General features: G+C 43.8%; 2 protein-coding genes across 2 annotated transcripts; both read left to right on the top strand.

Annotated features, from left to right (window-relative positions):
* The first annotated feature begins 33,686 nt into the window (after positions 1-33,686).
* LOC135546577 (serine/threonine-protein kinase NLK) lies at positions 33,687-121,823 on the top strand. Its single transcript, XM_064975128.1, has 11 exons — positions 33,687-35,490; positions 72,219-72,348; positions 72,536-72,591; positions 90,198-90,304; positions 90,463-90,548; positions 91,830-92,039; positions 92,906-93,007; positions 108,687-108,773; positions 116,775-116,973; positions 118,225-118,318; positions 118,911-121,823. Exons 1-11 carry the CDS (start codon positions 35,045-35,047, stop codon positions 118,963-118,965), a joined length of 1,572 nt encoding a protein of 523 aa, XP_064831200.1. The 5' UTR covers positions 33,687-35,044; the 3' UTR covers positions 118,966-121,823.
* A 9,381-nt stretch (positions 121,824-131,204) lies between these two features.
* lyrm9 (LYR motif containing 9) lies at positions 131,205-132,798 on the top strand. Its single transcript, XM_064972924.1, has 4 exons — positions 131,205-131,460; positions 131,799-131,961; positions 132,111-132,203; positions 132,310-132,798. Exons 2-4 carry the CDS (start codon positions 131,836-131,838, stop codon positions 132,322-132,324), a joined length of 234 nt encoding a protein of 77 aa, XP_064828996.1. The 5' UTR covers positions 131,205-131,460; positions 131,799-131,835; the 3' UTR covers positions 132,325-132,798.
* Positions 132,799-144,179: the final 11,381 nt, after the last annotated feature.

The raw sequence follows: 144,179 nt of genomic DNA, 5'->3' as shown, positions 1-144,179 counted from the left end.
TATAGTAAACCTACTCCCCAGACACAGAGACAGAGAGAGACTATAGTAAACCTACTCCCCAGGCACAGAGAGAGAGAGACTATAGTAAACCTACTCCCCAGGCACAGAGAGAGAGAGACTATAGTAAACCTACTCCCCAGACACAGAGACAGAGAGAGACTATAGTAAACCTACTCCCCAGACACAGAGAGAGAGACTATAGTAAACCTACTCCCCAGGCACAGAGAGAGAGAGAGACTATAGTAAACCTACTCCCCAGACACAGAGACAGAGAGAGACTATAGTAAACCTACTCCCCAGGCACAGAGAGAGAGAGACTATAGTAAACCTACTCCCCAGACACAGAGAGAGAGAGACTATAGTAAACCTACTCCCCAGACACAGAGAGAGAGAGACTATAGTAAACCTACTCCCCAGACACGGAGAGAGAGAGAGACTATAGTAAACCTACTCCCCAGACACGGAGAGAGAGAGAGACTATAGTAAACCTACTCCCCAGACACAGAGAAAGAGAGAGAGAGAAAGAGAGAGAGACTATAGTAAACCTACTCCCCAGACACAGAGAGAGAGAGACTATAGTAAACCTACTACCCAGACACAGAGAGAGACTATAGTAAACCTACTCCCCAGACACAGAGAGAGAGAGAGACTATAGTAAACCTACTACCCAGACACAGAGAGAGATACTATAGTAAACCTACTCCCCAGACACAGAGAGAGAGAGATACTATAGTAAACCTACTCCCCAGACACAGAGAGAGATACTATAGTAAACCTACTCCCCAGACACAGAGAGAGACTATAGTAAACCTACTCCCCAGACACAGAGAGAGACTATAGTAAACCTACTCCCCAGACACACAGAGAGAGAGAGACTATAGTAAACCTACTCCCCAGACACAGAGAGAGACTATAGTAAACCTACTCCCCAGACACAGAGAGAGAGAGAGACTATAGTAAACCTACTCCCCAGACACAGAGAGAGACTATAGTAAACCTACTCCCCAGACACAGAGAGAGAGAGAGACTATAGTAAACCTACTCCCCAGACACAGAGAGAGAGAGAGACTATAGTAAACCTACTCCCCAGACACACAGAAAGAGAGACTATAGTAAACCTACTCCCCAGACACGGAGAGAGAGAGAGACTATAGTAAACCTACTCCCCAGACACACAGAAAGAGAGAGAGAGAAAGAGAGAGAGACTATAGTCTATAGTAAACCTACTCCCCAGACACACAGAGAGAGAGAGACTATAGTAAACCTACTCCCCAGACACACAGAGAGAGAGAGACTATAGTAAACCTACTAACCAGACACAGAGAGAGATACTATAGTAAACCTACTCCCCAGACACACAGAGAGATACTATAATAAACCTACTCCCCAGACACAGAGAGAGAGAGAGACTATAGTAAACCTACTCCCCAGACACAGAGAGAGAGAGACTATAGTAAACCTACTCCCCAGACACACAGAGAGAGATACTATAGTAAACCTACTACCCAGACACACAGAAAGAGAGACATTTTACATTTACATTTAAGTCATTTAGCAGACGCTCTTATCCAGAGCGACTTACAAATTGGTGAATTCACCTTCTGACATCCAGTGGAACAGTCACTTTACAATAGTGCATCTAAATCATTTAAGGGGGGGGGTGAGAAGGATTACTTATCCTATCCTAGGTATTCCTTGAAGAGGTGGGGTTTCAGGTGTCTCCGGAAGGTGGTGATTGACTCCGCTGTCCTGGCGTCGTGAGGGAGTTTGTTCCACCATTGGGGGCCAGAGCAGCGAACAGTTTTGACTGGGCTGAGCGGGAACTGTACTTCCTCAGTGGTAGGGAGGCGAGCAGGCCAGAGGTGGATGAACGCAGTGCCCTTGTTTGGGTGTAGGGCCTGATCAGAGCCTGGAGGTACTGCGGTGCCGTTCCCCTCACAGCTCCGTAGGCAAGCACCATGGTCTTGTAGCGGACTATAGTAAACCTACTCCCCAGACACACAGAAAGAGAGACTATAGTAAACCTACTCCCCAGACACACAGAAAGAGAGACTATAATAAACCTACTACCCAGACACACAGAAAGAGAGACTATAGTAAACCTACTCCCCAGACACACAGAAAGAGAGACTATAGTAAACCTACTACCCAGACACACAGAAAGAGAGACTATAGTAAACCTACTCCCCAGACACACAGAAAGAGAGACTATAGTAAACCTACTCCCCAGACACACAGAAAGAGAGACTATAATAAACCTACTACACAGACACACAGAAAGAGAGACTATAGTAAACCTACTCCCCAGACACACAGAAAGAGAGACTATAGTAAACCTACTCCCCAGACACGGAGAGAGAGAGAGACTATAGTAAACCTACTCCCCAGACACACAGAAAGAGAGAGAGAGAAAGAGAGAGAGACTATAGTAAACCTACTCCCCAGACACACAGAGAGAGAGAGACTATAGTAAACCTACTACCCAGACACAGAGAGAGATACTATAGTAAACCTACTCCCCACACAGAGAGAGAGAGAGAGACTATAGTAAACCTACTCCCCAGACACACAGAAAGAGAGACTATAGTAAACCTACTCCCCAGCCACGGAGAGAGAGAGAGACTATAGTAAACCTACTCCCCAGACACACAGAAAGAGAGAGAGAGAAAGAGAGAGAGACTATAGTAAACCTACTCCCCAGACACACAGAGAGAGAGAGACTATAGTAAACCTACTACCCAGACACAGAGAGAGATACTATAGTAAACCTACTCCCCACACAGAGAGAGAGAGAGACTATAGTAAACCTACTACCCAGACACAGAGAGAGATACTATAATAAACCTACTCCCCAGACACAGAGAGAGAGAGAGACTATAGTAAACCTACTCCCCAGACACAGAGAGAGAGAGAGACTATAGTAAACCTACTGTCAGGATTTGGCCAGGGTTGTTCCGGGTTTTGGTCACTAGATGCCCCCATTGTGCTTTTTGACCTTATGTTTTTTCCCTTGTTCCCCATTATTATTTGCACCTGTACCTCGTTTCCCCTGATTGTATTTAAACCCTTAGTTTCCCTCAGTTCTGTCCTCTGTGTTTGTATGTTAGCACCCAGCCCTAGTGTTCTGTGTTTTCCTGTCGATTCCGGTGGATGCTCTTGTGGAATTCTGTTTTTGTTTTTGAGTGTCTCTTGAGGCTTTTTTGTGCTATTCCTACCACCTTTTGGATTTGCCATTTTTGTATTTAAGGACTTCTCCTTTTTACTTTATTAAATACACCGTCTTAAGTACTGCTGTGTCTGCCTCATCTTCTGGGTTTTGCTGACTATTCGTGGCTCAGTTGGTTAAGTGACTGTTTCTCACTCCGGAGACCCAGGTTCGTAACCGGGTCCTGACAGAAACACAGAGCCAAAAATGAACCCAGAGGCAGCCAGTTCCCAGGACCTTTTTGCCATGCTGTCCCACCACCAGGAGACTGTCCAACGCCACGAAGCCGCCCTGGTTCAGCAAGAGGCCTTAATGGCGAGACATTGTCATCTTCTGTCGGAGATGCTGATTCCATTAAGCAAATATCTGATCGTCTTACCCCGGCAACAGTTCCCGTCCCAGTACCTCAGATTCACGTACCCATGGCAGTTAACCCCCTGGCTGAACCTCGTCTTCCACCTCCCCAACGGTTCTCAGGTGATCCAAGTGCTTGTAAAGGGTTTCTCACCCAATGTTCTCTCTCCTTTGAGCTATAACCCTCGTCGTTTCCCAACGACCAGTCTAAGATCGCTTATATCATCACCCTGCTGTCGGAAAAAGCCCTGGCCTGGGCTACTGCTGTGTGGGATGCCCATAGTTCCTGCTGTGCCAGCTACTCTGCCTTTGCTGAGGAATTCAAACGAGTGTTTCAAGGCCCAAGCAGTGGTTCTGACTCAGCCAAACAGCTCCTGACTCTCCACCAAGGTTGGCGCAGCGTGACGGACTATGCCATCCAGTTCCGCACAGTGGCAGCAGCAAGTGGCTGGAACAACGAGGCGCTCACGGTGTGCTTTCTGAAAGGCCTTTCCGACACTATCCAAGATGAACTGGCCACTCGGGAACCACCGGACAATCTCGAGTCCCTGATCAAGTTGGCCTCACGCATTGACCAGCGTCTGAGAGAGAGAGAACTCAACCGTAGACCTCTAGCCCCTATCAGTCCCAGCTCCGAGTCCCCACCTTTATCCTCACTGGCTCCATCGGAACCCATGCAGATTGGACGCATCTCCCAGGCTGAGAGAGACCGCCGGATGAGGGAGCGACGCTGTCTATATTGCGGCAAACCGGGCCATTTCCGTTCCACGTGTCCCGGGCTCCAGGGAAACGCTCTGTCCCGTACAGACCGGAGGGAACTGTAACGGGAAACATAACCTCCTCCCATCCGTCCAACTCCCGTCTGCTCATTCCAGTCACCCTCTCCTGGGACAACCACAAGCTTCACCTTCAAGCCTTGGTAGACTCTGGAGCCGCAGGTAACTTCATGGATGGTGTCTGGGCGAAGGAGAATGGCATTCCCTCTGAACCTCTAAGTGAACCCATGAGGGTCACTACATTGGATGGAAGCCCTTTGGGATCTGGACTTGTCACTCATGTCACTACCTCCTTGCGACTTTCAGTTTCACAACACCAGGAATTGATGAACTTTCATTTGATCTCCTGTTCCGAGTTCCCTCTTGTCCTTGGATACCCCTGGCTTCACAGCCATAACCCTCACATCGACTGGTCTGTGGGCACTATCAAGCAGTGGGGTCCTACGTGCCAAGCTACTTGTATTTTCCAGAATTCCCGAGTTCTACTCCCGAGTCTTTAGAATCCATCGACCTGACCCGAGTTCCCGAGTGTTACCATGACCTCAAACTGGTGTTTAGCAAACAGAGGGCCACCATGCTACCACCCCATAGACCTTACGATTGCCCCATCGACCTGTTTCCGGGCACTTGCCCCCCCAGGGGTCGGATCTTTTCCTTATCTCCACCCGAACGAGCTGCTATGGATACCTACATCAAGGACGCTCTGGAAGCAGGCCTCATGCGTCCATCCACCTCCCCGGCGGGAGCAGGGTTTTTCTTTGTGGCCAAGAAAGACGGTGGATTACGTCCTTGCATCGACTACCGGGGACTCAATGCCATAACCGTCCGTAACCGTTACCCGCTACCCCTTATGGCCACAGCCTTCGAGCTGCTCCAGGAAGCAGTTGTTTTCACTAAGCTTGACCTGCGGAACACATACCATCTTGTGCGGATCAGACCTGGTGACGAGTGGAAGACCGCTTTCAACACGCCTACTGGTCACTATGAATACTTGGTGATGCCCTTCGGCCTGACCAACGCCCCAGCGGTGTTCCAAGCGCTCATAAACGATGTGCTTAGGGATATGCTTAACATATTTGTGTTCGTTTACTTGGATGACATCCTCATCTTTTCGAGCTCCCTTCAAGAACACACTAAGCATGTCAGACAAGTACTCAAACGCCTCCTGGACAGCCATCTGTACGTTAAGCCGGAAAAATGTGAATTCCATTCATCCCGAGTACAATTCCTGGGATTTGTAGTGGAACCCGGTCGAGTCCAAATGGACTCCAGGAAGGTAGGGGCGGTAGCGGATTGGCCCACCCCCAAATCCGTTAAGGAAGTTCAGCGTTTCCTGGGCTTCACAAACTTTTACCGCAAGTTCATCAAGAACTTGGTGGCAGCCCCTCTCTCAGCTTTAACCAAGGGTGGCAATGCAAGGTTTTTGTGGGGAAGAGAAGCTGAGACGGCCTTCCAAGGACTCAAGCAGCGCGTTCTCTCTGCTCCCATCCTGATACTACCGACTACGGATGAACCATTTGTGGTGGAGGTAGACGCATCAGAGGTTGGTGTTGGAGCTGTCCTGTCTCAGAGGGGTGAAGACAAGAAGCTTCATCCGTGCGCTTTCTTCTCACACCGGCTTACCCCGACTGAGAGGAACTACGATGTGGGGGATCGTGAACTCCTAGCGGTTAAGATGGCATTGAAGGAATGGAGACACTGGCTCGAGGGGGCTTCTCACCCGTTTCAAGTGCTTACGGACCACAAAAATCTGGAGTATATCCAGCAGGCGAAGCGGTTGAACTCTAGACAAGCTAGATGGTCTCTTTTCTTCAATCGATTCCAGTTTATCCTCACCTATCGGCCCGGGTCGAAGAATCTCAAACCGGATGCCCTGTCCCGAGTCTACGCTCCTGCCATTCGAGATGACACGGACATGCCTGTCCTTCCTGCTGCTAAGATTGTGGCTCCGATCTCGTGGCAAGTTGAGGATACCGTGAGACGTGCTCAAGCTAGCGAACCGGACCCGAAAGGAGGTCCTGCCAATCGGTTGTTTGTCCCCAAGGCAGTGAGGACTCAGGTCCTTCTGTGGGGGCACTCCTCTCGCCTCACCTGTCATCCGGGCGTAGGTCGCACCTTGGAGTTCATCCAGCGTAAGTTCTGGTGGCCTACCATAAGAGAAGACGTTGCCACTTTCGTCAATGCCTGTCCCGTGTGCTGCCAGGGCAAATCTTCTCACCTCCGCCCTCAAGGACTCCTTCACCCTTTACCTGTTCCCCACAGACCCTGGTCCCATATCTCATTGGACTTTATTACTGGACTTCCTCCATCCCATGGCAATACTACTATCCTAGTCATAATCGACAGGTTTTCAAAGGCGGCCAGGTTCGTCCCTCTGACTAAGTTACCTTCTGCCAAGGAAACGGCTGAGTTGGTAATTAATCATATGTTCCGAGTCTTCGGCATTCCTCAAGATATGGTTTCTGACAGAGGTCCCCAGTTCGCCTCAAGGTTTTGGAAGGCCTTCTGCCAACTCATGGGGGCTTCTGCCAGTCTATCTTCAGGGTACCATCCGGAGTCCAACGGCCAAACAGAGAGGATGAATCAAGAGCTGGAAACCACCCTCCGATGTATGACTCGTGACAACCCGTCCACATGGTCATCCTTTATTGTTTGGGCCGAATACGCGCACAACACCTTGCGCTCCTCCTCCACTGGTATGTCCCCGCACGAGTGTCAGTTTGGCTATGCTCCTCCATTGTTCCCGGACCAGGAGGCAGAAGTCAGAGTGCCTTCAGCCTTGAAGTTCGTCAGACGCTGTCGGCTTATGTGGAGGAAGACCCGTCTTAATCTTATGCGTTCCTCACAGAGGTACCAACAACAAGCCAACAGACGTCGCCGTCCCGGGCCTACCCTGCGCCCCGGCCAGAGAGTCTGGCTCTCCACAAGAAACTTACCTCTACGGGTGGAGTCTCGCAAGCTGTCCCAAAAATACATCGGTCCCTTCAAGGTTGCCAGGAGAGTTAACCCAGTTTCTTATCGCCTACACTTACCCAGATCCCTTAAGATTAATCCCACATTTCACATTTCATTGTTAAAACCTGTTGTTTTTTCTCCCCTTGTCCCGGCAGACAGACCTCCCCTCCGCCTCGTGTCATTGGAGGCCAGCCGGCTTATACCGTCCATCGGATACTGGATTCCCGCCGGGTGCAGCGGTCCTGGCAGTATCTGGTGGACTGGGAAGGCTACGGTCCCGAGGAGCGCTCCTGGGTTCCTGCCAAAGACATCCTGGATCCTGACCTCATTCGTAGGTTCAGGGCCCTCCACCCTGAGAGAGCTGGTAGGAACGTCAGGAGCCGTTCCTAGGGGGGGGATTCTGTCAGGATTTGGCCAGGGTTGTTCTGGGTTTTGGTCACTAGATGCCCCCATTGTGCTTTTTGACCTTGTGTTTTTTCCATTGTTCCCCATTTTTATTTGCACCTGTACCTAGTTTCCCCTGATTGTATTTAAACCCTTAGTTTCCCTCAGTTCTGTCCTCTGTGTTTGTATGTTAGCACCCAGCCCTAGTGTTCTGTGTTTTCCTGTCGATTCCGGTGGATGCTCTTGTGGAATTCTGTTTTTGTTTTTGAGTGTCTCTTGAGGCTTTTTTGTGCTATTCCTACCACCTTTTGGATTTGCCATTTTTGTATTTAAGGACATCTCATTTTTACTTTATTAAATACACCGTCTTAAGTACTGCTGTGTCTGCCTCATCTTCTGGGTTCTGCTGACTATTCGTGGCTCAGTTGGTTAAGTGACTGTTTCTCACTCCGGCGACCCAGGTTCGTAACCGGGTCCTGACACCTACTACCCAGACACAGAGAGAGATAATATAGTAAACCTACTCCCCAGACACAGAGAGAGATACTATAGTAAACCTACTCCCCAGACACAGAGAGAGATACTATAGTAAACCTACTCCCCAGACACAGAGAGAGATACTATAATAAACCTACTCCCCAGACACAGAGAGAGATACTATAGTAAACCTACTCCCCAGACACAGAGAGAGATACTATAGTAAACCTACTCCCCAGACACAGAGAGAGACTATAGTAAACCTACTCCCAAGACACAGAGAGAGATACTATAGTAAACCTACTCCCAAGACACAGAGAGAGACTATAGTAAACCTACTCCCCAGACAGAGAGAGATACTATAGTAAACCTACTCCCCAGACACAGAGACAGAGAGAGACTATAGTAAACCTACTCCCCAGGCACAGAGAGAGAGAGAGACTATAGTAAACCTACTCCCCAGGCACAGAGAGAGAGAGAGACTATAGTAAACCTACTCCCCAGACACAGAGACAGAGAGAGACTATAGTAAACCTACTCCCCAGACACAGAGAGAGAGAGACTATAGTAAACCTACTCCCCAGGCACAGAGAGAGAGAGAGACTATAGTAAACCTACTCCCCAGACACAGAGACAGAGAGAGACTATAGTAAACCTACTCCCCAGGCACAGAGAGAGAGAGAGACTATAGTAAACCTACTCCCCAGACACAGAGAGAGAGAGACTATAGTAAACCTACTCCCCAGACACAGAGAGAGAGAGACTATAGTAAACCTACTCCCCAGACACGGAGAGAGAGAGAGACTATAGTAAACCTACTCCCCAGACACGGAGAGAGAGAGACTATAGTAAACCTACTCCCCAGACACAGAGAAAGAGAGAGAGAGAAAGAGAGAGAGACTATAGTAAACCTACTCCCCAGACACAGAGAGAGAGAGAGACTATAGTAAACCTACTACCCAGACACAGAGAGAGACTATAGTAAACCTACTCCCCAGACACAGAGAGAGAGAGAGACTATAGTAAACCTACTACCCAGACACAGAGAGAGATACTATAGTAAACCTACTCCCCAGACACAGAGAGAGAGAGATACTATAGTAAACCTACTCCCCAGACACAGAGAGAGATACTATAGTAAACCTACTCCCCAGACACAGAGAGAGACTATAGTAAACCTACTCCCCAGACACAGAGAGAGACTATAGTAAACCTACTCCCCAGACACACAGAGAGAGAGACTATAGTAAACCTACTCCCCAGACACAGAGAGAGACTATAGTAAACCTACTCCCCAGACACAGAGAGAGAGAGACTATAGTAAACCTACTCCCCAGACACAGAGAGAGACTATAGTAAACCTACTCCCCAGACACAGAGAGAGAGAGACTATAGTAAACCTACTCCCCAGACACAGAGAGAGAGAGACTATAGTAAACCTACTCCCCAGACACACAGAAAGAGAGACTATAGTAAACCTACTCCCCAGACACGGAGAGAGAGAGAGACTATAGTAAACCTACTCCCCAGACACACAGAAAGAGAGAGAGAGAAAGAGAGAGAGACTATAGTCTATAGTAAACCTACTCCCCAGACACACAGAGAGAGAGAGACTATAGTAAACCTACTCCCCAGACACACAGAGAGAGAGAGACTATAGTAAACCTACTAACCAGACACAGAGAGAGATACTATAGTAAACCTACTCCCCAGACACACAGAGAGATACTATAATAAACCTACTCCCCAGACACAGAGAGAGAGAGAGACTATAGTAAACCTACTCCCCAGACACAGAGAGAGAGAGACTATAGTAAACCTACTCCCCAGACACACAGAGAGAGATACTATAGTAAACCTACTACCCAGACACACAGAAAGAGAGACATTTTACATTTACATTTAAGTCATTTAGCAGACGCTCTTATCCAGAGCGACTTACAAATTGGTGAATTCACCTTCTGACATCCAGTGGAACAGTCACTTTACAATAGTGCATCTAAATCATTTAAGGGGGGGTGAGAAGGATTACTTATCCTATCCTAGGTATTCCTTGAAGAGGTGGGGTTTCAGGTGTCTCCGGAAGGTGGTGATTGACTCCGCTGTCCTGGCGTCGTGAGGGAGTTTGTTCCACCATTGGGGGGCCAGAGCAGCGAACAGTTTTGACTGGGCTGAGCGGGAACTGTACTTCCTCAGTGGTAGGGAGGCGAGCAGGCCAGAGGTGGATGAACGCAGTGCCCTTGTTTGGGTGTAGGGCCTGATCAGAGCCTGGAGGTACTGCGGTGCCGTTCCCCTCACAGCTCCGTAGGCAAGCACCATGGTCTTGTAGCGGACTATAGTAAACCTACTCCCCAGACACACAGAAAGAGAGACTATAGTAAACCTACTCCCCAGACACACAGAAAGAGAGACTATAATAAACCTACTACCCAGACACACAGAAAGAGAGACTATAGTAAACCTACTCCCCAGACACACAGAAAGAGAGACTATAGTAAACCTACTACCCAGACACACAGAAAGAGAGACTATAGTAAACCTACTCCCCAGACACACAGAAAGAGAGACTATAGTAAACCTACTCCCCAGACACACAGAAAGAGAGACTATAATAAACCTACTACACAGACACACAGAAAGAGAGACTATAGTAAACCTACTCCCCAGACACACAGAAAGAGAGACTATAGTAAACCTACTCCCCAGACACGGAGAGAGAGAGAGACTATAGTAAACCTACTCCCCAGACACACAGAAAGAGAGAGAGAAAAAGAGAGAGAGACTATAGTAAACCTACTCCCCAGACACACAGAGAGAGAGACTATAGTAAACCTACTACCCAGACACAGAGAGAGATACTATAGTAAACCTACTCCCCACACAGAGAGAGAGAGAGAGACTATAGTAAACCTACTCCCCAGACACACAGAAAGAGAGACTATAGTAAACCTACTCCCCAGCCACGGAGAGAGAGAGAGAGACTATAGTAAACCTACTCCCCAGACACACAGAAAGAGAGAGAGAGAAAGAGAGAGAGACTATAGTAAACCTACTCCCCAGACACACAGAGAGAGAGAGACTATAGTAAACCTACTACCCAGACACAGAGAGAGATACTATAGTAAACCTACTCCCCACACAGAGAGAGAGAGAGACTATAGTAAACCTACTACCCAGACACAGAGAGAGATACTATAATAAACCTACTCCCCAGACACAGAGAGAGAGAGAGACTATAGTAAACCTACTCCCCAGACACAGAGAGAGAGAGAGACTATAGTAAACCTACTGTCAGGATTTGGCCAGGGTTGTTCCGGGTTTTGGTCACTAGATGCCCCCATTGTGCTTTTTGACCTTATGTTTTTTCCCTTGTTCCCCATTATTATTTGCACCTGTACCTCGTTTCCCCTGATTGTATTTAAACCCTTAGTTTCCCTCAGTTCTGTCCTCTGTGTTTGTATGTTAGCACCCAGCCCTAGTGTTCTGTGTTTTCCTGTCGATTCCGGTGGATGCTCTTGTGGAATTCTGTTTTTGTTTTTGAGTGTCTCTTGAGGCTTTTTTGTGCTATTCCTACCACCTTTTGGATTTGCCATTTTTGTATTTAAGGACTTCTCCTTTTTACTTTATTAAATACACCGTCTTAAGTACTGCTGTGTCTGCCTCATCTTCTGGGTTTTGCTGACTATTCGTGGCTCAGTTGGTTAAGTGACTGTTTCTCACTCCGGAGACCCAGGTTCGTAACCGGGTCCTGACAGAAACACAGAGCCAAAAATGAACCCAGAGGCAGCCAGTTCCCAGGACCTTTTTGCCATGCTGTCCCACCACCAGGAGACTGTCCAACGCCACGAAGCCGCCCTGGTTCAGCAAGAGGCCTTAATGGCGAGACATTGTCATCTTCTGTCGGAGATGCTGATTCCATTAAGCAAATATCTGATCGTCTTACCCCGGCAACAGTTCCCGTCCCAGTACCTCAGATTCACGTACCCATGGCAGTTAACCCCCTGGCTGAACCTCGTCTTCCACCTCCCCAACGGTTCTCAGGTGATCCAAGTGCTTGTAAAGGGTTTCTCACCCAATGTTCTCTCTCCTTTGAGCTATAACCCTCGTCGTTTCCCAACGACCAGTCTAAGATCGCTTATATCATCACCCTGCTGTCGGAAAAAGCCCTGGCCTGGGCTACTGCTGTGTGGGATGCCCATAGTTCCTGCTGTGCCAGCTACTCTGCCTTTGCTGAGGAATTCAAACGAGTGTTTCAAGGCCCAAGCAGTGGTTCTGACTCAGCCAAACAGCTCCTGACTCTCCACCAAGGTTGGCGCAGCGTGACGGACTATGCCATCCAGTTCCGCACAGTGGCAGCAGCAAGTGGCTGGAACAACGAGGCGCTCACGGTGTGCTTTCTGAAAGGCCTTTCCGACACTATCCAAGATGAACTGGCCACTCGGGAACCACCGGACAATCTCGAGTCCCTGATCAAGTTGGCCTCACGCATTGACCAGCGTCTGAGAGAGAGAGAACTCAACCGTAGACCTCTAGCCCCTATCAGTCCCAGCTCCGAGTCCCCACCTTTATCCTCACTGGCTCCATCGGAACCCATGCAGATTGGACGCATCTCCCAGGCTGAGAGAGACCGCCGGATGAGGGAGCGACGCTGTCTATATTGCGGCAAACCGGGCCATTTCCGTTCCACGTGTCCCGGGCTCCAGGGAAACGCTCTGTCCCGTACAGACCGGAGGGAACTGTAACGGGAAACATAACCTCCTCCCATCCGTCCAACTCCCGTCTGCTCATTCCAGTCACCCTCTCCTGGGACAACCACAAGCTTCACCTTCAAGCCTTGGTAGACTCTGGAGCCGCAGGTAACTTCATGGATGGTGTCTGGGCGAAGGAGAATGGCATTCCCTCTGAACCTCTAAGTGAACCCATGAGGGTCACTACATTGGATGGAAGCCCTTTGGGATCTGGACTTGTCACTCATGTCACTACCTCCTTGCGACTTTCAGTTTCACAACACCAGGAATTGATGAACTTTCATTTGATCTCCTGTTCCGAGTTCCCTCTTGTCCTTGGATACCCCTGGCTTCACAGCCATAACCCTCACATCGACTGGTCTGTGGGCACTATCAAGCAGTGGGGTCCTACGTGCCAAGCTACTTGTATTTTCCAGAATTCCCCGAGTTCTACTCCCGAGTCTTTAGAATCCATCGACCTGACCCGAGTTCCCGAGTGTTACCATGACCTCAAACTGGTGTTTAGCAAACAGAGGGCCACCATGCTACCACCCCATAGACCTTACGATTGCCCCATCAACCTGTTTCCGGGCACTTGCCCCCCCAGGGGTCGGATCTTTTCCTTATCTCCACCCGAACGAGCTGCTATGGATACCTACATCAAGGACGCTCTGGAAGCAGGCCTCATGCGTCCATCCACCTCCCCGGCGGGAGCAGGGTTTTTCTTTGTGGCCAAGAAAGACGGTGGATTACGTCCTTGCATCGACTACCGGGGACTCAATGCCATAACCGTCCGTAACCGTTACCCGCTACCCCTTATGGCCACAGCCTTCGAGCTGCTCCAGGAAGCAGTTGTTTTCACTAAGCTTGACCTGCGGAACACATACCATCTTGTGCGGATCAGACCTGGTGACGAGTGGAAGACCGCTTTCAACACGCCTACTGGTCACTATGAATACTTGGTGATGCCCTTCGGCCTGACCAACGCCCCAGCGGTGTTCCAAGCGCTCATAAACGATGTGCTTAGGGATATGCTTAACATATTTGTGTTCGTTTACTTGGATGACATCCTCATCTTTTCGAGCTCCCTTCAAGAACACACTAAGCATGTCAGACAAGTACTCAAACGCCTCCTGGACAGCCATCTGTACGTTAAGCCGGAAAAATGTGAATTCCATTCATCCCGAGTACAATTCCTGGGATTTGTAGTGGAACCCGGTCGAGTCCAAATGGACTCCAGGAAGGTAGGGGCGGTAGCGGATTGGCCCACCCCAAATCCGTTAAGGAAGTTCAGCGTTTCCTGGGCTTCACAAACTTTTACCGCAAGTTCATCAAGAACTTGGTGGCAGCCCTCTCTCAGCTTTAACCAAGGGTGGCAATGCAAGGTTTTTGTGGGGAAGAGAAGCTGAGACGGCCTTCCAAGGACTCAAGCAGCGCGTTCTCTCTGCTCCCATCCTGATACTACCGACTACGGATGAACCATTTGTGGTGGAGGTAGACGCATCAGAGGTTGGTGTTGGAGCTGTCCTGTCTCAGAGGGGTGAAGACAAGAAGCTTCATCCGTGCGCTTTCTTCTCACACCGGCTTACCCCGACTGAGAGGAACTACGATGTGGGGGATCGTGAACTCCTAGCGGTTAAGATGGCATTGAAGGAATGGAGACACTGGCTCGAGGGGGCTTCTCACCCGTTTCAAGTGCTTACGGACCACAAAAATCTGGAGTATATCCAGCAGGCGAAGCGGTTGAACTCTAGACAAGCTAGATGGTCTCTTTTCTTCAATCGATTCCAGTTTATCCTCACCTATCGGCCCGGGTCGAAGAATCTCAAACCGGATGCCCTGTCCCGAGTCTACGCTCCTGCCATTCGAGATGACACGGACATGCCTGTCCTTCCTGCTGCTAAGATTGTGGCTCCGATCTCGTGGCAAGTTGAGGATACCGTGAGACGTGCTCAAGCTAGCGAACCGGACCCGAAAGGAGGTCCTGCCAATCGGTTGTTTGTCCCCAAGGCAGTGAGGACTCAGGTCCTTCTGTGGGGGCACTCCTCTCGCCTCACCTGTCATCCGGGCGTAGGTCGCACCTTGGAGTTCATCCAGCGTAAGTTCTGGTGGCCTACCATAAGAGAAGACGTTGCCACTTTCGTCAATGCCTGTCCCGTGTGCTGCCAGGGCAAATCTTCTCACCTCCGCCCTCAAGGACTCCTTCACCCTTTACCTGTTCCCCACAGACCCTGGTCCCATATCTCATTGGACTTTATTACTGGACTTCCTCCATCCCATGGCAATACTACTATCCTAGTCATAATCGACAGGTTTTCAAAGGCGGCCAGGTTCGTCCCTCTGACTAAGTTACCTTCTGCCAAGGAAACGGCTGAGTTGGTAATTAATCATATGTTCCGAGTCTTCGGCATTCCTCAAGATATGGTTTCTGACAGAGGTCCCCAGTTCGCCTCAAGGTTTTGGAAGGCCTTCTGCCAACTCATGGGGGCTTCTGCCAGTCTATCTTCAGGGTACCATCCGGAGTCCAACGGCCAAACAGAGAGGATGAATCAAGAGCTGGAAACCACCCTCCGATGTATGACTCGTGACAACCCGTCCACATGGTCATCCTTTATTGTTTGGGCCGAATACGCGCACAACACCTTGCGCTCCTCCTCCACTGGTATGTCCCCGCACGAGTGTCAGTTTGGCTATGCTCCTCCATTGTTCCCGGACCAGGAGGCAGAAGTCAGAGTGCCTTCAGCCTTGAAGTTCGTCAGACGCTGTCGGCTTATGTGGAGGAAGACCCGTCTTAATCTTATGCGTTCCTCACAGAGGTACCAACAACAAGCCAACAGACGTCGCCGTCCCGGGCCTACCCTGCGCCCCGGCCAGAGAGTCTGGCTCTCCACAAGAAACTTACCTCTACGGGTGGAGTCTCGCAAGCTGTCCCAAAAATACATCGGTCCCTTCAAGGTTGCCAGGAGAGTTAACCCAGTTTCTTATCGCCTACACTTACCCAGATCCCTTAAGATTAATCCCACATTTCACATTTCATTGTTAAAACCTGTTGTTTTTCTCCCCTTGTCCCGGCAGACAGACCTCCCCTCCGCCTCGTGTCATTGGAGGCCAGCCGGCTTATACCGTCCATCGGATACTGGATTCCCGCCGGGTGCAGCGGTCCTGGCAGTATCTGGTGGACTGGGAAGGCTACGGTCCCGAGGAGCGCTCCTGGGTTCCTGCCAAAGACATCCTGGATCCTGACCTCATTCGTAGGTTCAGGGCCCTCCACCCTGAGAGAGCTGGTAGGAACGTCAGGAGCCGTTCCTAGGGGGATTCTGTCAGGATTTGGCCAGGGTTGTTCTGGGTTTTGGTCACTAGATGCCCCCATTGTGCTTTTTGACCTTGTGTTTTTTCCATTGTTCCCCATTTTTATTTGCACCTGTACCTAGTTTCCCCTGATTGTATTTAAACCCTTAGTTTCCCTCAGTTCTGTCCTCTGTGTTTGTATGTTAGCACCCAGCCCTAGTGTTCTGTGTTTTCCTGTCGATTCCGGTGGATGCTCTTGTGGAATTCTGTTTTTGTTTTTGAGTGTCTCTTGAGGCTTTTTTGTGCTATTCCTACCACCTTTTGGATTTGCCATTTTTGTATTTAAGGACATCTCATTTTTACTTTATTAAATACACCGTCTTAAGTACTGCTGTGTCTGCCTCATCTTCTGGGTTCTGCTGACTATTCGTGGCTCAGTTGGTTAAGTGACTGTTTCTCACTCCGGCGACCCAGGTTCGTAACCGGGTCCTGACACCTACTACCCAGACACAGAGAGAGATAATATAGTAAACCTACTCCCCAGACACAGAGAGAGATACTATAGTAAACCTACTCCCCAGACACAGAGAGAGATACTATAGTAAACCTACTCCCCAGACACAGAGAGAGATACTATAATAAACCTACTCCCCAGACACAGAGAGAGATACTATAGTAAACCTACTCCCCAGACACAGAGAGAGATACTATAGTAAACCTACTCCCCAGACACAGAGAGAGACTATAGTAAACCTACTCCCAAGACACAGAGAGAGATACTATAGTAAACCTACTCCCAAGACACAGAGAGAGACTATAGTAAACCTACTCCCCAGACACAGAGAGATACTATAGTAAACCTACTCCCCAGACACAGAGAGAGACTATATTTAACCTACTCCCCAGACACATAGAGAGACTATAGTAAACCTACTCCCAAGACACAGAGAGAGATACTATAGTAAACCTACTCCCAAGACACAGAGAGAGACTATAGTAAACCTACTCCCCAGACACAGAGAGATACTATAGTAAACCTACTCCCCAGGCACAGAGAGACTATAGTAAACCTACTCCCAAGACACAGAGAGAGAGACTATAGTTAACCTTCTCCCAAGACACAGAGAGAGATACTATAGTAAACCTACTCCCCAGACAGAGAGAGATACTATAGTAAACGTACTCCCCAGGCACAGAGAGAGAGATACTATAGTAAACCTACTCCCCAGGCACAGAGAGAGAGATATTATAGTAAACCTACTCCCCAGACACAGAGAGAGATATTATAGTAAACCTACTCCCCAGACACAGAGAGAGAGATACTATAGTTAACCTACTCCCCAGACACAGAGAGAGATACTATAATAAACCTACTCCCAAGACACAGAGAGAGACTATAGTAAACCTACTCCCAAGACACAGAGAGAGACTATAGTAAACCTACTAACCAGACACAGAGAGAGATACTGTAGTAAACCTACTCCCCAGGCACAGAGAGAGACTATAGTAAACCTACTCCCCAGACACAGAGAGAGACTATAGTAAACCTACTCCCCAGACACAGAGAGATACTATAGTAAACCTACTCCCCAGACACAGAGAGAGACTATAGTAAACCTATTCCCCAGACACAGAGAGAGATACCATAGTAAACCTAATCCCCAGACACAGAGAGATACTATAGTAAACCTACTCTCCAGACACAGAGAGAGAGAGAGACTATAGTAAACCTACTCCCCAGACACAGAGAGATACTATAGTAAACCTACTCCCCAGACACATAGAGAGACTATAGTAAACCTACTCCCCAGACACAGAGAGAGACTATAGTAAACCTACTCCCCAGACACAGAGAGAGATACTATAGTAAACCTACTCCCCAGACACAGAGAGAGACTATAGTAAACCTACTCCCCAGACACACACACAGAGAGAGAGAGACTATAGTAAACCTACTCCCCAGACACAGAGAGAGAGAGACTATAGTAAACCTACTCCCCAGACACACAGGGAGAGAGACACTATAGTAAACCTACTCCCCAGACACAGAGAGAGATACTATAGTAAACCTACTCCCCAGGCACAGAGAGAGACTATAGTAAACCTACTCCTCAGACACAGAGAGAGATACTATAGTAAACCTAATCCCCAGACACAGAGAGATACTATAGTAAACCTACTCTCCAGACACAGAGAGAGAGAGATACTATAGTAAACCTACTCCCCAGACACAGAGAGAGAGAGAGACTATAGTAAACCTACTCCCCAGACACAGAGAGAGAGAGATACTATAGTAAACCTACTCCCCAGACACAGAGAGAGATACTATAGTAAACCTACTCCCCAGGCACAGAGAGAGACTATAGTAAACCTACTCCTCAGACACAGAGAGAGATACTATAGTAAACCTAATCCCCAGACACAGAGAGAGATACTATAGTAAACCTACTCCCCAGACACAGAGAGAGACTATAGTAAACCTACTCCCAAGACACAGAGAGAGATACTATAGTAAACCTACTCCCAAGACACAGAGAGAGACTATAGTAAACCTACTCCCCAGACACAGAGAGATACTATAGTAAACCTACTCCCCAGACACAGAGAGAGACTATATTTAACCTACTCCCCAGACACATAGAGAGACTATAGTAAACCTACTCCCAAGACACAGAGAGAGATACTATAGTAAACCTACTCCCAAGACACAGAGAGAGACTATAGTAAACCTACTCCCCAGACACAGAGAGATACTATAGTAAACCTACTCCCCAGGCACAGAGAGACTATAGTAAACCTACTCCCAAGACACAGAGAGAGAGACTATAGTTAACCTTCTCCCAAGACACAGAGAGAGATACTATAGTAAACCTACTCCCCAGACAGAGAGAGATACTATAGTAAACGTACTCCCCAGGCACAGAGAGAGAGATACTATAGTAAACCTACTCCCCAGACACAGAGAGAGATATTATAGTAAACCTACTCCCCAGACACAGAGAGAGAGATATTATAGTAAACCTACTCCCCAGACACAGAGAGAGATATTATAGTAAACCTACTCCCTAGACACAGAGAGAGAGATACTATAGTTAACCTACTCCCCAGACACAGAGAGAGATACTATAATAAACCTACTCCCAAGACACAGAGAGAGACTATAGTAAACCTACTCCCAAGACACAGAGAGAGACTATAGTAAACCTACTAACCAGACACAGAGAGAGATACTGTAGTAAACCTACTCCCCAGGCACAGAGAGAGACTATAGTAAACCTACTCCCCAGACACAGAGAGAGACTATAGTAAACCTACTCCCCAGACACAGAGAGATACTATAGTAAACCTACTCCCCAGACACAGAGAGAGACTATAGTAAACCTATTCCCCAGACACAGAGAGAGATACCATAGTAAACCTAATCCCCAGACACAGAGAGATACTATAGTAAACCTACTCTCCAGACACAGAGAGAGAGAGAGACTATAGTAAACCTACTCCCCAGACACAGAGAGATACTATAGTAAACCTACTCCCCAGACACATAGAGAGACTATAGTAAACCTACTCCCCAGACACAGAGAGAGACTATAGTAAACCTACTCCCCAGACACAGAGAGAGATACTATAGTAAACCTACTCCCCAGACACAGAGAGAGACTATAGTAAACCTACTCCCCAGACACACACACAGAGAGAGAGACTATAGTAAACCTACTCCCCAGACACAGAGAGAGAGACTATAGTAAACCTACTCCCCAGACACACAGGGAGAGAGACACTATAGTAAACCTACTCCCCAGACACAGAGAGAGATACTATAGTAAACCTACTCCCCAGGCACAGAGAGAGACTATAGTAAACCTACTCCTCAGACACAGAGAGAGATACTATAGTAAACCTAATCCCCAGACACAGAGAGATACTATAGTAAACCTACTCTCCAGACACAGAGAGAGAGAGATACTATAGTAAACCTACTCCCCAGACACAGAGAGAGAGAGAGACTATAGTAAACCTACTCCCCAGACACAGAGAGAGATACTATAGTAAACCTACTCCCCAGGCACAGAGAGAGACTATAGTAAACCTACTCCTCAGACACAGAGAGAGATACTATAGTAAACCTACTCCCCAGACACAGAGAGAGACTATAGTAAACCTACTCCTCAGACACAGAGAGAGATACTATAGTAAACCTAATCCCCAGACACAGAGAGATACTATAGTAAACCTACTCTCCAGACACAGAGAGAGAGAGATACTATAGTAAACCTACTCCCCAGACACAGAGAGAGAGAGAGACTATAGTAAACCTACTCCCCAGACACAGAGAGAGAGAGAGACTATAGTAAACCTACTCCCCAGACACAGAGAGAGATACTATAGTAAACCTACTCCCCAGACACACAGAAAGAGAGACTATAGTAAACCTACTCCCCAGACACAGAGAGAGATACTATAGTAAACCTACTCCCCAGACACACAAAGAGAGAGTGACTATAGTAAACCTACTCCCCAGACACAGAGAGAGATACTATAGTAAACCTACTCCCCAGACACAGAGAGAGAGACTATAGTAAACCTACTCCCCAGACACAGAGAGATACTATAGTAAACCTACTCCCAAGACACAGAGAGAGACTATAGTAAACCTACTCCCCAGACACAGAGAGATACTATAGTAAACCTATTCCCCAGACACAGAGAGAGACTATAGTAAACCTACTCCCCGGACACAGAGAGAGACTATAGTAAACCTACTCCCCAGACACAGAGAGAGAGAGACTATAGTAAACCTACTCTCCAGACACAGAGAGAGAAATACTATAGTAAACCTACTCCCCAGACACAGAGAGAGAGAGACTATAGTAAACCTACTCTCCAGACACAGAGAGAGAAATACTATAGTAAACCTACTCTCCAGACACAGAGAGAGAAATACTATAGTAAACCTACTCCCCAGACACAGAGAGAGAGAGACTATAGTAAACCTACTCTCCAGACACAGAGAGAGAAATACTATAGTAAACCTACTCTCCAGACACAGAGAGAGATACTATAGTAAACCTACTCCCCAGACACAGAGAGAGAAATACTATAGTAAACCTACTCCCCAGACACAGAGAGAGAGAGACTATAGTAAACCTACTCCCCAGACACAGAGAGAGAGAGACTATAGTAAACCTACTCCCCAGACAGAGAGAAATACTATAGTAAACCTACTCCCCAGACACAGAGAGAGAGAGACTATAGTAAACCTACTCTCCAGACACAGAGAGAGAGAGATGCTATGATAAACCTACTCCCCAGACACAGAGAGATACTATAGTAAACCTACTCCCCAGACACAGAGAGAGATACCATAGTAAACCTACTCCCCAGACACAGAGAGAGACTATAGTAAACCTACTCCCCAGACACAGAGAGAGAGAGAGACTATAGTAAACCTACTCCCCAGACACAGAGAGATACTATAGTAAACCTACTCCCCAGACACAGAGAGAGACTATAGTAAACCTACTCCCCAGACACAGAGAGAGACTATAGTAAACCTACTCCCCAGACACAGAGAGAGACTATAGTAAACCTACTCCGCAGACACAGAGAGATACTATAGTAAACCTACTCCCCAGACACAGAGAGAGACTATAGTAAACCTACTCCCCAGACACAGAGAGAGACTATAGTAAACCTACTCCCCAGACACATAGAGAGACTATAGTAAACCTACTCCCCAGACACAGAGAGATACTATAGTAAACCTACTCCCCAGACACAGAGAGAGACTATAGTAAACCTACTCCCCAGACACAGAGAGAGACTATAGTAAACCTACTCCCCAGACACAGAGAGAGACTATAGTAAACCTACTCCCCAGACACAGAGAGAGACTATAGTAAACCTACTCCCCAGACATAGAGAGATACTATAGTAAACCTACTCCCCAGACACATAGAGATACTATAGTAAACCTACTCCCCAGACACAGAGAGAGACTATAGTAAACCTACTCCCCAGACACAGAGAGAGACTATAGTAAACCTACTCCCCAGACACAGAGAGAGACTATAGTAAACCTACTCCCCAGACATAGAGAGATACTATAGTAAACCTACTCCCCAGACACAGAGAGAGACTATAGTAAACCTACTCCCCAGACACATAGAGAGACTATAGTAAACCTACTCCCCAGACACAGAGAGAGACTATAGTAAACCTACTCCCCAGACACAGAGAGATACTATAGTAAACCTACTCCCCAGACACATAGAGAGACTATAGTAAACCTACTCCCCAGACACAGAGAGAGATACTATAGTAAACCTACTCCCCAGACACAGAGAGAGACTATAGTAAACCTACTCCCCAGACACAGAGAGAGACTATAGTAAACCTACTCCCCAGACACAGAGAGAGAGAGAGACTATAGTAAACCTACTCCCCAGACACACAGAGAGAGATACTATAGTAAACCTACTCCCCAGACACAGAGAGAGAGATACTATAGTAAACCTACTCCCCAGACACAGAGAGAGAGATACTATAGTAAACCTACTCCCCAGACACAGAGAGAGAGAGATACTATAATAAACCTACTCCCCAGACAGAGAGAAATACTAAAGTAAACCTACTCCCCAGACACAGAGAGAGATACTATAGTAAACCTACTCCCCAGACACAGAGAGAGACTATAGTAAACCTACTCCCCAGACACAGAGAGAGACTATAGTAAACCTACTCCCCAGACACAGAGAGATACTATAGTAAACCTACTCCCCAGACACATAGAGAGACTATAGTAAACCTACTCCCCAGACACAGAGAGAGATACTATAGTAAACCTACTCCCCAGACACAGAGAGAGACTATAGTAAACCTACTCCCCAGACACAGAGAGAGACTATAGTAAACCTACTCCCCAGACACAGAGAGAGAGAGAGACTATAGTAAACCTACTCCCCAGACACACAGAGAGAGATACTATAGTAAACCTACTCCCCAGACACAGAGAGAGAGATACTATAGTAAACCTACTCCCCAGACACAGAGAGAGAGATACTATAGTAAACCTACTCCCCAGACACAGAGAGAGAGAGATACTATAATAAACCTACTCCCCAGACAGAGAGAAATACTAAAGTAAACCTACTCCCCAGACACATAGAGAGACTATAGTAAACCTACTCCCCAGACACAGAGAGATACTATAGTAAACCTACTCCCCAGACACAGAGAGATACTATAGTAAACCTACTCCCCAGACACATAGAGAGACTATAGTAAACCTACTCCCCAGACACAGAGAGATACTATAGTAAACCTACTCCCAAGACACAGAGAGAGATACTATAGTAAACCTACTCTCCAGACACAGAGAGAGAGAGATACTATAGTAAACCTACTCCCCAGACACAGAGAGAGAGAGAGACTATAGTAAACCTACTCCCCAGACACAGAGAGAGAGAGAGACTATAGTAAACCTACTCCCCAGACACAGAGAGAGATACTATAGTAAACCTACTCCCCAGACACAGAGAGAGACTATAGTAAACCTACTCCCCAGACACATAGAGAGACCATAGTAAACCTACTCCCCAGACACAGAGAGAGATACTATAGTAAACCTACTCCCCAGACACAGAGAGAGACTATAGTAAACCTACTCCCCAGACACAGAGAGAGACTATAGTAAACCTACTCCCCAGACACAGAGAGAGATACTATAGTAAACCTACTCCCCAGACACAGAGAGATACTATAGTAAACCTACTCCCCAGACACATAGAGAGACTATAGTAAACCTACTCCCCAGACACAGAGAGATACTGTAGTAAACCTACTCCCCAGACACATAGAGAGACTATAGTAAACCTACTCCCCAGACACAGAGAGATACTATAGTAAACCTACTCCCCAGACACAGAGAGAGACTATAGTAAACCTACTCCCCAGACACAGAGAGATACTATAGTAAACCTACTCCCCAGACACAGAGAGAGACTATAGTAAACCTACTCCCCAGACACAGAGAGAGACTATAGTAAACCTACTCCCCAGACACATAGAGAGACTATAGTAAACCTACTCCCCAGACACAGAGAGATACTATAGTAAACCTACTCCCCAGACACAGAGAGATACTATAGTAAACCTACTCCCCAGACACAGAGAGATACTATAGTAAACCTACTCCCCAGACACATAGAGAGACTATAGTAAACCTACTCCCCAGACACAGAGAGATACTATAGTAAACCTACTCCCCAGACACAGAGAGAGACTATAGTAAACCTACTCCCCAGACACATAGAGAGACTATAGTAAACCTACTCCCCAGACACAGAGAGATACTATAGTAAACCTACTCCCCAGACACAGAGAGAGACTATAGTAAACCTACTCCCCAGACACATAGAGAGACTATAGTAAACCTACTCCCCAGACACAGAGAGATACTATAGTAAACCTACTCCCCAGACACAGAGAGAGACTATAGTAAACCTACTCCCCAGACACAGAGAGAGACTATAGTAAACCTACTCCCCAGACACAGAGAGATACTATAGTAAACCTACTCCCCAGACACATAGAGAGACTATAGTAAACCTACTCCCCAGACACAGAGAGAGATACTATAGTAAACCTACTCCCCAGACACAGAGAGAGACTATAGTAAACCTACTCCCCAGACACAGAGAGAGACTATAGTAAACCTACTCCCCAGACACAGAGAGAGAGAGAGACTATAGTAAACCTACTCCTCAGACACAGAGAGAGATACTATAGTAAACCTAATCCCCAGACACAGAGAGAGATACTATAGTAAACCTACTCCCCAGGCACAGAGAGAGACTATAGTAAACCTACTCCTCAGACACAGAGAGAGATACTATAGTAAACCTAATCCCCAGACACAGAGAGATACTATAGTAAACCTACTCTCCAGACACAGAGAGAGAGAGATACTATAGTAAACCTACTCCCCAGACACAGAGAGAGAGAGAGACTATAGTAAACCTACTCCCCAGACACAGAGAGAGAGAGAGACTATAGTAAACCTACTCCCCAGACACAGAGAGAGATACTATAGTAAACCTACTCCCCAGACACACAGAAAGAGAGACTATAGTAAACCTACTCCCCAGACACAGAGAGAGATACTATAGTAAACCTACTCCCCAGACACATAGAGAGACTATAGTAAACCTACTCCCCAGACACAGAGAGAGACTATAGTAAACCTACTCCCCGGACACAGAGAGAGACTATAGTAAACCTACTCCCCAGACACAGAGAGAGAGAGACTATAGTAAACCTACTCCCCAGACACAGTGAGAGATACTATAATAAACCTACTCCCCAGACACACAAAGAGAGAGTGACTATAGTAAACCTACTCCCCAGACACAGAGAGAGATACTATAGTAAACCTACTCCCCAGACACACAAAGAGAGAGTGACTATAGTAAACCTACTCCCCAGACACAGTGAGAGATACTATAATAAACCTACTCCCCAGACACACAAAGAGAGAGTGACTATAGTAAACCTACTCCCCAGACACAGTGAGAGATACTATAATAAACCTACTCCCCAGACACACAAAGAGAGAGTGACTATAGTAAACCTACTCCCCAGACACAGAGAGATACTATAGTAAACCTACTCCCAAGACACAGAGAGAGACTATAGTAAACCTACTCCCCAGACACAGAGAGATACTATAGTAAACCTATTCCCCAGACACAGAGAGAGACTATAGTAAACCTACTCCCCGGACACAGAGAGAGACTATAGTAAACCTACTCCCCAGACACAGAGAGAGAGAGACTATAGTAAACCTACTCTCCAGACACAGAGAGAGAAATACTATAGTAAACCTACTCCCCAGACACAGAGAGAGAGAGACTATAGTAAACCTACTCTCCAGACACAGAGAGAGAAATACTATAGTAAACCTACTCTCCAGACACAGAGAGAGAAATACTATAGTAAACCTACTCCCCAGACACAGAGAGAGAGAGACACTATAGTAAACCTACTCCCCAGACACAGAGAGAGAAATACTATAGTAAACCTACTCCCCAGACACAGAGAGAGAGAGACTATAGTAAACCTACTCCCCAGACACAGAGAGAGAGAGACTATAGTAAACCTACTCCCCAGACAGAGAGAAATACTATAGTAAACCTACTCCCCAGACACAGAGAGAGAGAGACTATAGTAAACCTACTCTCCAGACACAGAGAGAGAGAGATGCTATGATAAACCTACTCCCCAGACACAGAGAGATACTATAGTAAACCTACTCCCCAGACACAGAGAGAGATACTATAGTAAACCTACTCCCCAGACACAGAGAGAGACTATAGTAAACCTACTCCCCAGACACATAGAGGGACTATAGTAAACCTACTCCCCAGACACAGAGAGAGACTATAGTAAACCTACTCCCCAGACACAGAGAGATACTATAGTAAACCTACTCCCCAGACACATAGAGAGACTATAGTAAACCTACTCCCCAGACACAGAGAGAGATACTATAGTAAACCTACTCCCCAGACACAGAGAGAGACTATAGTAAACCTACTCCCCAGACACAGAGAGATACTATAGTAAACCTACTCCCCAGACACATAGAGAGACTATAGTAAACCTACTCCCCAGACACAGAGAGAGATACCATAGTAAACCTACTCCCCAGACACAGAGAGAGACTATAGTAAACCTACTCCCCAGACACAGAGAGAGAGAGAGACTATAGTAAACCTACTCCCCAGACACAGAGAGATACTATAGTAAACCTACTCCCCAGACACAGAGAGAGACTATAGTAAACCTACTCCCCAGACACAGAGAGAGACTATAGTAAACCTACTCCCCAGACACAGAGAGAGACTATAGTAAACCTACTCCGCAGACACAGAGAGATACTATAGTAAACCTACTCCCCAGACACAGAGAGAGACTATAGTAAACCTACTCCCCAGACACAGAGAGAGACTATAGTAAACCTACTCCCCAGACACATAGAGAGACTATAGTAAACCTACTCCCCAGACACAGAGAGATACTATAGTAAACCTACTCCCCAGACACAGAGAGAGACTATAGTAAACCTACTCCCCAGACACAGAGAGAGACTATAGTAAACCTACTCCCCAGACACAGAGAGAGAGAGACTATAGTAAACCTACTCCCCAGACACAGAGAGAGACTATAGTAAACCTACTCCCCAGACATAGAGAGATACTATAGTAAACCTACTCCCCAGACACATAGAGATACTATAGTAAACCTACTCCCCAGACACAGAGAGAGACTATAGTAAACCTACTCCCCAGACACAGAGAGAGACTATAGTAAACCTACTCCCCAGACACAGAGAGAGACTATAGTAAACCTACTCCCCAGACATAGAGAGATACTATAGTAAACCTACTCCCCAGACACAGAGAGAGACTATAGTAAACCTACTCCCCAGACACATAGAGAGACTATAGTAAACCTACTCCCCAGACACAGAGAGAGACTATAGTAAACCTACTCCCCAGACACAGAGAGATACTATAGTAAACCTACTCCCCAGACACATAGAGAGACTATAGTAAACCTACTCCCCAGACACAGAGAGAGATACTATAGTAAACCTACTCCCCAGACACAGAGAGAGACTATAGTAAACCTACTCCCCAGACACAGAGAGAGACTATAGTAAACCTACTCCCCAGACACAGAGAGAGAGAGAGACTATAGTAAACCTACTCCCCAGACACACAGAGAGAGATACTATAGTAAACCTACTCCCCAGACACAGAGAGAGAGATACTATAGTAAACCTACTCCCCAGACACAGAGAGAGAGATACTATAGTAAACCTACTCCCCAGACACAGAGAGAGAGAGATACTATAATAAACCTACTCCCCAGACACAGAGAGAGAGAGAGACTATAGTAAACCTACTCCCCAGACACATAGAGAGACTATAGTAAACCTACTCCCCAGACACAGAGAGAGACTATAGTAAACCTACTCCCCAGACACAGAGAGATACTATAGTAAACCTACTCCCCAGACACATAGAGAGACTATAGTAAACCTACTCCCCAGACACAGAGAGAGATACTATAGTAAACCTACTCCCCAGACACAGAGAGAGACTATAGTAAACCTACTCCCCAGACACAGAGAGAGACTATAGTAAACCTACTCCCCAGACACAGAGAGAGAGAGAGACTATAGTAAACCTACTCCCCAGACACACAGAGAGATACTATAGTAAACCTACTCCCCAGACACAGAGAGAGAGATACTATAGTAAACCTACTCCCCAGACACAGAGAGAGAGATACTATAGTAAACCTACTCCCCAGACACAGAGAGAGAGAGATACTATAATAAACCTACTCCCCAGACAGAGAGAAATACTAAAGTAAACCTACTCCCCAGACACAGAGAGAGATACTATAGTAAACCTACTCCCCAGACACAGAGAGAGACTATAGTAAACCTACTCCCCAGACACAGAGAGATACTATAGTAAACCTACTCCCCAGACACAGAGAGATACTATAGTAAACCTACTCCCCAGACACATAGAGAGACTATAGTAAACCTACTCCCCAGACACAGAGAGATACTATAGTAAACCTACTCCCAAGACACAGAGAGAGATACTATAGTAAACCTACTCTCCAGACACAGAGAGAGAGAGATACTATAGTAAACCTACTCCCCAGACACAGAGAGAGAGAGAGACTATAGTAAACCTACTCCCCAGACACAGAGAGAGAGAGAGACTATAGTAAACCTACTCCCCAGACACAGAGAGAGATACTATAGTAAACCTACTCCCCAGACACAGAGAGAGACTATAGTAAACCTACTCCCCAGACACATAGAGATACCATAGTAAACCTACTCCCCAGACACAGAGAGAGATACTATAGTAAACCTACTCCCCAGACACAGAGAGAGACTATAGTAAACCTACTCCCCAGACACAGAGAGAGACTATAGTAAACCTACTCCCCAGACACAGAGAGAGATACTATAGTAAACCTACTCCCCAGACACAGAGAGATACTATAGTAAACCTACTCCCCAGACACATAGAGAGACTATAGTAAACCTACTCCCCAGACACAGAGAGATACTATAGTAAACCTACTCCCCAGACACAGAGAGAGACTATAGTAAACCTACTCCCCAGACACAGAGAGATACTATAGTAAACCTACTCCCCAGACACAGAGAGAGACTATAGTAAACCTACTCCCCAGACACAGAGAGAGACTATAGTAAACCTACTCCCCAGACACATAGAGAGACTATAGTAAACCTACTCCCCAGACACAGAGAGATACTATAGTAAACCTACTCCCCAGACACAGAGAGAGACTATAGTAAACCTACTCCCCAGACACAGAGAGATACTATAGTAAACCTACTCCCCAGACACAGAGAGAGACTATAGTAAACCTACTCCCCAGACACATAGAGAGACCATAGTAAACCTACTCCCCAGACACAGAGAGAGATACTATAGTAAACCTACTCCCCAGACACAGAGAGAGACTATAGTAAACCTACTCCCCAGACACATAGAGAGACTATAGTAAACCTACTCCCCAGACACAGAGAGATACTATAGTAAACCTACTCCCCAGACACAGAGAGAGACTATAGTAAACCTACTCCCCAGACACAGAGAGAGACTATAGTAAACCTACTCCCCAGACACAGAGAGATACTATAGTAAACCTACTCCCCAGACACATAGAGAGACTATAGTAAACCTACTCCCCAGACACAGAGAGATACTATAGTAAACCTACTCCCCAGACACAGAGAGAGACTATAGTAAACCTACTCCCCAGACACAGAGAGAGACTATAGTAAACCTACTCCCCAGACACAGAGAGAGAGAGAGACTATAGTAAACCTACTCCCCAGACACACAGAGAGAGATACTATAGTAAACCTACTCCCCAGACACAGACAGAGAGAGATACTATAGTAAACCTACTCCCCAGACACAGAGAGAGAGATACTATAGTAAACCTACTCCCCAGACACAGAGAGAGAGAGATACTATAATAAACCTACTCCCCAGACAGAGAGAAATACTAAAGTAAACCTACTCCCCAGACACAGAGAGAGATACTATAGTAAACCTACTCCCCAGACACAGAGAGAGAGACACTATAGTAAACCTACTCCTCAGACACAGAGAGAGAGATACTATAGTAAACCTACTCCCCAGACACAGAGAGAGATACTATCGTAAACCTACTCCCCAGGCACAGAGAGAGACTATAGTAAACCTACTACTCAGACACAGAGAGAGATACTATAGTAAACCTACTCCCCAGACACAGAGAGAGAGACTATAGTAAACCTACTCCCCAGACACAGAGAGAGAGACTATAGTAAACCTACTCCCCAGACACAGAGAGAGAGACTATAGTAAACCTACTCCCCAGACATAGAGAGAGACTATAGTAAACCTACTCCCCAGACACAGAGAGAGACTATAGTAAACCTACTCCCCAGACACAGAAAGATACTATAGTAAACCTACTCCCAAGACACATAGAGAGACTATAGTAAACCTACTCCCCAGACACAGAGAGAGACTATAGTAAACCTACTCCCCAGGCACAGAGAGAGAGAGAGACTATAGTAAACCTACTCCCCAGACACAGAGAGAGACTATAGTAAACCTACTCCCCAGACACATAGAGATACCATAGTAAACCTACTCCCCAGACACAGAGAGAGATACTATAGTAAACCTACTCCCCAGACACAGAGAGAGACTATAGTAAACCTACTCCCCAGACACAGAGAGAGACTATAGTAAACCTACTCCCCAGACACAGAGAGAGATACTATAGTAAACCTACTCCCCAGACACAGAGAGATACTATAGTAAACCTACTCCCCAGACACATAGAGAGACTATAGTAAACCTACTCCCCAGACACAGAGAGATACTATAGTAAACCTACTCCCCAGACACAGAGAGAGACTATAGTAAACCTACTCCCCAGACACAGAGAGATACTATAGTAAACCTACTCCCCAGACACAGAGAGAGACTATAGTAAACCTACTCCCCAGACACAGAGAGAGACTATAGTAAACCTACTCCCCAGACACATAGAGAGACTATAGTAAACCTACTCCCCAGACACAGAGAGATACTATAGTAAACCTACTCCCCAGACACAGAGAGAGACTATAGTAAACCTACTCCCCAGACACAGAGAGATACTATAGTAAACCTACTCCCCAGACACAGAGAGAGACTATAGTAAACCTACTCCCCAGACACATAGAGAGACCATAGTAAACCTACTCCCCAGACACAGAGAGAGATACTATAGTAAACCTACTCCCCAGACACAGAGAGAGACTATAGTAAACCTACTCCCCAGACACATAGAGAGACTATAGTAAACCTACTCCCCAGACACAGAGAGATACTATAGTAAACCTACTCCCCAGACACAGAGAGAGACTATAGTAAACCTACTCCCCAGACACAGAGAGAGACTATAGTAAACCTACTCCCCAGACACAGAGAGATACTATAGTAAACCTACTCCCCAGACACATAGAGAGACTATAGTAAACCTACTCCCCAGACACAGAGAGAGATACTATAGTAAACCTACTCCCCAGACACAGAGAGAGACTATAGTAAACCTACTCCCCAGACACAGAGAGAGACTATAGTAAACCTACTCCCCAGACACAGAGAGAGAGAGAGACTATAGTAAACCTACTCCCCAGACACACAGAGAGAGATACTATAGTAAACCTACTCCCCAGACACAGAGAGAGAGATACTATAGTAAACCTACTCCCCAGACACAGAGAGAGATACTATAGTAAACCTACTCCCCAGACACAGAGAGAGAGAGATACTATAATAAACCTACTCCCCAGACAGAGAGAAATACTAAAGTAAACCTACTCCCCAGACACAGAGAGAGATACTATAGTAAACCTACTCCCCAGACACAGAGAGAGAGACACTATAGTAAACCTACTCCTCAGACACAGAGAGAGAGATACTATAGTAAACCTACTCCCCAGACACAGAGAGAGATACTATCGTAAACCTACTCCCCAGGCACAGAGAGAGACTATAGTAAACCTACTACTCAGACACAGAGAGAGATACTATAGTAAACCTACTCCCCAGACACAGAGAGAGAGACTATAGTAAACCTACTCCCCAGACACAGAGAGAGAGACTATAGTAAACCTACTCCCCAGACATAGAGAGAGACTATAGTAAACCTACTCCCCAGACACAGAGAGAGACTATAGTAAACCTACTCCCCAGACACAGAGAGAGACTATAGTAAACCTACTCCCCAGACACAGAGAGAGACTATAGTAAACCTACTCCCCAGACACAGAAAGATACTATAGTAAACCTACTCCCAAGACACATAGAGAGACTATAGTAAACCTACTCCCCAGACACAGAGAGAGACTATAGTAAACCTACTCCCCAGGCACAGAGAGAGAGAGACTATAGTAAACCTACTCCCCAGACACAGAGAGAGACTATAGTAAACCTACTCCCCAGACACACAGAGAGAGAGAGAGACTATAGTAAACCTACTCCCCAGATACACAGAGAGAGATACTATAGTAAACCTACTCCCCAGACACAGAGAGAGAGAGATACTATAGTAAACCTACTCCCCAGACACAGAGAGAGAGATACTATAGTAAACCTACTCCCCAGACACAGAGAGAGAGATACTATAATAAACCTACTCCCCAGACAGAGAGAAATACTATTGTAAACCTACTCCCCAGACACAGAGAGAGAGAGACTATAGTAAACCTACTCTCCAGACACAGAGAGAGAGATACTATGATAAACCTACTCCCCAGACACACAGAGAGATACTATAGTAAACCTACTCCTCAGACACAGAGAGAGAGATACTATAGTAAACCTACTCCCCAGACAAAGAGAGAGATACTATAGTAAATCTACTCCCCAGACACAGAGAGAGAGACTATAGTAAACCTACTCCCCAGACACAGAGAGAGACTATAGTTATAGCCATGGGAAGTAGTTTGGGGGTAGTGGTGCTGTGATTTGTATTCATTTATTATTAATGTTTTGCCAGTGGGAGTCATGGACAAATTTGTTTTGTATGACTGTCATTTTGACGTGTATTACTGTTAGTAAGAGTATATAAATACAACATGTAGGCTATGAAATAATGAAAGATTTTTTGGGGGCATATGCATAGATAGCATATATGCTAGCATACTGAATGTCCTTTTCAAAGCCCTTGCGATATGTGAGAGACATAAAGAGTTATTGGTTACATCCCATGTCTATCACTGTGCGTAAAAGAGGACGTCCTTGTTGAGAGGATAATGATTGGGTCGCGCACCTCACGTAATCTCTATTAGCAACTGGAGCTCCTGTTCTCCATTCGGGTTCAACTATTCCATTCATATTTCACTGCACCTACAAGTCTAGATCTCCACAATGGCGATAGTTTCTAGTGTCACAGGCTTTGACTTTTGTGGTAATTCCTCGGTTGCTCTCTGGATCCAACTGATTGGCTGAACAACATAAAGAACGTCAGACTCTTCTTTTGATTGGACATCCTTCCATCACTGACTGGTCGGGGACTCTGGCTGTGCTTGTTTCTTCTTAGTTCCGGGCAGCACCATCCGGCTTAAGGGAGTCAAAACTGGCAGCTTGTTTTCTAAATACAAGGGACTTTTTGATATTTTTAGTTTTTATTCATATTTTCCTTTAATGGATGTATGTGTGTGCTGCTTAAGGAGATAGTGTGCGGAACATACTGAACACACTGGATCCAATAGGGAAAATAAGTTGACTGTGCTGTCGGAATAATTTGTTTTTCTCGTTCCAGGAAAAAAAGATAGCTAATTTTACCAACGTGATTTAGATTTCTGGAGTCTGGGGTAACGGGAAATGTGACATCTGAGGGAGGACAACGGTCCATATCCCATTTCTACAAGACGGCGTAAAAGGCAACATTGTATAACACCTCTCGTTCGCGTTCTCGCTTTGGTTGGGTATATTTGTTCTCGCAGTCTACTGCTCCATAATATGGGAATTGTTGTTATATGCGGAACGTTTGAAGTATACCATACTGTTCTTGCAACGCCGAATACAAGTGGCTATCAAGCTAGCAACTGTAGCGTGACCTAAAAGCCGAATAACTTCTGCAAATTGCATGCAGCAAAGGCGGTGGAACATCAGCGGTGGTGGACCAGACAATATGGAAAACTTGAGTACATTTGAAAGATGAATGCTGTGCTATTTCCCATGTGATACATATCGGTTTCTCTTTTCATATCAATTAGGGGAAATTGACTTGAGTTTCGTCAGTGGAGAGGGTGCCGCCACTTCCAACATGAGGGAGATCTTGGGCCGCGGATAATTAATATATTGTGGGGGGTGCGGGTTATTTTCTGTCGCATTTTTATTTGACATTTTTGACAAGGTGCACTGCATTTACATATTAATTATTGTTACAGTTTGGTAGCCTATCTGCTGTCAGTGCATGCGGAAATAAATTACATTACAATAAGTAGGTCAGATCCGTGTAATGATGAGGCTGTTAGGTAGAGTGAGGCTGCTCTCAGAATTATAGCTGACATGTTTATTTAATTCAAACCGTTTCAAGAGTTTTTGATTTTATGCATCGGGTCACAACCAAATTCAGTTAAACACCATCTGCCCAATCCCATAGCATATCTTCACCTGTGATATTTTCGCGTAAAATAAACGGCCAATTTTCACCCATATTTCCCTCCTTTTCCTTTCTTTTTGATTGTTATTGAGTGAATGGCTCTGTGCGGAACAACGGCAGCCAATGCCGCAAAAATGATGGCTGCATACAACGGTGGCGCCTCGGCAGTTTCTGCCCATCACCCGCACCATCACCACCAACTACCACATCTCCCACCTCCCCATCTCCACCACCATCACCACCCGGGCCAGCATCACTTGCAACACCCTGGCTCTGCCGCTGCTGTTCACCCTGTACAACAGCACACTTCTACAGCAGCAGCGGCTGCCGCGGTAATGTTGAACCCGAGCCAGCAGCAACCATACTTTCCCTCGCCAGCTCCTGGACAAGCCCCAGGTCCGGCAGCGGCTGCCGCACCTGCCCAAGTTCAAGCTGCGGCTGTCAAAGCTCACCACCACCATCAACACTCACACCACTTACAGCCCCAGCTGGACATAGAGCCCGACAGACCTATCGGCTATGGAGCTTTTGGGGTGGTCTGGTAAGTGTTACAAATATGTTTACCTCCCTGCTGGATTAGTCTAAGAATGTGTGATGCCGTGTGCACGTGTACTGACCTTGTTTAGTAGGCTACAAAGTTAGATATGAATCAATATGTATGCCTATGTTGTGATTATGTCAGTAACAGTTAATTATTCAACATTTTGGTTTCCCATGAGGTGGAAGCACAGGCCAAACATCTTCAGAAGTGAGACCTAACTCACCTCCCCTATCTCTGGCAATCCTCAAAACTGAGTTATCTTTATTTACTGTTTAGGAGTTTATGAAGCCTATTTATTTCTAAGGTTGAGGTGCAACATGTGGGTGGGGGGGGGTAAATGGCCTTAGTTTTGGAAATAGATTAGTTGGCCTATATTACCACATTGCACTCTTCACTTCTTTGAAGTACAGAGCACTTGTGAATTCTGGTGGGCCTTGAAGTTGCTACCTGTGCAAAACACTGTTATTACTACTACAGTATTACAGTAGCACTGTTATCACTCAGCAAATGTCCTGTGTGTCTCTGAACATGTCAGTGGTCAGTCATCTCTCACCTCAGTCAAACTCTACCTGCCTTTTTCTTTTCTCCCCTCTAAAAACAACCCAAACACTTCCTTAAGCTACCCTTTCTGTATTTGCCCATCTCAAGGGGCCATATAGGGTGACTCCATGCCAGTGGGAGTGGAAAATCATTTTGGGATCCCAAATTGTTCTGGCAATTCTCACATAAAAATGTTTGACATGCTTTTAACGTTTGAATAATGATGAAAGTGGCCATTTTAGGCCCTTTTTTAAATGTATACGTGCCTCCTGTAAGACCTTATGACCTGTGAATCATACATGATACAGACAACATCTAGTGTCATTATACTCCTTCTAGTGTGCTTTAACATATGGATCATGTCGAGATTCTGAAATACACATTTTCACAAATGTATTAAACATTACAAATATTAATATCTCAAAACAGCCATTTTTGATTTGGTTCATTTTAAAAGCTATTGTTTGGAACAGTATACTCTACAAGTACATCACATTTCCAGAGTGGGCTCTGCTAATTCTGAAATTCTGATCAATGAGCACCACCAACACAGTGAATGGTAAATGTATTTAAATGGCACTCTCTCTTCTGGTGATTTGCTGAATGTGCAATCCTAAGGGATGGTTGTGATTGGTTAATGATCTATAATATCAATTTCTATCTATAAAATGGGTCATATCATTAAAAGTACCAGAGAACCCACTCTGGAAATTGTATGCGTTTTGAAGAGTATATTGTTCCAAATAATATGTCTAAAAAAATAAGCAAAATCAAAAAGGGGAGTTTTCAGATACTCATATTAGTAGTTTTAATGTTGAATAATTGAATGTAAACGTGTATTTCAGAATCTAGATATAATCCATATGTTAGAGCACACAATAATTATACCAATATGTTGTCTGTATCATGTATGGTTCACGGATCATAAGTTCTTACAGGAGGCACACTGAGTGTACAAAACACCTTCCTAATATTTAGTTGCACCCCGTTATGCCCTCACAACAGCCTCGATTTGTTGGGTCATGGACTCTACAAGGTGTCAAGTGTTCCACAGGGATGCTGGCCCATGCTGACGCCATTGCTTCCCACAGTTGTGTCAAGTTGGCTGGATGTCCTTTGGGTGGTGGACCATTCTTGATACATTCTTGAAACTGTTGAGCTTGAAAAACCCAGAAGCGTGCTTGAGACACTCAAACCAGTGCGCCTGGCTCCTACTACCATACCCTGTTCAAAGGCACTTAAATCTTTTGGCCTTCCCAGTCACCCTCTGAATGGCACACATACACAATCCAAATTGTCTCAAGGCTTTGAAATCCTTCTTAAACTTGTCTCATCCCCATCATCTACACTGATTGAAGTGGATTTAACTGGGGACATCAGTAAGGGATCATAGCTTTTACCTGGTCAGTCTGTCATGGAAAGAATAGGCGTTCCTCATTTTTTTGTACACTCAGTGTATATGTCTAAAAAGGGCCACTTTCATCATGATTTTAAAAATAAAATGTGTTGTACAAATGTAAAAAGCATTTCAAACATCCTTCCTCCCAATTAAGTTTCTATGTGAGAATTGCCTGAATAATCTGAGATTCCGAAAATATTTTCTTCTGGCATGGAATCGTCCTATAGGTTGGCAGGGTGAGGAGGTATGCTTGTTGTATTCTTTTTGCTGCGCACACCAGTGGTCAGGGTCACCATCTTCCTCCTTCTCCTGCTCCTCCTCTTCAGTGCATCCCCAGCAACACCAGACCCACCCCGCTACGACTGCCTCTGTAATCTTAGCCTGAACTTTCCTCAAAATCACTTCCTGTTGCTCGTTGTCTGATTTTTTTATCTGCACCGCTGCTGCCCGCCTGGATATTTCTAGCTCGGCACTCACTGAAGGCACAGAGGTTTTCAGGAGCTCGCCACTCCCTCCCAGAGACCCATCCAGCTGAGCTCTCTAGGCCTCTCATTTGAAAAACAAACTTCCACTCAGACTCAGTCCAATGTGGTTTCAGCACTAGATATGAATCTTGAAAATACAGCTTCAGAATGAGGAGGGTGTTTTCAAAGCTTGGTGTGAGGTTTAGTTTGAACTGGCAAACGTCAGCAATTTAATGGTTTTCTATTGGTTAAATTCCAATTATTAATAAATCATTGCACTGTCAGTTTTCCAGCCAGGTGTTCAAGGAATGGTAGTGTTTATTTAAGTTTTATTTGTCCTAAAAATCTATAGAAACTGACTATATAGGCTGCATGTGAGCAGACCATCACCAGTGCTGGTCTGGCAGTCACATGATCGGGGATATCCCAAAGGAGTGGTGGCTCCCTTCAACACCATGTTAGAAGTCTGGTTAAAGGCATAAGTAACTGCATGGCTATCCATTCCAAACCAGTGCCAAAATACGGGGCAGGAAACCTGCAAAGGGGGGCTATTAGTTATCAGTGGACCATCTCTCTCGGAGTTCCCTCCAATGCAGTAAGTGCTCAGCGATGCGTGCAGCTGTGAAACGTGAAGTAAATTGGCTTTGCCCTGGCATAGAGAGCTTGTGTCATGTGCTCAACTGCATACAGTCCAGATGGAATTTGGCTTCTCAGGTTAAATTTTAATTCCTTTGACTATCTCTCATTCACTGTACGCTTAAGGCAAGGGCTCTAAAACTAACAGCACATGGTGGTGTAGCTAATCCCTTCCTACGAGCAAGGAGAGTATTTTGTCTTGCATGGAGTGTTTATCCTTTAGTTAGGTCATTCATGTCATGACTCATGCATGTTGCAAACTTCATCAAGACTTTTGGCCAAACATGTTCATTACATTCATGAATTCTAAAGTCATGAAAATACTTATAGATGGTTTATAAATGTCATGGAAACATCAGTAATGAAAAACAATGACTCATATGAGCAGATGCAGAAATTAATTTAGAAAAGCAACAAAGGTCATCAGCAACACATGATTGAGAGTCAAATCTCTTTTCCAATAGTTGTGCTATAGATTTGAAAGCAAAGAATATTAGTTACATAATGGTTGCGAATTATTATTTGTGGTGGGAGAGGTTGTTATTGTAAAGTGGGGCCGGGCCGACTTCACGAAGATCATCAGTAAAATCTTTATTTAGAAATTAATTTCAAACTCATTCACTGCCTGTGTTCTTTTAACTCTAGAAAAGGGAAAACATTTTATTTGAAGAAAAAAAACATGTTTTCATCCCTTTGGAAATCAAAATCCCAGTAGTTATCAACCACCTTTCAACCACCTTTGTCACCCATCCTGTGTTTTCAGATCAGTGTACAAAAGGAGATTAGGATAGCAGCCTATAAAACAACACCTGTTGAGAAGCTGGCTCCACTCTGAGTCCGTCTGTTTGTCTGTCCGTCGATCTCTCTCTCTCTCTACACTTCTCAACCAAACTTTCCTCTAAAGTCCTACGGGTATTTGTTGTTACCAAAGCAATTACAAAACCATACAATTTGCTTCTGTGAATAACACAGTTGTAAGTAGCTGCCTCCTCTACACTCTAACCACTAGGCTACCTACCTCCTCTACACTCTAACCACCAGGCTACCTGCCTCCTCTACACTCTAACCACCAGGCTACCTGCCTCCTCTACACTCTAACCACCAGGCTACCTGCCTCCTCTACACTCTAACCACCAGGCTACCTGCCGCCCCATGGGCCTTCCTGTGCTCTTTCAGAAAGTTGCAGGGAAATATCTAACCACTGATGCATTGTGTTCATGTCTTATGATTAACTTGGGCAAATTTTATGAAATTTCGAATAAGTTCAGTACATTTAGTTGATTTCCTACTAAGTTTAATACCTTTTGAATATTGTTGAATTACATTTTAATGTCTGGATTCCGTGAATCAGTCCTTGTTCTCCACAATGCAGATTTCATAGGGCCCAATGTTTCCAAATGCATTTTGTGGCACACAACCTTATTTAGAATTGAGCATTTGTGGCACAAATCCCATTCAGGTTATGGGACCGATATTAGCATTTTTCGTGCATCATGTTCAAATCATGGGAGTTGTGCCTCAAATGCTAAAACTTTAGCATTTGGAACAGTGCCATGGAAATGAAACCAAAGCATGGATTGCTGTCATACCTTATCCATAGACTGCTTACAAGGTAAGGAAACCAACGTGTAATTTGGGTGAACTATCCCTTTAAGTATTTGGTTTCCATGCTGGCAGCTGTGGTTTGATCCTTGTGTGGGATGTGTTTGTGTGGTCACAGAGAGATGAGTGGGGTTTGAGGTGTTAATAGCCCTCTCACACACATATATGCATACCAATAAACCAGAAGGATTATATATATCTATCCTTCTGGTTTATTGGTTGAAAAGAGGCTGGTTGGCACACAACCATACCTGCAGCTCAGTATCAACTTTAAAGTTCACCAACACAGCATCATCATTTCAAAGGTTGTGTGTATCGTGTTGTGTCCTAGTCAAAAACAAAACACCCCTTTCCCCTTACAGATGACCTACGTTAGCCATTGACTTGCCAGCCTCATTCACTGTAATGTCTTTGTTTTTTGGGATAATTATGAAGCCGGTAGACTGGCTGCCTGAGGCTTGTAGTACCTTGAGCATGAAAGGCTCTCAGACAGCCTGTTCTCTCTACAGTAGCAGCAGCCGTGGCAGTCAGAAGCAGCTCTTATGAGGCCTGCGTTTGGCAGATGCACAGACTGAGAACAGCGGCGAGCGCAGGGCTTACCTTTTGAAGTACTGCTGGGGTGGATGGAGCGAAATACTGTTATGGATGTATGCTTGTTTAACCTTACAGTCACCTGCGACTGGCAGCTTATCCCAGGCCTCGTTGACCCTGTCCACAGCTCCACACTTCATAACAGCAATCAACAGCTGTTTCAGAATGTTCCTAGTAGGGCAAGAGGGGGTCCAGATTGTGGTGGTCATGTAACTAGGGGGTTTGGCTTCTATAAACAACATGCTGCTCAAATCAAATTTAAAAACAACTCTCCCTGTTAGTTTGCTTAGTTTAGCCGATCTTGGCTGAGAAACGGACAAAGAGAAAGAAGCCTCACAACCGAGAGAACACACTGTCTGATGTCAGTTGTCGTGTGCAATTGGTCGGCCCTCGATTGTATTTTTTTTTTATGTAATTGTTGAGGATGAAGCAGAACTCGAATGTTAAAATACTAAATCGGAGAGTCTCTAGCTTTGCTAAAGCAGGGATGACAAATACTTGACACAATGTCCCTCTCATCCTGGGAAAATTAACTTGTTAATTAAAAATGCACTGCCAAAGACGACATTTTGATTTAAAGGCCTGGCACTTAACACATTCCTTGTTTATTTTTAGCTTCTCTAGTAGTGCTCACAACCAAATGCAGCGACATTTCCCATCGGCCTCCTCGGGACTCCTATGCTGAGAATAGGGATCTCGGGATTCATATTTACCTGCAAATCAACTGTTCTTACTGGTTTGTTAGACAGACCTCCGTGCCCCATATGTCCCTCTTGTAGTCACTCTAGACTCTTCCACACACAAACCTGTCTTCACATTAGAGGTCGACCGACTATGATTTTTCAACGCCGATACCGATTATTGAAAGTCCAAAAAAGCCGATTTTATTTTAAAATTGTATTTAATTAAAAAAAAAATGTATTTAATTATTTTATTTATTTATTTGTAATAATGACAATTACAACAATACTGAATGAACACCTATTTTAACTTAATATAATGCATCAATCAAATCAATTTAGCATTAAATAAATAATGAAACCTGTTCAATTTGGTTTCATAAATAATGCAAAAACAAAGTGTTGGAGAAGAAAGTAAAAGTGCAATATGTGCCATGTTGTCACACCCTGACCATAGTTTGCTTTGTATGTTTATATGTTTTGGTTGGTCTGAGTGGGCATTCTATGTTGGATGTCTTATTTGTCTATTTCTATGTCTGGCCTGATATGGTTCTCAATCAGAGGCAGGTGTTAGTCATTGTCTCTGATTGGGAACCATATTTAGGTAGCCTGGGTTTCACTGTGTGTTTGTGGGTGATTGTTCCTGTCTCTGTTTGTTGTTGTTTTCACGTTCCGTTTGTTGTTTTTGAATTGTTCGTTTTTCATCGTCATTAAACATGTATCAAAAATACCACGCTGCATTTTGGTCCGACTCTCCTTCGAAGGAAGAAAACCGTAACACATGTAAAAAAAAAAAAGCTAACGTTTAAGTTCCTTGCTCAGAACATGAGAACCTATGAAAGCTGGTGGTTCCTTTTAACATGAGTCTTCAATATTCCCAGGTAAGAAGTTTTAGGTTGTAGTTATTATAGGAATTACAGGACTATTTCTCTCTATACGATTTGTATTTCATATACCTTTGACTATTGGATGTTCTTATAGGCACTTTAGTATTGCCAGTGTAACAGTATAGTTTCCGGCCCTCTCCTCGCCCCTACCTGGACTCGAACCAGGAACACATCGACAACAGCCACCCTCGAAGCATCGTTACCCATCGCTCCACAAAATCCACGTTACCCATCGCTCCTTGCAGAGCAAGGGGAACAGCTACTCCAAGTCTCAGAGCGAGTGACGTTTGAAATGTTATTAGCGTGAACCCCGCTAGCTAGCTAGTCATTTCACATCGGTTACACCAGCCTAATCTCGGGAGTTGATAGGCTTGAAGTCATAAACAGCGCAATGCTTGAAGTATTGCGAAGAGCTGCTGGCAAACGCACGAAAGTGCTGTTTGAATGAATGCTTACGAGCCTGCTGCTGCCTACCACCACTCAGTCAGACTGCTCTATCAAATCATAGACTTAATTATAACATAATAACACACAAAAATATGAGCCTTAGGTCATTAATATGGTAAAATCCGGAAACCATAATTTTGAAAATAAAACGTTTATTCTTTCAGTGCCGTCTCACAGGTGGCATCCATAGGTCTAAATATTAATGTTACATCGCACAACCTTCAATGTTATGTCATAATTCTGTGAAATTCTGGGAAATTAGTTCGCAATGAGCCAGGCGGCCCAAACTGTTGCATATACCCTGATTCTGCGTGTAATGAACGCAAGAGAAGTGACACAATTTCCTTAGTTTAATATTGTCTGCGAACATGAATTTCTTTTAACTAAATATGCAGGTTTAAAAATATATACTTCTGTGTATTGATTTTAAGAAAAGCATTGATGTTTATGGTTAAGTACATTCGTGCAACGATTATACTTTTTTCGCAAATGCGCTTTTTTTAAATCATCTCCCGTTTGGCGAAGTTGGCTGTCTTTGTTAGGAAGAAATAGTCTTCACAGTTCGCAACGAGCCAGGCGGCCCAAACTGCTGCATATACCCTGATTCTGTTGCACAGAACGCAAGAGAAGTGACGCAATTTCTCTAGTTAAAATAAATTCATGTTAGCAGGCAGTATTAACTAAATAAGCAGGTTTAAAGATATATACTTGTGTATTGATTTTAAGAAAGGCGTTGATGTTTATGTTTAGGTACACATTGGTGCAACGACAGTGCTTTTTTCGCGAATGCGCTTGTTAAATCACCTGTTTGGCGAAGTAGGCTATGATTCAATGATAAATTAACAGGCACCGCGTCGATTATATGCAATGCAGGACAAGCTAGATAACTACACATGGTTGTTGATATTACTAGTTTAACTAGTGATTATGTTAAGATTGATTGTTTTTTATAAGTATGTTTAATGCTAGCTACCTTGCACCTTACCTTGCTGCACTCGCATAACAGGTAGTCAGCCTGCCACGCAGTCTCCTAGTGGAGTGCAATGTAATCGGCCATGATCGGTGTCCAAAAATGCAGATTACCAATTGTTATGACAACTTGAAATTGGCCCTAATTAATCGGCCATTCCGATTAATCGGTCTACCTCTACTACACATACAGCAAGACCTCTGGTGACCAGCTGGCGTGACTCAGTGTTTGGTTGTCACTTGTGGAATTTCCATGGAGGAGGGCCGGGAATGCCCATGACTAACATGCCAGCTTAGCCCAGTGTGCTCTGTGATCCATGCATGCTAGAGCTAAAGTAATACTTATATCGCTGGACATTGGCCCACTGGACGGAGGGAGAGAGAGAGGGAGAGGTAGAGACTTTGCTGATTACAGCATCCTGAGGAAATGTGGGAGATGGGCAGATAAAGCCTTCTAAATTGATGGCCATGAGGAACAGGAAGAGAGAAAAGGGGAGGGAGAGGGGAGCCTAGCGTCTAAGGGTGTTTTCACATATAGTCCTCTTTTAAAATAACTAATCTCAGTCCTCTTTAAAGTGAAAGAATTTGCGGTGAAAAAAAGTTAAATAAATCAGTTCTCTTTATTCACACTACCCTTGCCTTTGAATGAGGACTCCTCTCTTTTGCCAGATCACTTTAAGAAAATGTTGCCCTACTCCTTTCTATTCACATTACTATGTTTACATCTTTCAGGACAAGTCATACCATTTAGGAAGCTAGTAGATAACATGATAATACATAATTATAATCCAAATATAATATTTACATGTAAATATTACTTGTAACAGGATAAATTGCAGAAGAAAAACTGCAGATTGAATAATGCTATAATTGAAAAGTACACAATGTAGGCTATTGCAGCTTTAAGAGCTTGCATTGATGTTGTACCCCTATGATGTGGTTCTCACCAAATAGGTTGTCGTTTTCTCACATTATTTAAACCACGCAATCAAATAAATAGCTGATAGCTCCTTCGTAGCTATAGATCACATGTCGCAAACAAATAATCTAAACATTGTGTCAGTACAAACCTTTTTTTGAATATCTGTGCATCCTGACAGTCGCTACTCAATGTCCAAAAACAGCACGTTTTTATGCCAACCTGCCTGCCCATCTTCTCTAGTTTGTGGCACCAATGCTAAGGGTTATGGCAAGGAAACAGTGTTGCAGTAGTCTAGTGTGTGTGGTGCTGGAATAATGGCAAGCAATCCTGGAGAGCTTTGTGTTCATGTAGCACAAAAAAACGTAATTGGACTGCGGACATCAAGCAAACTCAGACCACTTCATAGGGAGGGTTCGGTTCGCTTCAGGGGCTCTTTTGAGGGGTCTGACTGCCTTTTGGAGTGTTCACACTGCACAAACAATTAAGCGAACCTCACAAAGTTTACAGAAATTGTCTGAAAGCACCTTAAATTACCAAAACATTCTAACCTCCTTTTCCACAAACACACACACTGCACATGTTTTTTCCACTGTCCTCTCAGAGCAGAGAGGGGAGGTGTCTATGAAGAAAAAGATGTTTGCAGGCATTCTCAGTAGAACCTCCACCTAGACCCCTGCGTGACAGCGTTTCATTGCCTCTGACAGGGAGCAGGAAAACCATGTGTTGTCGTCCTCCATTACTCTTCCCGCTTCTACCACTACAGTCCCTCCCGGGGCGGCACGGACACATTATCTGGCTCCATAAGTGGCTCAATACAGGAAACGGTGCAAATAGTCATTCATTTAATTTTTTTAAAAGAATAATTATTGAATCTGAATGAAGCTCTAAACAATTATGCTCAATTCTCTACTATAGGCCACATTAGCTAGTGTTTGTCAATTGAGACCAACTGGCAGTTAATAATGTCCACTGTGCTACTAGTAAAGTTATACTATACTTGAAATGCCAGTTGGGCAATACTTCTTGCATATGAGTTGTATGCTCATTGAACTTTGTTGCTTTTATGGATTTTGTCTTGTTGTTTTTGGTTCTATGTTGCTCTGTCGGTATGCTACATCTTGCTTGTCCTATGTTGCTCTGCGTGTGCTCACTGCTCAATGATTGTCTATATTGTAATTGTTTTTAATAACCTGCCCAGGGACTGCGGTTGAAAATTAGACGGCTGGCTAAAACCGGCACTTTTACCGGTTTTGATTAATGTGCACTGTCCCTGTAAAAATAAACTCAAACTCAATAATAGCTTTTTAGTGACGCATTGTAAGAAGAATGGGTAACACTTGGGCTTGAAATTGTTATTATAACTATGCAGTAACATTGTAGTATTAACATATTGTTATACAGTACTTTGGTAATTGCATTTTTGTTACAACAGGAACAGTGACTGCTACTTATACCATTTGCATAACTAAAATTACGGTAGCTTATATTGCGATGAAAGTAAAAAAATCACTAGCAAAACATTTGCTAATAATATGGTACTTTAAAATGCATTTATTAACTGGTGTTTCCAATCATTTGCGTGACAAATTCTATCCTCTCTATGTTCAGTTGTCAAAGTAAATTAATTCAAATTGTATTGCTTTATGTGATTTAAAGTTGAATTTTCCTACTTTAAATTTCCTCTTGAAACTAATGGTGATGCAGTAAAGTGCATGTGGATATTACAGAGGAAGGCCACACTTCCCACAAATCAAGGAGGGGGAGTTTCTCCTAGCCTGAATGGCCTAGACATATCAGAACTGCGGATATCAGAGAATCCGGTGTCCTTTGAGAATCTATTCAACTGTTGAATGTGTTTTGGCAGGACGGTCCCAAAACCAGGGGACCATGTTCAAAACAAGTGAATTTCACTTTAACATGTTATCCCCAACATAGTACTCAGTGCATCCCCCCCCCCCCAGACTGTAATCCTGAACCCTTTCCTCTACTGTTGATAAACCATGACGAACCATACAATGGTTTGATGTAGTTTCCTTTCACCTAATCTGCAAGGTAGTGTCATCAACAGCCAGAGGTTTTGACACTGATGCAGCAGTTGGCTAGCATTTACTGTGACTTGTTTCCGTAGAGTGGGAAAGCTTTTTTTCATGGTGGCTAGCCTGAGATGTAACGGGTGGCTTGGCTTGTGGGTTGGTAAGGGGGACCTTGGGTGTGTCTGCTGCTGTAGGCCGTGCTATCTGTGTGTAACACCTTCCTCTTGGCACAGTCCAGGCTGCCACTCACCACTACCTGCTGACGTCAAGGGAAGGGCTGCCCTGGAGATATCACACAGTGAACTGCATGGACCGGTATCTCGCTCTCAATTAGCCCGGCTAACTTTCAGTTAGAGTGTGTTCCCTCCACAGCTTCTTCACGCAGGTTGTTGCTGACTCGGGGTCTCTGCAACTAACACACTAATCAATCATGTCCTTCAGAGCAGCAGCTGCACTGGATGTAATTGTTCCTTTTCTGCCATTAATGTTGATTTTATTTTCCTTGTAGTGGGCATAGTTTTTCTTGTGGCTGCTACCTAGTTTCCTTCAGCATTACTGACAAGCTAATGTCCTTCCTAGCCAGCCAGCCAGCCAAGCACATCCCTCTCCCAATGATCCTCCTTTGTTAGACGGCAACCATATGGTTGGCTCCCTGATCCTATTTGAAAGGGTTTACCATGGGGGGTAGTGTGTGTAGCTGGCTGAGAGGGCTTCTCTCTGCTAATGACCCAGGATTGCCCTTCTGCCCCTGGCTGTACTGAGCCTCTGCTACAGCAGCCTCTTCACCTTATAGAGCCTAGGCTGGTTGAGCCCCAGTGGCCCTTGCTCGCTAGAGAGCAGGACTGACACCACGGGCACATACATATTTATAAACTCTGTAACCCCACCATAATACCATGCAATACAGTTAATGGGGCCTCTTATTCCTACATTACCAAGAGCTTCTTCTATGTCAGAGAGCAGGTAAAGAAGGCAGGAGAAGCCAGGCTGAATGTATTGTGCTGGGTGTGTAAGCAGTACACTAACCGAACAGAGGGAAGAGGCAGGTGCTCAAACCTCTGTGTCTACAGGGAACTTCACAAGTGTCTGCTGTGTTTTCTTCCTCTTGGACTTTGAAGAGAGATGAAATAAAATATTTGATTTCTGTTGGAAGAGAAAAGAAGCGGTTATAGAGAATCATCCACTTTACAGACACACACACACTTTGCAGCATACAGGCAGTCTGGCACTCCACTGTGTGCCTGTGTTTTTGACTGTGAGCCAGGAGGGACACGAGTTGTGCTATAAACCATTATCTGCCATCTTTCCCCTGGGCCTCCACTGTCTATGGCTGATTGATCCTGACATTGCTGCTGCGGTGCACTCTGTGTGTGTGTGTGTGTGTGTGTGTGTGTGTGTGTGTGTGTTAAAATGTGTGTGTGCACTGGTATCTGCATTTATTATTCTGTGATTATTTGTGCGTCAGTGTATGTGAATGTATAAGATTGTGTCGTTGTGTTCAATATTCTGTCTGTGTGGACGTGTGTGTGGATGTGTTTAACTATTCTTCTAGGGACCAGAAGTCCCCACAAGAATAGTGAACAAACAAACATTTGACCTACTGGGGACATTTTGTTAGTCCCCACAAGGTCAAATTGTATTTTTAGGGGGTTTAGGGTTAGAATTAGGGTTAGGAGCTAGGGTTAAGTTAAGAGTACGGGTTAGGTTAGGGAAATTAGGATTTTGAATGGGACTGAATTGTGTGTCCCCACAAGGTTAGCTGTACAAAACTGTGTGTGTATATAGCTCCTGTTCTTTAGTGTTTCGTGCCTGGAGGGATTTGCTAATATTAGCCTGTACGATCATTAACATTTCTAATTAACACAATTCCATTATTTTTGGGATGAACAAGGGGATGATGTCACAGGCAGTTGATGTATTAGAAGATGAGCGAGGCAACTGTGGGAGAATGGCAACAAAAACATGAGGGAGTTTACCTCAGTCCTCTCACTTGAACATCTAATCCAATTACATAACAAAATGCCCTCAGTCCATTTCAAGCCTCTCAAATTCAAGTGGCTTCTTGGGGACTGTGATAGCATGAACACATCAATTTGTCAACGGAAATGAGCTGACCTTGTTTAACACCCAGCAAATGGGACCCAATGTGGTATAAGATGGCTGCCATACACATTGTATGGTGCTTTAAATCAATCGTCATCCAATCAACCTGGATCCTATCATTGAAAAGAGCCAGGGACCCAATCAACTGGTCAAAAGATGAAATCGAGCTAACATTTAACCTGCCGCTTGTCCAAGGGAAAGAAATACCTTGAGACTGGTGTACAAACATGTTTGATGGGTCACAGTTGATGTGAGGGGAAGTCCAGTAACAAGCAGTGAGACACTGTAGATGTTGATCTAGCTGTCCATCAGAACAGTTGTCAGTATAGTTGTCCCAGCTGTCCATCAGAACAGCTGTCAGTATAGTTGTCCCAGCTGTCCATCAGAACAGCTGTCAGTATAGTTGTCCCAGCTGTCCGTCAGAACAGCTGTCAGTATAGTTGTCCCAGCTGTCCGTCAGAACAGGTGTCAGTATAGTTGTCCCAGCTGTCCGTCAGAACAGGTGTCAGTATAGTTGTCCCAGCTGTCCGTCAGAACAGGTGTCAGTATAGTTGTCCCAGCTGTCCGTCAGAACAGCTGTCAGTATAGTTGTCCCAGCTGTCCGTCAGAACAGGTGTCAGTATAGTTGTCCCAGCTGTCCGTCAGAACAGCTGTCAGTATAGTTGTCCCAGCTGTCCGTCAGAACAGCTGTCAGTATAGTTGTCCCAGCTGTCCGTCAGAACAGCTGTCAGTATAGTTGTCCCAGCTGTCCGTCAGAACAGCTGTCAGTATAGTTGTCCCAGCTGTCCGTCAGAACAGCTGTCAGTATAGTTGTCCCAGCTTCGGGAAAACACGATATCCAGTCAGTCATTTTCTGTTTTGAAACAGCAGTTGGTGTCACCCCGTAGCAATGTAAAGAAAGTGTCAAAGCAGATTTCAGGTCTTGTGAGTGGGTACTTTATTTTACGATCATTCTGTGCGACTTTCGGCGCGCATTATTAACTGTGAACACTGAGGCTGTACTCACTTTGTTACTGTTTCAGACAGTGGTCAATAGGCTATTGTGGCTATTTAAGCATAATGTAGGCCTATCAACAAAACCAATGAAACAAATTCTATAACATTTCCACATGGATACAGTGCATTTGGAAAGTATTCAGACCCTTGACTTTTTCCACATTTTTTTAACGTTACAACGTTATTCTAAAATTGATTAAATTGTATTTTTTTTTCTTTATCAATCTACACTCAATATCCCATATTTTAGAAATGTTAAAGCACCTTTGGCAGTGATTACAGGGTATGACACTACAAGCTTTGCACACCTGTATTTGGGGAATTTTTTCCATTTTTCTCTGCAGATCCTATCAAGCTCTTTCAGATTGGACAGCATGATGCTGCCACCATTTCCCCTAGATGTGACGCTTGGCGTTCAGGCCAAAGAGTTCAATCTTGATTTCATCAGACCAGAAAATCTTGTTTCTCATGGATGCCATTCCTGACGAAGGCTCTTTCCCCCCGATTGCACAGTTTGGCCCGGCGGCCTGCTCTAGAACGAGTCTTGGTGGTTCCAAACTTCCATTTAAGAATGATGGAGACCACTGTGTTCTTGGGGACCTTCAATGCTTTATAATGTTTTGGTACCCTTGCCCAGATCTTGCCTCGACACAATCCTGTATCGGATCTCTACAGACAGTTCCTTAAACCTCATGGCTTGGTTTTTGCTCTGACATGCACTGTCAACTGTGGGGCCTTATATAGACAGGTGTGTGCTTTTCTGAATCATGTCAAATCATTTGAATTTACCACAGGTGGACTCCAATCAAGGTGTAGAATCATCTCGAGGATGATCAATGGAAACGGTATGCATCTGAGCTAAATTTCAAGTCTCATAGCAGAAGGTCTGACTACTGATGTAAATAAGGTATTTTTGTTTTTAATCAAATGTGTCATTATGCGGTATTGTGTGTAGATTGAGGAATATTTTATTTAATCAATTTTAGAATAAGGCTGTAACGTAACAAAATGTGGAAGAAGTAAAGGGGTCTGAATACTTTACAAATTTTGTGCTCTTTTCGGAAGCAATCACTCCCGCATTGCTGACCAAAATTAGTTATAAACAATGTAGTAAAGAATATCAACAAATGTGCACACGCGGCTACACACAACTCTGGTTAGTGATCTCAAGTGCGCATATTGGCTTCTCTCCCCGAAACCCCAAAAACACTTGTGCCTGTGAAATATAATAATAGAATAAAAGCCAATTTATGGTTGATCCTCTAATGCGGTTCTGAGGCGCCGTATGGGGGGCAGGTGACGCAATCGCGGAGTCTCCCGAGGTCTGCGGAGTCTCCCGAGGTCTGCGGAGTCTCCCGAGGTCTGCGGAGTCTCCCGAGGTCTGCGGAGTCTCCCGAGGTCTGCGGAGTCTCCCGAGGTCTGCGGAGGCCAAATCAAGCTCTGTACGAAGATGCCGTGTGCCTTCCAAATGTTGTAACAATGCGGACGGCTCCATATAACTCTATAGGTCCGCACTGACATGATCCGTTGACTGTAGGTGGGGGCGGTACGTCCTGTATAAACACGAACTCCCTTCCTTGATAACTTCCTTCACAAAAGTTCTGCTATGCTCCGCGAAATGCAAGAAGTATGAATGCCCTGACTTCTGCAGAGGCGGCATCACAGTAAATGCTGTACCGCCAATGCAGATGCTGGATGGACCAAGCTGCTAGCGCATATACTCCGACGCTCTCCTCAGCCTACAACAAAATCACCAACTCAGTCTAGAAGTGAGATTTAGTTTGTTGTGTTGAAAGGGGCTGTTCTTATGTTGATTCAATTACCCATTTCCACTGTAAAATATGATCTGTTTAAAGCCAGAAAGATAGTGTACATTTTAGAGAAATTCAGTCTTGTGCGTCTCTGCGCGGGCTGGCAATTCTTCTGCATAGCATGCAGTTTAGAGGGAATATTTCTCCCTAGTATGGTGGAATATTTATGAAAAGTAATTAAGAACTAGTCAGTTGTATAATGCCTCTCTCAATGTGATAACTGAACTGCTTTAATAAGAGAGATAGAGGGCTTTTTGTTTTAGCACATATTTGCAGCACATACAGTATCAATTCTACCATGTCCACTTGCAATCCCCCCTGCCATCCATTACCCCCATGCCTTCCAGGCTAGCCCAAGCCACAGCAGCCATGCATCCTCACTGATAGAGGCAGAGCCAATATGAATTAGGCAGGGGATTGGAGGCCTTTTATAATATGGAATTGCTGTGCGCTTTCAACAACCCCTGATCCATCTCCAACACTCAAGTGCTGCTAACATGCTCAAACAACCACCATAAAGATTAAAGGCTACTGCCACGAACACAGTAATAAAGTTCTGAGGCATGACAGACACATCCCATTTCTTCTACTGACCCCACACAAACAAACACACACACAAGCATGCACACACACATGTACACTACCAGTCAAAAGTTTTAGAACACCTACTGATTGAAGGGTTTTTCTTTATTTTAGCTATTTTCTAGATTGTAGGATAATAGTGAAGACATTAAAACGTTTGAACAGTATTGTATGCTCACAGCTCTTCCTGGAATAGCGCTGTAACGTGGTATGTTGCCATTGCCAGTAAGACATTTTACCTTTCAACTCTTGGAGGGAATATAATGGTTTGTCTGTGTGAAGGTTTTACATTACACAAGTCCATAATGGAGTAGAATAGCATGTAGGTTTGAAGGCATGTTCCTGCTACCGAACAACCAAACTCCCTTCCATCTCATGTAGCGCAAGTGAACAGCAAACCTGGTTTAAAAAAACAAATTAAGCAACACCTCACGGCACACGCCCCACCACCAATTATTTTGTATTTATTGTGGATCAGCGACTCTTACTGGGTCCGGCAAAATTAAGGCAGTAACATTACAATACCTTTTATAACAGATTTCACAACACACTGTGTGCCCTCGGGCCCCTACTCCACTACCACACACAACACAAAATCCATGTGTACGTGTGTGTATAGTGCGTATGTTATCGTGTGTGTGCATGTATCTGCGCCTATGTTTGTTTGCTTAAGTCCTCGCTGTTCCATAAAGTGTATTTTTGACTCCCTTTTTTAGCTACTGTTGTATCAATATGTTTTGACCATGACTTTTTTTTGTAAAAATTTATTTTTTAAAAAGCTTTATTTAACTAGGCAAGTCAGTTAAGAACAGATTCTTATTTTCAATGACGGCCTAGGAACAGTGGGTTAACTGCCTGTTCAGGGGCAGAATGACAGATTTGTACCTTGTCAGCTTGAGGATTTGAACTTGCAACCTTTCGGTTACTAGTCCAACGCTCTAACCACTAGGCTACCCTGCTCCAAGCACTTGTCAACTCAACTTGCTCAGTATCCATATTATTTATTACAATATTTACTAGAGATTTAGGGTTTAGTGAATGATTTGTCCCAAATACAATGCTTTTAGTTTTTGAAATATTTAGGACTCAGTTATTCCTTCCCACCCATTCTGAAACTAACTGCAGCTCTTTAAGTGTTGCAGTCATTTTAGTCACTGTAGTAGCTGACGTGTATAGTGTTGAGTCATCCTCATACATAGTCACATTAGCTTTACTCAAAGCCAGTGGCATGTCGTTAGTAAAGATAGAAAAAAGTAAGGGGCCTAGACAGCTGCTCTGGGAATTCCTGATTCTACCTGGAGTATGTTGGAGAGGCTTCCATTAAACAACACCCTCTGTGTTCTGCTAGACAAGTAACTCTTTCTCCACAATATAGCAGGGGGTGTAAAGCCATAACACATACATTTTTCCAACAGCAGACTATGATCGATAATGTCAAACGCTGCACTGAAGTCTACCAACAGCCCCCCCCAATCTTTTTATCATCAATTTCTCTCAGTCAATCACGTGTAAGTGCTGTGCTTGTTGAATGTCCTTCCCAATACACATGCTGAAAGTCTGTCAATTTGTTTACTGTACAATAGCATTGTATCCGGTCAAACGCTATTTTTTTTTCTACAAAACTTTACTACGGGTTGGTAACAGTCTAACTGGTCAGCTACTTGAAGGGGCTTTACTGTTTTTAGGTAGCGGAATGACTTGCTTCCCTCAACCTGAGGGCACACACTAGTAGGCTTAAATTATGGAAAATAGGAGTGGCAATACCGTCAACTGTTATCCTCTGTAATTTTCCATCCAACTTGTCAGACTTGGGTGCTTGTCATTGTTGATAGACAACAATGATTTTTTCACCTCTTTCACACTAACTTTACGGAATTCAAAATTACAATTCTTGTCTTTCATAATTTAGTGAGATATACTTGGATGTGTAGTGTCAGTGTTTGTTGCAGGCATATCATGCCTAAATGTGCTAATCTTGCAAATGAAAAAAATCATTAAAGTAGTTGGCAATATCAGACTGTTTTGTAAGGAATGAGCAATTTGATTCAATGAATGATGGAGCTGAGTTTGCCTTTTTCCCCAAAATTTAATGTAAGGTGCTCCAAAGCTTTTTACTATCATTCTTTATATCATTTATCTTTGTTTCATAGTTTAGTTTCTTTTTATTCAGTTTAGTCACATGATTTCTCAATTTGCAGTATGTTTGCCAATTGGTTGTACAGCCAGACTTATTTGCCATTTCTTTTTCCTCGTCACTCTCAACCATGCAATTGTTAAATCCCCATGGATTGATAAGGAATTGAACAGTTTTTACAGTCATTCTCTTAATGGGTGCTTGCTTATTAGTAACTGGAATAAGCAATTTCACAAATGTGTCAAGTGCAACATCTGTTTGCTCCTCCTTACACACCACGGACCAACACATTCTTTACATCAACAACATAGGAATCACTACAAGACTTATTGTATGACCTCTTATACACTATATTAGGCTCAGCCTTTGGAACTTTAGGTTTCCAAGATATGGCTACTATTTTGTGATCACTACATCCGATGGATCTGAATACTACTTTCAAGCACATTTCTGCAGCCTTAGTAAAGATGTGATCTATACATGTTGATGATTTCATTCCTGTGCTGTTTGTAACTACCCTGGTAAGTTGACTGATAACCTGTCACGACTTTCGCCAAAGTTGGTGCCTCTCCTTCTTCGTTTGGCGGTCGTCGTCACCAGTTTTCTAGCTGCCACCGATCCACGTTTTCTCATGTTATTTATGTTAGTGCAGGGTGAGTTGCACACTGACCTTCCTACTAGGGCACACTGCCTCAGTGCTAACAGCATAAATCTGGTCCATAGGCACATGCTTGCTGCATACAGTAGCTGTAGGATCAGCAGAGGCATTCAGGGCAGTTAGAGGAACATAGATTAATTTACTTACATTGTGTCTACCAATGCCCCTGGTATAATGTATATTTTCTAGAGCATTATGATGACTCAGCGACACAACGGTAGGGATTAGCTGAGCTGGGCTTGGGTCATTGATAAGTCATTGTCTCATTGCAGGCGTATAATGCTGTGAAAGGATCCAGAAATCCAAATGATTTGGGTGGATCCTATCGACCTTATAAAATGTGTTTTGTTTCCAAAAGGTTAAGCTGCAATAATCACGTAGCCAGTTGTGAAGAGAAAGAATCCTGCTAAAGCATTCAATGCCACGACTCAGAGAGGGCACAGGGCCAGATATGATGGGTATTTTATTAGTGTCTAGCAGAGAGGCAATTAGCTCTTTGACATCCAGTTTCAACTGTTCAGAGATGCCCTTCATAATGTCATTAAAACCCACATGGACTACGATAGAATCGATGTCCATGTCCTGGCGTTGTACATTCGGGAGCAGCTTAGTAATGTCATTTACTCAAGCTCTGGGATAGGACATTGTTTTTGCACAACTAACTATTTCTGTAGTTCCTGTTTTCCCGGTTTTTATCATTCTGCCTGGCCTGAGCCTGCTTGCCGTTCTGTACCTTGTCACACCACCCTGGATTATTTACCTCTGCCTGCCCTGACCCTAAGACTGCCTGCCGTCTGGTACCTTTTGACTCTAATTTGGATTTACTGACCTCTGCCTGCCCTTGACCTATCGGTTTGCCTGCCCCTGTTCTCGTAATAAACTTTTGTTACTTCGACACTGTCTGCATCTGGGTCTTCCCTAAAACATGATAGTACAAACTGGCCCTGACTGACCCAGCAGACTCAGACCAGTTCCATAATGGTTTTTCCCTGCAAGGAGCCACCGTTGAATGTCACAAGGAGTTACTGCAATGTCTTATGGAGGGACTCCATACACTGGCTGAACACCATGACCAGGCGTTCGAGACTTTGCTGGAGCAATTACTCGGATTCCCCACTGGGCAGCGGGTCACACCCGTAATCTCCCAGCCTACCCCATTGTCCTGCGGACCCCGCTTCCCCTTCCGGAGCGCTATGCTGGAGATTCCAGAACCTGACAGGCTTTTCTCTTCCAGTGCTCCCTCATTTTCGAGCTGCACCCTTCTTCGTTCCCCTTAGACCATGCAAGGATAGCGTACATCATAACGCTGATGTCCAGGAGGGCACTCGACTGGACTACGGCTGTGTGGTGACAATTGTCCGCCGTCTGCCTCAGTCTAGAGGAGTTAGTTGCGGAAGATTGGAAGGTGTTTGATTCTCCGTTGTCTGGGAGAGAGGCTGCTTGTAAGCTGCTCCAATTATGTCAAAACTCACATAGTGTGGTAGACTACGCATTGGATGTTTCCACATTGGCAGCTGAGAGTGTCTGGAACCTGGAAGCATTGTTCGACATATTCCTTCACAGATTATTGGAGGTGGTCAAAGATGAGCTTGCAGCCTGTGAGCTGCCCATGGACCTTGACTCCCTCATAGCCTTGACCATCCGGATCGATGGGCGGTTTCGAGAACTACGAGGGAAAGTAATCTGTGCCATGTTGCCCTCGATTCCCACCTCGTCACCCGAGTTCTCTTGGGAATCACAAGGGCTGCTAGCTCGCCTCCTTCGGAGTCCAGGCACCTAGGACTAGATTGACTCAGGCTGACACTTACGCCGACTCCACACCCAGACCTGTCTATATTGTGGAGCTACGGGACATTTCGAAGCTACCTGCCCATTTAAAATTCCAGGCTCATCAAGAAGGGGTGAGTACTCTAGTGGGCCTTATCCATAACTTTTCCTCTCCCCTTACTCGCACCCCTTTCCATGCCATCCTGCTGTCGGGGGAACCAGTCAAAATCTCCCTGGTTACTCATTGACTCTGGGGCCAATGAGAGATTTTTGGACGCTATCCTGGTGTCCGAGCTGGGCATCTCCACTCAACCCATCTCCATTCCCATGGACGTTAGAGCTCTGGACGGGTGCTCTATAAGCCGGTTCACTCACAATACCACTCCCATCAACCTACAAGTGTCATGGAACCACAGCGAGGCAATCCAATTTATGCTGATTAAGTCTCCTCAGGTTCCCGTATTCTCTTTGCTCCAAGCGACACAATCCCATCATTGACTGGACTGCTGGTGCCATTAAGGGCTGGAACCCGTTCTGCCACGGCCATTGTCTGAAGTCAGCACATCCTGCCCGGGATGTCTTCCCGCGGGCTCGAATGTTGCCCCGGATCTCTTTAATTCCCACGGAGTACCAGGACCTCCGGGGGTGTTCAGTGAGGCCCAGGCCACTTTGCCGACCATATGACTGCGGGATTGACCTTCTCCTAGGCATCACTCCGTCCCGGGGACGACTGTACTCTCTGTCGGGTTGGGAGACCCAGACTATGGAGAGCTATATTGAGCACTCCCTAGCTGCAAGGTTCATCCATCTTTCTGCCTCCTCTGCCGGTGCAAGGTTCTTTGTGGAGAAGAAGGACAAAGCCCTGCACCCGTGCATTGACTACCGGGGCCTCAACGACATCACGTTGAAGAACCGCTACCCGTTACTACTCATCTCCTCGGCCTTCAAGCCACTCCAGGGGGCCATTGTGTTCTCCAAGCCGAACCTACAGAATGTCGTTGAATTTCTAGACTTCCTTCAACACGGTCAGCGGTCACTACGAGTATCTGGTCATGCTATTTGGCCTTACCAACGCCCCAGCTGTGTTCCAGGCTCTGGTTAACCTCTAGTGACACCCCATCCCGTAAACATGACCGTTGTCGTCATCATCTGACACTAATTAGCATAACGCAACGGACATAAATCTTCATAGAAAATAGTCCTATTCATGAAAATCACAAGTGAAATATATTGGAACACAGCTTAGCCTTTTGTTAATCACCCTGTCATCTCAGATTTTCAAAATATGCTTTACAGCCAAAGCTAGACAAGCATTTGTGTAAGTTTATCGATAGCCTAGCATAGCATTATGCCTTGCTACCAGCAGGCAACCTCGTCACAAATCAGAAAAGCAATCAAATTAAATCTTTTACCTTTGATGAACTTTGGATGTTTTCACTCACGAGACTCCCAGGTAGATAGCCAAAGTTCATTTTTTCCCAAAATTGTATTTTTGTAGGCGAAATAGCTCCGTTTTGTTCTTCACGTTTGGCTGAAAAATCGACCGGAAATTGCGGTCACGACAACGCCGAAAAATATTCCAAATTAGCTCCATAATATCGACAAACATGGCAAACGTTGTTTAGAGTCAATCCTCAAGGTGTTTTTTCAAATATATATTAGATATTATATCCACCGGGACAATTGGTTTCTCAGTATAAGCGATTGGAATAATGGCTACCTCTGGACTTTACGCGAGACTTTCTCCGGGAGCATCATGTGACCACTTGCGCAATGTATCCCCCTACGGGTATTCTTCAACATAAATGCGTAAAAACTACGTCACAATGCTGTAGACACCTTGGGGAATAAGTAGAAAACGTAAGCTGGTTCATAGCACATTCACAGCTCAGTAGGGACTCATTGGCACGCAGCGATTTCTTCCGGACACTTCCGGATTGGATTTTTCTCAGGCTTTCGCCTTCAACATCAGTTCTGTTATAATCACAGACAATATCTTTACAGTTTTGGAAACGTTAAAGTGTTTTCTATCCAAGCTGTCAATTATATGCATATTCTAGCATCTTGTCCTGACAAAATATCCTGTTTTAAAACGGGAACGTTTTTTTTCCAAAAATGTAAATACTGCCCCGAGAGTCTGCCCCAAGGTTAATGATCTTCTCCGCAACATGTTGATCCGGTTCGTCTTCGTCAACCTCAACAACATCAGCATTTTCCCCGCTCCACCCAAGAACACGTGCTCCACGTCCAACAGGTTCTCCAATACCTCCTGGAGAGCCAGTTCTTTGTGAAAGCGGAGAAGTGTGAATTCCATCGCTCCACCATCCCCTTCCTGGGTTACGTCATCGCTGCAGGGAGTGTACAGATGGATCCCGGGAAGGTCAGAGCAGTGGTAGATTGGCCCCAGCCTATGTCCATGGTGCAGCTGCAACATTTCCTGGGATTCGCCAACTTTTATTGCCGCTTTATCTGGGATTACAGCACCGTGGCTTTCCCCCTGTCTGCACTCACCTTTCCTAACGTTTCGTTCACGTGGTCCCCAGCTGCTGACCGGGTTTCCCGGGATCTCAAACACCATTTCCCCACAGCTCCCATCTTGGTTCTTTCTGACCCGTCCCACCAGTTCGTGGTGGAGGCCGACGCTTCAGATGTCAGAGTGGGGGCTGTCCTGTCCCAGGGTTCTTCCCTGGACCTCAAGCTACATCCTTACGCCACCTTCTCTCATCCCCACGGAGAGGAACTACGTGGGCGTACACATCACGGACAAACTGAATTGGTCCACCCACACAGACCGTGTGGTGAAGAAGGCGCAGCAGCGCCTCTTCAACCTCAGGAGGCTGAAGAAATTTGGCTTGTCGCCAACAGCACTCACAAATTTTTACAGATGCACAATCGAGAGCATCCTGTCGGGCTGTATCACCGCCTGGTACGGCAACTGCTCCTCCCACAACCGTAAGGCTAGTGAGGTCTGCACTACGCATCACCGGGGGCAGACTACCTGCCCTCCAGGACACTTACACCACCCGATGTCACAGGAAGGCCATAAAGATCATCAAGGACAACAACCACCCGAACTACTGCCTGTTCACCCCGCTATCATCCAGAATGCGTGGTCAGTACAGGCGCATCAAAGCAGGGACCGAAAGACTGAAAAACAGCTTGTATCTCAAGGCCATCAGACTGTTAACCTTTTTGGGATGGGGGCAGCATTTTCACTTTTGGATGAATAGCGTGCCCAGAGTGAAACGGCTCCTACTCTGTCCCAGATGCTGATATATGCATATTATTATTAGTATTGGATAGAAAACACTGAAGTTTCTAAAACTGTTTGAATGATGTTTGTGAGTATAACCATACACATATGGCAGGCGAAACCCAGAGAAAGATCCAACCAGGAAGTGGGAGATCTGAGGTTTGTAGATAACCGGATGCCTGTGCCTGATGGTGTCCGCTCCTTGGTCCTGGAGTGGGCTCCTGTCGGACCCAGGCCTTTGTGCAACAACGCTTTTGGTGGCCTATCATGGTCCCGGACGTCTCCGCGTTCATCGCTGCCTCCATGGTCTGTGCGCAGAACAAGATTCCCCGGCAAGCACCGGCTGGTCTTCTTCAACCACTCCCTGTCCTTCACTGTCCCTGGTCTCACATATCCCTGGACTTTGTCACGGATCTTCCCCCGTCTGATAGCAACACCACCATCCTGACAGTAGTGGACTGGTTTTCCAAAGCCGCCCACTTCATTCCTCTCCCCAAGCTACCCTCTGCCAAAGAGACGGCCCAGTTCATGGTGCAGCACGTCTTCCGGATCCATGGACTCCAGGTGGACACGGTCTCCGACCAGGGTCCTCAGTCCGGTTCTGGAAGGTGTTCTGCACGCTCATTGGGTTGTCGGCCAGCCTGTCTTCCGTGTTCCACCCCCAGTTAGCGACCAGCCGGAGCGAGCCAACCAAGACTCGGAAACGACTCTTCGCTGCCTGGTATCCGCCAACCACAGCACCTGAAGCCAGCAACTAGAGTGGGTCAAATACACCCCACGGGTCTCTCGCCCTTTTGAGTGTTCTCTGGGCTATCAGACCCCGCACTTCCCTGAGCAAGAGGAAGAGATTGTCATAATGTCGGCCCAGATGTTTGTCCTCTGCTGCTGTCCATCATACCTGGAAGAGAGACCAGTCAGCCCTTCCCAAGACCACCTCTAGGTATCGACGACAAGCGGCCTGTCACAGGACCCAGGCTCCCCGGTATCAGCTCGGGCAGAAGGTATGGCTGTCCACCTGGGATCTGCCACTTCGGGTGGAGTCCCACAAATTTCTCCACGGTTTATCGGCCCGTTCCCTATCTCCAAAGTCATTAGCCCCTCTACTGTCTTCTGTTGCCCCGTACCCTCCATATACAGTGCCTTGCGAAAGTATTCGGCCCCCTTGAACTTTGCAACCTTTTGCCACATTTCAGGCTTCAAACATAAAGATATAAAACTGTATTTTTTGTGAAGAATCAACAAGTGGGACACAATCATGAAGTGGAACAACATTTACAGGACCATTCTGGAAGAAAACCTGATGGAGTCTGCAAAAGACCTGAGACTGGGACGGAGATTTGTCTTCCAACAAGACAATGACCCAAAACATAAAGCAAAATCTACAATGGAATGGTTCAAAAATAAACATATCCAGGTGTTAGAATGGCCAAGTCAAAGTCCAGACCTGAATCCAATCGAGAATCTGTGGAAAGAACTGAAAACTGCTTAACTTAAGGGGGCTGAATAATTTTGCACGCCCAATTTTTCAGTTTTTGATTTGTTAAAAAAGTTTGAAATATCCAATAAATGTCGTTCCACTTCATGATTGTGTCCCACTTGTTGTTGATTCTTCACAAAAAATACAGTTTTATATCTTTATGTTTGAAGCCTGAAATGTGGCAAAAGGTCGCAAAGTTCAAGGGGGCCGAATACTTTCGCAAGGCACTGTACATCCCACTTTTCATGTGTCTAAAATCAAAACTATGTCTCACAGACCTTTGCCTCCTCTTTGTTAATTCAAGTCACACCATTTTTTGTGTCTCAATCTTTCTGGTGAGATAAACTAAATGGACTACATGATGCAATTGGCATTGACACAAAAATAATCAAGACATGTCGTAGGCCACTCTTTCTCACCACAGACATTCAATCATCTTCCTATTCTCTTGCTGTCACCAACTCCTCCCAATCTGATTATCTGGCGAGATTAGACTGGAGAAAGTGACCCGGTGGTGCTGTGATCTGTGTCTCTCTCTCTCCCTAAAATAATTTCTTAAAACCTTCGTGTCTGTCACTTTTCATCCTCCATGTTCTTCTCTGCCCTGGGCATGTTAAAAATGCTTCCGTTGTGCATCTATGACTGTAATTACACTTTTTAAGAATAACTATAATAACACTTTTTATTTTTAAATAACTAGGTCGTTGAAACCTCTACAGAGCTTTGAAACAAGCAGAGGGAGCGCTATGCTAGCTGTCACCAGATTGTCTCAAAAGCCCTGTTTGAACAGCCATAGGTTGTTTGACACTAACACATGCATGGGTGTATGTGAGCACGACCACTACAGTAGGCTGCGCTGAACCTCTTCAAAGGCCTCACTATTACATCTGTTGCTACTGTTTCTGCCAATTTAGCATTGATGTGTACTTCTCCCATAGAGACTAATTCAAAAGTTTAAAAAAAACCCTGATTGTGATGTGAACCCAATAGGATATGTTGTTCTACTATAAATTAAACTACTACATTCTTTCTTCCAGAAATATAATTGAAACTCAAGCTAAACTATGAAAAAGACATCTCATAGCTGTTAAGAACTTTGAAGTAGTGCTCCTCAATAAATATATGTTTCCTACAGGCACTTTATGTTAGATGTGAATAAAAGTGTTAGAGCCCTACTTCTCCAGTGAGGCAAATGGGATTCAGTTAGCAGGCAATGAATGGCTGGCCATAATGTGGAGTCTTTCTCTCTCTGGTGCCATCCCTGCAGCACTCTTCTGTGCAGCACTCTTCTTCATTTGTCAGCTAATTGTTGGAGAGGTTGCTAATGGCCACAGCAGATGCTGCTGTTTGCAGCATAATAACTGTTTCTGGGTATTGTGATTGTAGGAGGTTCGTCTCTCGTAACAGTCGAGCTGGCCAGCGCTAGCCAGTTTTGGTTCTGGGTTCCCAGATTAGTAAGAGGTAGACGTGGAAGTGTGTCATGTAAACGAGAGGGGCCTCACATGCTGTCCCCATCACCCCTCACTGCTGCCATGCAAGCATATGCTAATTCTTCCCCATACTATTGTTGTGTATTTTAATGTGTATATTGTATTTTGATGTTTTATTTTGCAAAACAAGTATCATCTGGAATAGAGATAAATAGATAAATAAACATTTATTTAACCAGATTCCCGTGGTGAGGTTTGAGCTTTTTAACATAAAGAATCAGTCCTTCTAATTAGGCTTGGGAGGTATCCAGATTGTCATACCTTCATACCAACCTTGTGCCTTCTCGGGATATTCAGTAATACTGGCACTGAATACAAGGGCAGCTATTTTCAAACCCCACTGAGCCTCTGTAATCTGAAAGTTAGCAATGCTAACAAGTACATGTAAAATCCCATAGCGAATGCCAGCTAAATGCTAATGAGCACATTGCGAACATCTCTGACAAACTATTTGCAGGACAGACACCCCCAGCTCATAAAGTTATGCAAGTAACAAAAGAATGCTACTCAGTTTTGCTGCACTCACAAAACAAATATTAGACAGCAAGGCTCTTAACCCAGAAGGGGATTCTCTGCTGTTACCATGAGAAGCTTGATTTTGCAAGAAGCTAACCACTTAGTTTGCTAATTTAGTAGGTAGTTATCTAAATGCACAACTGCAGAGCATTTTGAAAAATATAGATAGTTAATAGTTTCTTAGTTATAAGAAATCTTGCTGGCAAACATTTAGTTGTGAATTCTGTACTGTAACTATATCACCTGGTGTGTGCTGCACAACATTGAATTGTTGTGTGCTCATAAACAAAACACCACATGACTGGGGACTACCGGTAAGCATCATAATAAAAAATGTGACAGGTGAAATGAACAACGCCATCTGCTTTACCTCCTAACGTATTGCACAAGTTGACTGCAGCTATTTATTTAAAAAGTATCTACAAATATTCAAATGGATAAAAAAATACTTTCAAATAAATAGTTTCATCAGTATTGAAGGTATTGAAAAACCATCTCGTGGCTGTTGCCAAATACACCCGTATAAGGTATATACGGTATACCACCCAAGCCTACTTATGAGTGTGACTCAAACCGACCAAACTCACATGTCCATCCCGGCCGACATTTGGTAACACGTGGTGACCCCCCTCTCTGAGACTCCCCAGGAGCCAGGCGGTACGTGGAGCAGGCTGGGCCCAACAGGCATGTGTCTACTGTTGTGAAGTTTCCTGAGGTGAGGGCCTTGGTCCCTGGGTTGAAGGGGGAGCATGGGTGAGGAGGACAGGCTTTGTTGCTTAATTAGGGAAATGAAAGAGGCCGGGAAAATGGCTAACTAGATGCCAGTGCCAGCACAGTACTGCCTCTGTGTCCTCTCAGCCTCACTTTCAAAGGGGCTGCCTTTTGTGGTCCACCTCGCAGTACCAGGCCTGCAGCTACCAGACTCCAAGCCCTAGCCCTGTTTGGTTTATGTGTTGATTCATACCATTTGATATATAATCTAGCACATATTTATTCTTACAAAAAAGGGGTTGTTTTAAATAAGTAGGCATTGAAATGTTCCAGGCAAAGTTAGCAGTTGCTTTATTCTGCTTGACTAGACAGTGTTTCCCCTGGGATTCTTCTCAGCAGCAGTGGCAAAAGGGGGTGAGAACATTTTTAGTTTTAAAGCAATTTTCCTGCAACTCATTTTGCCATAGCATAAGAGCACAGCATAAACTATCTGAGTGACTCAAATAAAACTAAATCAATGCCTTGATATTTTTTGAATGATCTTTTCTAAATACTTTATCTGGTTTTAGTCTAAGGTTACACTGAAAACGTTTTACCAACCTGAAAATTATTTTCAAAAAAGTTGTTAATTTAGAGTGGCGGTAACAATTTAGCAGCGGCAGCCCGCCGCTAAATGAATGTAGGCGAAACACTGCTTGACGACTCAGCACTGAACGCAAACTTTAATCTAAATACGTCCGTAGTCTACAGTAATATAAACTAGAAGTTGACCGAATATGATTTTAATGCCGATACCGATTAATCAGACTATATATATATATTTATTTATTTTATTTATTTATTTGTAATAATAACAATTACAACAATACTGAATAAACAATGAACACTTATTTTAACTTAATGTAATAGATAAATAAAATCTATTTCATCACAAATAAATAATGAAACATGGTTAATTTAGTTTAAATAATGCAAAAACACAGTGTTGGAGAAGAAAATAAAAGTGCAATATGTGCCATGTAAAAAAGCTAACATTTAAGTTCCTTGCTCAGAACATGAGAACATATGAAAGCTGGTGGTTCAATATTCCCAGTTCTTCAATGTTCCCAGTTCAGAAGTTTTAGGTTGTAGTTATTATAGGAATTATGACGCATCGACTATTTCTCTCTATACCATTTGTATTCCATATACCTTTGACTATTGGATGTTCTTATAGGCACTTTAGTATTGCCAGCCTAATCTCGGGAGTTGATAGGCTTGAAGTCATAAACAGCGTTGTGCCTCAAGCATTGCTAAGAGCTGCTGGCAAACACAGTATGAATGAATGCTTACGAGCCTGCTGCTACCTACCACTGCTCAGTCAGACTGCTCTATCAAATATCAAATCATAGACTTAATTATAATATAATAAACACAGAAATACGAGCCTTTGGTCATTTAATATGGTAAAACCCGGAAATTATAATTTCAAAAACTAAACATATATTCTTTCAGTGAAATACGGAGCCGTTACGTATTTTATCGAATGGGTGGCAACCCTAAGTCTAAATATTGATGTTACATTGCACAACCTTCAATGTTATAACATAATTATGTAAAATTCTGGCAAATTAATTACGGTCTTTGTTAGGAAGAAATGCTCTTCACACAGTTCGCAACGAGCCAAGCGGCCCAAGCTGTTGCATATACTCTGACTCTGCTTGCACTGAATGCAAGAGAAGTGACACAATTTCCCTAGTTAATATTGCCTGATAACATTAATATATTTTAACTAAATATGCAGGTTTACAAAAATGATCCTTCTGTCTATTGATTTTAAGAAAGGCATTGATGTTTAGGGTTAGGTACATTTGTGCAACGATTGTGCTTTTTTTGCGAATGCGCTTTTGTTAAATCATCACCCGTTTGGCGGAGTTGAAGTAGGCTGTGATTTGATGATAAATTAACAGGTACTGCATTGATTACATACAACGCAGGACAAGCTAGTTAACTTAGTAATATCATCAACCGTGTGTAGTTCACTAGTGATTGTGAAGATGTTTTTTTATAAGATTAGTTTAATGCTAGCTAGAAACTTACCTTGGCTTCTTGCAGCCACAAGGTCCTTTTGATGCGGCACTCGCATAACAGGTGGTCAGCCTGCCACGCAGTTTCCTTGTGGATTGCAATGTAATCGGCCATAATCGGCATCCAAAAAGTCCAATTACCAATTGTTATGAAAACTTGAAATCGGCCCTAGTTAAATCGGCCATGCCAATTTAATTGGTAGACCTCTAATCTAAACTACTGCCTTTGTCTGAGTAGCACATTACACAAACAGGCATTTGTTTTGTTATTATTGTGGCTGTTGTGGGACTAAACTTGCTATTCTTCTCTTTAACAAAGGTTGGGACAAACTGATCCTGCCTGTAGAGGACGACTGGTACTGTGCTGGTCTCTGTGCTGGTATTATATAGTGTTTGTTGCTGTCACATGTTTGGTGCGGCAGGTAGCCTAGTGGATAGACCGTTAAGCCAGTAACCGAAAGGTTGCTAGACCGACTCCCCGAGCTGACAAGGTAAATATCTGTGGTACTGCCCCTGAACAAGGCAGTTAACCCACTGTTCCTAGGCCATCATTGTAAATATGAATTTGTTATTGACTGACTTGCCTAGTTAAACAAAGGTTCAATAAAAAATAAAAGGTTTCATCACCCCCACAATTTTTCCATTAGCTGCTGGAGTCTATGGCCAAAATATTATCTATCTATCTATCGTGCCTTGCGAAAGTATTCGGCCCCCTTGAACTTTGCGACCTTTTGCCACATTTCAGGCTTCAAACATAAAGATATAAAACTGCATTTTTTTGTGAAGAATCAACAACAAGTGGGATACAATCATGAAGTGGAACGACTTTTATTGGATATTCCAAACTTTTTTAACAAATCAAAAATTGAAAAATTGGGCGTGCAAAATTATTCAGCCCCCTTAAGTTAATACTTTGTAGCGCCACCTTTTGCTGCGATTACAGCTGTAAGTCGCTTGGGGCATGTCTCTATCAGTTTTGCACATCGAGAGACTGAAATTGTTTCCCATTCCTCCTTGCAACACAGCTCGAGCTCAGTGAGGTTGGATGGAGAGCATTTGTGAACAGCAGTTTTCAGTTCTTTCCACAGATTCTCGATTGGATTCAGGTCTGGACTTTGACTTGGCCATTCTAACACCTGGATATGTTTATTTTTTTAACCATTCCGTTGTAGATTTTGCTTTATGTTTTGGATCATTGTCTTGTTGGAAGACAAATCTCCGTCCCAGTCTCAGGTCTTTTGCAGACTCCATCAGGTTTTCTTCCAGAATGGTCCTGTATTTGGCTCCATCCATCTTCCCATCAATTTTAACCATCTTCCCTGTCCCTGCTGAAGAAAAGCAGGCCCAAACCATGACGCTGCCACTACCATGTTTGACAGTGGGTATGGTGTGTTCAGGGTGATGAGCTGTGTTGCTTTTACGCCAAACATAACGTTTTGCATTGTTGCCAAAAAGTTCAATTTTGGTTTCATCTGACCAGAGCACCTTCTTCCACATGTTTGGTGTGTCTCCCAGGTGGCTTGTGGCAAACTTTAAACAACACTTTTTATGGATATCTTTAAGAAATGGCTTTCTTCTTGCCACTCTTCCATAAAGGCCAGATTTGTGCAATATACGACTGATTGTTGTCCTATGGACAGAGTCTCCCACCTCAGCTGTAGATCTCTGCAGTTCATCCAAAGTGATCATGGGCCTCTTGGCTGCATCTCTGATCAGTCTTCTCCTTGTATGAGCTGAAAGTTTAGAGGGACGGCCAGGTCTTGGTAGATTTGCAGTGGTCTGATACTCCTTCCATTTCAATATTATCGCTTGCACAGTGCTCCTTGGGATGTTTAAAGCTTGGGAAATCTTTTTGTATCCAAATCCGGCTTTAAACTTCTTCACAACAGTATCTCGGACCTGCCTGGTGTGTTCCTTGTTCTTCATGATGCTCTCTGCGCTTTTAACGGACCTCTGAGACTATCACAGTGCAGGTGCATTTATACGGAGACTTGATTACACACAGGTGGATTGTATTTATCATCATTAGTCATTTAGGTCAACATTGGATCATTCAGAGATCCTCACTGAACTTCTGGAGAGAGTTTGCTGCACTGAAAGTAAAGGGGCTGAATAATTTTGCACGCCCAATTTTTCAGTTTTTGATTCGTTAAAAAAGTTAGAAATATCCAATAAATGTCGTTCCACTTCATGATTGTATCCCACTTGTTGTTGATTCTTCACAAAAAAATACAGTTTTATATCTTTATGTTTGAAGCCTGAAATGTGGCAAAAGGTCGCAAAGTTCAAGGGGGCCAAATACTTTCGCAAGGCACTGAATGTACGTGTGTATATATGTGTGTATATATATATATATATCTATATCTATCTATATCTATATATATATCTATATCTATATATATGGCAGTATGATGGTATTTTATGTTTTTGATTTAATAAAAGTTGTACATTTGCTTCATGAGTAGTGCGTGACAACCCATATATTCTAAATTATTTCAATGGGTCTTTCTCCATTCTGATTGTTTTTATACTGTTCAATTCAACTTCAACCTAAAATAGTTTCCTGCATTTCCATCAATTTCTGCATTTCCTGCTCTTATTTGAGATCATTTCCATACTGCTACGATATTTTTAACCAAATGTTGCAATTGTGATTTAAATCAAAACACTTGGGTGAACTTTTGGAATCATGGAAATAGTGTTTATTATAATTCTATAGTTAAAATATAAATAATAGTGGGCACTTTGAATACATTGTTTGACATGAGAACAAATGAAAATGCAATGGATGGGGTGGCAGGGTAGCCTAGTGGTTAGAGCGTTCAAATCCCGAGCTGACAAGGTACAAATCTGTTGTTCTGCCCCTGAACAGGCCAGTTATCCCACTGTTCCAAGGCCATCATTGAAAATAATAATTTGTTCTTAACTGACTTGCCTAGTTAAATAAAGGTAAAATATTTAAAAAATAAATTGTTGAGTTATTGTGTTACTTTGGCTACATTAAATCTTTATTCATATAGCCAACATATATATTCATGCTTCACCTTTTCCTCTTTGATTTAGTAAATAGTGCTGTACAAACAACATGCTGATTTAGGCCTCCACCAGCACTGGTATCAGGCTGTATTAGGATAGATACGATTGCTCTGACTCAGTACTTTTATTAGCTAACGAGCGAATAGCATTAGTGGCTAACACGATTTAGCTTAACTTGCTAAGAAAATACAAACTAGCTGTTTGCAGATATAAGAAACACAAACTAATATTGTAATTATAGAACGCTTGTGGATTAATGTGAAGATCAAATAGGAAACAACATTGTTGTCATCAACACTGTTGCATGTGCTGCATTGACCATGCAAACTGAACGCAAGTGTCTCGTGGTCAAGTAACAAAAAATGCACTCCTTGAGTGACAGGGGGTGTGGAGATGAGAGGGATGACTCAAGTAGAGGAGTAAACTACACAAATGGACGTTACACACGGCATTTAACAAACCAAACATTGAAATACCGTAATAGAATGTAAAGTAAAAACCCTAACCGTTCCATGCATCAATACTGGTATATAGACAAATATTCCTCCTGGCCAGGACACACACATCAACAATAATAAAAGCATTAATGTGTTTGTGAAGCGAGAGAGTGACACTGGTCATGATGAGCATGCAGGCTGGGGGAGAGGCGGGCAGGCAGCTGCGGTCTGTGCTCTATGGGGGAGACCGAGGGCCTAGAAACCAGTGTTGCTGATGTGACTGCAGATCCTTCACTGGCTGCCTGAAACACATCATCTATTAATAATAAACAGATGAGACCTTCCACCTCCCCTTTTTGGATCTAAAATACACCTTGTAAAAAATGCATTATGATGCATTAACCTTGCGGTGGAAAGAAGGCTTGTTTCTGTCAGTAAACTCACCACACCACCGTGAGAGGCAAAATATAACATGATTATTGACATTTCAAACATCCCTTTGTTTGAATCTTCTAAATATGACACTGTAATTTAGGGCTGACTCCATTTTGTTGACTGGTCGATTGTTTGATCATAATTTGTCATGTACAATGTTTGTTTGGTTAACATAATTTCTGTTAATGCATTCAATATTTTACTATTACTGCCTTTTACAGTTCTCATTGTCAGAGTGGACACGTTGTTTGCGGAGCGCAAAACCTAGGCTACACTTGTGGTTAATTTAATTTACAAATTGTCAATTTATTCATTGTGTTTTGTACGCGCAGCTGATTACACACAGAAGTAGGCCAAGGTTACCTAGCCTGCGCTCAAATGTAGGCATATGAATGTGCCCATTTGGGGATCTGATAGTATTTCTAATTGGCTTAACTCACCACCACTAATGAGCTGTGAAGCTTCTCAACTAAAAAATGTCTTCACCTCAAACAGCAAGTAAACAAAGTCTGTTTATACATCCATTGATCACCAACAGTGACACCAGCAAAGCACCCCAAAACCATCACACCTCCTCTATGCTTCACAGTGGGAACCACACATGCGGAGATCATCCGTTCACCTACTCTGTGTTTCACAAAGACGTGGTGGTTGGAACCAAAAATCTCAAATTTGGACTCATCACACCAAAGGACAGATTTCCATAGGTCTAATGTCCATTGCTCGTGTTTCTTTGCCCAGGCAAGTCTCTTCTTATTATTGGTGTCCTTTAGTAGTGGTTTCTTCACAGCAATTTGACCATGAAGGCTTGATTCATGCGGTCTCCTCTGAACAGTTGATGTTGATGTCTCTGTTACTTGAACTCTGAAGCATTTATTTGGGCTGCAATTTCTGAGGCTGGTAACTCTAATGAACTTATCCTTTGCAGCAGAGGTAACTCTAGGTCTTCCAGTTCTGTGATGGTCCTCATGAGAGCTAGTTTCATCATAGCGCTTGATGGTTTTCCAGTTTGACTGGCCTTCATGACTTAAAGTAATGATGGACTGTCGTTTCTCTTTGCTTATTTGAGCTGTTCTTGCCATAATATGGACTTGGTCTTTTACCAAATAGGGCTATCTTCTGTATACCCCCTACCTTGTCACAATACAACTGATTGGCTCAAAAGCATTTTTACAAGGCACACATGTTAATTGAAATGCATTCCAGATGACTACCTCATGAAGCTGGTTGAGAGAATGCCAAAAGTGTGCAAAGGGTGGCTACTTTGAAGAATATCAAATATAACATATTTTGATTTGTTTAACACTTTTTTGGTTAATACATGATTCCATATGTGTTATTTCATAGTTTTGATGTCTTCACTATTATTACACAATGTAGAAAATAGTAAAAATAAAGAAAAACCCTTGAATGAGTAGTTGTGTCCAAACTTTTGACTGGTACTGTACATACTTAATTGTGTGTGTGTGTGTGTCAAGGGTTCAGGATGTTCTGGTCCATGTTACATTAGATACATGTTGACAAACTACACAGTGTGCCTCAATGACCACCGTCTCAGTGAAAATACATAACCTCTATTTCACGACCTTTCTGTTTTCTGCTAATGGGTATTGTAAAATGCTTTGGACTAATCTTCCTCTTAAGGCTGGGGTTAGGTGGTTGTTATGAAGACATTTAATTTTAAGGAAAATGTAAATAAATATTGTTATTTAATACAGGAACACCACTGAATGTGAGATGTATTTGTATTTCTGGGTTTGCAGTTACTTCACCCCTGCTAAGATGATAATACCTTAGTCGTGTAACCAAATCGCACCTCTACTTAAATGATAGTACTTTCAGTAGTGTAACCAAAGCAGTGTTTAACCTGAACTGCACTTATTTCTCTCTTAGCACTGTTAATATTGATGATTTCTTAGACTGCTTGTTTTTTCATGGTATGTTTTTCATGTTTTTAATAATTTACTGTATTGCCACTCACTCTGAAAATATGGCTGGGCATCAACTACAGGGCTATGACAGGAGCTTGCTGTGTGATGTCTGTGAGGGTCTTGTCTCATTCTCTGATCCTCTCCCTCCACTCCAGGTCAGTGACGGACCCCCGGGATGGAAAGCGAGTCGCCCTCAAAAAGATGCCCAACGTCTTCCAGAACCTCGTCTCCTGTAAGAGGGTCTTCCGTGAGCTGAAGATGCTGTGCTTCTTCAAACATGATAATGTGAGTGGATGGCTAGCCTCCCTCCCCTCTCTTGGTTCCTTTTTTCTCTTCCCCCTGTCACCTTCCACCCTCATCTCTTCCTCTCTGTCCTTTCCTACTCTCTATTCTCTTTCTCTCTTTACTCTCTCTCTGATCCCTCTCTCCATCCCTCCCTGCGGATGTGCCTGACCTCCTCTCCTCTCCGCAGGTGCTCTCGGCTCTCGACATCCTACAGCCTCCACACATCGACTACTTTGAGGAAATGTATCCTTAAACGATGACACAGTGGCCAGTCTATGTGGCCTGTATTCATCAAACCCCATCCTTCCAGTCTCAAAATCGTAGGAGTTTAAAACCACTTCTTACACATATTCCATGCAATTTTGTTTAAGCAGCTATGTTAGCTATCAGTGAATCTCCCTGGCTGCTGGCTCCTTCCACAGGTTAAAGTGGACAGACTTGTCTGCTGTATATTAAATCTGATCTGTTTGCGTTGTTTAGATGGGATGTGTTGTGTCATTGCTGCTAAGTGGGCTCTGCTCGTATGGTGTCAGTCCAGATCCAGTCTTAGGGGCCTTCCAGCAGGTAGCATATCAGATTTAGAAACTCTCTCTATCGCCTATGCCCAGGGGAGTCTATGTCGGCTGGGGTTGTTAAAATGGTGAGGTTTTTACTGACCTGTCTCATTGACATTTATTTTGCTTCCAGTAGTGACGATTGGGGGCGTGGGAGGAGACCGGAGGAAAGGAGCTGAGCTTGCTGATTCAGTGGGAGATAGATGGGTGGGTGATCTACTGGCAGGTGGCGTCTACCTCTTTCTCAGTCTTGTGTTTTCACTCTTACAGGTGGTTTGGGTGGAAGGGGGTCATTTGGCTGTTTGTTTACCCACTGCTATCCCCCATATCGGTCCTCATCAGTCGACAGCACTATCAGTTGGTATCTAGTGATTGACTGAATACTGTAGCTTTGGAAAAATTAGTTGGGCCTGCTCCTATTCTGCATGTTCAGGGTGAAGGGAAAGGTACAAGCCTCTCACCGACACCTTTTAGTTATCTTTTCCTTGGTTTATTTTTGGATGTAGGAGGATGAGGAGGGCGGTAAGGAGGGAGTGTAAAATGCTGACATGTCCCATTTAGTTTTCATTCTTATTTCTAATATTTCCTTTATGGACTGGAATTGGATTAATGAGGCTCGAGGCTTTCCGAGCTTTCTCTGTAATCTAGCATATAATTTAATCATACAAATTACACATTGCTCCCCTGTATTGAACTGGCTCCCGGTCACTCCATATGCTCTTATAAATCCTGCACTACATTTCTTTATATCTAGCTTAAATCTCTCTAAACCAAGTGGACTTTCTTTAGTTCTGTCTTGGCAGTCTTTCTAGTGAATTATGAGAGAAATTGATCTCTCATTAATAAAGAAACAAAAGCAACAAAACCCACTTCGCTGAGAGATTTATTTACCTCTGTATTTTTAGCTGTTACTCATTCGGCAGAGTGATTATTCCCTTTACTCTTAATTGTGTGACATTCTGCTGCTTTTGGACTCGCTTTAAAGCACACAATGGAAGGCCCTAACGAGTGTACTGTATAGCAGCATTTCTGTGTGCTTTTTGATACTAGAATAAACAACAACTGGAATATATGCTGTGCGCTCACGTGCACGACAATTTGTGCCTTTAAGAGTGTTGGGGGAGTGGTGGCATATTGAACTCAGGCAGCGGTCTATTTGAAGGCAGGGAAACCAGGAATAGGCCCTGGAAATAGGTATGTCATCTGTATTTTCTTCCCCTTTATTATGCTCTCTCTCTTTCTGTCTCCTTCTCGCTCGCTCTCTCTGTCTCTCTCTGTCTCTCATTCTCTCTCTGTGCCCCTTTTTCTCTACTTTCCCTTTGCTGATGTAGATTTCCCACTATGAATCCAATTCAATTGTATTTTTCCGTGTTTATATTTTTTATTTGAGTGAGAAACGACATTCATGTTTTGTAGCGTAACACTAAAGCTATGAATAAATCAGTGTCGTTGGTAGAATGAGTCCTTCAGGCGTAGGGTTGGAGCTTGGGCCTCTGTGATATAACTATCCTGTTCTGTGTATATCCTGGGGGGCACACGCATATACACACACACCAATGGCGGTCGGTTCCATTTCTGTTTAACCTCTCTGAACCACCCATACCAGATCCGGGATAACTGTCATCAGCAACGCTGAATAGCATAGTGTCACAGTCAAATAATATTACTAGAAAATATTCATATTCATGAAATCACAAGTGCAATATTGCAAGACACAGCCTCGCCTTTTGCTAATCCACCTGTCGTCTCAGATTTTGAAATTATGCTTTACAGCGAAAGCAATACAAGCGTTTGTGTAAGTTTATTGATCACTCAACAAAACAATAAGTACACTTAGCATCAGGTCACGAAAATCAGAAAAGCAATCAAATGAATTGTTTACCTTTGATCTTCAGACGTTTTCACTCACGAGACTCCCAGTTAGACAACAAATGTTCCTTTTGTTCCATAAAGATATTTTTTATATCCAAATACCTCCGTTAGTTTGGTGCGTTATGCCCAGAAATCCACCGGAAAGAGCTGTCACGACAACGCAGATAAAAATTCCAAATTCTATCCATAATGTCCAAAGAAGCATGTCAGACGTTTTTTATTATCAATCCTCAGGGTGTTTCTCAAATATCTATTCGATAATATATCAACCAGGACAGTTGGCTTTTCACTAGGACCGGGAATAACAATGGCCGCCTTTCTCTTTTGCTCACAACTCACTCTGAGAGCCACTACCTATCGAATGTGGTCATTCACGGTCATTCTTCAAATAAAAGCCTGAAACTATGTCTGAAGACTGTTGATGCCTTGAGGAAGCAACAGGAAAAGGAATCTGGTTGATATCCCTTTAAATGGAGCAATGGAAGGCTATGGAACATGGAGTTTTCAAAATGGAAGCCACTTCCTGGTTTGATTTTTCTCAGGGTTTCGCCTGCAATATCAGTTCTGTTATACTCACAGATGATATTTTGACAGTTTTGGATCTAATCTGTCAATTATATGCATATTAGCATCTGGTCCTGAGAAATAGGCCGTTTACTTTGGGAACGTTATTTTTCCAAACATAAAAATTGTGCTCCCTGGCGTCAAGAGGTTAAGATGAGGGAGGACAATTATTTTTTTCCCATGAGCATGGCCTTGTTTTTAATACAGCATATTGGATGACTGTCATTCATATTCCATTCACCCAGTTCAATGTAACAGTGATACCTGATGTTACTAGAACCTAGCCTACAACCTAGATGCACACATGTCGAGAGAAAAAGTTGAGGTGACAGACAGTAACACATGGACAGACAGTGACACATTCAATACCGTTTTGCACACTCTTGCCTGCATCTAGCTGATCTAGGGTGTAATCATTAGTCCAACAGTTGCAAACAAGAGTTTCTATTGGACAAATTCAGGTATGTTTATGCCCACTTCATTCCGTTTAAGAAATTCTTTTCAACTTAAATTGGCGGAATGAATACACCCCTGATCACCTGTAAACACAGTTCACTTTCATAACAGCCACGTTGTATTCCTTCTCGCATCTTTGCACTCTCGCCTTTTCCCTTCGCTTGTGAACTTCAATGCACATCACATCAGCTGTATGTGACCAGGCAAAAAAAACTTTCCAAGCCAAAACCATTTCATAACCGCTACACACAGCCTACATCGTTGTCACCATATCTGCTAAAGTAATAGCATAGGCAACATAGCTAATAGAAATAACGTGTTACTAAACCCGCTACAATCATGCAGAAACGTTACAGTATACAGTCAGTAGGCATTTTAGAACTAACACAGGCGGGCCCTGGTGGCAATACATTTGTAAAACCAAACGCTTACCTTGGAAGCTTTTTTTGTGTTGTGTTGGATAGTCATAGCCAGCTAGCTAACATAGCATCCCTCTTTTTGAACAGGGTGTTTGAGTAGGCTAAACTAGCTAGCTGCATTTGCTAGCTAAGTAAGTAAAACTGAAAGTGAAAAAAGCAGTGTATTTGTTTAAAACTGTTCAACTATTGTCTTTCTCTCTCTGAGTCAACTACTCATCACATTTTATGCACTGCATTGCTAGCTAGCTATATCTTATGCTTTCAGTACTAGATTGATTAATTTGATCCTTTGATTGGATGCACAACATGTCAGTTCATGCTGCAAGAGCTCTGAAAGGTTGGAGGACGTCCTACGGAAGATGTCATAATTACTGTGTAAGTCCATGGAAGGGGATAAGAACCATGAGCCTCCTATGTTTTGTATTGAAGTCAATGTACTCAGAGGAGGAAGGAAGCTAGCTGTCCTCCGGCTCCACTGTGGTGCTACCCTACGGAGTGCTGTTGAGGCTACTGTAGACCTTCATTGCAAACAGTATGTTTTAATCAATTGTTTGGTGACGTGAATATATTTAGTATAGTTTTATCTAAAAAGGTTTACTTTTTAAATGTTTTACAATTTATATTTTTTATGAAATTCACTGAGGAGCATGGTTGTCCCCTTCCTCCTCTGAGGAGCCTTCACTGACAGAAACACACACACTACTCTGCTGCTGCTTGCATCCTGAGAAGGAAGAAGGCTGTCATTACGGATGCATGTGTGTGTAGGGGTTAGGGCTCTAAATAAAAAAATCATTGGTAGCACTGGTGCTCCCAACTTAAAAAAGTTAGGAGCACCACATGAAATGTAGGAGCATCAGAAAATACTATTTAAAAAAAAAATTGATTTAGATACAGCCTATATTGTTGTGCCCTAGAAACTAATATGTAATACCATAAAGACATTACTTTATTATAAAAACTAAAATGTTGATATGAATACCTGTCAATGGAATTACAAAGTCATTAGCAGAATATAAGGTTTGTACATTGTGTAAAAGCACAATTTTCTTGTTGAGATGGAGAAGGCGTTGGCTGCATCCCAATTAAGTGACCTGAGTATGGGAAAGTGGTGTTTCAAAGTTAAGGAGTGGGCGTGTGGAAAGGAGTGGGCGTGTGGAAAGCGCTCTGCTTTAGGTTGGATGGTGTTGATTAAGCTGTGTTCTTTTTCTTCGGTTTCATTATCAAATTTTTGGGGGGACAAAAATTAAGATGTAATGGAACTAGATTAATTTTACTGCTTTTTCTTTTGTTGTTACATGTACATTCTGGACACATTTTACTTTTTTTTACGGTAGTTACATTACATCTAGATAGACGGTACTTATGACTAAACACCAATGTATAACTATTATATAACATGAGCTTTTAAACCCACCCCTCAGCTACTCTGTCCATCCCACCTATCTCTGTAAACCCACCCCTCAGCTACTCTGTCCATCCCACCTATCTCTGTAAACCCACCCCTCAGCTACTCTGTCCAGCCCACCTATCTCCATAAACCCACCCCTCAGGTCTGATGGACTAGAGTAGCTATCTCCATAAACCCACCCCTCAGCTACTCTGTCCATCCCACCTATCTCTGTAAACCCACCCCTCAGCTACTCTGTCCAGCCCACCTATCTCCATAAACCCACCCCTCAGGTCTGATGGACTAGAGTAGCTATCTCCATAAACCCACCCCTCAGATACTCTTAGTCCATCCCACCTATCTCCATAAACCCACCCCTCAGCTACTCTTAGTCCATATCACCGATCTCCTTAAACCCACCCCTCAGCTACTCTGTCCATCCTACCTTTCTCCATAAACCCACCCCTCAGCTACTCTTTGTCCATATCACCGATCTCTGTAAACCCACCCTCAGGTCTGATGGACTAGAGTAGCTATCTCCATAAACCCACCCCTCAGCTACTCTGTCCATCACCCCTATCTCCTTAAACCCACCCCTCAGCTACTCTGTCCATCCTACCTTTCTCCATAAACCCACCCCTCAGCTACTCTTAGTCCATCCCACCTATCTCCATAAACCCACCCCTCAGCTACTCTTAGTCCATATCACCGATCTCTGTAAACCCACCCCTCAGCTACTCTGTCCATCCCACCTATCTCCATAAACCCACCCCTCAGCTACTCTAGTCCATCACACCTATCTCCATAAACCCACCCCTCAGCTACTCTTAGTCCATATCACCGATCTCTGTAAACCCACCCCTCAGCTACTCTGTCCATCCCACCTATCTCCATAAACCCACCCCTCAGCTACTCTGTCCATCCTACCTTTCTCCATAAACCCACCCCTCAGCTACTCTTAGTCCATCGCACCTATCTCCATAAACCCACCCCTCAGCTACTCTTAGTCCATATCACCGATCTCTGTAAACCCACCCCTCAGCTACTCTGTCCATCCCACCTATCTCCATAAACCCACCCCTCAGCTACTCTAGTCCATCACACCTATCTCCATAAACCCACCCCTCAGCTACTCTTAGTCCATATCACCGATCTCTGTAAACCCACCCCTCAGCTACTCTGTCCATCCCACCTATCTCCATAAACCCACCCCTCAGCTACTCTGTCCATCCTACCTTTCTCCATAAACCCACCCCTCAGCTACTCTTAGTCCATCGCACCTATCTCCATAAACCCACCCCTCAGCTACTCTTAGTCCATATCACCGATCTCTGTAAACCCACCCCTCAGCTACTCTGTCCATCCCACCTATCTCCATAAACCCACCACTCAGCTACTCTTAGTCCATCCCACCTATCTCTGTAAACCCACCCCTCAGCTACTCTTAGTCCATCCCACTTATCTCCATAAACCCACCCCTCAGCTACTCTCGTCCATCACACCTATCTCCATAAACCCACCCCTCAGCTACTCTAGTCCATCACACCTATATCTGTAAACTGCCCTCTTTATGATTTCCATGTGCCATCTACAGATTGTAAGTTAAAGATAAATATTTTTACTAAAAGTATTGTTATATTGTTGATTGATTGACTATGGTTTTCCAAATCTCTCGGCAGTGCTATTTGTAGGGTTAATTTTCGATAAATGTTGTGATTTATCAGCCATTCCTGAACCTGTGACCAGAAACAAGCTACATAGGGGCAATACCAAAATAAGGGATCTAATAATTCTGCAGAGCTGAGATGGTTGAATGTCCCAAATACATAACATTCTGTTTGTGGCAAGAATTTTTAATAATAATTTAAATTGAAAAACTCGCAAGCGTTGTTTTATGTGTCAGTTCATAAACCACGTGCCACAGAATTGGTACATAAAAAATCTCTTGCCAACTATTTTGCTACTTGTATGGCACCACGGTCAACATTCTGGTCCTCAAGTTAAACTGGTTGCCAATTTTGGTCAATTAATTAAGGGCACATCTAAATGGCTATCAATATTAATGATTTCTTATATAGGCCACGTTAGCTACCGATCGTGATAACTAGTAGGAAGCACTTCAAGCCGGCAGGCCTTTCGGTACAACACCAGGTAACATCACTGAATACAGTGCCTTGCGAAAGTATTCGGCCCCCTTGAACTTTGCGACCTTTTGCCACATATCAGGCTTCAAACATAAAGATATAAAACTGTATTTTTGTGAAGAATCAACAACAAGTGGGACACAATCATGAAGTGGAACGACATTTATTGGATATTTCAAACTTTTTTAACAAATCAAAAACTGAAAAATTGGGCGTGCAAAATTATTCAGCCCCCTTAAGTTAATACTTTGTAGCGCCACCTTTTGCTGCGATTACAGCTGTAAGTCGCTTGGGGTATGTCTCTATCAGTTTTGCACATCGAGAGACTGACATTTTTTCCCATTCCTCCTTGCAAAACAGCTCGAGCTCAGTGAGGTTGGATGGAGAGCATTTGTGAACAGCAGTTTTCAGTTCTTTCCACAGAATCTCGATTGGATTCAGGTCTGGACTTTGACTTGGCCATTCTAACACCTGGATATGTTTATTTTTGAACCATTCCGTTGTAGATTTTGCTTTATGTTTTGGATCATTGTCTTGTTGGAAGACAAATCTCCGTCCCAGTCTCAGGTCTTTTGCAGACTCCATCAGGTTTTCTTCCAGAATGGTCCTGTATTTGGCTCCATCTATCTTCCCATCAATTTTAGCCATCTTCCCTGTCCCTGCTGAAGAAAAGCAGGCCCAAACCATGATGCTGCCACCACCATGTTTGACAGTGGGTATGGTGTGGTCAGGGTGATGAGCTGTGTTGCTTTTACGCCAAACATAACATTTTGCATTGTTGCCAAAAAGTTCAATTTTGGTTTCATCTGACCAGAGCACCTTCTTCCACATGTTTGGTGTGTCTCCCAGGTGGCTTGTGGCAAACTTTAAATGACACTTTTTATGGATATCTTTAAGAAATGGCTTTCTTCTTGCCACTCTTCCATAAACGCCAGATTTGTGCAATATACGACTGATTGTTGTCCTATGGACAGAGTCTCCCACCTCAGCTGTAGATCTCTGCAGTTCATCCAGAGTGATCATGGGCCTCTTGGCTGCATCTCTGATCAGTCTTCTCCTTGTATGAGCTGAAAGTTTAGAGGGACGGCCAGGTCTTGGTAGATTTGCAGTGGTCTGATACTCCTTTCATTTCAATATTATCGCTTGCACAGTGCTCCTTGGGATGTTTAAAGCTTGGGAAATCTTTTTGTATCCAAATCCGGCTTTAAACTTCTTCACAACAGTATCTCGGACCTGCCTGGTGTGTTCCTTGTTCTTCATGATGCTCTCTGCGCTTTTAACGGACCTCTGAGACTATCACAGTGCAGGTGCATTTATACGGAGACTTGATTACACACAGGTGGATTGTATTTATCATCATTAGTCATTTAGGTCAACATTGGATCATTCAGAGATCCTCACTGAACTTCTGGAGAGAGTTTGCTGCACTGAAAGTAAAGGGGCTGAATAATTTTGCACGGCCAATTTTTCAGTTTTTGATTTGTTAAAAAAGTTTGAAATATCCAATAAATGTCGTTCCACTTCATGATTGTGTCCCACTTGTTGTTGATTCTTCACAAAAAAATACAGTTTTATATCTTTATGTTTGAAGCCTGAAATGTGGCAAAAGGTCGCAAAGTTCAAGGGGGCCGAATACTTTCGCAAGGCACTGTAAGTACGAGTCGTTATAGAATGGCCCACGACATGGTTTATGAATGTAAAATGCAGTCCCAGCGATCCACTATAGGAAGACAAAAATGTTGCCCCGGTAATATGTGTCAGATTTCGACCTTGTTGGGCTAGAAGCAAACCGTTTTTCCTGGATTAATGGTGCATATCTTTTTGGTGCTTGGAAATAACCAGTGGTGTGAAGTACTTAAGTAAAAATACTTTAAAGTACTACATAAGTCGTTTTGGGGGTATCTGTACTTTCACTTGAGTCATTTTCCGTTAAGGTATGTTTTACTTTTACTACAGTATGACATTTGAGTACTTTTTCCACCACTGGAAATAACAGTACAGTGAAGCCTTATCATTACAACAATTATTATCAAATCAAGTGTATTTGTCACATGCTTCATAAACAACCGGTGTAGACAAACAGGGAAATTATTTACGGCCCTTCCCAACAATGCAGAAAGAAAAATACACATTACAGTTTAGATGCGTTTAAAATCATTAACATAGACATTATAACTAGGTGAGGTGTTTTATTTGTTTTTTTAATACAAATTATGCTGTTGCTTGAGTAATTTCAGATGGAAGTGAGTTGATCAGGGCTCTATATAATACTGTGTGTTGCCTTGATTGAATTCGTTCTGGATTTGGGGACTGTGAAGAGACTCCTTGTGGCATGTCTGGTAGGGTAAGTATGTCTTTCAGAGCTGTATGTAAGTTGATTATACAGACAGTTTGGAAATGTCAATACAATAATATTTCTCACAAAAACAAGATTTCCTGCAGTTAGTCTCTCATCAACCCTCAGCCAGGAAAGACTGGCATGCATGTTGTTGATATTAGTTCTGTATGTGCAGTTAATGGCAAGATGTGCTGCTTCTGTTTTGAACCAGCTGCAGCTTTATTACGTCTTTCTTTGCTGCACTTGACCATATTACCGGAGAGTAATCAAGATGGGGCAAGACCAGAGCTTGAACAACTAGTACAGTTGAATTGTGTAAAGAATCCCTAACATTTATTTTTATCACAGACATACCCCTCCCCATCTTCACAACAACTTTGTCATTATGACTTGGCCATGATAATTGACCATCCAATGTTAAACCTAGCAGTTTAGTTTACTCAACTTGCTCAATGGTCACACCATTTCTACACAATTCCAGTTGAGGTTTAGGTTTTAGAGAATGTTTTAAAACAAATACAATGCTTTTAGTTTTAGCTCTATTTATGACCAGTTTATTATTTATCCCCCATTTTTATACTGACTGCAACTCCTTATTTATAAGTTCAGTGAGCTCACTGGCTTTGGGTACTGACATGTAGAGTGTTTAATCATCCGCATACATAGTCATTCTACACTGAACAAAAATCGAAATTAAACATGCAACAATTTCAAAGATTTTAGGCTTTGTTCTTTGTCATGGTAGCAGCGTAGGCTAACACTGGTACTCAACGCAGTTCCAGCCAGCACAGCTCTCAGGGCTGACGGAAACGGCAACAAACAGCTGGGATTTAAACAGCCACAAGCCCGGAACTATCTGCAGTACCAGCCGCAAGGGCTAACCGTATCGAGGGCGGTGTTCAAACTGTCAAGGAAACCTGGCTAGCTTCATAGCAAGCAGCTAAGCTAACCACTTTACCAAGCAGCAGGTTTTTAGGGTTTGGCAGTGTCCCGGGACAGATAGTAATGTTTCCAGAAACTGAGGATAACCACGTCACGGGATCTTCATGAAACAGGTAGGCTAGTAAATATTTGTTTTCTCAAGAAAAACCTTTTTCAGAAATTTTCAAAAACAACCAATCTCTCTCTAGTTCCACGTTCAGCATGCGTCAGCCTCTGACATTGTATGTATACTTAGTGATGTGGATATGAGGAACTTGAAGCTCTCGTCCGGCTCCACTACAGTCCTGTGCTCAGCCTTCCGTTTTCTGTAGTCCACGATCAGCTCCTTTGTCTTGCTGACGTTGTGGGAAAGGTCAGTGTCCTGGCACCAGACTGCCAGGTCACTGACCTCCTCCCTAAAGGCTGTCTCATCGTCATTGGTGATCAGGCCTACCACCGTTGTGTCGTCAGCAAACTTAATGATGGGGTTGGGTGAACAGAGCGTACAGGAGGGGACTAACCACGCACCCGAGAGGCCCCGTGTTGAGGGTCAGCGTGGCGGATGTGTTGTTTTCTACCCTCACCACCTGGGTGAGGCCTGTTAGGAAATCTAGGATCCAGTTGCAGAGGGAGGTTTTCAGTCCCAGGGTCCGGAGCTTAATGATGAGCTTGGTCGCACAGAAAAAATAACCACAAATGTCACCAAATTGGTCGTAGTTTAGAGCCCTGGTAGGGGCTGAGGCCAGTAGCTCTGCTAACTTGTAAGCATTTCCTCTGTGGGTTTTGGTGTGCACGCTGTTTTTCTTGGGTGTACTTTTGTAGGGGGTTAGCGTCCCCTCATCTCATTTTTCAGCCTGATTTGAGAGGTTAACATTTTACCACCTACCAACACCCCTACTAGTCCTGACTAACAACTACTTCACTGTCTTCCACTGAGTGTTATCTCCAGAGTTATCTGAGCCAACGTGTCTCCATATCTTTACCATGGCACTCCTATGTTCATTACCACACACACACACACATCAAGGAAGGCTAGTGAATTACTGGCACAACAACAGGCTGTATATAGCCCTCAATGTAACATGGCATGGGCTATCACAACCTACCAAGAGAAAGAGAGAGCACATTCAGGGAAACCACATGCCTGCCTGCTTTTGAGAAGTCTGTTATGGGGAGTTACACATTGTCAGGAAATGACTTGGATATTGAGTCTATCCACAATCACCGTGCTTAGGTTTGGTTGCCCACTGCTCTTTCTATTTCTTCGAATTCCTATAAATACCCCCTCTGAAAATGTAATTATCCTGCTGAAATACAGAGTCTGGAAATGGGTGGCTAATCTGAATAGGCTCTCTATCTCGGAGTAGTGTGGTGTGTTTGACTCAGGACTGACTGCATCCATGTGTCAGATATAGTGAGTCATTTGCTGTTCCGGAAGTGACTGTACCTATTTTAGTATTAAAAGGTCTCTGCTGAAGTTGCTTGCGTGCATTTATGAATGAGAGGGAGCGAGAGGTCTGACACGCCTTCTGTCTTTGTGTGTGTGTGTGTATCTGTTTGTGCATGCATACGTGTTTGTTAAGCACCCACGGCAGAGTACTGTAGGCTGGTCTGTTCTCCGTCTTGGTCTGCTCTGTCAGAACAGGAATATGAATGTCATCTCCCCAGATCTACACACTGGTTATTATGTAGAGGGGGTGTTTTTAATCAGGTAGCATATTAAACTGAATACACTCTTCTATACAAACACACACAGCCAGGCCTGTGCAGCCAGATAATGATTCAACTGCTCCTGACACAGGAAGACGTGGTGATTACAGCCTGATAATGATTAAACTGCTCCTGACACAGTGTAACGGGTTTTTTCATCCTCCTCTGAGGAGGAGGAGTAGGAGAGATCGGACCAATGTGCAGCATGGTAAGTGTCCATTTTAGTTTATTAAACTGAATACAAATTAACAAAGTGAATGATACAAACGAAAACCGAAAGTCCTGAAATGTGAACCAAACATTACAACAGGAAACAATCACCCACAACTCAAAAGTGAAACCAGGCTACCTAAGTATGGTTCTCAATCAGGGACAACGATTGACAGCTGCCTCTGATTGATTGAGAACCATACCAGGCCAAACACAGAAATCCCAAAACAAAGAAAGGAACAGACAACCCACCCAACTCACGCCCTGACCATACTAAAACCAAGACATAACAACAGTACTAAGGTCAGATCGTGACACACAGGAAGATGTGATGATTACAGCCTGATGCACGGCAACAATAAGGGAGGGAGAGACTCTCACAGGCAATTAGATTAAATGTAAATTTGGATTTAGGAAGACGTTGCAGGTACTTTATGAAATAAATGAATGTGCTTGACTTTTCATCATAAAACAAAATGACTCATCCCAATGCACCGAGCGATATAAACGCAACAAAAAAAGAAATGTCTTCTCACTGTCAACTGCGTTTATTTTCAGCAAACTTAACGTGTAAATATTTACATGAACATAAGATTCAACAACTGAGACGAACTGAACAAGTTCCACAGATGTGACTAACAAATGGAATAATGTGTCCCTGAACAAAGGGGGCAGTCAATATCAAAATTAACAGTCAGTATCTGGTGTGGCCACCAGCTGCATTAAGTACTGCAGTGCATCTCCTCCTCATGGACTGCACCAGATTTGCCAGTTCTTGCTGTGAGATGTTACCCCACTTTTCCACCAAGGCACCTGCAAGTTCCTGGACATTTCTGGGTACAAAGTACGGGCCTCGGTGTAACGCTCATTCCTTTGACTATAAACGCGAATCCGACCATCACCCCTGGTGAGACAAAACCGTGACTCGTCAGTGAAGAGCACTTTTTTGCCAGTCCTGTCTGGTCCAGTGACGGTGGGTTTGTGCCCATAGGCGATGTTGTTGCTGGTGATGTCTTGTGAGGACCTGCTTTACAACAGGCCTACAAGCCATCAGTCCAGCCTCTCTCAGCCTATTGCGGACAATCTGGGCACTAATGGAGGGATTGTGCGTTCCTGGTGTAGCTCGGGCAGTTGTTATCATCCTGTACCTGTCCTGCAGGTGCGAAGTTCGGATGTACCGATCCTGTGCAGGTGTTACACGTGGTCTGCCACTGCGAGGACAATCAGCTGTCCATCCTGTCTCCTTGTAGCTCTGTCTTAGGCGTCTCACAGTACCGACATTGCAATTTTTTGCCCTGGCCACACCTGCAGTCCTCATGCCTCCTTGCAGTATGCCTAAGGCACGTTCACGCAGATGAGCAGGGACCCTGGGCATCTTTCTTTTGAAGTTTTTCAGAGTCAGTAGAAAGGCCTCTTTAGTGTCCTAAGTTTTCATAACTGTGACCTTAATTGCCTACTGTCATTTAAACAGGGAAAACCACAAGAGGTCTTAAAATGTCTCTTAGGTTTCCCCTCACCTCACCTTGCCAACATGTGTTTACATTAGTACTTTGCCTCTTGCTCCACATCCTCTATTCTGTGGGTTAGTCATGCAGGGAGGGGGAAGGTTGGCTCCCTGACATACAGCAGATCCCAGGTGCCTCTCTGCCACTTCCCACTTCTTGGATGTGTTGGTTGGCATAGTAACAGGTAACCAGAGCCCTCTGGGAGTGTGTTCAGCGCCAGGTCACATGGTTAAAAGGGGAATGATTGCGCACAGGTGGACAGGCCAGGGGTGCCATACCCTACACAGATTAACCCAACTAAAGTCCATACACACAATAATACCGGATATGTTGCACACTCCATTCTTATAACAGAAACTGATCCCCAGATTCCATTCCATTCCTCTCTTCACACGTTTCTCTGCTCCATCTCCATCACTCCTCTGAATGACTAGAGGTGTCCAGAGCCCCAGTGGCTGGTGTTCTCGCACTCGCTTGCTCGCTCACTCACCATCAGGGCATGCCTTTTTACCCGGAGAAAGAGAGAGCCTTGTTATTGTCACCACAGCAGAGAGAGAGAGAGAGTCAACCACCACCGAGCGAGCATGGGACTCAGAGGAAAGAGTGTAGTTTGCATTTCAGTGGAGGAATCAAGCATGCAGATGATTTGCGTGAGGATAATTATACAGTATTAGAGGCAGGACAAAAGTAATCTGTTCCCTGCCTCGTCACTGATACAATTAAGGGACTCCTGGGCTTTGCTGGGTTATTTCCTGACTATTTGGCAAATAGCAATTGGGTGGGATTTTACAACTATTATGGAAAATATATGTTGTTGTTATTAGTCATTGTCACTTTGAGATGACATGGATGCATAGCGAAATGAAATTTGCTCTAAATTTAGACCAATGTAACAAAACATGAATTATTAATAAATGTTTAAGGCTAAACCGTGCATGTCTCTTGCTGAAGTAGACATGCACACAGTGCTGTCGGTGAGACGCTGAGTGGTAATTAAGCGTTTTGTTTTATCAAGCAGAAAGGAAGCATCAGGAGCTGTGCCGAGGCCAGATAGATGGGTCGGCCCCTGGGCCTCATGTTCTCCACTGTGGTGTGTCCGGTTGGCACTTATCTTCTCCATGTGTGAGAGACGCTAGCAGAGGGGATGGGATCGTAGCATGCAAGGGAGAGGCCTTGTGATAGAGGGAGGGAGTGTGTGTGTGTGAGGCGAGTGATAAGACAAGGAGGGGTGACGGGTTAAGGCACATGTATATGTAGTAATGTATGTACAGTGCGTTCAGAAAGTATTCAGTCCCTTGACTTTTTCCACATTTTGTTACGTTACAGCCTTATTCCAAAATCGTATTATCAATCTACACACAATGCCCCATAATGACAAAGCAAAAAACAGGATTTTAGAAATATCACAGTTATGTAAGTATTCAGACCCTTTACTCAGTACTTTGTTGAAGCACATTTGGCAGCATGCTTCAATGGGAGTTTCTCCCATTCCTCTCTGCGGATCCTCTCAAGCTATGTCAGGTTGGATGGGGAGCGTCGCTGCACATCTATATTCAGGTCTCTCCAGAGATGTTCGATCGGGTTCAAGTCCGGGCTCTGGCTGGGCCAGTCAAGAACATTCAGAGATTTTTCCCTGAAGCCACTCCTGCATTGTCTTGGCTGTGTGCTTAGGGTCGCTGTCCTGTTGGAAGGTGAGCACTCTGGAGCAGGTTTTCATAAAGGATCTCTCTGTACTTTGCTCCGTTCATCTTTCTCTCAGTCCTGACTAGTCTCCCAGTCCCTGCCACTGAAAAACACCCCCAGAGCATGATGCTGCCACCACCATGCTTCACCATAGGGATGGTGCCAGATGTCCTCCAGACGTGACTCTTGGCATTCAGGCCAAAGAGTTGAATCTTGGTTTCATCAGACCAGAGAATCTTGTTTCTCATGGTATGAGAATCCTTTAGGTACCTTTTGGCGAACTCCAAGTAGACTGTTGTGCCTTTTACCAAGGAGTGGCATACGTCTGGCGCACTACCATAAAGGCCTTATTGGTGGAGTGCTGCAGAAATGGTTGTCCTTCTCCCATCTCCACAGAGGAACTCTGGAGCTCTGTCAGTGACCATCAGGTTCTTGGTCACCTCCCTGACCAAGGCCCTTCTCCCTTGATTGCTTAGTCTGGCCAGGCAGCCAGCTCTAGGAAAAGACCTGTTGGTTCCAAACTTCCATTTAAGAATGATGGAGGCCACTGTGTTCTTGGGGACCTTCAATGCAGAAATCTTTTGGTACCCTTCCCCAGATCTGTGCCTCGACACAATCCTGTCTCGGAGCTCTACAGACAATTCCTTCTACCTCATGACTTGGTTTTTGTTCTGACATGCACTGTTAACTGTGGGACCTTTTATATAGACAGGTGTATGCCTTTCCAAATCCTGTCCAATCAATTGAATGTACCGCAGGTGGACTCCAAGTTGTAGAAACATCAAGGATGATCAATGGAAACAGGATGCACCTGAGCTCAATTATTGAGTCTCATAGCAAAGGGTTTGAATACTTATGTAAATATGGTATTTCCATGTTTTACTTTTAATACATTTTTTACATTTTCTAAAGAACAGTTTTTGCTTTGTTATTATGGGGCATTGTGTGAAGATTGCTGAGGAACATTTTATATTTATCCATTTTAGAAAAAGTCTTTCATAACAATGTGGAAAAAGGGAAGGGCTCTGAATAGTTACCGAATGCACTGAAATTGTGTATGTCTGTAATGTCTATGGTATTGTTTTAAAATGTATGTAAATTGTAAAGTGTTTTTCTGTAATGTATTTTTCGTTATGTGTCAGACCCCAGGAGGTCTAGCTGTCGCCATTGGCATCAGCTAACAAAAAATGGCTGTAAAAGACTGGGAGTTGTTGAGCAGCTGACATGGGGGGTCTGGAGGGAGGCGAGGACCCAACGGAGCACAAGGCACCCAGTGTCCTCAGTCTTCTCCAACTGGCTGCGGCTGTGTGTGTGTGTTTCAGGCGTGTGCACGAGCGGGTATGTAGCCTCAACCTTCCTGGTGTGGTGTGTGTGCACAGCCTTTTCTGTTCCTCTTCTGATTTCATGCCACAAGTAGCTTAATTCCATCTTTATTGATGATGTGTGTGTGTGCGTGTGTGCGTGTGCTAGAAGTCCCTGCCTGAGCTGTGGAGGATCGATGAGGCAGTGTCGCACACTCGGCTCTAATCATTCTCGCTCTCTCTCTCCGTCTCACACACACGGCTGGGCTGGGCCGGGATGCCTGTGTGCTCTGGGAGTTGGCCTGCCTGCTGACAGTGCTAGATGGCAGGATTAAGTTGTTCCTATCAGAGATGTTTCTATGCGCTGTGGTTCAGGTATGCCACATGTAATGTATTATGTGTCTACCCTGCCAGAATGACTGAGGAGGGAGAGCAAAACAGGGCTGCCTGAATGTCTTTCCCAGGAGAGTGTGAAAGGGGCAGAAAGAAAGGAAATAGAGACCCCACCATAGAGGTCTATTAAAACTCACAGCAGGAGCCCATTGTGACAATGGATCGATACCGTACTGCAGAGGAATTGGAACAACCTCTGTCAGGAACATCCATTTAGGTTAGCAACATTTTATGTAGGTTAGAATGTAACAGAACAGACACTGTGAATAGTCTTTCCTCTACCCATTCCCACTTACTTCCATTAACCCCTCTTCACTACCTTGCTAGCTCTTCTCTGCAGAATATTTGTTTGGTCTTTGTGGTGTTGTTTTCCTTGACCACTCCTCGTCCAGCTATGTGGTGACGGAACTGATGCAGAGTGACCTCCATAAGATCATTGTGTCACCTCAGCCCCTCAGCTCAGACCACGTCAAAGTGTTTCTCTATCAGATCCTCCGAGGTAAGACCTCTCCGACACGCTCACACACTCCCAGAACACATTGCAAACATTAAAACGTGATATTCACACACATATCAGTTTGAATCGTCATGATAAAAGACGGGGTGGGACCTTCACACAAGGAACTGAATCCTTCCCGGCGTGTGTTTTGTCTGTAGGACTGAAGTACCTGCACTCAGCTGGCATCCTACATCGAGACATCAAACCTGGCAACCTCCTGGTCAACAGCAACTGTGTGCTTAAGGTTGATCTACTGTCCTCTACTATCTAACATCTGAATCCTCCTGTGATGACATGTATTACTCAACTGAGATCTACACTATGATATTTATGAGGTCAACTTGGGGTTGGAATCTGCTCTGTGGAAGTACAGTATCTGAAATGCGCACACACACACACACACACATTCCTGACTCCTGCTCTCACTTGCTGTCTGGCGCCCTGAGTCTCTGTAGCCTGTGTTACTGGGGGTCTGACGCCCCAGTGGGATTTCTAAAATACGTGATGGGTCTAGTAATGGAGGCCCTGCCTGGGCTTATTCTAACCTTAGCTCCCCCTCCTCCCTCAGACAACTGGGAGGGGTGCTAGTCCACAGGTGGGGGAGAGAGAGAGAGAAAGTGAGGAGAGGGTGGAGGACAGTGATTCTCTGGCTGACTCTGGAGAACAGATTGTCTCTAGCAGACATTTACTAATTTAGCTCCTAATTCTAATTTCCCAAAAACCTTCCCTACACATTCTGGGCTATTTTAAGAAAAACCCATCCCTGCCTGCCTCTGTGAGGCTCCCTGCATATGATTGGGTGCTGTCTGCCCATGATATCGCTGTGTTCCTTCTCTACCAAATCTGCCATTATTTTAGAGAGGAGGTCATTTAATTTCTGATAAATATCCCCTTCCAAAAATCTCCCTCAGCAGCATCAGCTACTCAAGCAGTTTTATTTAGTTGTGTACAAGCTGGTGGAGAGCAATCGTCTGGAGTAATGTGACCCGTAGCAGTGCGACACTAATGTGGCTCCCCAATCCTTCACTTCCTGTCATTCTGACCAGAATGTATATTTAGCTAACAGAGCAACAAAAAGAAATTGAGAGGGGGGCGAGACAGAAGTGTGTTCCTTTAGGGACACCATAGAAGAGGTTGGTAAATCAACTTCAGTGAGTGTTTTCATTGGAAAATATAATTAGTGATGTGCCATGCATTTCTGAAAAAGCTGCTCATCCCTTGAAGAGTTTGGGGGGAAAAGAGATGAGGGAACAAAGAAATTTGGAGCAGCTCGTTAGTCCGTTTATGAACAATCCAAGTATTCTTTTCTTTTGTGTCTTTAGACGTATCAGACGATGTTGTCATTCAGTTATGTAACAATTGACTCAGTCACAGTAAGCTGCCAAATAATAAATAGTGTATCTTACGAGAAGCTGCATGCATCTGAACCTTGAGTTGGGTTGGGTTGGGAGGACTAGTCTATTTGTGTATTGGTATTGATGGATGTATTAATGTGAACATGTTCTCTGCCTTCATCCCTCTCCAGATCTGTGACTTTGGGCTGGCGCGGGTGGAGGAGCTTGACGAGTCTCGTCACATGACTCAGGAGGTGGTGACCCAGTATTACCGTGCGCCAGAGATCCTCATGGGCAGCCACCATTACTCCAACGCCATCGACATTTGGTCTATAGGATGCATCTTCGCCGAGCTACTGGGCCGACGCATCCTGTTCCAGGCACAAAGCCCCATCCAGCAGGTAACCAATACTGTAAACACTGGGGACATGTTGATCTGACATGGAATACTTGCTGATCAAGTATTCAGTGCAGAGCATTTCTGGGCTTATTTTATAAGAAAAAAAGGTATTCGCTATCCTTAGTTGTGTTAGTCTGTAGACTTCACTGAGCACTTTCAGCTGGAGCAGAGCTTTCAGAGATCAAGTTTGTATTTGAAAACAGAACAGAGTTTCCTTGAATCTTTAGTGTCCGTGTCTCTCCAGACCTTGGGCTCTGGTCCTGCCTCATTTACATCCCTTTCAGAAATGACATGTTGCCTCCTGATTGGCACAGCGGTCTAAGGCACTGTTTTCGCATTGCTCGAGGCGTCACTACAGACCTGGGTTCGATCCCAGGCTGTTTCCCAGCCAACCGCAACTGGGAGACCCATGAGGCGCAAAATTGGCCCAGTGTTGTTCGGGTTAGGGGAGGGTTTGGCCAGGGGGGCATTGCGCTCTAGCAACTTCTTGTGGTGGGCCAGGCGGGGTAAAAAAACTAAAATACAGATGACACGTTGAGTTAGCTGGGGAGTGATGAATGCAGTTTTATGTCTCAGCACACACTACTCCTTTTCACTTCTGATATCGACACAAATGGCTCATGTCTATGACGTGTTCACAGATACTGTAGGTTCACAATGCACTGCAAAAAATTGTATTCTGGAGCAATACGTTAGTACACAAAATACATACAGTACAGCTCCCTGGAGTCATTTACTTAGCCTGCCTCTCTCAACTACTTTGCCTTCACTGCATATGTGCCATAGCGTGTGTTTGTGTGAGTGCGTTCATGCATGCATGTCTCAAGTACAGTAACATATGCTGCATGGTGTTCTTCTGTGTTGAAGCTGGATCTGATCACAGACCTGCTGGGAACTCCCTCTCTGGAGGCCATGAGGACGGCGTGTGAGGGGGCCAGGGCCCACATCCTCAGAGGACCACACAAACAGGTAAGGACACATATGAGCGGTGTATGTTTTCTGGAGCAGGACAGTAGATGAGTCTCCTGAGCAAGGTTTTCAGAAGTCCTACAAATTACAGGAGTCAGTGATGAATGGTCCTCTTGGACAGAAAGATGGTGTTTTGTTGAGGTTTTGTTCCACCTCTGTTTCATTGACTGTTGTATTGACTCTAGTTATTTAAATAACTATAGGTTTCACCCCTTACTGAGAAAAGATCCAGCTGTTTGTGTTAGAGCTGACCCCAATTAGTCGACTGGTCGACTGGTTGGTTGATAGGCTGTTGTTCGACCAATATTTTGTTAGTCGAGCAGTAGCAACTGTATGTATGTATGCATGCATGCATGTAGGTACAGTTGAAGTCGGAGGTTTACATACACCTTAGCCAAATGCATTTAAACTCAGTTTTTCACAATTCCTGACATTTAATCCTTGTATAAATTCCCTGTCTTAGGGCAGTTAGGATCACCACTTTATTTTAAGAATGTGAAATGTCAGGATAATAGTGATGTAATTATTTATTTCAGCTTTTATTTCTTTCATCACATTCCAAGTGGGTCAGAAGTTTACAAAACACTGAATTAGTATTTGGTAGCATTGCCTTTTAAATTGTGTAACTTGGGTCAAACATTTCGGTAGCTTCCCACAATAAGTTGGGAGAATTTTGGCCCATTCCGCCTGACAGAGCTGGTGTAACTGAGTCAGGTTTGTAGGCCTCCTTGCTCGCACACGCTTTGTCAGTTCTGCCCAGACATTTTCTATAGGATTGAGGTCAGGGCTTTGTGATGGCCACTCCAATACCTTGACTTTGTTGTCCTTATGCCATTTTGCCACAAATTTGGAAGTATGCTTGGGGTCATTGTCCATTTGGAAGACCCATTTGCGACCAAGCTTTAACTTCCTGACTAATGTCTTGAGATGTTGCTTTAATATATCCAATATATCCACCTAATTTTCCGTCCTCTATTTTGTAGAGTGCATCGGTCCCTCTTGCAGCAAAGCACCTCCACAACATGATGCTGCCACCCCCGAGCATCACGGTTGGGATAGTGTTTCCTCGGCTTGCAAGCCTCCCCCTTTTTCCTCCAAACATAACAAGGATCATTATGGCCAGACAGCTCTTTTTGTTTCATCAGACCAGAGGACATTTCTCCAAAAAAGTACGATTGTTGTCCCCATGTACAGTATGACTTGTGTCATGCACAAAGTAGATGTCCTAACCGACTTGCCAAAAACTATAGTTTGTTAACAAGAAATTTGTGCAGTTGTTGAAAAACAAGTTTTAATGACTCCAACCTAAGTGTTTGTAAACTTCCAACTTCAACTATGTGTGTGTGTGTGTGTGTGTGTGTGTGTATATATATACAGTGGGCAGTATTTAGTCAGCCACCAATTGTGCAAGTTCTCCCACTTAAAAAGATGAGAGGCCTGTAATTTTCATCATAGGTACACTTCAACTATGACAGACAAAATGAGAGAGAAAAAATCCAAAAAATCACATTGTAAGATTTTTTATGAATTTATTTGCAAATTATGGTGGAATATAAGTGTTTGGTCACCTACAAACAAGCAAGATTTCTGGCTCTCACAGACCTGTAACTTCTTCTTTAAGAAGCTCCTCTGTCCTCCACTCGTTACCTGTATTAATGGCACCTGTTTGAACTTGTTATCAGTATAAAAGACACCTGTCCACAACCTCAAACAGTCACACTCCGAACGCCGAACTCCACTATGCTCAGAACATATGAAAGCTGGTGGTTCCTTTTGAATTTTACCCCCTTTTTCTCCCCAATTTCGTGGTATCCAATTGTTAGTAGCTACTACCTTGTCTCATCGCTATAACTGCCGTACGGGCTCAGGAGAGACCAAGGTTGAAAGTCATGCGTCCTCCGATACACAACCCAACCAAGCCGCACTGCTTCTTAACACAGCGCGCAGCCAACCCGGAAGCCAGCCGCACCAATGTGTCGGAGGAAACACCCTGCACCTGGCAACCTTGGTTAGCGTGCACTGCGCCCGGCCCGCCACAGGAGTCGCTGGTGCGCGATGAGACAAGGATATCCCTTCCGGCCAAACCCTCCCTAACCTGGACGACGCTATGCCAATTGTGCGCCGCCCCACGGACCTCCCGGTCGCGGCCAGTTACGACAGAGCCTGGGCGCGAACCCAGAGTCTCTGGTGGCACAGCTGGCGCTGCAGTACAGCGCCCTTAACCACTGCGCGCTGGTGGTTCCTTTTAACAGGAGTCTTCAATTTTCCCAGGTAAGAAGTTTTAGGTTGTAGTTATTATAGGAATTATAGGACTATTTGTCTCTATACCATTTGTATTTCATTAACCTTTGACTTTTGGATACTCTTATAGGCACTTTAGTATTGCCAATGTAACAGTATAGCTTCCGTCCCTCTCCTCGCTCCTACCTGGGCTCGAACCAGGAACACATCGACAACATCCACCCTCGAAGCAGCAATACCCATACAGAGCAAGGGAAACAACCACTCCAAGTCTCAGAGCGAGTGACATTTGAAACGCTATTAGCGCGCACCCCGCTAACCAGCTAGCCATTTCACTTCAGTTACACCAGCCTCATCTCGGGAGTTGATAGGCTTAAAGTCATAAACAGCTCAATGCTTGAAGCACAGAGAAGAGCTGCTGGCAAAACGCACGGAAGTGCGGTTTGAATGAATGCTTACGAGCCTGCTGGTGCCTACCACCGCTCAGTCAGGCTGTTCTAATCATAGACTTAATTATAACATAATAACACACAAAAATACGAGCCTTAGGTCATTAATATGGTCGAATCCGGAAACTATCATCTCGAAAACAAGACGTTTATTCTTTCAGTGAAATACGGAACCGTTCCATATTTTATCTAACAGGTGGCATCCATAAGTCTAAATATTCCTGTTACATTCCACAACCTTCAATGTTATGTCATAATTACGTAAAATTCTGGCAAATTAGGCAGCCCAAACTGTTGCATATACACTGACTCTGTGTGTAATGAACGCAAGAGAAGTGACACAATTTCACCTGGTTAATTTTGCCTGCTAACCCGTCCAACGATTGTGCTTTTTTTCGCAAATGCACTTTTGTTAAATCATCCCCCAGCGTTGCATCGATTATATGCAACACAGTACACGCTAGATAAACGAGTAATATCATCAACCATGTGTAGTTATAACTAGTGATTATGATTGATTGATTGTTTTTTTATAAGATAAGTTTAATGCTAGCTAGCAACTTACCTTGGCTTCTACTGCATTCGTGTAACAGGCAGGCTCCTCGTGGAGTGCAATGAGAGGCAGGTGGTTGTAGCGTTGGACTAGATAACTGTAAGGCTGCAAGATTGGATCCCCCGAGTTGACAAGGTAAAAATCTGTTGTTCTGGCCCTGAACAAGGCAGTTAACCCACAGTTCCTAGGCCGTCATTGAAAATAAGAATGTGTTCTTAACTGACTTGCCTAGTTAAATAAAAGGTATAAAAAAAATACAAAAATATTTTTTAAATCGGTGCCCAAAAATACAGATTTCCTATTGTTATGAAAACTTGAAAACGTCCCTAATTAATCGGTCGACCTCTAGTATTGACTGACCTTCATGTCTTAAAGTAATGATGCTTATTTGAGTTGTTCTTGCCATAATATGGACTTAGTCTTATTTGGTAAAAGACCATCTTCTGTATACCAACCCTACCTTATCACAACACAACTTATGGGCTCAAATGCATTAAGAAGGAAAGAAATTCCACAAATTAAACTTTTAACAAGGCACACCTCACAACCGGCCGTGACCGGGAGACCAATAGGGCGGTGTACAATTGACCCAGCATTGTCCGGGTTAGGGGAGGGTTTGGTTGGGGGGGGGCTCATCGCACTCTAGCGACTTCATGTGACGGGCCGGGCACCTGCAGGCAGACTCTGGTTGTCAGTTGAACAGTGTTTCCTCGTGGCTGGCTTCCGGGTTAAGCGGGCGGGTTTTAAGAAGCGTGGTTAGGCTGGACGCATAACTCGACCTTCGCCTCGGTCTAGCCCGTTGGGGAGTTGCAGAAATGAGACTAGATCGCAATTGGATATCATGAAATTGGGGAGAAAAAGGGGGCAAAATACACAAAAAATAATAATAACAATTAAAAGAGGAACACGAGCTCAAACTGTGGAACATTTGAGGTGTCTGTACTCAGCTCTGGTGAGCTCCGGCCCAAGTCAAGCACTGCTTCTTATCCCTTTCGCAAGTAGCCTACAGCTGTGTCTGTTCCAAGCTCACTGGCGTGGGAAACTCTGAGGGCCCTGAATATTTTATCCAATGCTACAAGTTCGCTAGCGCAAGCTTCTGACTGGACCCAAGTTAATAGTTGATACAATGATTCAAGTTCATTGCAGACAAGCCAAGCGTAGCCAATGTGATTTATAGGATATTTATTTTTATCAGGATATTTTCTACCTGCAGGCTGCAGTTTTTATTTGTTGGCTTTATGTAGGCTATGTTTACATAGTTGGCAATGGGAATAGAAGTTACTTTTTAGGTTTGTATCATTTTCATTTAGATAGTATTTTGATTAAACACATGTCAATGATTTTGAGATATGAAGACATTATTATTAATAAATGAAACTGTTCCATGAAAATCTCGATATGAAAACCATAACGGGCACGCAGATCAGTAGAAATTGTGAAATAAATTGCCATTCCACATGAGAAAGGTTGCAGACTCCCCGTGTAGCCTATTACCGGCAACTTCAGGATGGGAGAATTTGTGAAAGCCAACAGGAGCGGGAGGAGAATGGTTGGGTCAGGTTAATTTTTTCCCCCTCTGATTATCTAGATATCTGACTCTCTCTTGTGTCTTATTTCAACAGTCAGCTTAAAGTATCAGACAAGCTCAATGCGTATATAGTTGATTTTATTAAAACACATACGGTATATGGAAAAATACATGTTTAAACATTTTGACCAATCAATTGGTTGAAAGAACTGATGACTTTCGGTCACCAAGATTTGTCTTGTCGGGGACAGCCCTGGTGTTTGTGAGTGTGATCCTACAGTCCTCTGAAGCGCATGTCTTCCTTACTAAGGCTTGACAGATTTGTGTAAGTGGGTCGGATCTCTGTGAAAAGAATGACATAGCCAGTAACCAGCCAATGGTTGATTGGTATTGGGTGTGTGTTCTGTGCGTCTTCCATGTCTGATTTGGGCAGATGGTATCCTGCAGGGAACAGGAACTACAGAGCAAGCACTGTGGCTTTGCCCCCTGCCTCCCATCGACCCACACGCCAGGCCATTCTTATACCTCCTTGCCATCTCCCTACCCCGTGTGTGTGTGTGTACATGCACACGGCCACCACCCACCATCACTGTAAGCAAACGCTGACATTTGGATGACCTTGTCACTCGACGCTCCCTCCCATGTGTGTGTCTCCTGCAGGCTAGGCAATGCGTGGAGCAGGATGTTTTAATCATTTCTATCGACTGACGTTTAGATTACAGACCTGGGGCCGGAAGGGACAGCATAGGGAGAGGAGGGAGGGGTAGGGGAGTGATTGGGTGTGTGGGTTGGAGGATGGTGGTGGGGTCCAAGCCAAAAGGGATCATGTTTCCTGCCACCAGTGCAGTCCCAGGACACATTGTGCCATCTTGCGGTTGAAGGAGGGGGGCTGACGGTAGTCTGAAAAAGTGTATGACGATCACAGAAATGCAGTGGTAGGAAATATATTAACATCTGGGATTAATCTTACACCCCCAACAACCATGCTGGTCCTCTACTTGCAGGGTGGCTGTTCATCTGAACCCCCTCTCCCTGATTCTCACAATTCTATATGTATTGCGATTCGATACTGTGTATTTATTATGATTTGATGTTGCAAAAATATTGCTCACCATATGTCTGCTGCAGAGTGACGAGAGAGTCATGAAAACAAATTGGCTCTCTATTTAAAAGAATATGGAGAACAAGCTTTGAGTTTTGGTGGAGGTACAGCAAGCTAGCACAAAAATAATATTGTGATATTGTCAAAACAATATGATACAGTATATCATCAAAAATAATATCCTGTAATATAACTATGGATTTTCCCCCCATTACTACCAACCATGCTCTACCTGCAGGGTAGCTGTTCAGTGGCTGACTTGCATCTTTCTGTGGGTGATTATTCACAAGTTGACCTCATTCAGTACATAACATCTCTGTAAAAGCCCTGGTTTTAGCTGTTCCTTCAGGTGCAAGTTCAAAGCTTACAAGATGCAGCCAGAGGTCAACACACTTGGAGTTTTTGTGGAGAGTTTGGGGAGCTACGTATTCACGTAAGAGGACAGGCTCTTTGTGAATATAAGAGGGGTGGAGAGAATGAAGCATCACAGAGAGCCCCTGCCCTCTTCTCATCCCCCCCCCATTCTTTTCCCTCTGGAGGAAGTGAAGGACCTGCGAGAGGAGGATGAGAGAGGAGAGGGTGAGAGGTTGACCAAGGGGCTTTGAAGAGGGAAGAAGGGGTTCCTTTTTACGCAATGGGGGTCTGGGGTTTTGGAGCTTGGGAGGGAAGGATGGGTTGAAGAGAGAAGTGAAACATGGCAGGAGGAGGAGCGAGTGCCATTTTTGAAGACAAGGTTTTCCGAGCTGCATCAGGAACGTCATTACATCTGTTTGTTCTCCCAGACAGTGAGAACGTCCACAGAGAAGTACAGGCACCCGGGCTGCTTCTCACTAACCTAATGTAGATTCCTCTCCTCTTCTTCTCACTAACCTAATGTTGTCAGCGATTGGGTGCAGAGATGTAGCAGAGTTTTGAGGTTTTGAGCAACACAACGGAGTTTACTCAAAAAGTCAAGCAAAAATTCCAAATAGGAACAAACATACACACTAGCACATACAACAACCACTAAAGACACCAACAATCACGGACAGAACAGAAATGTATACCAGAGTGTTAAATAAGGAACATGATATTAGAATTGAAACCAGGTGTGTGTAATACAGACCAAACAAAACGAAACTGAAACATGGATTGGTGGTGACTAGAAAGCCGGTGACGTCGACCGCCGAACACCACCCGAACAAGGAGAGGGGGCGACTTCTGCGGAAGTCGTGACAGTACCCCCCGCGCGCCGACACCGGCCTCGGTACGACCCGGAGGACGGGACGCAGGGCGATCCGGGTGGAGACGGTGAAACTCCTGGAGCAATGAAGGATCTAGGATGTCCTCCGCCGTTACCCAGCATCTCTCGCCCGGGCCGTACCCCTCCCACTCCACGAGGTACTGAAGGCCCCTCGCCCGACGCCTTGAGTCCATGATGGCTCGTACGGTATACGCCGGGACCCCCTCGATGTCCAGAGGGGGCTTAGGAACCTCTCGCGCCTCAGACTGCTGGAGCGGACCAGCCACCACCGGCCTGAGGAGAGACACATGGAACAAGGGGTTAATGTGATAATCAGGGGGGAGTTGTAACCTATAACAAACCTCGTTCAGTCTCCTCAGGACTTTAAATGGCCCCACAAACCGCGGACCCAGCTTCCGGCAGGGAAGGTGAAGGGGCAGGTTTCAGGTCGAGAGCCAGACACGATCCCCCGGTGCATACACACATGGGCAGCGTTCCATGTCTCGAAAGAGGGCACACTGCTGGTCAGTGCCGAAACCATTCGTCCACCGCAGGAGCCTCAATCTGGCTCTGATAGCATGGTGCCAGGACCGGCTGATAACCCAGCACACACTGAAACGGTGATAGGTTGGTAGAGGAGTGGCGGAGGGAGTTTTGGGCCATCTCCGGCCAGGGGATGTAAACCGCCTACTCCCCCAGCCGGTCCTGGCAATAGGACCGCAGAAACCTATCCACATCCTGGTTGACTCTTTCCACCTGCCCGTTACTCTTGGGGTGGAAACCTGAGGTAAGGCTGACCGAGACCCCCAGGCATTCCATAAATGCCCTCCAGACTCTAGACGTAAATTGGGGACCCGATCAGAAACTATATCCTCAGGCACCCCGTAGTGCCGGAATACGTGGTTGAACAGGGCCTCCACAGTTTGTAGAGCCGTAGGGAAACCGGGCAAAGGAAGGAGACGGCAGGACTTAGAAAACGGATCCACCACGACCAGGATCGTGGTGTTACCCCGCGACGGGGGAAGATCCGTCACGAAATCCACCAATAGGTGTGACCACGGTCGTTGTGGAACGGGAAGGGGTTGTAATTTCCCTCTGGGCAGATGTCTAGGTGCCTTGCACTGTGCGCATACCGAACAGGGGGAAACATAAACACTCACGTCCTTAGCTAAAGTCAGCCACCAGTACTTCCCAGCAAGGCAGCGCACCGTCCAACCGATGCCAGGATGACCAGAGGAGGGTGACGTGTGAGCCCAACAGATCAAACGATCGCGGACATCAAACGGAACGTACAGACGCCCAGCTGGACACTCGGGGGGGTGACGCCATCTCGATGTCCACGTCCACCTCCCATACCACCGGTGCCACCAGGCGAGAAGCTGGAATTATGGGAGTGGGATCCATGGACCACTCCTCTGTATCATACAGCCGGGACAGTGCATCTGCCTTAACGTTTATGGGAACCTGGTTTGGAGGAAAGGGTGAAAACAAAACGGGTGAAAAACATGGTCCACCTTGCCTGGCGAGGGTTCAGTCTCCTCACTGTTCGAATGTACTCCAGATTGCGGTGATCAGTCCAAATGAGAAAAGGGTGTCTAGCTCCCTCAAGCCAATGTCTCCACGCTTTCAGAGCCTTGACAACAGCCAACAACTCCGGTCCCCCACATCATAGTTTTGATCCGCCGGGCTGAGCTTCCTCGAAAAGAATGCACAGGGGCGTAGCTTTAGTGGCGTACCCAAGCGCTGAGACAGCACAGCCCCTATCCCTGCCTCGGACGCGTCCACCTCAACTATGAACGCTAAGGAGGGATCAGGATGAGCCAGCACGGGAGCTGAGGTAAACAGAGCCTTCAGGTGACCAAAAGCCCTGTCCACCCCAGCTGTCCACTGTAGTCGCACCGGTCCCCCCTTCAGCAGTGGGGTAATGGGAGCCGCTACCTGACCAAAACCCCGGATAAATCTCCGATAGTAGTTGGCAAACCCCAAAAAACGCTGCACCTCCTTTACCGTGGTTGGAGTCGGCCAATTACGCACGGCTGATATGCGGTCATTCTCCATCTCCACCCCTGACGCTGAAAAGCGGTACCCTAGGAAGGAGACGGACTGTTGGAAGAACAGACATTTCTCAGCCATGACGTACAGGTCATGTTCCAACAGTCGACCAAGCACCCTGCGTACCAGGGACACACGCGAGCGGAGTATATTAGAATGTCATCTACAAAGGATTGGAAGACTGATGAAGCATTTAAATGGCCCCACGAACCGCGGACCCAGCGGTCCAGACGTCCGCGGGAGGCCATCAGGTTATCCAGCCGGATAGACAAGTCCACCAGCTGGTCCAGGTTGAAAGTGGTGTCCCTGCAGGCTAGCTCCCTACGAACGTCCTTTCGTAAACTACACCTGTAGTAGTCGATCAGGGCCCGCACGGCATGACGAAGTACTCATATAATGCCCAGAAGTGGTGCTAAATGCTGTCTTCCACTCATCTCCCGCCCGGATACGCACAAGGTTGTAAGCGCTCCTGAGGTCCAAATTTGTGAAGAAGCGCGCCCCGTGTAATGACTCGGTATTTTACCGTGATCTTATTTAAACCTCGATAATCAATACACGGGCGCAAACATCCATCCTTCTTCACAAAAAATAAACTTGAGGAGACAGGTGAGATGGAAGGCTGAATGTATCCCTATCTCAGAGATTCGGTGACATGTGTCTCCATAGCCACCGTCTCCTCCTGTGATAGAGGATACACGTGACTCCTGGGAAGTGCAGCTTCTACCAAGAAATCTATCGCACAATCCCCCTGTCGATGGGATGGTAATTGAGTCGCCTTCTTTTTACAGAAGGTGAGTGCCAAATTGGCATATTCGGGGGGGATGTGCATGGTAGAAACCTGGTCCGGACTTTCCACCGTAGTGGCACCTAAGGAAACACCTACACACCTCCCTGAACACTGACAGGACCATCCCTTGAGAGCCCTCTGTTGCCACGAAATAATAGGATCATGAGAGGCCAACCAGGGAAGACCCAACACAACAGGAAACACAGGAGAGTCGATCAGGAAGAGACTAATTCTCTCCTCGTGACCCCCCTGCGTTCTCATAGCAATGGGCACTGTGACCTCCCCAATTAGCCCCGACCCCAAAGGACAACTATCTAAGGCATTTACAGGGAAGGGCACATCAACAGGAACAATAGGGATCCCTAATCTAAGTGCTAAGGAACGGTCAATAAAGTTCCCAGCTGCGCCTGAATCTACTAGCGCCTTATGCTGGGAATGTGGGGAGAACTCAGGAAATTGTATAGGTCACCACATGTGTGCAACAGAGGGCTCTGGGTGAGTTGTGTGCCTACTCACCTGGGATGACCCACCAGTGCTCCGCCTGCTACCTCGACTTCCTGGAGAACCACCCCAGCACCGACCAGCAGTGTGCCCTCTGCGGCCATAGCTGGTACAGGGAATGGTCCCCCCTCTGGTCCCCCTCATAGCAGCCCCTCCCAACTCCATAGGTGTGGGATCCAAGGTGCTGGGAAATGGAACGGGCGGATCCGGATCCAGACGTCCGCGGGAGGCCAACAGGTTATCCAGCCGGATAGACAAGTCCACCAGCTGGTCCAGGTTGAGAGTGGTGTCCCTGCAGGCTAGCTCCCTATGAACATCCTCTCGTAAACTACACCTGTAGTGGTCGATCAGGGCCCGCACATTCCATCCCGCAGCAGCTGCCAGAGTTCTGAAGTCCAGTGCGAACTCTTGAGCGCTCCTCATCTCCTGTCTCAGATGAAACGGTCTCTCTCCCACCGCTCTCCCTTCAGGTGGATGATCAAAAACTGCCCGGAAGCGGGAGAAGTACTCGTAGTCATCCAGAGTCGAACCTTCCCTTCCCCAGATGGCGTTGGCCCACTCCATGGCTTTTCCAGTCAGGCAGGAGATGGGGGAGCTCACTCTCTCGCGTCCCGAAGGGGCCGGCTGAACTGCTGCCAGGTAGAGCTCCAGCTGGAGTAGGAACCCCTGGCACCCTGCAGCTGTTCCGTCATACACTCCCGGGAGCGAGAGCCGAATCCCACTGGGTCCTGACGATGGAGGGGTGGACATCGGTGTAGGTTGAGGTGCGGGTGGAGGTGATGATGTTGGAATGACAGGAAAGCATCCTCTCTCCCATCTCTACATTGTTTGCAGCACGCGATCCATGGTTGTCCCTAGACTTTGTAACATGGTTGCGTGCTGCTGGACGCGCTCCTCTACTGGGAGAGAAGGGCTGGCTGCACCTGCTGACTCCATTTGAACGGTCCTTGATTCTGTCAACGATTGGGTGCAGAGATATAGCGGAGTCAGGCGCAGGATATAGGTTTTTAGCAACACAGCGGAGTTTACGCAAAAAGTCAAGCAAAAATTCCAAATAGGAATTTTTCCAACTGCAATAACTGGTCCAGTCATATGAGATGTATAGAGAACTTGAAGGAATGCGGCCCTTAGATTCTTTAGTAGTGATTTGTTCTCGTATAGTCTAATGAAATAACCATGTTTTGGGGGGAAAATAGAACACACCTTACCCACCCTGATATGGAGGCTCAGACAGGTCAAAATACCCCATGCCAAATGAGTTTAGAAATCAGAGAAGGGCTTGAAAGCACACCCTCGCCACACTCACACTGTGTATGTGTCACTCCCTCTCTTTCTCTCATGCAAACACGCACACCCCCCAACCACTCTGCTCTACCCTCGAACCGCAGCAAAGCACAGTGAAGGGTTTTCTGCTGAAACAGGAAGCCTCACTGCCAGTCTGCTGTTACCTGAGCTGTCCATCTGGGTAGAGAAGTTACCAGAGGCTGCTACTCACACACTTCACTCTGCTGCTGGAGCACACACAACACACACAATCCAAATAAACCCGCCTTCCCCTTTCTCCAAATCTTTGTACAGAACAGTCTAATATGGCGTTGACATGCTGGTTGGACCCTAGTCTCTGGAGGTTTGTTCAAGTAATTATCTACATCTTTATCGGCCCATCCCATTTTTCGCCAGTCTCATCTCTTAGCTCCAGTGTTTAGTTAAATTTTTTAAATTTTACTAGGCAAGTCAGTTAAGAACAAATACTTATTTTCAATGACGGCCTAGGAACAGTGGGTTAACTCCCTGTTCAGGGGCAGAACGACAGATTTGTACCGTGTCAGCTCAGGGATTCGAACTTGCAACCTTTCAGTTACTAGTCCAACGCTCTAACCACTAGGCTACCCTGCCGCGTTAGCAGCAGGTTTGCATGAGTATACAGTGGAATCACATCCACTTGTCCACACCACCATACATCCCCAGGTGCAACTCTTCCTTTCACAGTGCCCTGCTGTAGCCTGGGAATGCTTTGTTGTTGAATGGCAGATTGATGTACAACTTGTTTGTTGTGCTCTGGGCTGATTGATGGGGGCAGAGAGAGAGGGCAATGTTTGAGGGGAGGGTGTGGGAGAGGCAGGCAGCTTGCCCTGGTTGCCCCTGGTGTAAAATAGCACAGGTGGATGTGACAGCCTGGAGGTGTATTGGGTTATTGTCCTGTTGAATAACAAATGATATAGTCCCACGAAGCCCAAACCAGATGGGATGGTGTATCGCTGCAGAATGCTGTGGTAACCATGCTGGGTAAGTGTGCCTTGAATTCTAAATAAATCATAGACAGTGTCACCAGCAAAGCACCCCCACAACATAACACCTCCTCCTCCATGCTTTACGGTGGGAAATACACATGCGGAGATCATCCGTTCACCCACACCGCGTCTCACAAAGACACGGCGGTTGGAATCAAAAATCTCTAGAGACCAAAGGACAGATTTCCACCAGTCTAATGTCCATTGCTCGCGTGTTTCTTGGCCGAAGAACGTCTCTTCTTATTATTCCTGTCCTTTAGTAGTGGTTTCTTTGCAGCAATTTGACCATGAAGGCCTGATTCACACAGTCTCCTCTGAGCAGTTGATGTTGAGATGTCTGTTACTTGAACTCTGAAGCATTTATTTGGGCTGCAATATCTGAGGCTGGTAACTCTAATGAACTTATCCTCTGCAGCAGAGATAACTCTGGGTCTTCCATTCCTGTAGCGGTCCTCATGAGCCAGTTTCATCATAGCGCTTGATGATTTTTGTGACTGCACTTAAAATAAACTTTCAAAGTTCTTGAAATGTTCCTTATTGACTGACCTTCATGCTCCACATCAACATTTTTCAACCAGCACAGGCTTCATAAAATCACAAATAGCGATTAAATAAATCACTTACTTTTGAAAATCTTCCTCTGTTTGCAATCCCAAGGGTCCCAGCTACAACATGAATGGTTGTTTTGTTAGATAAAATCCTTCTTTATATCCCAAAATGTCAGCTTAGTTGGCACCATCGATTTCAGTAATTCACTCGTTCAACATCCAGACAAAGGAATCTAAAAAGCTGCAGCTAAACTTTGTTCAAACAAGGCAAACCATGTTTCTATTCAATCCTCAGGTACCCTAAAATGTAAATAAACTATCATATTTCATATCGAAAGAAGTATGTTAAATAGAAATGTAAAATTAGCATGTGCACGTCCTCTTTGTCGCATGCGAACAAACTGATTTTCCCCTGAGACTCTTTGTATAAAAACTCAAAATTCTTACTCGTTTTGGAAGGAACCAGCCTGAAACCTTGAACAAAGACTGTTGACATCTAGTGGAAGCCATAGGAATTGCAATCTGGGAGATAGAATTGCATAGGGCCCATAGCTTTCCATTATAAGAGCCTGGGACCTAAAAAATAAATAATTCTGGTTTGTTTTTCTTTGGATTTTCACCTACCATATCAATTGTGCTATAGTCTCATACATTATTCCAACATTTCTACGAACTTCAGAGTGTTTTCTATCCAATGCTACCAATTATATGCTTATGCTGGCTTCTGGGCCTGAGTAACAGGCAGTTTACTTAGGGCATGTCAGTCATCCGAACTTTCGAATACTGCCCCATAGCCTTAAGATGATTTATAAAGAATCTCAAATATAAAATATATTTTGATTTGTTTAACACTTCTTTGGTTACTACATGATTCCATATGTGTTATTTCATAGTTTTTATGTCTTTCATTTTATACTACAATGTAAAAAATAGTAAAAGTAAAGAAAAACCCTTGAGTAAGTAGGTGTTCTAAAACTTTTGACCGGTAGTGTGTCTTCATACTGTACTGTCTTTGGGCATAGTGTGTGTTGGGGGGGTTGAGGAGAAGATAGAATGCAGGGGGGGGTAGGGGTCACATGGGTATCACCACACAGGAAGCTCATCTGTGTCGCGCTGAGTAAAGTCCCTAGTGCTAAGGCTAGAAAAGAGAGCAGAGCTTAACCAACCTGGAGCCTCTTTCTCTCTTTTCTTATAAATCAGGAAAGGAACGCTGGCTTACTGTTCGATGTGCAGGTGTCCACATACTTTTGGTCATGTAGTGAATCATGAAAGTAGATAGACAGATGCATCTATATCTCTATGTTGTCTTTAAAAAGAGCCTTAATTTCCTCTCAGACAGTCTCTTCCTTCAGTGTTTGTCACAGTGTGAGTTTCTGAGTGATGTCTCGTTTGAAACAACGCCATGGCCATTACATCACCAATCAGTGTCTTTTCCTGGGTCATTGTTTGTTTAATTTTGTGGTGCCCCGGGCGGCATCATGGGGCCAGGACAGGGAGTGGGATAGGGGTCCAGTCCAGCCTCACCTCCCTCTCTCTCTCTCCTGCTCTGCTCCCCCTCTCCTCTGCTCTGCTCTCCTCTGCTCCCCCTCTCCTCTGCTCTGCTCTCCTCTGCTCCCCCTCTCCTCTGCGCCCCCTCTCCTCTGCTCCCCCTCTCCTCTGCTCAGCGCCCCCTCTCCTCTGCGCCCCCTCTCCTCTGCTCCCCCTCTCCTCTGCTCAGCGCCCCCTCTCCTCTGCGCCCCCTCTCCTCTGCTTCTCCTCACCTTATCTTCTCCTTCACCTCTCCTCCTCCCCCTCTCCTCTGCTCTCCCTCTCCCCACCTTATCTTCACCTCCTCTCCTCCCCCACTCATCACCTTATCTTCTCCTTCACCTCTCCTCCTCCCCCTCTCCTCACCTTATCTCCTCTGCTCCTCCTCTGTTCTCCCTCTCCCCACCTTATCTTCACCTCTCCTCCTCCCCCTCTCCTCCTCCCCCTATCCTCACCTTATCCTTCACCTCTCCTCCTCCCCCCCCTTATCCTTCACCTCTCCTCCCCCTTACTCCTGGAGAGTGTGAATCACCAGTTGGGGCTTGCACCTGCAAAACCTAAACAAGGTGATCACCAGTGGACTTTTTCCAAACTCTGAGTGAGTGCGCTACTCTTAGAGATAAGCACACAGCGGGGCAATCATTTGACTGCTGTACAAAAACTGTACTACCATCGCACTGCCTTCACAGGTAGATGCTTCTTGTGAATGTCAAAAATGTCATGTTGAATGTGCAGTTCATGATATCATCCAAGCTGTTTTCAATTTTTTTTTAATCCTCATGTAATTAAAACAAGGCCAGCATTGAAATAGCTTTATTTGGTTAAATTGACTGTGCGTATAACTATTTGACTGACTATGTAATTTCCTGTCTCTGCAGCCATCCCTTCCTGTCCTGTACACCCTGTCCAGCCAGGCTACCCACGAAGCTGTTCACCTCCTGTGCAGGATGCTTGTATTCGATCCGGTGAGTAGTGTTTGTGTATGTTTTTGTGTTGTCATGTTTAGCTGTACTTGTGAGGACCAGAAGCCTCCACAAGAATAGTAAACAAACAGAAATGTGACCTACTTGGGGACATTTTGTTAGTCCCCACAAGGAAAAAGGCTATTTCTATGGGGGTTAGTAGTTAGGTTTAGGGTTGAGGATAGGTTTTGGGGTTAGGGAAAATTGGATTTTGAATGGGAATCAATTGTGTGTCCCGACAAGCTTTGGTAAATGAGAGAGAGAGAGAGTGTGTGTCTGCCTGTCTGCCTGTCTGTCTGCCTGCCTGCCTGTCTGCCTGCCTATTGGGAAATAGATCATTATACTCCACAGTAATAGGATGCCATTTCTGCCTAACCAAAGAAAAGAAACAGAAATAATATCCTCATTACAAGTAATGGTTCAAAGGCTAAATGACCTGCAGATTGGACACCATATCTAGTGATGTAAAAAAGACTACTCAAAAGTTTTGGCTCCTGTTAACAGACGGAAGCAGCTTTCTGTCTAAATAACATATCTTATTTTCCTAAAACGTGCAAGTATACCTTATGGTACGAAGACAGTTTTTGCATAATTTCTGTATAGTCAACTACACTACACATTGGAAAGATATGAATTCAACATCCTGAAAAAATGGAACGTGTGGAAGGTGGTGGTAACCCTAAACACCACTGTCACTGACTAATCAACAATCCAGCTTTCGATTGAATGACGTTGGCTTCAATGGCAGCCTTTCACCTCTGGCCAGTGGCCAATCCAGAAAGATGAACAGCTAGAGTGTAAGACTGTTCCCCCAGTGCATATGTCTCCAAGTCCAACCCCTAAAGTGCACTGCCTTGACCCTACTGCCCTGCAACAATATCCTCCTATCATGAGTTAGGTTGACGAGTTGACGGTTATTCACTGTCTTATGCAACAAAGGGAGGTTGATTAACTATGCCATCTTCTCTCCCCGACCCACACGTTTACTTATTCATACACTTAGGAGATGATTAAAACCAAACAATGTTGCATGCTTGTCCTACATCCGTTGTGTGTGTGTGTGTGCGCAGAAACCCTACAAGCATCTAGCGTTGACAGAACACAGGCGGTTGTGTTTATTGGCATCTCCTGACTGACTGGGTAAATAAGATGTGTGCTGTAATGATTCTGAGGCCCTGTCACTAACAGATTAGGAGGAATCTGACATATGGTAATGATGGAGGCCAAATACATAGTTATTGAGGCCTACTGTATACAGGGTTGTCTCATTGAGATCTGGAATGTGGAAATAAGCCAACCTTTCTTTTCGGGTGTCTTCTTCCAGACCAGAGGGCAGTATTTCTCCCCCCTCGTTTCAATCTGGCACATCTAAGTGGGATATTGCTGACTCATCAGATGGTTATTCAGTTGAGGCTGATTTGGTTTGATTCCAAGATCTAGTTTTAATGTGGGGTGTCCTCGAAAGAGAGAGAATGTGCAGTAGACTGCTGTTTGAGAGCCAGCAAATGCTTTATCAAACAGACCATTTGATTTGGAGGGATTTCATAGTCCTGTATGTATTACATCAGTGTGTGTGTAGTCTGTATACATCAGTGTGTGTGTGTAGTCTGTATACATCAGTGTGTGTGTAGTCTGTATACATCAGTGTGTGTGTAGTCTGTATACATCAGTGTGTGTGTGTAGTCTGTATACATCAGTGTGTGTGTAGTCTGTATACATCAGTGTGTGTGTAGTCTGTATACATCAGTGTGTGTGTAGTCTGTATACATCAGCGTGTGTGTGTAGTCTGTATACATCAGCGTGTGTGTGTAGTCTGTATACATCAGCGTGTGTGTGTAGTCTGTATACATCAGCGTGTGTGTGTAGTCTGTATACATCAGCGTGTGTGTAGTCTGTATACATCAGCGTGTGTGTAGTCTGTATACATCAGCGTGTGTGTAGTCTGTATACATCAGCGTGTGTGTAGTCTGTATACATCAGTGTGTGTGTAGTCTGTATACATCAGTGTGTGTGTAGTCTGTATACATCAGTGTGTGTGTAGTCTGTATACATCAGTGTGTGTGTAGTCTGTATACATCAGTGTGTGTGTAGTCTGTATACATCAGTGTGTGTGTAGTCTGTATACATCAGTGTGTGTGTAGTCTGTATACATCAGTGTGTGTGTGTAGTCTGTATACATCAGTGTGTGTGTAGTCTGTATACATCAGTGTGTGTGTAGTCTGTATACATCAGTGTGTGTTTAGTCTGTATACATCAGTGTGTGTGTAGTCTGTATACATCAGTGTGTGTGTAGTCTGTATACATCAGTGTGTGTGTAGTCTGTATACATCAGTGTGTGTGTAGTCTGTATACATCAGTGTGTGTGTAGTCTGTATACATCAGTGTGTGTGTAGTCTGTATACATCAGTGTGTGTGTAGTCTGTATACATCAGTGTGTGTGTAGTCTGTATACATCAGTGTGTGTGTAGTCTGTATACATCACTGTGTGTGTAGTCTGTAAACATCAGCGTGTGTGTAGTCTGTATACATCAGCGTGTGTGTAGTCTGTATACATCAGCGTGTGTGTAGTCTGTATACATCAGCGTGGGTGTAGTCTGTATACATCAGCGTGGGTGTAGTCTGTATACATCAGCGTGGGTGTAGTCTGTATACATCAGCGTGTGTGTAGTCTGTATACATCAGCGTGTGTGTAGTCTGTATACATCAGCGTGTGTGTGTAGTCTGTATACATCAGCGTGTGTGTGTAGTCTGTATACATCAGCGTGTGTGTGTAGTCTGTATACATCAGTGTGTGTGTAGTCTGTATACATCAGTGTGTGTGTAGTCTGTATACATCAGTGTGTGTGTAGTCTGTATACATCAGTGTGTGTGTAGTCTGTATACATCAGTGTGTGTGTAGTCTGTATACATCAGTGTGTGTGTAGTCTGTATACATCAGCGTGTGTGTGTAGTCTGTATACATCAGCGTGTGTGTGTAGTCTGTATACATCAGCGTGTGTGTGTAGTCTGTATACATCAGCGTGTGTGTGTAGTCTGTATACATCAGCGTGTGTGTGTAGTCTGTATACATCAGCGTGTGTGTAGTCTGTATACATCAGCGTGTGTGTAGTCTGTATACATCAGCGTGTGTGTAGTCTGTATACATCAGCGTGTGTGTAGTCTGTATACATCAGCGTGTGTGTAGTCTGTATACATCAGCGTGTGTGTAGTCTGTATACATCAGCGTGTGTGTAGTCTGTATACATCAGCGTGTGTGTAGTCTGTATACATCAGCGTGTGTGTAGTCTGTATACATCAGTGTGTGTGTGTAGTCTGTATACATCAGTGTGTGTGTGTAGTCTGTATACATCAGTGTGTGTGTGTAGTCTGTATACATCAGTGTGTGTGTGTAGTCTGTATACATCAGTGTGTGTGTGTAGTCTGTATACATCAGTGTGTGTGTGTAGTCTGTATACATCAGTGTGTGTGTAGTCTGTATACATCAGTGTGTGTGTAGTCTGTATACATCAGTGTGTGTGTAGTCTGTATACATCAGTGTGTGTGTGTAGTCTGTATACATCAGTGTGTGTGTGTAGTCTGTATACATCAGTGTGTGTGTGTAGTCTGTATACATCAGTGTGTGTGTGTAGTCTGTATACATCAGTGTGTGTGTGTAGTCTGTATACATCAGTGTGTGTGTGTAGTCTGTATACATCAGTGTGTGTGTGTAGTCTGTATACATCAGTGTGTGTGTGTAGTCTGTATACATCAGTGTGTGTGTGTAGTCTGTATACATCAGTGTGTGTGTGTAGTCTGTATACATCAGTGTGTGTGTGTAGTCTGTATACATCAGTGTGTGTGTGTAGTCTGTATACATCAGTGTGTGTGTGTAGTCTGTATACATCAGTGTGTGTGTGTAGTCTGTATACATCAGTGTGTGTGTGTAGTCTGTATACATCAGTGTGTGTGTGTAGTCTGTATACATCAGTGTGTGTGTGTAGTCTGTATACATCAGTGTGTGTGTGTAGTCTGTATACATCAGTGTGTGTGTAGTCTGTATACATCACTGTGTGTGTAGTCTGTATACATCACTGTGTGTGTAGTCTGTATACATCACTGTGTGTGTAGTCTGTATACATCACTGTGTGTGTAGTCTGTATACATCACTGTGTGTGTAGTCTGTATACATCACTGTGTGTGTAGTCTGTATACATCACTGTGTGTGTAGTCTGTATACATCACTGTGTGTGTAGTCTGTATACATCACTGTGTGTGTAGTCTGTATACATCAGCGTGTGTGTAGTCTGTATACATCAGCGTGTGTGTAGTCTGTGTACATCAGCGTGTGTGTAGTCTGTGTACATCAGCGTGTGTGTAGTCTGTGTACATCAGCGTGTGTGTAGTCTGTGTACATCAGCGTGTGTGTGTAGTCTGTGTACATCAGCGTGTGTGTGTAGTCTGTGTACATCAGCGTGTGTGTGTAGTCTGTATACATCAGTGTGTGTAGTCTGTATACATCAGCGTGTGTGTGTAGTCTGTATACATCAGTGTGTGTGTAGTCTGTATACATCAGTGTGTGTGTAGTCTGTATACATCAGTGTGTGTGTAGTCTGTATACATCAGTGTGTGTGTAGTCTGTATACATCAGTGTGTGTGTAGTCTGTGTACATCAGCGTGTGTGTGTGTAGTCTGTGTACATCAGCGTGTGTGTGTGTGTAGTCTGTGTACATCAGCGTGTGTGTAGTCTGTGTACATCAGCGTGTGTGTGTGTAGTCTGTGTACATCAGCGTGTGTGTGTAGTCTGTGTACATCAGCGTGTGTGTGTAGTCTGTGTACATCAGCGTGTGTGTGTAGTCTGTATACATCAGCGTGTGTGTGTAGTCTGTATACATCAGCGTGTGTGTGTAGTCTGTATACATCAGTGTGTGTGTAGTCTGTATACATCAGTGTGTGTGTGTGTGTAGTCTGTGTACATCAGCGTGTGTGTAGTCTGTGTACATCAGCGTGTGTGTAGTCTGTATACATCAGCGTGTGTGTAGTCTGTATACATCAGCGTGTGTGTAGTCTGTATACATCAGTGTGTGTGTAGTCTGTATACATCAGTGTGTGTGTAGTCTGTATACATCAGTGTGTGTGTAGTCTGTGTACATCAGTGTGTGTGTAGTCTGTATACATCAGTGTGTGTGTAGTCTGTATACATCAGTGTGTGTGTAGTCTGTATACATCAGCGTGTGTGTGTAGTCTGTGTACATCAGCGTGTGTGTAGTCTGTGTACATCAGCGTGTGTGTAGTCTGTGTACATCAGCGTGTGTGTGTAGTCTGTATACATCAGCGTGTGTGTGTAGTCTGTATACATCAGCGTGTGTGTGTAGTCTGTATACATCAGTGTGTGTAGTCTGTATACATCAGCGTGTGTGTGTAGTCTGTATACATCAGTGTGTGTGTAGTCTGTATACATCAGTGTGTGTGTAGTCTGTATACATCAGTGTGTGTGTAGTCTGTATACATCAGTGTGTGTGTAGTCTGTATACATCAGTGTGTGTGTAGTCTGTGTACATCAGCGTGTGTGTGTGTAGTCTGTGTACATCAGCGTGTGTGTGTGTGTAGTCTGTGTACATCAGCGTGTGTGTAGTCTGTGTACATCAGCGTGTGTGTGTGTAGTCTGTGTACATCAGCGTGTGTGTGTAGTCTGTGTACATCAGCGTGTGTGTGTAGTCTGTGTACATCAGCGTGTGTGTGTAGTCTGTGTACATCAGCGTGTGTGTGTAGTCTGTGTACATCAGCGTGTGTGTGTAGTCTGTATACATCAGCGTGTGTGTGTAGTCTGTATACATCAGCGTGTGTGTGTAGTCTGTATACATCAGTGTGTGTGTAGTCTGTATACATCAGTGTGTGTGTGTGTGTAGTCTGTGTACATCAGCGTGTGTGTAGTCTGTGTACATCAGCGTGTGTGTAGTCTGTATACATCAGCGTGTGTGTAGTCTATATACATCAGCGTGTGTGTAGTCTGTATACATCAGTGTGTGTGTAGTCTGTATACATCAGTGTGTGTGTAGTCTGTATACATCAGCGTGTGTGTAGTCTGTGTACATCAGCGTGTGTGTAGTCTGTATACATCAGTGTGTGTGTAGTCTGTATACATCAGTGTGTGTGTAGTCTGTATACATCAGCGTGTGTGTGTAGTCTGTATACATCAGTGTGTGTGTAGTCTGTATACATCAGTGTGTGTGTAGTCTGTATACATCAGCGTGTGTGTGTAGTCTGTATACATCAGCGTGTGTGTGTAGTCTGTATACATCAGCGTGTGTGTGTAGTCTGTATACATCAGCGTGTGTGTGTAGTCTGTATACATCAGCGTGTGTGTAGTCTGTATACATCAGCGTGTGTGTGTAGTCTGTATACATCAGAGTGTGTGTGTAGTCTGTATACATCAGTGTGTGTGTGTGTGTAGTCTGTATACATCAGTGTGTGTGTGTGTGTAGTCTGTGTACATCAGCGTGTGTGTGTAGTCTGTATACATCAGTGTGTGTGTGTAGTCTGTATATATCAGTGTGTGTGTAGTCTGTATACATCAGTGTGTGTAGTCTGTATACATCAATGTGTGTGTAGTCTGTATACATCAGTGTGTGTGTAGTCTGTATACATCAGTGTGTGTGTAGTCTGTGTACATCAGCGTGTGTGTGTGTAGTCTGTGTACATCAGCGTGTGTGTGTGTAGTCTGTGTACATCAGCGTGTCTGTGTAGTCTGTGTACATCAGTGTGTGTGTAGTCTGTATACATCAGTGTGTGTGTAGTCTGTATACATCAGCGTGTGTGTGTAGTCTGTGTACATCAGCGTGTGTGTGTAGTCTGTGTACATCAGCGTGTGTGTGTAGTCTGTGTACATCAGTGTGTGTGTAGTCTGTGTACATCAGTGTGTGTGTAGTCTGTATACATCAGTGTGTGTGTAGTCTGTGTACATCAGTGTGTGTGTAGTCTGTATACATCAGTGTGTGTGTAGTCTGTATACATCAGTGTGTGTATAGTCTGTATACATCAGCGTGTGTGTGTAGTCTGTATACATCAGCGTGTGTGTGTAGTCTGTATACATCAGCGTGTGTGTGTAGTCTGTATACATCAGCGTGTGTGTGTAGTCTGTATACATCAGCGTGTGTGTGTAGTCTGTATACATCAGTGTGTGTGTAGTCTGTATACATCAGTGTGTGTGTGTAGTCTGTATACATCAGTGTGTGTGTGTAGTCTGTATACATCAGTGTGTGCGTAGTCTGTATAGATCAGTGTGTGCGTAGTCTGTATACATCAGTGTGTGTGTGTGTGTAGTCTGTGTACATCAGCGTGTGTGTGTAGTCTGTATACATCAGTGTGTGTGTGTAGTCTGTATATATCAGTGTGTGTGTAGTCTGTATACATCAGTGTGTGTGTAGTCTGTATACATCAGTGTGTGTGTAGTCTGTATACATCAGTGTGTGTGTAGTCTGTATACATCAGCGTGTGTGTGTGTAGTCTGTATACATCAGTGTGTGTGTGTGTGTAGTCTGTATACATCAGTGTGTGTAGTCTGTATACATCAGTGTGTGTGTAGTCTGTATACATCAGTGTGTGTGTAGTCTGTATACATCAGTGTGTGTGTGGTCTGTATACATCAGCGTGTGTGTGTAGTCTGTATACATCAGTGTGTGTGTGTGTGTAGTCTGTACATCAGCGTGTGTGTGTAGTCTGTATACATCAGCGTGTGTGTAGTCTGTATACATCAGCGTGTGTGTAGTCTGTATACATCAGCGTGTGTGTAGTCTGTATACATCAGTGTTTGTGTGTGTGTGTGTAGTCTGTGTACATCAGCGTGTGTGTGTAGTCTGTATACATCAGCGTGTGTGTGTGTAGTCTGTATACATCAGCGTGTGTGTGTAGTCTGTATACATCAGTGTGTGTGTAGTCTGTGTACATCAGCGTGTGTGTGTAGTCTGTGTACATCAGCGTGTGTGTGTGTAGTCTGTATACATCAGTGTGTGTTTGGCCCTCCCCCAGTCTAAACGGATCTCAGCGAAGGATGCCCTGGCCCATCCCTACCTGGACGAGGGCAGACTGAGGTACCACACCTGTATGTGTAAGTGCTGCTACACCACCTCCTCTGGTCGCGTCTACACCAGCGAATTCGAGCCCGTCACCAACCCCAAGTTCGACGATGGCTTCGAGAAGAATCTGACCTCCGTCAGACAGGTCAAAGGTGAGTCTGTCGACCAACCAGCAGAGGGCAGAGTTGTACTATGGGAATTAGCCTTTTCAAGTTTTGTTGTTTTGATTATTTTATCCTCTGTTTTAGGCCTATCTCATCCGTTTTTATCCCCTTCATGTTACTGGGTTCTGTTTTTCCACTGGGTTTGCAAAGAGAGGCAGCTTTAGTTAATTAGTTTCAATGGGTGATAGATAGACATCCATCCATTGCATACATGGTGAAAGTCTTAACATAGTATTGTGATGATTGTGAAACCGGCAGCTTTACAGATGCCTGAGGTCCTAATTGAATCCACCCTGAGACCATGTGTAGATCATGCCTCTGTGTGTTAAGGCGTTTGCATGCTTCTCAGGCGACACCGTTCGGAAGGGTTCGTGCATATATTATGATGACATTTTGTGATTATTATTTGTTTTGTTAGTTTAGACTTCGTGAAGGATTTTTTCAGCTGTTCAGCCACCACATTGTTTTTCTCGAAAGTAGCCGAAGTCTACGCCCCTTCGTTGGTGATTGGTCAATAGTAGGGATTCTTCAATAAAGTCGATTCTTCAATGAGACGACTCGTTTTCATGCAAACATTTAGTTAGATGTAAAATTACACGACTAAGTTCTCCTCTGCAAAAAGTCAACATTTATGACAGATTTCTTGAGTTATCTTGTACTGAACAAAAATATAAACGCAACATGTAAAGTGTTGGTCTCATGTTTCATGAGCTGATCCCAGAAATCGTCTATATGCACAACAAGCTAATTTCTCTCAAATTTTATGCAAACATTTGTTTACATCCCTGTTAGTGAACATTTCTCCTTTGCCAATGCTACCAAATACTAATTGAGTGTATGTAAACTTCTGACCCACTGGGAATGTGGTGAAAGAAATAAACGCTGAAATAAATCATTCTCTCTACTATTCTGACATTTCACATTCTTAAAATAAAGTGGTGATCCTAACTGACCTAAAACAGGGATTTTTTACTTGGATTAAATGTCTGGAATTGTGAAAAACTGAGTTTAAATGTATTTGGCTAAGGTGTATGTAAACTTCTGACTTCAACTGTACATACCATGTGTTTATAAGTGAAAATCCACACTTCAAAATAGCTCTTTACCAAATTAAAACACAAACCCTAAATACTGTATAACACAGTAAGTTAGCCCCGGTTAAAAGGCTTACTTTGAAACTCTGTGTAACTGTAGAGAATGTGTTTGGTCCATCTCCCTGAATCTGACTGTCTTTCACAGAGATCATTCACCAGTTCATCCTGGAACAGCAGAAGGGGAACAGAGTGCCGCTCTGCATCAACCCCCAGTCAGCCGCTTTCAAAAGCTTTATCAGGTAAAACTCGAGGCCTCTGCCGGTGGATACCACCAGATTCTTCATTGTTTGGATTTTTGTACTTAAGCTACTGTAGTTTGAAAGCTAGCCACTTCTTGGAAACTTGATAGCTTGTTAGATGACATTGATCCTACCTGACCTGGTCCTGTGAGTATGTCCGCTTACCTTCCCATACCATAATCTACCTGCCACACCTTGATACCTGTGTCCTTCTGTGTCACAATGAGAACAGTAACAGTCCATTGCATTGGCCAGCTTTCCTCACTGTCAACCAATAAAAGTCTCTTTCTCCTTGTAGTTTGTTATTACCGGCCTAAAACATCTGATTTGTGAGTTTTCCTCCAGCCTGCCAGCCAACATGCTGAGAGTTATTGTGAAGGATTTGGTGCAATAGTTAACAGCTTTTTCTGCAGGTCCTCTGCAGTAGATGCATGCTGCTCATTAAACAGAAAGTGGTGGTGCGGCAGTGCCAGTGACTGACCATATCTTTCCATCTCTTCCTGTCCCCTCATCTATTTCTGTCTCCTCTTTTGTTCTTTCTTTCACTCGTCTCCCTCAATGTTTCTCTCTCTCCCCTGTCTCTCCCTGACAGTTCCACTGTGGCCCAGCCCTCTGAGATGCCCCCGTCCCCCCTGGTGTGGGAATAGCTGCTGTTTGTGCCACGATCCAGCCCCGCGCTGGACTACTGAGGACAACAACAAGAAACCCCAACCTGTGTAGCATTTCACTGGAGTCTAGGACTAGCAATGTCCACTGTGTGTGTACTGTAATACTAACTATGAAGTTTTAAAATGAACCCAACCAACCACTGCTGACTGGGTTATGGAGGGACTTTTACAGTGTGCTATGTATGCAAGTGTCTGCCCACACTGCTCTGTAGATGCAAAGCCACAAATGGATGCATACAAACATTGTGCAGAGCTGGTATAAGGGCCAACCTCGTGGGCTTGAAAGTGTGTGTGTAAAGCCAGGGATGAGACAGTATGCTGCAGAGAGTCCTTGTAGTCTCTGCCTGCAGTCCCAGAGGGCAACGTACAGCTCCCGTCCACTTCCATACATACATAGTCATCACTTATTTATTAAAGGAGGGAGACGCGTTCTGGAAAGGGTGTTCTTTTTATATATAGCACAGGATTTAAGACACAACCTGCTCACGCTAGTTAACCCCCCCTCCCTCAGAAATCATAACGTTCAATTAGAGATGATGCTTTTTATTTATTTGTGGTGTACTGCTAAACAGTTTAGTCAGAGGGTTTCATTGTTTGTTTTGTCCCCCCAAAAATCCTGCTCTATTGCTCTTTGTTCTATGCCTGCTGGTCCCCTGGGTTAGAAGTCAGTATTTGTGAAGAGATGTGTGCTCTGCATACCACTTGGTTGCGATACGTATGGCGAGAACCCCTCACCCGGCACACACACTCGCATGACTAACCCAAATATGGGCATGTGGAAGTATGGTGCTGTGTCAGTATTCGCTGGGTAAAATCTGGTAACCCTGGAATGTGGTTGCATCAAAAAATAGGCTATTAGTGGGAAAGAAGTGCCACTGAGCTGAAGAGATCCTCCGCTCTGGGTACAGTAACATGACAGAGAGAAAGTAGTTTAGGGTACATATTGACATTGTGGTATTCAGCACAGATTTTGTGCTACCGGAACAAGAAGGCCATGTTGGGGTGCTACTTGGTCGTTGCGTTTTCTCTCTGGAGACTCTGAGAGACCGAATGAATCTGCTGTTGAACTTCCTGTACCATATTAACAGGCATGTTAAGAGTGTAAGGGATACAGATATTCACTGGTTCCCCTGCCATGTCTTCTGAATATATAGTCCTACCATACACTGCGTGTCCATGTTCTGTCAATACCTAGTTAAAGACAGACAAGCGGAATAATATGAAGATCAGCCAAACCAAAATCATTGAATTATTCTGAAGAGAAAGTGAAACCAAGATTTTTTTAAATCTAGATGTTTGATGATACGGGGATGCTGCCCATCTGGAAGATGCTGATTTATTCCATAGGGTCCCAACAAGTGGGGGGTGTGCGTGTTGCTTATACATGTGTCCTGTCACGTGCAAATTAATATGTTTAACTAACTACAGTGACTTTCTTTGGTGAGGGGGTGTCACCTTATCAAGGGAATGGTGTCAAAGAGATAGATATTCCCATCAATTAATAAGGTCAATTAATAATTTAGCCAGTAAAATTAGGTCTACTTTAAGCCTCACTCCCCATAGCAATGTTTCATGTCACCTACACAATAAAATAAACTCGCAGAAGAAAACTATTTAATATATTTTTAGATGATTCTTTTCTATTTATTTCAGTCAATGGAATATGATATGTCAATAGGTGAAAAACAAATGGATTTAAAACTAAATCTACAATGGAGGAAAAATAATAATAAATGAAAACTCAAAACAATACTGCTGTATAGGTGTATTAGCCTGCACATTTTTAGGGCTGTGCATTTTATTTTATTTTTGAGACTTGCATATCAATGTATATATTTTATTTGGCCTTTTTTTATGTTTTCCCCTGTACACGAGCGTGTAGAAGACATAAATAATCCCCCCAAAAATGATTCAGAAAACAAATGAAAAAACACATAACCAATTATGTTAATTGTGTCTTGTGTGCACTGCAGAGCTGTGGCTATATTGAAGTAAAGGCTTTTTTCTTCTTATTATTATTATTTCTACCTTAGAGAAACACTTTACTATTGTGTGTATGTATATAAAGAATTACAATGTTGCTCTCTACCTCTTGAGCTCTATTACTTGGTTTGTTTACCTCCACAAATGTATCATTTCATGTGGAGAATTAAAAATAAAACTTGAATGTCCCTTACAGCTTTTATATATATATATATATATATATATATATATATATATATATATATATATATATAAAAAAAAAAACAGCTAGTTCTTTTGGCAAATTTAAAATAGTTTTTCAAATGAGTGAAGAGGTAGGATTCATCATGTCATTGTATTAAAATACCCTATCAATAGCCAAGCAATTCCAGACTGTTAGTTGACGTTGAGTCATATATTTGATAGGCTATGACCCTCCCCGTCTCCCTGTGTAATATCTGTGTGTGAAGAGATTTTGTGTTGAAATGAAGTACAAAAACCCACTGATACTAATGTTTAGATATACACAAATAATAACAAAGCAGACTGAAATATGGTGGTGGTGCTGTGAGAGAGACGAACTTAAACTCTGCAACTGATATTTGGGCAAAATTTGGATAGGTACTACTTGTGCTGTCACACATTTTTATAAGACATTTGAAGTTTATACTCAGAGGTAATGTAATTTGAATACAATTTATGATAAATATATCTATAAAGCTCTGCTTACAAGGACCTTAAAAGCCAATGTGAAGTTGAGACCGGAAAAGACTCCTCGGATGTGCTCAAGTGTGTGTTGGGAAAAATGTCCGGTCTCTAACAGTGTAGATTTGAAGTACAGTGGTGAAACTCATTAAATGTGACATTTGAAAGAACTTCAGTGCTGTGGCTCTTGTTATTCTTCTTCCAACTTCAGTATAGACCTAGACTTATGTACATCATGTATTATACATAATGTCTGATTTCATTCTGGTTAATTGTGTTGCTCAGTTGGTAAGCATTGATCTCGCAAGGCCAAGGTTGTAGGTTTGACTTACTCTTATCCAAAGCAACTTAGTTATTTCATGATTTTTACTGCCACCCACTGGATTACATTAGCTTTAACAGTCTAAGCAATTCCAAAACTTGAGCACACTGATATACAATCAAATCACACATTGCTTTCACATTGGATTTTACCCTTTTATGTTCCATTGAGGGCAAGTGTATATCAATATAGGCAGAATCTCAATTATTGTCCATATGATAGGTGCTCTGTGCAAGTCCAACCACAACACACCTTATTGTCTATGATACTTTGTCTGAGGCAGTAAATGAAGACAATTTCTTGAGAAAAATAAAGAACGCTGATCATTGTTTGAAGCTATAGTTGCTTATTCATTGAAGGTCTGGAGGATACTAGAGCATAATATAATTATTATAGATCAAATGTTGAACCCTCCTTAAAGGGACAAATAAATCCACGTGTAGGAGATGTTTTAATTCTAGGCTATAATATGGTATTGAGGATGGTCAAACTGGTCACCAGCTTCAGTTGGTCCAATTGGTTTTTCCAGCAGGGTTGGAGAGAGAGGTTATGGACTTGTAGGTACAAGGTTTGTGTTAGGACGTAGACAAACACCGTCCAGGATATACTTCCACACTCCATTCCCCTAGGGGGCAGCAGCAACCTTATCCAGGTGTTGAACATGGTGGATAAACAAATCAGGTGCTGATAATTAGGGTGATATTCAACCAGTGTACCAGTTGGCAAGCTGTGAGGCTGTTGGGTTTGTTTGGTGGCCATAAGGCCTTTAGTTTGGGCATGTCTTTTTGTATTTTTCCTTTTTGTACATGTTTAGTCACCATCTGAACCAACAATAATCTGATTGGACTGTCTGACCATGAGGTCAAGAGAGACAGAGCTGGCCCTGGAAGGTTGCTGTCTCCCTAGGCACAAACTGTATGCTGACAAAAAATGCACACATTCATTCAGGTTACAGACCATGTAATTAGGCCAAGGACCATTAGACAAAGAGAGTCCAACAATATCTGTAGTCTGGTTATTGGATTCATAATGGTGAGACCTTGATGGATTAGAGTTTTAACAGGTCTAATGTTGTGAGATAAGATAAGTGCATGAGGGGTGGGGATTGGCATAGTTTGTTTTGGGAAAATATTAATACGAAGACAAATTCAGTTGTTAGGCATGTATTTTAATAATGTATCGTCCGATTATCTTATCAGAAGTTTACCAAAAGTCTAAACCCATTCATGACCTCCAAGGACAAAGCAGGTTGAAATGACGTTTTGTGTTGGATAAATAAATTACAAAAACCGACTGATGGGTTTTGGGTAGGTATCAAAACATCTGCCAGGCTGATCCTCAACACTGGAGCTCCCCAGGGGTGCATGCTCAGTCCCCTAATGTATTCCCTGTTCACCCACGACTGCATGGCCAGGCACGACTCCAACACCATTACGTTTGCAGACGACACAACAGTGGTAAGCATGATCACAGACAACGACGAGACAGCCTATAGTGAGGAGATCAGAGACGGCAATTGCTCGGCCTACGACCGCAAGGTACTTCAGAGGGTAGTGCGTACAGCCAGTACATCACTGCGGCAAAGCTGCCTGCCATCCAGGACCTCTACACCAGGCGGTGTCAGAGGAAAGCTCTAAAAATTGTCAAAGACCCCAGCCACCCCAGTCATAGACTGTTCTCTCTACTGCCGCATGGCAAGCTGTACCGGAGTGCCAAGTCTAGGACAAAAAGGCTTCTCAACAGTTTTGACACCCAAGCCATAAGACTCCTGAACAGGGACTATTTGCATTTGGTGACTCCCCCAATCCCTCTTTTACGCTGCTGCTACTCTCTGTTTATCATATATGCATAGTCACTTTAACTATATATTCATGTACATACTACCTCTATTGGCCCGACCAACCAGTGCTCCTGCACATTGGCTAACCGGCTATCTGTATTGTGTCCCACCACCTGCAAACCCTCTTTTTACGCTACTGCTACTCTCTGTTCATCATATATGCATTGTCACTTTAACCATACCTACATGTACATACTACCTCAATAAGCCTGACTAACAGGTGTCTGTATATAGCCTTTCTACTGTTATTTTCAAATGCCTTTTTACTGTTGTTTTATTTCTTTACTTACCTACAGACACACACACACACACGTTTTTTTCGCACTATTGGTTAGAGCCTGTAAGTTAGCATTTCACTGTAATACCTGTTGTATTCGGCGCACGTGACAAATAAACTTTGATTTGAATAATTCAATTATTTATGTCCTTTCTGGAGTACACTTCATCCGGGTTAAGGTAGGGTTCACTTCATCCGGGTTAAGGTAGGGTTTTGCTGAGCTAGGCAGTCATTGTAAATAAGAATTTGTTCTTAATTGACTTGCCTAGTTAAATAAAGGTTACATGAATCTCAATAAATGACAAATGTTTACCTGTATCCTGTAAAAAGTTCTGATGGTTTAAACATAGTGTTGCTCTGTAAGCACGACTTGACAAGTGTTCCCCTTTCTATTCCCACAGCAAAGGGCGTCTCCAGTATGGACATTATAAACATGACCCTTTTTATATGATAATAATTGGACAATTTAAAAGTTTTAATCTGTAAAAAAAAGATTTGTTAAAGGTTTGAATTCATGTAAATCTGTTTTTTTTATATAAGAAAGTATCTGTTCTAAAAACGTGAACATTTCTTAAAGACAGCATATTAGCAAGTAGTTCAATATGCAAAGAAATATATATTTAATGGACACTCAGCATCCGTGACCTTTTCTTTTACCTCTGTTAATGATAACAGAGTTAAATGTTCTCAACATAACAATGTGTGCAGTTTTAATCCTAAGCATTTCTGCAAATGCTTTTACATCCGGCAGGTCTACACAAGCTGATCTCAACACAAAATAATTAAGCTTGTGTTAAGATCAAGCTTGCAGGGAACATTGCTAAGCCCAGAAGCCGCATTCCCCTCTTGACCCCCTCGTCATGTCTCCCCCACAGATATCTCCTCACTCTCTGGTTACCTTTCAATTTGACAGGTGGAGCATTTCCCCTTCGTGATTGAAATAACTTCAAACCACTGACACTGGGAAAAGCCATGTGCTAATGGAGTCACACTCCCACTATAAAAAAGGGCATATCTTTTTTGTAATCAGTGCCAAATCGTAATGATATATATATTTAGGTATTTGTTAGTCCTTTAATTCAATACTAACAACTAATATTTCAAATATATCTCCAATGCTAATTTTAGATGTGTAAAAGTATAACAAAGCAGACAGAAATATGGATGGTGGTGCTGTGAGAGAGGGGGACTAACTTGTACTCTACAACTGATATTGGGCAGGTACTTTGGATAGGTACTCTGCTAATACTTTAATCTAATTTTACTGCTTGCATTAGTTAGTTGATATGGAATAGAGTTCCATGTAGTCATGGCTCTATGTAGTACTGTGTGCCTCCCATAGTCTGTTCTGGACTTGGGGACTGTGAAGAGACCTCTTGTGGCATGTATTGTGGGGTATGCATGGTTGTCCGAGCTGTGTGCCAGTAGTTTGCATTCAACATGTCAATACCTCTCATAAATAAGTGGTGATGAAGTCAATCTCTCCTCAACTTTCAGCCAGGAGAGATTGACATGCATATTCTAAATATTAGCTCTCTGTGTACATCCAAGGGCCAGCTGTGCTGCCCTATTCTGAGCCAATTGCAATTTTCCTAAGCCCTTTTTTGTGGCACCTGACCACACGACTGAACAGTAGTCAAGGTGCGACAAAACTAGGGCCAATAGGACCTGCATTGTTGATAGTGTTGTTAAGAAGGTAGAGCATCGCTATATTATAGACAGACTTCTCCCCATCTTATTAACTACTACTGCACCAATATGTTTTGACCATGACAGTTTACAATCTAACTCTAAGCAGTTAGTCATCTCAACATGCTCAATTTCCACATTATTTATTACAAAGTTTAGATGAGGTTTAGGGTTTAGTGAGTGTTTTGTTCCAAATAAAATGCTTTTAGTTTTAGAGATATTTAGTTTTAGAGATATTTAGGGCGAACATATTCCTTTCCACCCACTCTGAAACTAACTGCAGCTCAACGTCAGTGGCATGTCATTAGTAAAAAGTGAAAAAGCAAGGGGCCTAAACAGCTACCCTAGGAAATTCATGATTCTAACTGGGTTATATTTGATAAGCTCCATTAAAGAACACCCTCTGTGATTAATGTTAGACAAGTAACTCTTTCTCCACATTATAGCAGGGGGTGTAAAGCCATAACACAACTGTTTTTCAGCAGCAGACTATGATCAATATGTCAAAAGCCCAGAAGCTTTTAACTATCATTCATTATAGAATTTATCTTTGTTTAATAGTGTAGTATCTTTTTATTTAGTTTAGTAACATGATTTCTTCATTAGCAGTACGTTTGCCAATCAGTTGGGCTGCCAGACTTAATTGCCATACCTTTTGCCTCATCCATTTCAACCATACAATTTTTCAATTCCTCATCAATCCAAGGAGATTTAACAGCACCCATCATTTCCTTAATGGGTCTATGCTCATTAGTAACTGGAATAACTAGTTTCATAAATGCGTCAAGTGCAGCATCTGGTTGCTCCTCATTATACACCACAGAGCAGCACATTTTCTTTACATCATCAACATATGAATCACTACAAAACTTCTTGTATGACCTCATACACTATATTAGGCCCAGCCTTTGGAACTTTGGTTTTCCTAGATATGGCTATTATATTGTGATCATTACATCCTATTGATTATGATACTGCTTTAAAGCGTTAGTAAAAATGGGATCAATACATGTTGCTGATTTCATTCCTGTGCTGTTTGTAACTACCCTGGTAGGTTTGACTGACAACCTGATCCAGTTTTGCAGCCACTGGTTACAGTTTGACATTTTTTCCTGAGTGGACAGCTTGATGTTACCCAGTCAATATTTAAATCACCCCGAAAATATACTTCTCTGTTTATATCACGTACATTATCAAGCATTTCACACATATTATCCAGATACTGACTGTTTGCACTCGGTGGTCTATAGCAGCTTCCCACAAGAATGGGCTTTAGGTGAGGCAGATGAACCTGTAGCCATATTACTTCAACAGTATTTAACATTAGATTGTCTCTAAGATTTACAGGAATGTAGATCTGAATATAGACTCCTCAGATGTGCTTGTGTGCGTTAGAAAAAATATCAGTTCTTTAGAAAAGTATAGAATTGAAGTACAGTGGTGAAATTCATTAAATGTGACTTTTAAAGAACGTCACGCCAGTCAGTGTGTAGATAAAATCACTGGGGAACCAAGCCAGAAACAAAATGGCCAAATTCCAACTTGTGCTGTGATAATTGTGTTGTTTACTCTATAACCTGTTTGTTCATACGCCTTGTGATCATGATGTATATAGGCCTAAGGCCGAGACAATATGACAGTGGCAGAATAAATTCAACCGCACCTTTCTTTCATAACGAAACTGGAGAGTGACCTCTGTCAGGTGAAGTCCACAAAGTATATTTCATGTAACAAACATTTACATGGTCAAGCAGCAGGTAGCCTATTGGTTAGGGTGTTGGGCTGGTAACTGGAAGGTGGCTGGATCAAATCCCTGAGCTGACAAGGTAACAATTGGTTGTTCTGCCCCTGAGCAGAGCAGATATCCCACCTTTACCTTGGCGCTGAAGCTGTGGATGTTGTATAAGGCAGCCCCCCGCACCTCTCTAATTCAGCTTTTACAGTCATCTCTAATTCAGAGAGGTTGGATTAAATGCAGAAGATACATTCAGTTGGACCACTGACTAGGTAACCTTACTGTTTCTAACATGTGTCCTACTAAACAACTACAGATTTAGAACCACGGAGAGTTACCACAAGTCACAAAGAAAACAGGAGCTGCCTCCACTATTCCAGCACCATTATAACATCATCAAATCACCTATACTTAGTATACTAGTGACAACTAAAAGATACCAAAAACAATTTAGTCCAAACAACAGAAGCTAAATATTATGTGGCTGTCAATGGTTCTGATCTGTGTGTGTGTGTGTGTGTGTGTGTGTGTGTGTGTGTGTGTGTGTGTGTGTGTGTGTGTGTGTGTGTGTGTGTGTGTGTGTGTGTGTGTGTGTGTGTGTGTGTGTGTGTGTGTGTGTGTGTGGTCATGTTTAACTATACTTGTGGGGACTTCTGGACCAGAATTCCCTACAAGAGTAGTAAACAAACAAAAATTGGACCAACTGGGGACATTTTGTTAGTCCCCAAAAGGTAAAATGCTATTTGTAGGGGTTTAGGTTTAGAATTAGGTGTATTGTTAGGAGCTAGGTTCAGGGGTTAGGGAAAAATTGATTTTGAATGGGAATAAATTGTATATCTACAAGGTTAGTTATACAAGACTGAGTGTGTGTGTGTGTGTGTGTGTGTGTGTGTGTGTGTGTGTGTGTGTGTGTGTGTGTGTGTGTGTGTGTGTGTGTGTGTGTGTGTGTGTGTGTGTGTGTGTGTGTGTGTGTGTGTGTGTGTGTGTGTATGTGTGCGCGTGTGCGCGTTCATGCAAATAGAAAAAAACATGTTTGCCACACTACCGACCTATGGGTAGAATGCTATTTGTAGGGGTTCAGGTTATGGTTAGGAGCTTGGGTTAGGGGTTAGGAAAATAGGTTTTTGAATGGGAAAAAATGTATCCTCACAAGGTTAGCTATACAAGACTGAGTTTGTGTGTGTGCGTTCATGCAAATAGAAAAAAAAACATGTTGGCTCGCTCTACGTTTATGAGAAATGCCAATGCCTTCCTCCTTTCATGTTGACGAACCGGCCTATGACTCTGTCATACAGTACATGTTTTATTTTTTGTTGTACTAGACTTCCTGGCTAAAATGCTTGCTCGCTAGCCTAACTTCCTTTCATGGGCGACGTTAGCTAGTTAACATTAGCCTTCTAAATCTAGCTACACATTGAACTCCTTTCCTCTCAGTCTGGGGACACAATGTATCAATTTAGGGTTGTATCAGAATCACTGTTATAATCATTGGCCAGTATTCAAGTCCAAATCCCTATCTCCATCCACGGCTAATTTAGGAAAGTGTCCACTTTAGCTAGCCTGCCAGTCACCGGAGGACAACACAATGAAATGAAACAATTCAAGTTGTTTCTGTTAATGACATATTTCTCTTGATGCGAAGAAATCGGAGTGAAGCCAAATCCAATCTGGCTTCCCTTGCCACTTTTCTTTTTTTTTCTTCTAGTGCACAGGAGCATTCACAGGTGAGCTCACTCAGTTGAGCTCAGTGCTGATTGGTTATTATTTTATACTTTTTTTATCAAGGGAGGCCAAATGCTTGCTGGCTTCCCTTGCATTCAATGCTACGGTGGCAACAATGTCATACTCTTCATGACCAGACAGCATCAGATAGATGGCCTACACATGGAGACAGAGGGGTGCTGTTTTGCTCACTCAGATGCTTTCTCCAGTGAGATAAATATATTTGTTTGTGAATGGAAGGAAAATTATGAAAACATACCTAGAATGTTGAATACAGTATGTAATGAATATATATGCTATTCGGGTACAAGTGGATCCATGAAGACCTCTAGGGTAAAGTGACTAGGCATCAGGATAGATAGTAATACGAGTAAAATAAAGTAGCAGCAGCATGTGATGAGTGTAAAGTATGTTTGGGGGTGCTTGTGTTGTTGGTGTGTGTGGGGGAAGGGGGGGCAGCTGTGGGTGTGTTATATAGTGACTATACACACACACACACACACACACACACACATAGTGCCTTCAGGAAAGTAGTCAGACTCCTTGATTTTTTCCCACATTACCCCACAATGCCAAAGCAAAAACTGTTTTTTAGTAATAAAAAAATCTGAAATATCACATTTACATAAGTATTCAGACCCTATACTCAGTACTTTGTTGAAGCCCCTTAGACAGTGATTACAGCATTGAGTCTTAATTATAATGCTATAAGCTTGGCGCACCTGTCTTTGGTGAGTTTCTCCTATTCTTCTCTGCAGATCCTCTCAAGCTCTGTCAGGTTGGATGGGCAGTGTCGCTGCACAACTATTTTAAGGTCTCACCAGAGACGTTTGATCGGCCTTAAGTCAGTCCAGGCTCTGAACACTGACCCCGCCAGGGGAGTGGGGAAAGAGACCACGGGGCTGAGTCTTTGACTCCCCACTGCATATGGCGGTCTAGTCAGTACAGACAACAGGTATTTCCTAGTCACTATTAGCATCTGCGTTGTTCCCGAAGCAAAACATGGAGATGTTTAGATTAGACCACATACTTTTCATTTTGTTCAATACAGTGTACCCTTGTATTCAAAGGTCATTTCATAGCTTAGAAAATGTCAATTCTCAGGGTTGTTGTCAAGAATCCTTTTATTTTGGCTGGCAGGGGGTCAAAGGGGACAGCAACATGAGTGTTCACCTGAGGTAAAGGGGAATCCTGTGGGAGTGACTCTGTTGATGGAGTGGATGGGTCAGGTGTCAGCAGCGCTGCACAGGGCACACAGACAGCCAGGCGGGGGTGATTCTTGCTTCCCTGCAGTGGCCAGTCTCTATCATTCCATTGCTGTTTTTCTCTCCCCTTCACAATGAGGCCATTCATCAGCACACACAGCGGAACTGTGAAAACCTTTGCCTAGGTGCCCTGAAACAAAGGGCTTGTGGCAAACCAGCTGGACGCTTGTGACTCATCCAACAGGACTGGGGTGCGGACAGTCAAGTTGACTCACAATCACCACCTTACACTGCACAAAGCAGCTATTAAACTAGGATTGTATTTTATGATACAGAGTAGGATTTTCTCTGTAGATGGCACAGTGCCATCTGAAACCTGAGGATGAAAGCTTCAGTTGAAGAGCAAGATGATTTATGCTGTTATTCAGTGGGGGTGTTGTGGTTTGTGTTGTTACGTATGTAGAAAGCACCTGTGTCAACATGTTTTGGTTGTTGGGTTATTCCAAGGTTTAGATTCCTGAAGAGATTATGGCTCAATTAAGAATAGGTTTATAGCCTGTTGCATTATGTTTTCTTCAAGACATGTTATTTCCATAGTCCAATATTATGGTGCACTATGTTTTCTGATTTATGAATGGAATATTTATCTGGAATATTTTAGAATTAGTACAAAAATGTATTCAGAATGAATTTCCTACATTGAAAATATAATTGACAGAATATCCATATCCATTCAGGAACTGTTTATATGTTCTAAGTTTCCGTCAGTGTTGGTTTAAAGAGTACACAAATATTTTATAACGCGACCTCGATTTATCGACGACTTTTATGCTTGCCTATTACAGTTTTACCGCATGCCTATTCATTTACAAGGCTTTATTTACTAACTAATATTGTTTTAAAAATGACAGTGGACATAATGCTACTTTACTTTAAACAGTAGGCTAATTCAAAGAAAACGGAAGTTGCCTGTCTGCCACCAGTGTCGTGGAGAAGTACAGTAACCGCAAGCTACCTGTAAGTCTACAGTCACAATTTAACATACATTCTGAATCAGATCGTTAACTTATACGATAGTATCAATTGATATTGATCACATAAAATGAATTGATATACGCTTCCAAAGAGGCAAGCACATCTCATTTATTGACGTCTTGTAGGGCAGGAGCGTTGCAGATCGTATTTTTTGCAGTCGGGTTGCGTTTCTCAGCAGATTGCTCGATTGATCATCATGTTAATGCTATTCTTGGAACATTAAACATTTATTTAGGCGTTGTGAGCTCTGACAATATCAATGTGCGACTGCAATTAAGACTACTTGAAATGTGCCCAGTTAATTGTCCTGCTATTCACAGGAGCATATTGAGGAGGAAGTAATTCTGCACGGGCAGTATGCCCCCATTACCAGGCGCTGAGTTGGTTCGTACACCGGTTCATCTGTACCGTTACCTTCTTAGATGTTGCAAGCAATTGCCAACCCGTGCAATGCAGCAACATTATCAACATGCTATAAGACAGGTACATTCTGATTGTAGCCCATTACAGTTGTTACAGCGTAGGCTACGTAGTGTATAACTTAGACATATCTGATGGTTTGAATGTTACAAAGAGCGAGGTTATAATGGCCAAACTTGGTCAACAATTCGCTTTTTTTTGTATCAAACTAGGGTTACAATAGTCACACAGACGAAGACGATCCTGAGAGGATTCAACTGATCATACAAAGAGCTATATCAGATGCAGATTGGATTCTCGATAAAGTGAGCATTGCTTTTGCTGTTTTCAAACTCATTTTAATTGACAAATCAGACAACAGTATGTGGAAAGACTGACTTTGATAAGTTCTCAATCTGTTGTGTTTTCCAGTATAATAAGAAATGAGATGTGTGAAATAAGAGGACAAGACTGCTGACTCTATTGGACTTCCATGTGGAACAAGCCTTGGTCAAAACAGGATTTTGCTTGTTCTGCCATGCAAGAAACATCCCAGGGACAGATACATCAATCAATGTAGCAATAAGAGAAGTGATGTTTACCAACCCTTTTTACTGAGGGACCAACGGACAGTCCTCATTTGTGTTTTAGTGCTGCACTACACACCTGATTCACCTAGTCAAGGGGTTTGATTTGTTTATTCAGATATGTTAGTGCAGGGCTTGAACCAAAATGTGGGCTGTATGGTAGTCCCAAGGTAGAGGATTGGGAAACACTGACAAAAGTGTACCTGACACTTCTCGTCCTCAAAGCAAGATTTGCACATGCTGTCCACTTACAGTGCCTTGCGAAAGTATTCGGCCCCCTTGAACATTGCGACCTTTTGCCACATTTCAGGCTTCAAACATAAAGATATAAAACTGTATTTTTTTGTGAAGAATCAACAACAAGTGGGACAAAATCATGAAGTGGAACGACATTTATTGGATATTTCAAACTTTTTTAACAAATCAAAAACTGAAAAATTGGGCGTGCAAAATTATTCAGCCCCTTTACTTTCAGTGCAGCAAACTCTCTCCAGAAGTTCAGTGAGGATCTCTGAATGATCCAATGTTGACCTAAATGACTAATGATGATAAATACAATCCACCTGTGTGTAATCAAGTCTCCGTATAAATGCACCTGCACTGTGATAGTCTCAGAGGTCCGTTAAAAGTGCAGAGAGCATCGTGAAGAACAAGGAACACACCAGGCAGGTCCGAGATATTGTTGTGAAGAAGTTTAAAGCCAGATTTGGATACAAAAAGATTTCCCAAGCTTTAAACATCCCAAAGAGCACTGTGCAAGCGATAATATTGAAATGGAAGGAGTATCAGACCACTGCAAATCTACCAAGACCTGGCAGTCCCTCTAAACTTTCAGCTCATACAAGGAGAAGACTGATCAGAGATGCAGCCAAGAGGCCCATGATCACTCTGGATGAACTGCAGAGATCTACAGCTGAGGTGGGAGACTCTGTCCATAAGACAACAATCAGTCGTATATTGCACAAATCTGGCCTTTATGGAAGAGTGGCAAGAAGAAAGCCATTTCTTAAAGATATCCATAAAAAGTGTCGTTTACAGTTTGCCACAAGCCACCTGGGAGACACACCAAACATGTGGAAGAAGGTGCTCTGGTCAGATGAAACCAAAATTGAACTTTTTGGCAGCAATGCAAAACGTTATGTTTGGCGTAAAAGCAACACAGCCCATAACCCTGAACACACCATCCCCACTGTCAAACATGGTGGTGGCAGCATCATGGTTTGGGCCTGCTTTTCTTCAGCAGGGATAGGGAAGATGGTTAAAATTGATGGGAAGATGGATGGAGCCAAATACAGGACCATTCTGGAAGAAAACCTGATGGAGTCTGCAAAAGACCTGAGACTGGGACGGAGATTTGTCTTCCAACAAGACAATGATCCAAAACATAAAGCAAAATCTACAATGGAATGGTTCAAAAATAAACATATCCAGGTGTTAGAATGGCCAAGTCAAAGTCCAGACCTGAATCCAATCGAGAATCTGTGGAAAGAACTGAAAACTGCTGTTCACAAATGCTCTCCATCCAACCTCACTGAGCTCGAGCTGTTTTGCAAGGAGGAATGGGAAAACATTTCAGTCTCTCGATGTGCAAAACTGATAGAGATATACCCCAAGCGACTTACAGCTGTAATCGCAGCAAAAGGTGGCGCTACAAAGTATTAACTTAAGGGGGCTGAATAATTTTGCACGCCCAATTTTTCAGTTTTTGATTTGTTAAAAAAGTTTGAAATATCCAATAAATGTCGTTCCACTTCATGATTGTGTCCCACTTGTTGTTGATTCTTCACAAAAAAATACAGTTTTATATCTTTATGTTTGAAGCCTGAAATGTGGCAAAAGGTCGCAAAGATCAAGGGGGCCGAATACTTTCGCAAGGCACTGTACGTTGATCTAATGTGTATTTATTGTTACGACAAAAATATGTTTGTATATCCGCCAATGTTACAATAGAGTAGCAGGATGAGAGTTATGTTGAGTCTGTATTTATCGTATGTAAACCATAACGCTATCGACGTTTCGATCAAATTTGATTTTCGTGCGAATATTCTAAAATCTGCAAAAAAATAAATCATTTTTCCACCAAATTTACTTGTTGAGGATACAAATCAATGTACTTTTTTGCTTAAGTTTTCTTGTACCAAATAAAAATATAAAGTTGAATGTGTTTCCAATAAAATTTGATTCCCTCCCTCTTGTAAAGTTTGTGTCATCAACCTTTCATTACCTGTACCATATTTGAGGAAATACCAAAAATATATTTGTACCATAGACTGATTCAGTTGAAACTTAACTTGCAGTAAAGCTTTCATGACTTAATATTAGCTTCCAAGTATTTGATCATAGGAGTCGGGGGGAAAGGGACTTGTGCATTGATAAGCAAACCAAAGAAACGATATGTGTAAGAAAGACTACACTTGTAATGGCCCACGTTACACCATAGCCTGATGAATTTGATGGTTAACTTTTCCCTTTTTGATTTAGGCAAAAATAAAAATGTGGCACAGACAACTTGGATTGTTTCAGCATTGTCTCAAGCAAGAGTTTGGCGCTTGAGCAAGCGGTGGGTGCACGATCAATATCTACCTGGATGAAGCCTGAGGTGGAATGCGAAGCAAGCTAATGTCTAAAAAGACGAGGGCATATAGCTATATTTATAGTGTACTTCTAAGGGTTTTCTGGAGTTAGCTAACTTCAGTTAACTTCACATTCCAGCTCAGGCTTCTTCCATGTTATGAAGGTGGATATTGATCATACAAACGCTGTTAATTCGAGGCAGTTTGTAACTGCAAGTTTATAGCGAACGCCAAACTCTTCATTATAAACTGGGTGGATCAAACCCTGAATGCTGATTGGCTGACAGCTATGGTATATCAGACAGAATAACACGGGTATGACAAAACTAATTACGTTGGTAACCAGTTTCTAATGGCAATACTGCACCTCGGGGGTTTGTGTTATATGGCCAATATGCCACAGCTAAGGGCTGTATCCAGGCTCTCCGCGTGGCGTCACAGCCCTTAGCCGTGGTATATTGGCCATATATCACACTTGCAGTTACAAGCCACCTTACTTAATTTCTTTTGACTTCCTGATGGGCTGCCCCCAGGTGGTAAGGGTAGGCGACAAAATGTCTGCCACGCTGATCCTCAACACTCTTGCTCCTCAGGGGTGTGTACTTAGTCCCCTCCTATACTCCCTGTTGACCCACGACTGTGTGGCCAAACACGACTCCGACATCATCATTAAGTTTGCTGACGACACAACAGTGGTAGGCCTAATCACCGACAACGATAAGACAGCCTATAGGGAGGAGGTCAGAGAACAGGCAGTGTGGTGCCAGGACAACAACCTCTCCCTCAATGTGATCAAGACAAAGGAGCTGATTTTGGACGACAAACCCTAATTAATATCAATGGGGCTGTAGTAGAGCAGGTTGAGAGCTTCAAGTTCCTTGGCGTCCACATCACCAACGATCTATCATGGTCCAAACATACCAAGACAGTCGTGAAGAGGGTACGACAAAACCTTTTCCCCTCAGGAAACTGAAAAGTTTTGGCATGGGTCCCCAGGTCCTCAAAAAGTTATACAGCTGCACCATCGAGAGCATCCTGACCGGTTGCACCACCGCCTGGTATGGCAACTGCTCGGCATCTGACAGTAAGGTGCTACAGAAGGTAGTGCTTACGGCCCAGTATATCACTGGGGCCAAGCTTCCTGCAATCCAGACCCTATATAATAGGCAGTGTCAGAGGAAAGCCCATAAAATTGTCAGACTCCAGTCACCCTAGTCATAGACTGTTTTCAATGCTACCGCACGGCAAGCTGTACCGGAGCGCCAAGTCTAGGACAAAAAGGCTTCTCAACAGTTTTTATTTCCAAGCCAAAAGACTCCTGAACAGGTAAACAAATGGTTACCTGGACTATTTGCATTTGGTGACTCCCCCAATCCCTCTTTTACGCTGCTGCTACTCTCTGTTTATCATATATGCATAGTCACTTTAACTATACATTCACGTACATTCTACCTCAATTGGCCCGACCAACCAGTGCTCCTGCACATTGGCTAACCGGCTATCTCTCTTGTGTCCCACCACCTGCAAACCCTCTTTTTACGCTACTGCTACTCTCTGTTCATCATATATGCATAGTCACTTTAACCATACCTACATGTACATACTACCTCAATAAGCCTGACTAACCAGTGTCTGTATATAGCCTTGCTGCTGTTATTGTCACATTCTGACCTTAGTTCCTTTATTATGTCTTTGTGTTCGTTTGGTCAGGGCGTGAGTTGGGGTGGGTAGTCTATGTTCTTTTTTCTATGTTGTATTTCTGTGTTTGGCCTGGTATGGTTCTCAATCAGAGGCAGCTGTCGATCATTGTCTCTGATTGAGAATCATACTTAGGTAGCCTGTTTTCCCTATGTTGGTTGTGGGTGATTGTTTCTGTGTCTGTGTCTTCCACACAGAACTGTTCCGTTTTCAGTTTGTGTAGTGTTCAGTTTTGATTCAAGATATGACAAACACGACGCTGCGTATTGGTCCGATCCTTCCTACTCCTCCTCAGAAGAGGAGGACGAAAACCCTTACAGTTATTTTCAAATGTCTTTTTACTGTTGTTTTATTTCTTTACTTACCTACAGACACACACACACACACACATTGTTTTCGCACTATTGGTTAGAGACTGTAAGTTAGCATTTCACTGTAAGGTCTACATGTTGTATTCGGCGCACATGACAAATAAACTTTGATTTGATGGTGACCAAAAGGCTCGCTAACAGTTTCTACCCTCAAGACATAAGACTGCTGAACAATTAATCAAATGGCCACCGTACTATTACATTGATCCCCTCCTTCCATTTGTTTTGTACACTGCTGCTACTAGCAGTTTATTATCTATGCAAAGTCACTTCACCCCTACCTACATGTACAAATGACCTCAACTAACCTGTACCCCCGCACACTAACTCGGGACCAGTACCCTCTGTAAATAGCCTCATTATTGTGTTGCTTTTATTCTTTTTTACTTTAGATTATTTGGGAAATATTTTCTTAACTCTTCTTGAACTGCACTGTTGGTTCAGGGCTTATAAGTAAGCATTTCACGGTAAGGTCTACACTTGTTGTATTCAGTGCATGTGACAAATAAAGTTTCATTTGTTTCAATGCTGTTCTAGATTCTGCACAGATTATTATAGAAATTGAGAATATCTCCACAGACCTGCAACATGTGCATGCTATCTTGAACATGCAGGTGTTCTATGATCACATAAGAAGACATTTGTAGTTACAGTAACCCCAAAAATGTGGCCATGGATGTTTGGAAGATTACATTCACTTTAGGCTATTTACTGTATTACAAAAGTAATATTGAATTGTTTGGTTGCAAACCAAATATCAACATTTGAGGTAGATAGCCAGTGGCTTAGTCCTATTCTTTAACGTGTATTTTTGGTTGGGATGGGGACATTAATCCCACAAACATTCATCAACTTCTCAACAAACTGCAATGCAATTTGAAATCTTTAAACCCTGGCCTATACCTCTTGTCTATTTTAGTTTAATTCTGGGTTAATGTTGAAACAATAGCTTTTGATAGCTTTTTCCAAATGCTTTAGCCTAATAGTATCATATCACAATTATGTCATTTATCTTGCTCTGTTAAACCTACATTTTTGAAAATTCAATGTATTTTACAAGTTGATTCCATATCACAATATGTTGACAAATTATGTTAATGGTGTAAATAAACAAATGCATTCAACACTAACAAGTGTTTGTTTCAACTGATTAAATATTTTGTTTTGCCCATTCACCCTCTGAATGGCACACATACCCAATCCATGTCTCAATTGTCTCAGGGCTTAAAAAATCGTGTGACATCAATAATGAATCATAGCTTTCACCTGGTCAGTCTGTCATAGAAGATGTCCTTAATGTTTTGTACATTCAATGAAAAGGCACATTGAAAGAGTGATTCCGAAAAATCAGTGGACCTGCGTGAGGGGTGTCGGGTGAATGTTTTGAACGCGCTGTTGCACAGGCAAAGGCGGGAGCTTGAGGCTCCTTTTACTTTACCCAGAATACATTTTATGGTTATGGCAGACAGACAAGAAGTTAGAGAAAGATGCAGTAAGTAGCCTAAGCAACGTGGGAAAAAAGGATGACGACTTCATCGGCTTGACATCATGCCGCTGCACAACAGCAAGCCACTGTCTACTTAACATTGTATTACTTCTAGAAGCAGCCTACTTTAGGCCAAAGTGTTTAATTGATTGATTTGTTGCAGGAAACTACAGTCGAGTTTATGATGGCCGACTGACCGTCAATTCGGATTGCGCAATATAGGCCTATGCGATAATAAGCGCGTATTCATATGGAAGTTTATTAAATGCATAATAGGCTAGGAGTACCTATAGATAAAATTATAGGTCTACATATATATCGACAAAACAGGCCTATGTATACCATGCTATTACGTTTATTGCATGAACTGCATATTTTTCTGTAGGCTACCCCGGCATCATTGACTTGCGATCTGTTTTGCGCATGGAGACAACAGGTGCATTTTTCTGCATGGGTTCTGTTGGCTACTTGCGGCATAATACTGTATTTTCTGAAGGTGAAAGCCAAATCATGGCACAGCTGCTCAATTTGGATAGGCGGTGAGAAATTATGTGCATCCCTATCATGCATCCCTATGCTGTGCAGAAGTCCATTACAATGCAGGTGCGGTTATGGCCATTATGCGGGTAATGGGTATAGGTGTTGAATTGTCACATAAAAGGTGTAAAATGTTTAAACATAGTATATATGAGATTATAGATGCTCCAATATCAATATAACAATTTTTATAAACATGTACATACTTACACTTGTTTTCACACCGTGAAGCAATAGAAACTTCGAGCATGCTCGAGTTTCTTCTAGCCCGAAGTCCAACGCGCTATCGACGTTGCCTTTTAAAGCATGCTCGAAAGTTGCTCGAAGAAACTCTATTGTAACAAGCCAACTTTGGTCATGGAATCTCCCCCTATATATATACACCTTTCGGTTACTAGTCCAACGCTCTAACCACTAGGCTACCCTGCCGCACCAAATAAATATAAATATATATATATATATATATATATATAGCCTAGTGGTTAGAGCGTTTAGACTAGTAACCGAAAGGTTGCAAGTTCAAACCCCGGAGCTAACAAGGTACAAATCTGTCGTTCTGCCCCTGAACAGGCAGTTCCTAGGCCGTCATTGAAAATAAGAATTTGCTCTTAACAGATTTGCCTAGTTAAATGAAGGTTAAAAAAAATGTTTGCAGTTCAGACTTGTGGCTTGGCTTGGCACAAAACATCGTTGGGATTAATCAGACATATTTGTGCAATACCGCTGGTGGCCATGGTGTGTTGAGCCACCCCTCCAAACATGGTTTTGTAAATCAAGAACAAATTAACATATCCAAACTCCATATGACATGAAGGCTCCCTATTAAATAATGTTGGAACCACATTCCAAGCTTGATGACTGCAAAACCCATTTCAAAAGTTGAATTGGCATGTGGTGATGCAGTCCAGCTTTATTTAGGTATTTATATAATTTTTACCACAATATAATGAAATTGGGGAAGATATAATTGATATTCCTAACACTTACTCATTCCAAGGGTTTTCTTTGTTTACTATTTTCTACATTGTAGAATAATAGTGAAGACATCAAAACGATGAAATAACATATGAAATCATGTAGTAACCAAAAAAGTGCTTAACAAATCTAAATATATTTTATATTTGAGATTCTTCAAAGCCACCCATGACCTTGATGAGAGCTTTGCACACTCTTGGCATTCTCTCAACCAGATTCATGGAGGTAGTCACCTGGAATGCATTTCAATTAACAGGTGTGCGCTGTTAAAAGATAAAGAAATTCCACAAATTAAGTATTAATGCGTTTGAGCCAATCAGTTGTCTTGTGACAAGGTAGGGTTGGTATACAGAAGATAGCCCTATTTGGTAAAAGACCAAGTCCATATTATGGCAAGAACAGCTCAAATAAGTATCATTACTTTAAGACATGAAGGTCAGTCAATACGGAACTTTGAACGTTTCTTCAAGTACAGTGGCAAAACCATCAAGCATGAGGACCGCCACAGGAAAGGAAGACCCAAAGTTATGTCTGCTGCAGAGGATAAATTCATTAAGTTACCAGCCTCAGAAATCGGCATTTAACTGCACCTCAGATTATAGCCCAAATAAATGCTTCACAGAGTTCAAGTAACAGACACATCTCAACAACAATTGTTCAGAGGAGACTGCGTGAATCAGGCCTTCATGGTCGAATTGCTGCAAAGAATCCACTACTAAAGGACACCGATAAGAACACGAGACTTGCTTGTACCAAAAAACATGACCAATGGACATTAGACCAGTGGAAATCTCTCCTTTGGTTTGATGAGTCCAAATTTGAAATTTTTGGGTTCCAACCTCTGTGTCTTTGTGAGACGCAGAGTTGATGAACGGATGATCTCTGCATGTGTGGTTACCACCATGAAGCATGGATAAGATGGTGTGGGGGTGCTTTGCTGATGACAATGTTGGTAATTCACTTAGTATGCAAGGCATACTTAACCAGCATGGCTACCACAGCATTCTGCAGCTATACGCAATCCCATCTGGTTGGCGCTTAGTTGGATTATCATTTGTTTTTCAACAGGACAATGACCCAAAACACACCTCCAAGCTGTTTAAGGGCTATTTGACCAAGAAGGAGAGTGATAGAGTGCTGCATCAGATGACCTGCACAATCAACCGACCTCAGCCCAATTGGCATGAGTTGGGCCGCAGAGTGAAGGAAAAGCTGCCAACAAGTGCTCAGCATATGTGGGAACTCCTTCCGAGACTGTTGGAAAAGCATTCCAGGTGATTACCTCATGAAGCTGGTTGAGAGAATGCCAAGAGTGTGCTAAGCTTCAACAAGGCAAAAGGTGGATACTTGAAGAATCAAAATTCTAAAATATATTTTGATTTAACACTTTTTTGGTTACTACATGATTCCATATGTTATTTCATAGTTTTGATGTCTTCACTATTATTCCACAATGTTGTAGATTGTGTTGAGGCACAGACCTGGAAAAGGGTACCAAAACATTTCTGCTGCATTGAAGATCCAAGAACACAGTGGCCTCCATCGTTCTTAAATGGAAGAAGTTTAGAACCACCAAGACTCTTCCTAGAGCTGGCTGCCCGGCCAAACTGAGCAATCGGGGGAGAAGGGCCTTGGTCAGGGAGATGACCAAGAACCCAATGGTCACTTTGATTGAACTCCAGAGTTCCTTTGTGGAGATGGGAGAACCTTCCAGAGGACAACCATCTCTGCAGCACTCCACCATTCATGCCAGATGGAAGCCATTCCTCAGTAAAAGGCACACAACAGCTAGCTTGGAGTTTGCCAAATGGCACCTCAAGGACTCAGACCATGAAAAACAAAATTCTCTGGTCTGATGAAACCAAGATCGAACTCTTTGGCCTGTATGGCAAGCATAACATCTGGAGGAAACCTGGCAACAGCCATACCGTGAAGCATGGTGGTGGCAGTATCATGCTGTGGGGATGTTTCTTAGCGGCAGGGACTGGGAGACTAGTCAGCATAGAGGGAAAGATGAACAGAGCAAAGAACATAGAGATCCTTATTGAAAACCTGCTCCAGAGCGCTCAAGACCTCAGACTGGGGAAAAGATTCACCTTCCAACAATACAATGACCCTAAGCACACAGCCAAGGAAACGCAGGACTGGCTTCGGGACAAGTCTCTGAATGTCCTTGAGTGGCCCAGCCAGAGCCTGGACTTGAACCTGATCGGACATCTTTGGAGATACCTGAAAACAGCTGTGCAGCAACACTTCCCATCCAACCTGACATAGCTTGAGAGGATCTGCAGAGAGGAATGGGAGAAACTCCCCAAAAACAGGTGTGCCAAGCTTGTAGCGTCATACCCAAGAAGACTCGAGGCTAAAATAGCTGTCAAAGGTGCAAAAAAACAAAGTACTGAGTAAAGGGTCTGAATACTTATGTAAATGTGATATTTCAGTTGAACATTTAACAATTTGAAAAAAAACAATGTAATATATTTTAAAATAAGGCTGTAACATAACAAAATGTGGAAAAGGTCAAGGGGTCTGAATATTTTCCAAATGCCCCGTATGTAGGGGTGTAATACTGTTATGCTGTATGATGTACTGTTTCATCTTTTGTTTCATTTGGGATGTAAGTGCCTGAATGTGTTTGGACCCCCGGAAGAAGCTAATGGGGGGGATCTCTAATAAATTCAAATACAAATTGCATAATAACATCAATGTCATAACTGTTCTTCCCCTCCCTGTTCCTTCCCTCCCTGTTCCTATTCCTTCCCCTCCCTGTTGCTGTTCCTTCCCCTCCCTGTTTCTTCCCCTCCCTGTTGTTCCCTTAGATTCCGTTTCGATTAACATCCCTAACTCTGGACTTCACTACACCTCCACTGTTCTTATGGAGTTCCTAGCCTTCCATTCTGAAATATGAAAAAGGTAATATATTTCAGTCATCATTCATTTTATTCTTATAGCTGATAGAATGGTCATTTATTTTAGTCCTTACCTCAAACATAGCAACACATGCTGTTAATTAGCTCACTTTCACCTTCATTGCATTGCTGGTACAAAAACATACAGCTAAAATAAAGCTCTGTACTATAGAGATTACAGCCCACATTAGCATTGATGGATAGGGGAGACAAAGAAAATAGTCTGACAAATTTAAGAGAAGTCCATGTATCTTTGTACTTCTTTGGTTTCGCACTGCTCTCCTGGGCTCTTCTTTCCATGCTTCTCTGCATAGTAATACTTTTTAGTGTCAAGCTGCCGGAGTTTTTTTGTCACACTTTTTTACTGTGCATTAACATCTCATGAGAGGAAACATTAGGGGTGCGGCACTGCTGTCAGACCCTGATCTTACCTGCATGATTTGTTTGTTTATAGTTATATCACTCAAGTTTGTTTTGTTTTGTCTAAATCCAAGTGGATTGTATGTGGCATGTATGACTCTCTTAATCCTAACTGCTGTAATATGCAACAAAAACTTTACAGTCACAACCGGAGGTTATATGGAGTCAGTGAGTAAATGAACCACCATCACGTACTGCCGTGAGTTTCTTCTCTCTTTCTGAGATAAAGCTCACACTCTTCAAAACAGCATTGCCTTGCCTGAGGGTTGTACTACAAAGTCAAAAAGGGAAACTAAGCAGAAACAAGGCTCGAGGTGGTGTTATGAACAGACTACGGAGGTGGAGGCGGGGAAGCCGTCCCCCGCTCCTGATGATCACCCTGTCAAATGTGCGGTCATGTAATAATAAACTGGATGAGTTACCGGCGAAGGCTACATTTGAAGAGGAGGAGATCCAATCTAATCTGCTTTACAGAAATGTGGCTCAAGCAGGACAATATTGATGTGAACATTGATGGATATACCGTTATTAGAGCAAATCGAGAAAAAAACAACATCACATAAATCAATAGGTGGGGGGCTATGTACACTTAACAAAAATATAAGCTGAAATAGCTGAAATAAAAGATCCCAGAAATGTTCCATAAACACAGATTTGATTTTATTCCTGTTAGTGAGCATTTCTCCTTTTTCAAGATCCACGGGACAGGTGTGGCATATCAAGGAGCTGATTAAACACTAAAAGTG

This window comes from Oncorhynchus masou, chromosome 9, assembly GCF_036934945.1.
Source record: "Oncorhynchus masou masou isolate Uvic2021 chromosome 9, UVic_Omas_1.1, whole genome shotgun sequence".
NCBI classification, from domain to species: Eukaryota; Metazoa; Chordata; class Actinopteri; order Salmoniformes; family Salmonidae; genus Oncorhynchus; species Oncorhynchus masou.
This window is presented reverse-complemented; position numbering and strand designations above follow the sequence as displayed.

What these genes read in the sequence shown, in the direction of transcription:
- LOC135546577 (XM_064975128.1), top strand. Translation starts at nt 35,045, where the DNA reads ATGGCTCTGTGCGGAACAACGGCAGCCAATGCCGCAAAAATGATGGCT. An exon ending in ATCGACTACTTTGAGGAAAT is followed by an intron (nt 72,592 to 90,197) that starts GTATCCTTAAAC and finishes CTCCTCGTCCAG; the next exon opens with CTATGTGGTGACGGAACTGA. An exon ending in CTCCGTCAGACAGGTCAAAG is followed by an intron (nt 116,974 to 118,224) that starts GTGAGTCTGTCG and finishes TGTCTTTCACAG; the next exon opens with AGATCATTCACCAGTTCATC.
- lyrm9 (XM_064972924.1), top strand. Translation starts at nt 131,836, where the DNA reads ATGCCCCCATTACCAGGCGCTGAGTTGGTTCGTACACCGGTTCATCTG. An exon ending in ATCAACATGCTATAAGACAG is followed by an intron (nt 131,962 to 132,110) that starts GTACATTCTGAT and finishes GTATCAAACTAG; the next exon opens with GGTTACAATAGTCACACAGA.